At 43.2% G+C, this 142499-nt stretch overlaps 5 protein-coding genes and 1 non-coding gene across 13 annotated transcripts; 3 read left to right on the top strand and 3 right to left on the bottom strand.

The window, feature by feature from the left end:
* The first annotated feature begins 7094 nt into the window (after positions 1 to 7094).
* FGF16 (fibroblast growth factor 16) lies at positions 7095 to 18306 on the top strand. Its single transcript, XM_009090500.4, has 3 exons — positions 7095 to 7371; positions 13594 to 13697; positions 17288 to 18306. The coding sequence occupies exons 1-3, from the start codon at positions 7095 to 7097 to the stop codon at positions 17531 to 17533; spliced, it is 627 nt and encodes a 208-aa protein (XP_009088748.2). The 3' UTR covers positions 17534 to 18306.
* A 4776-nt stretch (positions 18307 to 23082) lies between these two features.
* Positions 23083 to 91559, bottom strand: ATRX (ATRX chromatin remodeler). 6 transcript variants are annotated; one of them, XM_030228700.2, is made up of 35 exons: positions 91354 to 91559; positions 80438 to 80550; positions 77435 to 77490; positions 76557 to 76609; positions 74867 to 74991; positions 73567 to 73686; positions 70470 to 70579; positions 68378 to 68445; positions 64495 to 67469; positions 61537 to 61615; positions 55445 to 55575; positions 54733 to 54945; positions 53098 to 53191; positions 52482 to 52590; positions 51682 to 51861; positions 51186 to 51327; positions 50696 to 50805; positions 48742 to 48888; positions 48365 to 48542; positions 43227 to 43364; positions 42414 to 42589; positions 41207 to 41324; positions 40525 to 40655; positions 40144 to 40232; positions 39813 to 39982; positions 38730 to 38883; positions 38334 to 38437; positions 36738 to 36846; positions 35565 to 35742; positions 33656 to 33850; positions 29159 to 29308; positions 27897 to 28019; positions 27260 to 27355; positions 26663 to 26791; positions 23083 to 25934 (listed from the first exon to the last, which is right to left on the bottom strand). In XM_030228700.2, the coding sequence occupies exons 1-35, from the start codon at positions 91542 to 91544 to the stop codon at positions 25656 to 25658; spliced, it is 7533 nt and encodes a 2510-aa protein (XP_030084560.2). In that variant the 5' UTR covers positions 91545 to 91559; the 3' UTR covers positions 23083 to 25655. The 6 variants fall into 6 exon arrangements, with proteins under 6 accessions (XP_030084560.2, XP_050830539.1, XP_050830537.1 ...); XM_050974582.1 differs by lacking the exon at positions 91354 to 91559 and adding an exon at positions 90733 to 90751; XM_050974580.1 differs by lacking the exon at positions 91354 to 91559 and adding an exon at positions 90360 to 90523.
* Positions 91560 to 96442: 4883 nt separating this feature from the next.
* Positions 96443 to 107316, bottom strand: MAGT1 (magnesium transporter 1). The gene is made up of 10 exons (XM_009090298.4): positions 107204 to 107316; positions 105909 to 106078; positions 104932 to 105049; positions 103830 to 103970; positions 102658 to 102798; positions 102251 to 102340; positions 101035 to 101098; positions 99358 to 99432; positions 98847 to 98937; positions 96443 to 97916 (listed from the first exon to the last, which is right to left on the bottom strand). The coding sequence occupies exons 1-10, from the start codon at positions 107294 to 107296 to the stop codon at positions 97901 to 97903; spliced, it is 999 nt and encodes a 332-aa protein (XP_009088546.1). The 5' UTR covers positions 107297 to 107316; the 3' UTR covers positions 96443 to 97900.
* A 1441-nt stretch (positions 107317 to 108757) lies between these two features.
* Positions 108758 to 108875, bottom strand: TRNAL-CAA (transfer RNA leucine (anticodon CAA)). Its single transcript has 2 exons — positions 108838 to 108875; positions 108758 to 108803 (listed from the first exon to the last, which is right to left on the bottom strand). It is a non-coding gene; the product is annotated as a tRNA-Leu (tRNA).
* Positions 108876 to 109029: 154 nt separating this feature from the next.
* LOC103816343 (cytochrome c oxidase subunit 7B, mitochondrial) lies at positions 109030 to 111321 on the top strand. The gene is made up of 3 exons (XM_009090299.3): positions 109030 to 109186; positions 110453 to 110577; positions 111123 to 111321. The coding sequence occupies exons 1-3, from the start codon at positions 109150 to 109152 to the stop codon at positions 111195 to 111197; spliced, it is 237 nt and encodes a 78-aa protein (XP_009088547.1). The 5' UTR covers positions 109030 to 109149; the 3' UTR covers positions 111198 to 111321.
* A 674-nt stretch (positions 111322 to 111995) lies between these two features.
* Positions 111996 to 141133, top strand: ATP7A (ATPase copper transporting alpha). Of its 3 annotated transcripts, none has more exons than XM_009090300.4 (23): positions 111996 to 112130; positions 118080 to 118248; positions 120675 to 121164; positions 121901 to 122632; positions 123348 to 123554; positions 124499 to 124662; positions 125293 to 125454; positions 126093 to 126169; positions 126354 to 126579; positions 127542 to 127775; positions 128033 to 128124; positions 128525 to 128652; positions 128790 to 128944; positions 129220 to 129354; positions 130959 to 131153; positions 132198 to 132380; positions 132674 to 132887; positions 133530 to 133676; positions 134068 to 134210; positions 134506 to 134709; positions 135240 to 135357; positions 136311 to 136413; positions 137811 to 141133. In XM_009090300.4, the coding sequence occupies exons 2-23, from the start codon at positions 118141 to 118143 to the stop codon at positions 138085 to 138087; spliced, it is 4494 nt and encodes a 1497-aa protein (XP_009088548.1). In that variant the 5' UTR covers positions 111996 to 112130; positions 118080 to 118140; the 3' UTR covers positions 138088 to 141133. The 3 variants fall into 3 exon arrangements, with proteins under 3 accessions (XP_009088548.1, XP_050830333.1, XP_018769811.1); XM_018914266.3 differs by having other exon boundaries at positions 112035 to 112130; positions 118105 to 118248; XM_050974376.1 differs by lacking the exon at positions 135240 to 135357 and having other exon boundaries at positions 137811 to 137957.
* The last annotated feature ends 1366 nt before the right edge of the window (positions 141134 to 142499 follow it).

Below are 142499 nucleotides of genomic sequence, written 5' to 3'. Positions count from 1 at the left end.
ATTGCCAGGCCATTAACTTTGGTATGAAATCCAGGTCATGAACAAGCCTTACTGCAAGAATGAGAGAATAAGTGACATAACTGGTGATCATAACCACAAGAAATAAATGTTTGACATCAGGAATGTTGGAGCTCCCTATAGACTCAGAATAGGGTCTGTGATGTGTCTCCTGCTGCTTCATAATCCAGAAATGATCTGGAAATGCTGTGGGTAGGTGGCTAATGATACAAAGCCAGTGGGTGTTAAAATAGTAAATTTAACTCTAAATCCATGGATAAAAAATAATGGATGAGGAAAAAGCCATTCTTGCCATACTTTAAATCCTCTATTACCAGTAATGAAAGAAATCTTGAAGAAGTGGATTATTGTCCAAAAAGACCAGCACAGTGTCAGCTGTAAGCATTTGGGGGAAACTATCCTATTAAGAATTTTCAGAAGAATGAGAACAAAGCAGAAAATTGTATTATTCCTCTGAATAAACCCCCAGTATGCCCATCTCTTCAATACTGAGTGCAGTTCTAGTAACTGGGGAAATGCAAAGCCACAGAAAGGGCAAGAAGCATAATGTACCGAAGCTGCTCATGAGGTGTTAGAAAGCCTTAGCACAAGGAAAACTTGAGCAAGCCAGAGCCTTTCAACATGGAAAACAAGGATAATAACGACCAAGATCTAGACAAGCTCTTACAGCACAGAAAAGGTAAACAGCAATGATTATTTTAAAGTATTCTTAACAGAAATAATAGGGCACCAACTCAAACTGGCAGGCAGCAAGCGGGTTCAAAAGCAAACAAAAGGAAGTTCATTTTCACACAATGCCTAATGATGTTGTGGAACTCATTGCCACGGGATGTTATGGCAGCCAAAAATACAAGTGGGTTTCAGAAAAAAAGATTAGACAATTTTATGGAAAAAGGTCCATCAAGGAATATCAAAAACAATGATACAGCTGCAGCCTCCAGCTCAGGAAGGTCTCTAAACCAGAAACCACTGGAAGCTGGGAGGGTTTACCAAAGGAAGTATCACTCTATACTCGTCCTGTTTTCCATATACAAGTTATTAACCATTATCAAAAGGCAGGATGTGAGGCTAGACAGAACTTTGCTGTAACTCTTTTTTGAATTTGACTAATACTCACTGATGCAAATAAACATACACCCCACCATGGTCATGGATAATTCCATAAGAAGCTGCTACAGTTAAAAGGTACACACTTAGAAGAGTAACATTTTAAAGGACAACATTTTTTATTTGAGGAGGACCAGAACCAGTTCTTGTATTTAATTTCATGTGTTCTGTATTTTCCAGAGGAGTTGCAGTGTTAACCTCCTTTATATTCCCTAATTACAGCAAAAGAGGCAAGCTCCTATTGAGAACCAACTCCAAATGTCAGCTGTTAGGCCTAATGACTCAGTGGTCCTGTAATACTAGCTCAAATCCCCAGAAAAAAAGTTACAAGGTGAGACAACAGTATCATGCACCACTTTACCCCAAGAAAGAAGCCCTCCCCATTGCTCAGTCAGCACCCAGCACTTGGAGATGTATTAACATGAATAATTTGAGTCAGGATTCAAACCTGTCCTTAGCCATGCCAAGGAACCTGCAATTTTCAAGAGGGACAGAACCATGGCAAAACAACCTACCTGAGGGTCAGCAAAGCTCCCCTGTTCATTTGCACATGATGCTCATTTGCACATATTTGTCCCTGACTTGCTCCCCTAAAAACTGCAGATCTCAGTTACAATAATCCTCTCAAAATAGGAGTTTTCATGAGCCAGAGTTGAGCCAGAACAGTTCTGCTTTTTACTGTTAATCCACACTGGGATAATTAAACAGGTCCATGTTTGACACCAAACTATCAATAAGTGGAAGAGCTAGGTACTTCCTCTTTTGAAAGTCACATCATATATTTAGGCATCTGATTCCAAGACCCAGGTAGGCAAGTTCAGAGCTTTATCCTTTAGACCCTAACCTTCATTCTGCCACCAATTCTAAATATGTGAAAGCCCCATACTTTTACACCTAGTTCTATACCTTGATGGAGATTCTCTTTCCTTCCAGTAGGAATCCTTCCACAAGGCAGAGCAGTGGGATTCCTCAGGTCAAGCACTCAGGTTTGTTACATACTTGTTAACGCAGCAAAAACAGGGTCTGTGGCCTGGAAGTGGTACTGCAAAAGATGATAATAATAATAATAGTAGCTTAAGTAAAACCAATCAAAGATAAAAACCAATAAACTATCCTCTGCTCCCCTTAAGAAAATTTGTTTATTCACCCCCTCACAAAGGAGATTGCCCTGTTTATCTGCCCGGAGAGCTCAGACATTCCTTGCATGTGCAGCACAGATGGTCACCACACCGCAAAAGGCAGAAAGGCTCACAGTGGACGTGTCTGGTTTCTGGATATACAGAAACCTGGTCAGAGCTTCTGCTCCAGCAGGGCTGCTATGCATCCAAAATCCCAAACAAATACAGAAAGCCATCAATATCCTTTGGACAACATTTCTTAGTGGAAAAGGAGACCAGACAGAGAAAAGGAGCTGCAGAGTGACCTCGGTTGTGAGTCTTAATTAATTAGTGTATATAGATTGTTGTAAGATCCCCAAGTGGGAAGTGCTAAGGAAGCAGAAGTATTATTTATTAAAGCTCAAGGCTCTGTTGTTTCTTTATCCTCAGATATTCTTCACGTCTGTTTTTGCATTTATGGTCATTGCTACTTCAAATTATTTCAGCTGTCTTGATCTTCTCTGTACCAAATGGAATAGCCCCAGGCAGAGGATATGCAGTATCTAGTAGCTCGGATACTGGGTTGGCTCATTGCAGTTATTTATCTTATTCTTTTCTAATTTATTTACTGTTCAGATCCCAGTCCTGCTCTTCCTTTGATTTTATAGCCAGATACCAAATATGGCTACTCTCCATGGATAGAAATTACTCTGTCAGTAAATGCCATTAATATTTTTACTACCTCACTAACTACACTTCTAAAGTGTGTGGAAGGAGTCTTCAAGGTCTGATTTAGCAAACTGGGTATAAAAGTCATTGCTAATTCTTCTGAAAACTGAAAGACAGAGCAGTTTGGCAGTAGCCATTTTAGTTCCCAAGGTGGGCAATACAAACTGTAATCAAAGAATAAACTTGGGGGAACTGAGAATTAACTGAAACAAAGCAGAGAAGAAAGTTAATTTTGTAACAATCTGTGTTCTGTGACACAAACTGTACATCAGTTTTTGTCCTCCTTTAAGAAATTACTGAGTGCAGAACTGTGTTCTATGTCATCCATAAAAAAAATCACTGAACTTGTTTCTGCTTTTGGAGGAGTCATTCTAGCTTTCAGTACTTAAAATACATCCCTCTTTCTCTTCAAAAACACAGGGCACAAATCTCCGCTTTTTTCCTCAGCTTAGTAAAAACATAAAGGAAATTAAAGACAAAAAGGAAAAAAAAAAAAAAAAGAAAAAAGAAAGATGAGAAAGCTACCTTTTCCACATCCTGTTGTGCCTAAATAGAACATGTTGTACCAGCATGTAGGATTTCTCAATAAAATGTATCGGGGACACTTCAAAAGCTGACCATAATCAGGAGAGTTAAGTGAGGAATGTCAGCCTGGATGGGGGAGTGTGCTGCTTTTGTTATACATTAGTTAAGCACGAAGGTTTGTGGGTTTTTACTTTATCTTGGATTTTACTGTAGTGTAATTGAACTCTGTTACCTTTTCCAGTTTCCTAAGTGTTCCACTAAGTGCTAGTGTGGATTTGGGTTTAAGGATGTTGTAGACATATCCAGAGGAGATTGAAGTCAGTGACAGAGGCCTCTGCAGAGTTTGGCTAGTCCTGCACTGCAGAAACTAGGTCTTCCTCACTTCCTAATCCCCCTGGGATCAGCCCTCAGACACGTGCAGAAATAAGGATTCAAAACCATGAATTTGCTATGGATCCACAGGCAAACCTCACACTTACATCAGCAAAACCAGGTTTCACAGAAAAGTGTCTTTGATTGTAGCAGGATCATTCACTTTACATTAATCTTATGCATTAAGTTCCTAGCCTTAAAGGATTACATCCTTAACAGTAATTCCAGGTTTGGGGTGTCCCATCAGCTGTGTCTGGCCCCTTCCCATCTTGGACCTCTGTCATTTTCACCAAAGCACAATTTATTTCCTTCAGTTACCTCATAACACCTGAGTCTTCATATAGCTACTACAGCAATAAAACCATAATTTTTGCAGTAGGATGCTTGAGCTCCTCAGACAGTGGTATCTCCATGTAACCAAACATGATAAACAATTAGTCAACAAACTCACTTCAGTAGATTTTACTACCTCTGAAACAGCCTACATTTCTATAAAAAAACACGAGTTTAGGCTTCATCTGTCAAATTCTGCATCAACACCCCTATTATAGCCACAGTTCTGACAGGAAAACCACCCCAAACCCCATTTGAAAACCAGACTCCTCACCCACTGCAGACACACAGGTGGGTGTTTCGCATCACTGTATCACAATTTCCTTCACGTCTTCACAAGAGAACACTGCCTGGGTCTGGGGGAAAGGACCTGCAAGCAGGGACCATTTTAACCCTCCCTCTGGGGTGATGTGGGAAGCAGCGCCTTACTGAGGGGAAGAGACTCACTGAGGGGAAACCTGCCATGGCGGGAACCCAGCTGAGGGGGAGAGACCACCATGGCGGGAACCCAGCTGAGGGGGAGAGAACCACCATGGCGGGAACCCAGCTGAGGGGGAGAGACCCACCATGGCGGAACCCAGCTGAGGGGGAGAGATTTTCTCCCCATGGCAGGAATCCACTTAGGAGGAATCCACTGTGAGAAAGATCCTCTCCAAGTTGAGAGACATGCTGAGGGGAGACCCACCATGATGGGAACACTCTGAGGGGGAATCTACTGTGGGGGAGACACACATTGTGGGGAGACTCACCATGGGATAGACTTGCTGAGGAAGAGACCTGCTAAGGGAAGAGACACTCTCAGGAGAGACCCACAATGGTGGGGTAAGAGCACATCCACTGTGTGGGTGACATTCTCTGAGGGGAGAGACCTACCATGGCGGGAACCCCCTGAGCAGGAATTTACTTGTGATGGAGACACCCATTGAAGGGATGGTCTATCCAGCATGGGATAGACTTGCTGAGGGAAGAGATGCATTGAGGGGTGACTCACAATTGGGCCAGGAACACACTGAACTGACTGTTTCTGAGGGGAGAGACCTGCTGAGGGAAGACTCACCATGGCAGGGACCCTCTGAGGGAGAATCTACAGCAGGGAACCTATTCTCTGAGGGAAGAGACCCACTATGGCAGGAACACACTGAGAGCATATCCACAGTAGAGCAGACACTCTCCGAGGGGAAAGACCTGCTGAGGGCTTAGATCTGCCATGGGATAGACTTTCTGAGGGAAGAGACCTGATGAGGGGATAGACCCACTGAGACGGGAACACCCTGAAGGAAAATCCACTGGAAGGCAGAGACTTTCTCAAGTGACAGACCTGCTGAGTTCTCTTCCACCCTGTGGTAGACTTGCTGAGGAGAGACCTACTGAGAGAAGAGATCGTCTAAGAGAAGACTTGCTGGGGGAAGAGATGTGCTAAGTGGATAGACACACTACAGAGAGATCTGCTGAAGTAAGAGACCAGATAAGGGGACAAACTCGCTGAGGGAATACCCCCTATGAGGGGTCCCGCTGAGGGGAGAGACCCTCTGAGAGGATACGTGCTCGGGAAGAGACCCCACGGTGGGGATACCCCGTGGGGGAGACCCGCTGAAGTGGTCATCACCGACGTCTCAGCTGTGCAGGCAGATGCCACGGGGGAGCCGCTGCAGCAGAGTAGGCTGGTGGCCTGGGGGCAGTTTGGGGTGCTTACGGTTGTTTATTTGTGGGGTCTCTGTCTCCTGGCGGGGAACGGGAGAGGGGGCGGGCGACACCCCGCTCCAGGGACACGACAACCCAGTCCCAGCCCCGGGCCCACCTGGGCCCCCTCAGCACCCGCGACGGGCCCAGCGCCCCGGGGCGGCGCGGCGCGAGCAGCAGCGCCGCCTGCCGGGCAGGGCGAGGGCGCTCCCTGCCCTGGGTCCCACCCGGCCCGTCTGTGCCCGCTTCCCGCCGGTTTCCCCCGCTCCACTCCGCCCCGCCCGGCTCCGTCTGTCTCCAGCGCGGCCGCAGCTGCCTGCACAGATACGGTGTCGGCGGGCCAGGAGAGCGCGGAAACACCTGTTTCCAACATGGGGAAGGTGGGGAGGGAGAGCGAGCGCTACTGCCCGGCCCCGCCGAGGGCTCCCTCCTCTCCCGGCGGCTCTAACCCGGCCGTATAGCCCGTGGGATCGCCTTTCAGAAAGATCGCATTCCGTTTTTACACGTTCGGCTGAAAAACGCGTCTCGACCCTCTCCTCACGTGTTGTTTTTTTTCCACCGTGTCCGTTCCGGGGGGTGGTGGGTGGGGGGCACGCTCGGGGCTGAGGCGGTTGCGGCATCGACGGACCTGGGGCTTCCGACAGCCCCGGTGCCACCGACCCGCCCGGGGGCTCCGACCGACCCGGCCCGTGCGGGGTCTGGGGTCGGGGCAGCGGGGCCGGGCAGGGCCGGGAGCGGGGCCGGGGCTGCCGGCGGTGCGGGAGCGGGTGCGTGCGGGGGCTCCATGATTTCATCGTCGGCTGGCGGGGACCTGCCAAGAGCTGTTACGCCTCACTGCGATGTGTAGCTTTTTCCTGCCATTTTTTTCATAATAAAAGAGGGAGTGAAGCGGGCTTTTTTTTTTTCCTTCTTCTTCTTTTTTTTTTTTCTTCTTTTTTTAAAAGGCAAAAAAAAAAGCCAAATGCATCAGAGAAGGGGGGGAGGGAAGCAATAGCCAAAGGGGATGCCAGTGAGGTGTGGCTTGCATTTAAATATCCAATATGTCAATGTAAGGGGAGTGTGTACGTATATAAAGTGCAGTTCGCATCCGACGGCGGGACACTGGATCCAGCGATGGGAGGCGCGGGCGGCGCGGGGCCGGGCCGGGGCCGGCAGCGCGGGGCCGGGCGGCCGCAGCCCGCGCTCTGAGCGGCCTCTCTGCCCGCGCCCCCGGGGCCGCTCCGCTCCGCGCCCATGGCCGAGGTGGGTGGCTTCCTGGGCGCGCTGGACCCCGACCTGCACGGCTTTCCCCCCGCGCTGGGCGCCGGGCTGCCCCTCGCCGACTCCCCCGGCTTCCTTAACGAGCGCCTGGGGCAGATCGAGGGGCGACTGCAGCGGGGCTCCCCCACCGACTTCGCTCACCTCAAGGGCATCCTGCGGCGGCGGCAGCTCTACTGCCGCACCGGCTTCCACCTGGAGATCTTCCCCAACGGCACGGTGCAGGGCACCCGGCAGGACCACAGCCGCTTCGGTAAGGGGCCGGGGGGTGCCCGAGCAGGTGCCCTGCGCGCACAGCTAATTACCCCGCTAATATAAATCATCCCGGGACGGATATAATTGGTCTCCTAAACAAATGCGCTCACTCCCTAGCAATGCGGGAGTTTTTATTTCCAATTTCCTAGTCTCCCGGCGCTCAGCCTTTCTGCAGGTGCACTAAAACGTGCCTTTGCAAGAAAAACTAAAAAAAAAAAAAAAAAAAAAAAATTAATAAATTAAAAAAAGAGGACGGTGTCCAGCTTTAGCTCTGCCTCTGAAGTTAGTCGTGAGGGAGGCAAAACAGAGACGTTCCTCGTTGGAATTTCTTGGAAATTCCTAGGTTGGAAAAAGAAATTCCTTGCTTTTTTAGTTGTTTCTTTCTTTTTTCTTTTCTTTTTTTTTTTAAACGCCTCCTTCTTTCTGGCGTCTGCCGATATTTGTGAGCTGCTTTCTTTTACGTGCATGACTTTGATTAGAAGAGCGTCTCCCCAGAGTGGGCAGGGATCTGTTGGCTGGAGGGGTGTCGGTAGCTGGGTTAGGGAAGGGGAAAGGGAAGGGGAAAGGAAAAGGAAAAGAAAGGAAAGGAAAGGAGGAAGCTGAAGAGGGAAAAATACTTAGGGGACCTCGGAAAGAAAGAAGATGGAACAATAGGCAGAGCACCGTGGATTTACCTTGCTGCCCGGGAAACAGCTGGAAGAATGCCGTGCCTGTGTCAGTGGCATACAAGAGCAGCGATCTCTAATGAGACTATATGTAATCTTCAAAAAATGCATCCCAAGCCACAGGCGAAAGAGTACAGTCAGTTTGAGCCCAGTAAGAGAAATTCCCGCTACTCCAGCATCTAGTGCAGGTGTCTGTATAAGCTATCAACAAGTCCCATGCCAGTGATCTCAGCTATGTTGTCAACAGGTTGCAAGACGTGCTCACAAGACTTTTTATAGTTTTCAAGTGATTTAACTCCTCGGTGAAAGGAATTCTTTTTTTGCCTATACTTGTTTGCAAGCAGTCAGTTCTGATAGTTCGGGAAGTGCTGCCACTGCTATTGTTGGAGGTGCAAGGCAGGTTTCTGGAACAATTGGGGAAACTTATCTTTCCATAAACACCAGGTGTGTGCATGGCATGTCCCTGCCTAAATCAACAAGAAAGTCATAACCCGCGGGTCAGAGTCAGGTACTAATATGCTCGTGGGGCGAGTGTTCTTTAATTACCTCCTGAAAACACCCATCTTTTAACCTTTCATGCTGTAATACACGATGGGTTTCCACGTTCAAAGAGTTGAAAGCAAACCCATTGCATCTGGTTGGTTTTAGTTCAAGCTGCCACGTAGTGTTTCTAGTCTATCAGTTCTTTTTCCTTACCTTTGTAGAACTAAACAGCCAGTTTCAAATGGCAGCATTTGTTTCAGATCCATGTGTTATAAAGATTGAGTAAAACAAGTATATTTTCCAACTTGGAAAAAACATGTTAGACGTGCTAAAAGTTTTCGTGGATTTTGCACGCTGAAGTTTTAAGTCACACCGTGATTTCAATAAATCGAAACATTGGCATTCCCTAAGTGTTTTAGCAGTCCGCATCCAGCTCCGTAAACTAGGCCAGATTCAGATATTATAGTTTTCTGCTTCAGGGTTTTCCCAGAGGCGGTGTAAAATAAATAGTTATTTGTTGTAATTGCAAGACAAAGCCCCAAAGGATTAGGCTGGAATCCTTGCGTTCAGATCAAGTTGGACTAAGCCTTGCTTCAGCAGAGACTCAAAGCAATAATGTATTGGCACACAGTATTCACCATCTGCGTTCAGTAGCCATGAATATTTAAATTCCAATGTTACCGGTATGGTTCATATTAGGATGTCATGTATCGATGCATTCCTAAATTTTGCATGCAACAGTCAGAAAGAAGTAACTTATAACAGGAATAGGCAGCCTGAGCGATTCTGGGGACTCCAAAGCTGTGGTGAGGGGTGCAGAGGTAGACAAGGGGTTCAGGGGAGCACTTTAAAGCTGCCTTAAATCTTGAAGCACCTGGAGAAATACTTAGAAATCCAGGATCAAGCCCATGTGGCTGGAAGGTACCGTGCGCAGATAATTAAGGTGCTTCATGGATGGCAGAGATGCCACAGCCCAGGCATGTGTCCAGCTGCAGGTGGGATGTTGGGTAGAAGCAGACTTGGCATCCCCATCTCTTAATTTGGAAGGGATTCAGGAATAGACAGGTGGTATCTGCACCCTTCCATGCACAGCCATCCCAAAAGCTACCAGATGTGCAAGACATCCTCATCTTCCAGAGAGGAAAATAGCCAAAGCCCCACTGATGCAGAACAGTCCCAAGGTCCCAACAGTGAGGGTTTAAAAAAAGAGATTCTTTTGTACCACAGCATTTGGGGGTGCGATTGTAGGACACAGGGGAGGTACTGGCATCATCCACCCACACTGCCTGAGCAATCACTGGAATTACTGCCTTTTATCTGTCAAGGACTGGAGCTTTCCTAAATCACACCTGTCTTCTGGAATGTGATATTTTATACTTCTAAACACACAGATTCTTGCAAGAACAATGGAGCACAGCTTATTTTTCTTAGAGGAGCTTTAATGCAAAATGTGGAAAAGCCCTCTAGGTTTCTTGGAATAAAGTTCATTCTCGCACTACAGAAGTGCCCAAATTCACTCTCTCAACTGGCAGCTCTGGAAAGGTCACCCCCAAAAGGATAAAGTGTTTTCCAAAATGTATCTCCCTCACTGCACCTAGTCAGAACCTTCCTCTACAAAGAAATAAAGGACAATCAAAATCTGGAGGGGGTCTGGACTGACATTAGCACCCCTATGACAATCCTTCTCAGAATGAAACTGAGAGAAGTTTGCCAGGAAAATCCCTGCCAGGAGGAACTGCTCCTTTACTGCCTCACATCTCTTTTACAGCAGCATTAAAGAAGCGAACCCAACGGTGCCACCCACTGCAGTGGAGGAGGGAAAGAGGCCTTGAGGTTGCACTGCAGATGAATAAAGGCAGAAATCAAAGCTCTTCTGGGGTACAAACCTGATCATGGATATATTACAGAGATTCCTAGAGAAGCTTCTGAGACCTCCAGAGAAAGTTTGGCTGTAATTTTGACCTTAAGACCATAGTGCACCTGTTGCTGAACAGTTGTTGAGGTTTTTAGCCGAAGCTTTAGGTTTGTAGCCATTAATACAACATCTGATGTTTCTGTACCCCAGCTCCTGAATACAGTCATGTAAGAAGAGACAGGTGCAGGGAGCTGAAATGTTCTTTGAGGGATGGTTTAGAGTAAGGCGAGAGTGTGTGGGTCTGGCCATGGCAAAGCTCAGGAGATTATTCAGTGCTTTAGTGGTAAATGAATCCAGTCAGAGTCTTAATCAAATCTCTCCAAGTCTTATCTGGAAAGGCTCAAGGAACAAAGAGAATGAATAATCAAAGTGAGGGAAAAAAAGAGGCAAGTCCTGGGGGAAAGAAAAAAGAAAGCAAAAGAAAAAAACAAAAGCATGTTCTACCACAAAAACACACCGCTACAATTGGAAAGAGAATTCTTGAGCTGGCCCCAGTGGCCACTCCCTGTGCTGCTGGGGATCAGATGTACGAAGCTGCAATTTTGTCTAGAATTGGAGTGAGTTAAGGACAGGATGGATATCCGCCCACATATTTTCAGCCTTCACTCTGTCTCCTGACTTGTGGGTTCAAGTTATGTTCTTAATGCTCTTTCAACATAGTCATCTTCCATGCACGTCTCCAAATGCCACTCAGAGATCAGAAAAGAGGAATAGTACAAGGGGTGTTGTCAGAAGAGATTGTCATGGGCACATCTTGGAAGAAATTTCATTTGCAATACCCATATCTACCCAACCTGCACCAGGTGAGGGATGTCTCATTCCTGCTCAGAGAGGGAAGAGGCTGATGCTGCTCCTGCCTTGGTCCTTCCCAGGTCTTTGGAGACCTGGACTGATGTACTTCATACAGAGCATGCGTGTGGGCACACTCCAGAAAAGATCTGGGTTCCCCTGCCTTAGACATCCCTCAGTTTCTTAGTGGAACCAGCAACGTTTTCCTGCTTCTCAGAAGTGACAGGAGACAAAAAAAGTGCTGATGATGAGAACTGTGTCTGTACCTACAGGAAGGTCCGTCTACCATTCTCCAGTTACTTGATATGTTTCACTTGAATATTCCTTTGTCTCCAGCCTGGGAAACACTCCCCCATTCCTGGGTGTATCTGTATAATCCAGCTTTACTTTTTACACTCCCTGTAGTTGTCTGTCTTTCTTCACTCCCTGTGTTAATTTCTAGTCTGCAGATGGGAAAAAGCACTCAGCAGTTCAGTACCTCCCTCATGTCAGAACTGGTGGGTAGTGAAGGGAGGAAACCACCCTCATCTGCACCTCTCTCCTCCCTGTTTGGGATTCTTTTCAGCTAAGAAACCACAACAGCTACTGAGAAGAGCAGAGCCAGGGTCTGTGCCTGTCTGGCTTGGAAAGGCTGCCTTCCTTGCCAGTGCTGCCTGTTCCTGATGTTTCTGCAGGCAGGATGTGTCCCCAGGCCAGGATGTGTAGCTGGGTATATTTCAGCGTGTAAAATGTCTGCTCTGGTCCATAAAGTGTGTTTTGTGGTGTTTGCTTCCCTGTTTGTCCCCAGGCCTTGCCGCTCCCAAGTCCGTATTTTGTGTCCCCTAGCACCTGCTGGTTTCAGGGAGGGCTGGATTGGTTGCACAAGCCCCAGAGCAGGCAGGGGAAAAGGAGGACGGGTCTGAGGGTAGGGAGGAATTCCTGCAGCCAGCTTAGCCGCCAGCACCTGACGATGAGTCTGCACTGCACAAAGTGGGTCAGGGGTGTCCATCCCCGTCTGCCCTGTCCTGTATTTAGGCAGTGATGCAGTGTCATCTGAGAGTTGTCACATCCATGCCCCAGGCTGTGGGGTGACCCAGAGCTGTGGCTGCCACTGAAGTCAGCTGGCTCAGGTGGCCGCTTGTCATGCGGTGCCTTAAAACCAAGGCAATACTTCCAAGAGGCACTCTGGGAGGTAACCTGATCAGAGCATCAATTGCCCAGGGCTGGATGTTTTGGGAGCTAAATTAGGAGAGTTGGAGCCGTGCTAAAGGTTAGAGCAACTTTCCCCTCCAGTCAATGGAGACATGCAGTCATCAGATGAGATGAGGAAAACCTTCTTCCTTCTGCCTCCCAGCTAATTAATCCTCCACTGGACACTGGCAAAACTGCCCGTGACCTCCACATAGGTAGTGTGTGAAATCCATAATAACACAGTCCCACCACTCCTTTCAGGAAGTCTTCCTGGGAAGATTGAAGGTCCCCACCACTTGTGGTGTTGGGTAGGGGCTGTTTGTTTTTAAGTGCTTCACCAAAGGTTCTCCTGTTACAAGTCTTTCCCCCATTGAAACAGCTGCAGCTGTGGGGGTGCAGCAGCCAGACCCTGCTGTTTCTGTCCAGAGGAAATGAAGCTGCCACCGTCATAGCAGGCTGCAGCCATGGGTAAAACAGTTGCTGTTGCAGGGCTAGGGATGGCAGGGACAGATGCTGCTGGAGTGGGAAGAGGCTGGAGGCTGGGACAGGCAGCAGGACATAGGGGGCAGGAGGGGGTTCTGGCAGTAACAGTGGCAGGGGTGATGAAGAATGGACTGGCATTTCCCTGGCTCCAAAGGCTGCAGAGGAAGATGCATTTTCAACCTGTATGCTTTGAAGTTGGATTTTATTCCTATGGCTTGTATATACATTTTGCGTTGACAAGTATCCCACTGGGGTGCCAGGATGAAGATAGTCCTCACAGACATCTCTTCTAGTGCTTTCCATTTCTTTTTACTGAACCCATGACTTTAAAACCTGTAGGACAATCATCTTATTCTAGAAGACAAAATGACACTCATTTTGGTGAAGAATAAAACCTAGCATGGTAACAGCCTTCTGACATTGCTAGTGGCCAGGCCCAAGTTTCTACATCTGTCTTCTTGGTGATAATTATGAAAAAAATCCAAACCAAGAAAGCCTTGCAAAGCTTTTCTCATTAGCAAAGACAATCCCTCTTAGGGAACTCAAATTCACAATGCTGGGGAGAAGCCCAGACTGGAAATCAGAAGATTGCACACAGATGGGACTATGGAGTTAAGAACTGTATTGTTACTGGGAATGGCTGGTTTGTTTTTGTTGCTGGAGCCTGGTGTTTTTTTCCTCTGTATGATTTGCAGGTTTTTTTTTTCTTTTTTAGGGATTTTGGAGTTTATTAGCCTGGCAGTGGGGCTGGTGAGCATCCGTGGGGTGGACTCTGGACTCTACCTCGGCATGAATGAGAGAGGCGAGCTCTATGGGTCGGTAAGTTCAGGCTGGGCTGATTGCACCCTGTCCCACAGGCAGCACTGCAGCCTGGAGCCTCAGCTACAGTGCCACAAGCTGCTCTGGCACAGGCCCTCCACATCCTTGGGGTGCCAGTGATCTCCAACCTACCCTCGATGCCGCTGCTGTTTTAACATAAATGATATATAGGAAATTGGGTTTAAGGGAGGATTCACTCCTGCTGTGGGAGCCCACTGTGGTGCCCAGCCCCCAGGCATCACACTGAGGTTTTGCCTGTCAGAAATGGTGTGGCAGTGGCCAGGTAAAGGCAGGGGGACATTTAGCAAAAGGCTATGTTTGTTTATGTGTTTTCCCAGCCTGAGTAACACATCAGTTGTATTCACTTCTCATGGTCAGGCCTGCACCTATCTGCAGGTCTTGTCTTTATATTATGGCTCTTTAACCAAGAGAAGCTGAAACTGTGGCCTGAATGTTATTGTAAAATTCTCTGTAACTCCTTTTAGGAGTTTAGGGCTGCTGTTCATGATTTGCTAGAAGTGCCGTTTTCAGGCTAAAATTTTCCATGTTTTGACTAAAACCCCAAGTGTAAACTCGTTAAGTGTTATGACTTACAGTCAAAATGCCAGGTCTTAACAGCTGGGCAGAGGTGCTTCCTACAGGTTAATTTAACTCAGTTCCTAATTATTTAGCTCAATTAAGGGTGGATCACAGTAAAAATAAAATAAAATCAAATAAACCGGTTTTAAACCGAAGCAGAAGGCAGCACTTCCTCTCACCATCAGATAAGCTTCAGTGTACAAGTTAAAACTCATGTACTCTGCATTCTCAGAAGCTGTAAGAAAACCTTTGATTGGCAAAGCACGAGTTTAGCTCATTTTTCCTTGTCCTCTTTCCACCTGAGGCTGACACAGATGAGATAGTTGTCCAGAGAAGCTGTGGCTGCACCATCCCTTGCAGTGTCCAAGACCAGGCTGGATGGGGCTTAGAGCAATGTGGGATAGTGGAAGGTGTCTCTGCCCAGGGCAGGGATGAGCTTTAAGGTCCCTTCCAACCCAAACCATTCTGTGATTCTCTGATCATCAAATACTGCATGCACCAATAACTGTTCTTTTCCCACCTCATTTCTGTAACAGCTTCTGCCCAGCACAGCTGTTAAATGCAGAGACAGTGGTTAAATTAAAAAGGTGCAAAATAGAAAAAAGAAAAATCACCAGGATTCCATAAACCACAAAATATCCTGAAGCACAGTTCAGAAAGCAGGGCTGGAGCAGCTCCTCTCCTGTCAAACTCTAAGGCTGCTCAGCAGCTCCTGGAGTTTCAGCTTTCACTCATGCCTGCTGGAGAACATGAGCCTTTGTATCCCCCGCCTCTTTGCCTTCAAACCTTGCAGCTCTGATTGTGAATCGAGTTTCATGATGGGTTAATTAAATTCTAGATCCCGTGTTCATGTTACAACACAGAAACAAAAATAGGGTAACAGCACTGAATCTGGAAACAGAATTGACCTGAATATAGTCATGGGAGCTGTCCCTGCCCATTGCAGGGGTCTTTAATGAGGTGATCTTTAAGGTTGTTTCCAACCCAAACCATTCTGGGATCTCGTGCACCAGGCAGGACACTGCAGGGACACACTCAAAAGGCTGCTCCAAACTGCCGGCCTCACGAGCCAGGTCCCCAAATAACCCTGGAGTTTTAAAATCTGGGACACGTGGGTTGTACAATGATGGCTTTTGGAACTCAAAAGCCACTACAGTATTCTTAATTAGAGGTCCATAAAACAGAGCCTGACAACAGCATTAGCATTACAATGGTATTTTGGGAGATCACAGTACAGCGGTATTTTTAAATTTTCAGCAAGTTTATTATTTCCCTCTGTGCCAATTTTGCCTGATGCCTGTGTTGATGCAGCCAGAGCCAGCCATCCCCACAGCGACACGTGGAGTCCCCTCAGGACACAGAGCTTTTCCGCCTGTCCCTGTTGGCCTCTAGCCAGCATTGCTGTAAAGCTCCCCAAGGATTTCAGAAATGCCACTAATACTTAGGGCAGCAAAAGTCACGGGCAGCACCTTGCCTGCTGCCTGTGTGGTGTCAGGTTCAGTGGGGACATGCCAGGGCTTGGAAGGAATAAATCACACCTTGCAGAATCACCCCAGACTCACCAAACATTTTCCACAAGCACTGTACTCCAAACTGCCCAGTGCAGCACGGGGGAATGGGGGCAAAGCAGCAGCCAGAGTTCAGCCAGTCATCAGGTTCCAACATATTCCAAGTAGATGGCATCTGAGAGGAGGGAAAAAAACCAGCCTGAGAGCTGGGAAGAGAAGCCCACAGTTCCCTGGGTCTCAGATGGCCAAGGCTGTGGCCTAGGACTTTTGGAGGGCTCACAACTCACCTCAGGCTTTATTTAATTAGCAGCAAAACATTGAAAACAGGTTCTGAGCACAGGTGAGCTCCTGGATTGTGTTACAAAACACATCTACTGCAAGCAGTAACATTTACTGAGCACTCAGTGTGCCTCAGAGGGGACACATTCCCTGCCCAGATAGTTTACAGTGGAGGGACAGAGGCTGTAATATTAGAGCACTCTACATTTGCAGGCTGCCCTTCAGCTGAAAGGGCTCCCAGTCAGCCTGGCAGTACCCTTGTGGGATGGGATGGGATGGCTGGACCCTCTGTGACAGCACAGCAGAGCTGGCAAAGCCACCTGTGTCCTTGTGGGGCAGAGGGACAGCCTTGCTCCCCACTGCAGCCAGGCACATCCCTGTAGCTGGCACATGGAGATGGGAGGGAGAGGGAAGGAACACTGGACATAAGTGAAAGGTCCATCATCAAACAGCCACTGCCAAGAGCCCTCAGCAGTAAGGGCTGGATGGGAAGGCTGGCTGTGGCTGTGGTGACACCAGTGCCATCTGTCCCCCCATGCCGGCATGGGGTGCACCGGCCACACACCCTCATCACATCACCTGTCACCACCCTAAATGTTCCCTGGGGTCTGACATCCCACGTCCCTCTGGGTCTTGTTACAGCCTCCCATCACAGCTCGCTGCCACTCCAGGAGGTGAAATCCTGAGCAATGCTTTCATTCCCATCTCAGTGCATCTTCCTATGTGCCCTGAACTTCAAAAGCAGTGCTTGCTCCTGTTTTCCTGTTTAGAACCTTTCAGATGTGCTGCCTGCTGCTTCTCTCACCCAAAAGAGGGGATTTGGGGTCTGTGGTACCTTGGAGGGAGCTGCTGCAGGGGGATGTGTCCCTGCCTGGTGGCACGACCATCCCGGCAAGCTCAAACTCACACCTGGACAGGTTTGGAGCTTTGTTTTGTGCCTGTCTGATTTATTCATGGAGCACCTTTGCAAAATCCATGCCCACCTTCTGCTTTTGTCTCCTTCCTCCTCCAACTCCAGAGGTCCATGGGTCTTGACTTGTGCCCATTTCCAGCTCTCATCCAGGGGAGTCATCCCCAGCAGCACAGTCCTCATCCTCAGGGGAGCCAGGAGAAGGCAGCTGGGAAAATGCTAGAAAAACAAAGTAAGGCATGGTGGCAATGTTTTCTCTTGTACCTTTTTGACACGAGTGTCTCTCTGTTCCCCTGCGGCGCTGCCCTCGGCAGAAGAAGCTCACCCGGGAGTGCGTTTTCCGCGAGCAGTTTGAGGAGAACTGGTACAACACGTACGCCTCGACGCTCTACAAGCACCCCGACTCGGAGCGCCAGTACTACGTGGCCCTCAACAAGGACGGCTCCCCCCGCGAGGGGTACAGGACTAAGAGACACCAGAAATTCACCCACTTTTTACCCCGGCCTGTGGACCCTGCCAAAATCCCTGCCATGTACAGAGACCTCTTCCACTACAGGTGATGGTTCCTGCAGTGTCAGTGTACATACTTGGGCTCCCAAGCTTTTTCCCAGAGCACTCTATTAATAGTCATTCCATCATTCCTGTAAGAGTAGATGACCTAGGGAAGCACTTACATTGAATTCAGACACTGCTGTTCCTCCTTGTTTCCAGTGTATATCGAACCTGGGTTATTTATGGGGCGGGGGTAGGGGAAGGGAGGGAACCCTACATTTAATCTTCCATTTTCGTTCACTTTCGGTACCCGGTTGCTACAAGAGAGGCTGAATGTTCAATGTTATGGTTGCTTAAAGGAACGAGCAGGTGGGCAAACCTGATCACTGGGGAAAAGAAAGCCCCAAAACGACATAAAAATGAAGAGAAGAAAAGAAAACGAAGACCACAGAACTGCTGCAGATGTTGCTGCTGAGTTGGGATAGTTCCCTGCTAAGGAAAAGCCTTTGAGTGGTGCCCTGCTTAAGCAGCCTGGGAGTTTGCTACATGGATAATGCTCCATGGACTGGTCCTGATTTGTGGGGTTCTTCCTGCTGTTGGGGGTGGGAATGGGGCAAGGAACATTATTCAGATGTAAGCATGGATACTGTGCATAAGGACAAAACTATTTATAAAATGTATATGATATTTATTTTATATATTTATTTATTTCAAAATAATTTTATTTTTAATGAGAGATGCTATGACCGGATTTTCATCAGGAAGAATAAGGTCCTACTGAAACAGGAAAAAAATGAGTTTTAAGAGCTTATCGGCAATAAAATTGTCTTTATATTATAGATTTCTCGCTAGCCCTTTTTTTTGGCACTCTTCAACAACTAACCCGGTATTTCCCCAGCAACATGAACAATAAATCCACCTCTAAAAGGGCTTTGTGCAGTAAAGATCAATTTCCTAAGCCCCAAGCTTCTGCAGGAAGATGACATCAAATCACAACTGTGGGAAGCACCAGCTCGGTCTCCTTGGGGCGTGAGGCAGCACTGTGGATTTACCATCCTGCTCCAAACCAAGAGGACAAACATTTGGAGCATCTGCTGTGTTTTGGATGGACCCATCAGTCCCACAATAAAACCAGCACATCTTGCATGAGATTTACCTGCAGCACCATGATAAATCTGTGGAGAAATAGAAAGCAACAACAGCAATTCTAAACGCCCTCACTTTCAGGCAATTACCGTGGATGAGGGTCATCCCCTGCTGCAGGCAGTGCTTGGATGTTCATGGCTGTGTGGCATTTTCCTCTGCAGAAGCTGCCTGGTCCCACAGTCCTGTCACCTCTCCTCTGCCTCCAGCTGGGCTCAGCAAACCTGATGATATTTGGCAGCCCTGAGCCAGCCCCATATTCCCAGCTGGTGCCCAACAGTGCCAGGGAGCACAGCCCTCCTCCAGTCAGACCAGGCCAGGGACACTCATGGGGGTGGCTTGGCTGTGCCAGCACAGGCCCTCAAGTGACATTTGTGCCACGTCTGCCCTTGCTGCCTGCTTAGGATGTCAGAGACCTGCAGGGAAAGCTTCCAGCAATGATGCCAGCTCATGTTCTGTCCCCCGTGATCAGCAGAGAGGGATTTCAGCACACGGTGTGAGCAAGAGTGTGTGGTTGCAGAGGGACAGGCACTTTGCAGCACGAGGAGAGACTGACAGCAAACAGGGTTCTCTGGAGTGTGCAAAAACCTGAACAGCTCCAGCTGTGGTGACTCTGGCTTTTCCTTATCACAACTGCTTTGTCCACAGTGTTTCTTAACTTTCTCCTTGCAAAACAGCCATGGTAACACCTCAGCTCCTTCATCTTCAGCCTGTGAATTCCCAGGACATTTTCACTGACCTAGAGATGATCTACCCCAGCTTCTTCATGAGCTACATCACTAATGGAGCAGCAGCCCTAGAGGCCAGCTCTGCTCCCGACTGTCTCTCACCCTCTCTGCCACCTCCCACATCCCTTCGCTGTCCCAGCGGGTCCGGCAGCCACCAGACGACAGGCTGGGGTTGGCAATGAGGAGATTACAGGAGCTTTACCTTCAATGATCCAGACATGAAGGAATTTAATCCCATGTTTGAAATAAAAAGAGTTTATTTAGCTTCTTCCTCTGAGTCACTGCCGGAACATCTCATCCCCGGCTGCCGAGTCGGGAGCTCCAGCGCTCAGGAGAGGCGTCCTCAGGTGCACTTTTGACCTTCCCCTGCAAGAAGGGAAACCCCCCCAGCCCTGGAGCCTCACTCTGCCCTCTGGGATGATCCTGGTCCCTCCAGCCAGGGCTTTTCCATTGTGGTTGAAGATAAATCTGGTGGTTAAGATGCCGCTCCTTTTCAAAATGAAGGTCAAAACCTGATCTCAGCCATGCCAAGTACATATTTTACCAACTCCAAAGGGAGATGATTTGGCCCATGGGGGCAATGCTGGACTTGTTCTTCTGATACCCAACTCAAAGAGCTGCTGCAGCAGAGCCTCCTGCTGCAAAGGGACACACAGGTACCAGGGATGCTGTAAAACACCTTTTCAGGATCTGGGTTCAAAATACTCATACTTTTGCAAAAAGCAAAATCCACAAAGAATTTACTGGAAACCCCTTGGTAAAGGCTGGTGTCCTGTCCTGTGTGGGGCATTCATTAAATGGGGAAGTCAGCATTGCTAAATCCCACTCAAATGGTTCTTTCACAGGAATTTACATTGTTTGGTTCTGGTTCTGCAAAGCAGCTGAAGATGTGATTGACCTGAGTGAGCTAGGAGCTGAACAGCAGCAGAGGGAACCATCACAGACATGGGGTGCATTTTGAGTGGCCCAGGAGGTGGCTGTGATGCACAGTGGGTTTGTGTGGACACACTCATCTCTTCACACCATCCTGTCCCCCTGGTCCAGCTGTTACCCCACCTGAAGATGCCAACTGCACCTTTGGCCTGGAGGTGTTACAGGGCTGGCAAAGGAAAGTTTGAGAGGAAAACATGTTTGGGTTGCTTGAAGCTAACAGAATCTTCCAAGTCAGCAAAAGGAAACAGTGTTTGTTTGGGGTCTCTGCTCATGTAGATTCCATGGGATTCAAAGTCACAACAGCCAACTGGAAAACTTCTCTCCAAGGGGAGGCAGGGGCTGGTGCAGGGAGGGCTGTGATCCCCAGAAACCCCACTGTGCCCCTGAGCCCAGAGCTGTTCTACACACAAGGCTGTGGGTCTGGAAACACCACAGCAAACGGGACAAAGGCATCTCTTCAAACCTTCTCCTTCCACCCCAGAGGGGTGAGCCTGTTCTGTGAAACATTATCCTGGGACAGCTGTGCAGAGCAGGAGGGAGGAGGCTCCAGCAAAGAGGTGAGAAAGTACTGCAGTCTCACTATGGAGGGTGCAGAAACAGTGGGGAGCTGCCTGGGAGAGGCCAACATGGAGCCAAGCATAACAGTGCCTTTCTCCCCGGCCTTGGCTCATGATCCAAGGCACAGGGATGGATTGTCTGGAGACTGACATACAAATGCCAACACCCATGTGCCCTCAGGGACATCCCCATGGAGACACTGCTGCCTGGGGGTGGAATGCATGGCTTGGGGCAATGCATGGCTTGGGACTCCTTGGTGAGTCTTTGGAGTCCCCAAAGACTCGCCTCCTGTGGAGAGAGTGATGGAGAGCCCAAAACTGCAGAGGGAATCCAGAAAGAAGAAATCCAGAAACTGCTGGAAGGCAATGAAGATGTCGTGGTGTTGTCCCACCTGGCTGGACATCCAGAGAGATGTGCTGCTGCTGCCAGACTTTGGCTGAGATGTTTCTGGAAGGGCACCCAGGAATGGAGCATTCCTGAAGGAGAAGGGCTGAAGTTTGTGTTGATGTGGAGACAAAGACATCTGCACCCCTTGGATCAGTGCTGGTTATTGCTTTTTCCAAAGCTGCCCCAGAGCTGCTGAATTCTCATCATGGAGAACACCAAGTCTGTCACCTCACACCTGTGCTGGGGTTGAGCAGGAGCTCTGGGAAGTGAATTCCAGGGATTCTCAGGCCCTCCCCTCCCTGTGCCAGGAGGTATCTGGCACCAAGATGCCACCGAGCAGGGCAGGTCACCACACCAGACATGGCCAGGGCACGTGGCCTCCACTGCTGCTGCTCGTGGGCATGGCAAGAACCCAGGGAAATGAGCAACACTGAGTTCCTAAAGCAGCTGGTGTGCCTGGATTGGCTTTGAGGGGTGCCTCAGGCACCAGTTCCAGTCTCACTCATTCTCAAGCAGGTTTTGTGCACACAAGGTCAGGGTGGTGTTTGAGGTCGAGGCTGAGCACAGACCCATAGGTGACCCCACCTCCCCCTGCACCCACCTTCCCTGAGCCCCTGCCCTTCTCCAGGGCAGTGTCCCCACTCAGGCCACAGCCCCTTCCAACAATCTCCTTCACTGACCCCCAAGCCACCCCTGGGGAAAGCAGGAACAGGAGCTGTGGCTGGATAAAAGGGTCACACACAGGATGAACTCATCCCACTCATCCCAGCCACACACAGCAGGGCAGGAGTGTGTCCAGACCCTTCACAGCAGCACAGCTTGGCCAGAGCCACATTTGGAATTCTGCTGGTGCTCTGTCCCAGGCCACATCTCCAGGGGGGGGTTCCACAGCACAGAGGGTGCCCAGGGGGTTATTTGACACCTGAGCAGGTCTGGGAAGTTCAGACACCACGTGATTACTGCTGCTGGTGCTGCAACACCAGCTTTTTTCCAGACTCCTCCAGCTGGGAACATTTAGGACATTTGGCTTTCCATAAACATTGAAAATCTATCCAACTTCAAAACTATTTTTTGCTTGAACTGATGAATTTAGTTTTATTTACTGTGTGCAGAATGCTTTTAAGATAAAGGCAAAAGCTGCTCAGGCTGGGTACAGCTGACACAGCAACGGGGCTGGTCAGTGTTAGGACACCTCAGCACAACATTTGGGACATGGGACTCGTCCCAGGAGACCTCCCAGCCCAACACAGACAGCCACATCCAGCCTGAGCTGCCCACTGCCTTCCACCAGTGTTCAGCCAAGTTAAAAGTCACAGGGATATTTAAAAACACGCTGCCCACAGGGCCCCTTGGAGCACAACTCCAACATTTTCACCTCAGACATTCCCACCTCCCTCAGCTTTACCAAGACTGTGCCCCTGAGCAGCCCTGCAGTGCCAGGGAACGAGCAGAGGGCACCTTTAAACACAATTATTGCACTTTCCTTTGCCTAGGAAAGGGGCTGTTGTGCCCAACAGGTGGGATTTAATAACTAGGGAAGGGAGAAGTACAACTACCAGGTTAAAACACAGCAGCACCTTATTCTGATTTGACTAAGCAGAACTTCACCCCCCTTTTAACCATCTCACTGCTGGACAACTCATTTCATTTTTAACAGACAGATTGGCAGAAGCTGCTATTAATAAAGTAATTTGAAAATCTGGACCACAGCTATCTTCCCTAAATGAAATCTATGTCTATATCCACTAAAGTCACTGTAGAAAACAGAAAGAGCTTCAACTCACAGCACAGTTCTCCAAAGACACATTCCCAGGCTGAATCCCTGTGGAGTTAGCACTGGACTGTGAATGTAGCACAAGGCACGTTGATGTATTTTGGTCACTTTATTAAATGAGATATTAAATAGTTTAAGTTTCAACTACTAAAACAGCACTTTGAATGGTGAAAACACATAGTATATCATCATACTTGAATGCTTCTTCTTTTTTAAAAACACATTTCCAGTCCTTATATATATTACAAAACAGCCTTATAGGAAGAGGGGACACCTTTTCTATAGTACTTAAGATATTTAATACAGAACTGAAAAGCCATCTAATAGAAACAAAGGCAAGTCTTCACAGCTGTATGATTTCAGCAGCCAAAGCTGGTTGATGGACTGAAACATTACTATACAACTGGGACAAAACATATACAATATCACGATACTAAGCAAAAACGCTTTACATCCAAAGGAATAAACAGGTTACAAAATGTGGATAATTTAGCAGGCAAAACTGTATTACAAGCAACATTTTTATTTGTCATCTTAAGCCATTTTTATCTAGTTAAAACATCTAAAACAAATATAAAAATGAGCCTTTTATTATCTTACTGATGTATGTTCTGTCTTTAGGTACTGGTTAAAGCCTGTTATACTCAAAGCATGTTGTTATGCAGCTAAAATGTCGAGTGAGAAACGTAAGCAAAGTGGTCCAGGTTTAACTTCAATGCTTATCTTGTATTCCTTCTTGTGCATTAGTCTTCTGTTATCCATAGGTTTGTCCAGGATGAAATAAAATGTGCCTTTCAATGTTGCCTAAAACTTCCACATTTAAGTCTTTGAGTTACTGTAAAACTCCACTTAACATTCCCAGGTTTGGTAGAAAGAACTTCTCTTATTCACAACACGTAGGAATATCGGTGACAGTTACCCAGAGTACATTTGCCTTCAAATGTTTGTCTCAACATCTCACTTTTGTCTCTTCTAGTGCCAACATGTCTCTCTTTGCCCCCTCCCCCAGATCAGAGTTAGTTGCAGAGCTGGCAGAGCACTAGAACACACTGAGGGTCTTTTGTGGTATCTTGTCATCAAAGAGTCCAGGACAGAAACTTGTCACCTGGGCTTGCAGCAGCCCAAACAACCTCTGTCCACGTCACAAACCAAGTGTGAGTCACACACCAGAACATCGTGGAACATCTGCACGTTTGAATGCAAAACTTGTCCATTCAGGGCAAGAACTCAAACTCTTGCAAGAAACTTCCCAGAAACCAAAATGATTTTAGTTTATGCCAGCATCAGAAGAGTCCAGCACAATGTGGAGCCACGGCCTCCATCTGTCTCCAGAGCCCTGTGCTGTCCACACACCACCACCTCCATGTTCCTGCCACTTCCTTGTGCCCCCAGATGATCAATGGGGTTTTTTTGGGAGATAAGAATCAATCAAAGTCTATGCAAAGGAAAGCCCTGTTTGTATTTAATAAGAACCCGACAAGCACAACAAGTGCGGGCAAAGAGTGATAATGGTATAGAATAAACCTGAAATTTATCTCTGGCCTACATTAAAAAAAACCCCAAACCAGAACAGAAACAAAAGCAAAATCAAGCTCTTTGTGTCCTAACCCATGTATTCACACAACTGAAGGGATGGGGAGGAGTGCATAACTCCATCTCTACCAGTGAAGTTGTTTCACGCTTCTGGCAGCTCCAGAAGTTGCTACAGCACTTTCTCTGTATGGATTTCCAATGGGCAGTGGCTGTGCCACACTAAAGGGGGTTCTCTGACAGGCCACCTGACCCTGGCCAGCACCAGCACTTTACCCAAAAGACAGGAATTGAGTTGGGTTGGCCCGTCCCCCATTGCCGGCAATGGAGGAGACAGTAGCACCAGCTGAAGGAGTTACAGAAATGTGCTTTGTGCTGGACTCCACAGCGAGGGATCAGCCTGTGAAGGAAAAGCATCTCCCACTCCCAGACCATCAGCTGTTATTCCATCACATGGAACTGACAATAAGAAATGGCAGCAGACTGGGGAAGGCCCAGTCACGTTTAAGGCTGGATGCACAGTTCCCTGTGTCTCAGAGCAGTAGTAGTTACAAATATTGCACTCAGTTCTGTTTCAGAGAGCATTTTCAGTTCCTGTTCCATTCAGCACAGATGACCCGTGAAGGAAACTAGACTATTTCTGTTACAACGTTCCCACTAATAGAAAGAAATGGGCAAGCAGAAAAGTATTCCATAATTTGAGGAATCAACTCTAATCAAGAACTCAGCTGTTTTCAATTCACATATGTCAGACTGAACTTACAGACCTGCAGTCCTTCCTAAGCTTCCCAAAGCTTTGCAGCCACAAAAAGCAAGCGTAGGAGTTTAGACAGGAAACCTGTGGAGATGCTACTGTAACGGGAGGACTTGTTTTCACTGAAAACAACTTGTTATCTCCTGTACTCAACATATGTAAGAAGATTCTAGGCAACATCACTGACAACAGGGAAAACATCTTGACCTATTTAAACAAAGCTGAAACACTAATATGGAACATGGTATTTAAGGGGAGCAACCAAACTATTCTTTTTAACTTTTTTTTTTTTTTTACAGTTGAGTTCTGTTAGGCCATTGATTCCTAAAAAAATAAAAGTTCTTTCTCTGATTTTAACAATCCTTTAGGCTTTTAGTGCAAAATCACATTGATTTCCCTTGGGAAGGCCCTGGATTTTTGCCTCTCATTGGGGGTGGTGCTCGTTGTAGGGGTGGTGGCTGCATCCCACCAGACACTGACTGATACATTCCTCTCACATCTATGGTTGGGTAGCTGGAAGGATTCATGATTAGATTTGGAGGCTTTGGCATCATGAGGTGGCCCATGGCTGCTTGCTGGTAGGACATCTGCTGCTGCTGCTGCTGGTTGTACTGCTGCTGGAGCCGCCTGTTCATCAGGATCCTCTGGACACACCCGATCAACTGTGGAGGGAAAGCAGAGCTGCCTGAGTGCACCACCCGTCCCCCTGCTCCCAGGATCAGGTTCAGAGCTGAAATCAATTTGTTAGGGACAGCATGGCTGGGGGAAAAAGCCCCATTGTTATCACCATCCCTAATGTGATGGCATTCAGCAGCCCATTACTGGAGAAACCATTTAGTAACAGCATTTAGGGCTCAGTTCTCCTGAAGACTTGGCTATTGTGTTGCAGGCAGCATTTAGCTGAGTTGCCATGGCAACATGTACTCTACTGTGAAATTATTGCCAGGTATAAGTTACATCATCATCTGTCAGGTACCATCCATCTTCCCTTTGAAAGTCCCGCCTGTGGACTGTCAGTGTTTGTTTGCCTGAGAGAAAAACTCTTCCCTCTGACATCATCTGGGCAACTTTCAGATTCTGCAAAGTAATTCTAAGCTAAAACAACACTACCAACACTTTCTAAGATGTGTTTCCTGGCTGAGCGCTGGGAATCAGATTTCTCTTTACGCCTCATGACCTCGCAGCAAAGCCCTTCAGCTCCAGAACCTGGCGAGTGGCTTTTTCATCAGCCTCTCCCTCACTGAGGCCAAGCAATGAACTCCAGCGCACTGCTGACCACTCTGTGAGGGATATTTATGTGCCTAAACATACACTTGTAGCTCAGGAATGAACACACACAAGATCCTCATTCAAGCTCTGACAGTAGATAAATAAATGGAGGATATTTTACCATCTGCTGTTTCCCGAGGACGTCGTTGTAAATGGCTTCTCGGCGCTTCACATCCAGCTCCTGACTCGCCTGCCTGTTCAGGGCCAGGGCCTGCACCTGGCTCTCCGTCAGGGTTAAGTTTTCTTTCCACTGGAAAGCAAAAAACCCAAAACCTTCTTGGCACAGGTGGTTTGAACAAAAACCTGACAGAAACCGAGGCCCTATGTCATGTTCGCAGTTGCACCGAGAGTTAAATAGCCCAACTTCCAGTGAGTGCAGAACTGCTTCACCAGAACCAGAACCAGAACCAGGAGTTATTAGTTCTTCTGACTGGCAATTAGCAGCCCACAAAATACAACAGCTACTTGCCTGTAATTGCTATTCTGATTTCTAGAAAAACCAGCATTTTCAGAGTATGGCAAATACTTATGGATCTAAACTGCCCCAGCCACCCACCACCAAGGGTTACTGCTGGGATAAGGGTCACTCCCAACTGGAAATGATGCTCATTAATAATGCAATTCATTAGCTGGATGACCATTTGCAGTAGCAGTATCTTTGACAGTGTTTAATGTTTTCCACTCCTGATCTAAGCCCGGGGTTATCCACTGCACTCACTATGGCGGAAATGATGTCTTCAAGGGGCTGGATTCTTGCTGCAGCCACACTGTTGGTTGCTTCCACTACCTTCTCTCTTCCTTGATTAATGAGGTCCTGAGAAAACACCACAACATCAGTTATAAAGCACAGAAACCACAAACACATTTATTCCCCAGCCTTCTTCATCTCTCTCTTGTACATACCTAGACTTCAATTACCTCTCTGCTCTCAATTTGCACAAGTCAATGAGTCTAAGCTGCCACCTATTTGAATTTTAGCACAGAGCAGTTGAACTAAATGTATAAACCTTATGATTTGTACACAGCATTTGTAAAAACCTATTTTTGTACCCACAGGTTTTCAGACCAACAGGAGAATGGTAAAAACCCAGGTAAATTTTCTACCGTACAGACTTGAAGATGTTACAATTTCAAAAGTAGTAATTAAAGTCTGCAAAGAATGCAGGTGATGCTCCAGAATCCTGACAATCTGCCCAGATACAGGTTTATATACATGCAAGGTAAACTTCAGTAAGGCTACATGCAAACCCCCCCAACCCCCAAACATCCAAAAATATAAAAATATTTTGACTGACATTATTCACAATTTGTGAGAGAAAAGCCCTGCAGCAACACAGGCATGCAGTGCTCCTTACCTCCAGCTGTTGGTTACTCATTGCTGACAGAGCACCCAGATTGTAAGGAATATATGTCTGAGAGCTGAAATTTGTGGGCATTGTGTTGGTCCCTGTGGGCATGTTGAAACGCATGGTCATGCCCTGGAAAACACAGAGTGCACTGCTCACCAACTCTGATAGTAATAACCACACAGCCAAAGCAGCCCTAGAGACAGCCACATGCACATGGACCATGGAGGCTTCCAGAGCTCAGCTCAGAACCCCATTTCAGTCACAGAGGAATCCAAGTTCCAGTCTTGAATCATCTCTGGGTTTAGCTTGTCGGTATTTGATACATAAATGACCACAGCTTATCAGTACAGTAAGGTAATTTTTTATATTGAAAACCCACTATTTAATGTAGAGTTTGACCAACCTGAAATGAAATTCTGAAGAAGTAAAATGCACAATTTATTCAGGAATGTGAAGCTCATTGCCCATTTGGATTTCTCACAGGGCAACTTCAGATTTTACTCTTTATCTCCCTATGTCTTTTCACTCCCCAAACCTTTTCATCAGTTCACTCAAGGTAGTCAGTAGCAATTTATACACCCAGTTTTTCTACTTTTAGTGGAAGGCTTTTGAGGGTGCCTGGCCCACTGAAATTCAAAAGGTAATTTGGGGTAACAACAACAAATCTGACTGAGAATTTCAACCTTGGTGGCATCCCATTAACTTCCTTTATGACCCTGTCAAGGGTGAAGGCACAGCTTTAGTTTTAGCAACACAAAGAGCTTTGGTGCACCTCAGACACCCAATTAGTGGGGAAAAATCACCATCAACTGGATCTGATACAATAACAGGGCAACAAAATGGGAACAGGGTTCCACCTCATTGTAATTTCACAGATTTCTGTTGTATTATCAAGTACTGGTTTATATGTGAAAGTGTGTATTAGCTAAGGAAGGTGACACTGCCACACAGAGCCCCTGACAGGGACACCTGATATGGGAAAAGAGGGGTTATACAGGACATCAGCTGAGTTTTAACATAAATTAGAAAAAAAAATGCAGGTGTAAAAGTAACTTGTAATTAAAGTAGCAAAGCAAACACACAGAAAGAACCAGAAGGAGAAGAAAGACACAGTGCCTCCATTTCTCCTATGTCAATATTTGCTTTACGTATCTAGTTCTTGGTCTATAACAATATTTAATTATCCAAAGACAAACTGAAAAGGTTATTGGGACTCTAAACCTGGAAAGGTTATTTTCATGTACATAAACCAGATTGAACAGCTTTACCTTCTTTTCTGCTTCATATTCTGCCCAGGCTGCCTTCCTCTCTTCTTCAGTGAGTTCCTCCTCCTCCTTGTGGTCCAGGAGTGAATCATGCTCGTGGTACCCAACGATGTACTCCTTGTTGATCTGGAGCAGCTCTGCCAGGATGGTGTCCTGTTCAAAGCAGGGGGTGAAGGAGGAGTCACTCAGCAGCTCTGCCCTGGGTCCCCCCTCCTGCTCCCTCCCCCATTCCACACACAGCAGCTATCAGCACTGCACAGCACAATAAAACTTGGAAATCATTTAAAAGTACAAATTTCCTCAGAGGGAGAGCAATGGATTAACAATCTGTTGCAGAGATGACAGTGCAGTCACTTAATAAACCACAGGAATGCACTCAGATTCCACAACAATAAATGCACCTAAAAAGAATGGAATGTTCTCAGTGGCTTCTCTTTTGCTTAGGCTGGACAACAGACAGGACCCATCAACACATCTGCATTTATTGTACAGAAACAGCAGCTCCACAGCTTTCAAACACTGAGCACTACTTTGGGTCCCACATCTCCAATGTTTTTTAGTCAAACCTTTCTGCCTGACAGGCAAGGTGATGCTGCAGAAGATGAAGAGAAAGATCCCTTCAGGACTGTGAAGAGCTGCTCCTGCTGCACCTCAGGAGCTCCTCCTAAGGTCATTCTAGCACAGGGATTTTTACAGGACTTGTGTGCCTGATGAGCTTCATGAATTAAGGAAGCTCCAACACACCTCAGAGTTCAGGCTAAAATTGCTGATGTGAAAGCATCACTGAACCACTCCTGAGAGGGAATTACAGTCCAGGAGGAAGCTGAGCCCCTCCAGGTCCTGCCCTCACTGTGCCAGGGTTTGCACAAGCAGGAATCCAGCCCACCCCACCCTGGCATTTTATAATCTCAGCTGAACAATGCCTGAAAAAAGTCCCCACAAACAAACAGATTTTTGCAGCCACTCTGGGAACTGAGTGTGGAAGTCCTGACCAGGGGTTCTGTCACAGCTGTTTGTTTCTGTGTGCTTGAGCTGTTAATTACATTAACCAATTATCAATGAGCTGCTCTTTGTCCCACCCTCCTGTTGGGTGTCAATGTCCTCATCACCAGGGTGGGGTTTGCACCCTGCAGGGCACAGGGAGCAGAGCATGGGGGGCTCTGGGGGGCTGGGAGCTGCCACCCCCGGGATGGGGGGACACAAAGCCCAGAGGAGGTGGCTGAGGAGGCTCCTGGAGGTGCAGAACTGCCCTGGGAACAGCAGGGCTGCAAACAGCCCTGGAATTTAACCCAGCCTCCCCCAGCCTGCACAGCCCTCCAAATGTGCTTTAATTCACATCCAACTGGGGCTTTGCTTTTCTTTGCCTAAACTTTATTTTGTGTTGACTTTAATGATGAGAGCTTGAAAACAGGGATGCATTTAGTTCAATCTTACAAGAAAAAAAAATCCACCTTACACATAAAAAGCCATCAGAATAATTCTTTCTTTACATTTGTTTAGCTTATTGATAGAATAGTGATCATCAATTGGTTTGTAAGCTTTAGGATGAAATCCTGGTGATGAATGAAAATATGAAGAGAGACTGAAAAAGGGGTTTGAATTTAAAAAAAAAAAAAAAGTCTTTTTAAAGTCCTGATGGAAAGTAAATGCTACACTGAGAGATCACTGTATTAGAAAGGAAATCTTCCATGAAGGAATGCAATTTATGTTGTAATTCACAGGTTTTTCTCAACCAGCTGAATATTTAGTCCTAAAGCTAAAAAAAATAATTAAATAAGAAGCAAATTCTTCTAATGCTGAGATCCAAATTCACAAGGCTGTCCCAGGGTATGGAAGCAGAGTAAAGCACATGTGTCTGTCCTGAGGCAGCATAAACCACTGATACCCACATCCACTGAACCTGAACTGTGATTGTAATCTGCTTTTCCAATCTGCATTACACGACCTCAGCTGAGCCAAGCCTTCATCTCACATCAATAAAAAAGTGCCTTCAAGTCTAATTCCCTGCATGAGGAATGGGGAGTGAGCCCAGGGCAGGGGTGCAACAGCAGGGCCAGTGCCCCAAGCCTGCCTTTGTCCAGCTCAGGGACTGTTCTGAGCTGTTCTGGAAATTATCATGTCCTTATTTGTCTATAATTACAGAAATATATCCTTATTTCTATACTTCAGCACAGCAAAGGTGACCAAGTGATCATTCAGCCTTAAGGAACCTTTTTTGGACTGAAATTCCAAAGCAGCCTTTTCCAGCTGGGCAGGGATAGGGGATGAATGAAATCAAACAATGGAAATTAAGAGTAAATAACTGATGTGAACCACATTGGCATTACAAGTATTCTGCTAACCCCAAGGATCTGCAGAGCTGAAGACCAGAAGCTCTTTCTGAGGGCTGCAGCATTTCTTCCCTGACAATCTCCACAGCCCAAGGTCTTGTTAGACCACAGAGGGCAGAAAACTGCTGCTCCGATAAAAACTGGCCATGAAATTTGAATAATCTTCCAGGAAAACAACAGACTGCACATCTGCACTGTCATTTGTGTAGCAAATAAAAGCATTCAATACCTTCTCCCCCCTTAGCAGCACTTTCCAAGAAAACTGCTCTTGGACTCAAAGCTGGATGTTGTGAAGCCAAAATTCTCAAGGATCTAGTTTAAAACCAAGCAAGATTTGTTTCTGCACTTGCAGACTTTTAAAACAATACAGAATGAGTTCTCCCATCCCATTTAAAACACAAGAATTAAATATTTGGGGTTTTTTTCTTCCATCCAGGAAGTTCAAAAGGAGTCAGAAGCACCCCAGCACTCAGCTCTGAATTATTCCTCCTCATCCCACAGGAATCCTGGCTCAGGATTCCTGCAGACCCTTCCCACTGGGGGATGCCCTGGAGCCAGGCAGGTTTCTGAGAAGAAAACCAATTATCCCCACAGGTTTTTCCACATTTGTGCTCAGATGGTTGGAGAAAAGATGGAACACATTTCCCCTAATTCCTGCTCCCAATTCCCTCCCAGAAAGGGGCACTTCTAAAAGGTGCATTTTCAAACCTCCTTGTCCCCATGTTCTGAAGGCTCTGCTCTCCCCTTGCACTCTAAAACAATGTAAAAGCACAAAATGTGGGATTTTTACCCAGCCCTCACGTTACAGGACCTTAAAGAGAATTCTTATCTCTAAATGCTGTGTAATTGCTCGGTGACAATAAAATGTGTTCTTTTCAACACACTTTTAAATCAACCTAAAAAAGTGCTGTGTGTTGTTAAATTAATTGTTAAGAAGATTATTAACCAAGCAGAATCATGCAGCTTTGCTAAAATCACACTGAAATAAGGAAGAGTTAACAGAGATCATGGCTGAGGAACCTTGCACAGATGAATTCACTTGATTATTTACAGCCTTTTCAGCCATCAAACAAAAAGGAATTTGAAATTTGCACACAGCATGTACTGAGATCTTCAAGAGCACAAAATACCATGAGACAACACAAAAATAAGTCCAGTCCCCAGATTTGCTCTATTTACAGGCAGGAAATGGTTAAAAGCTCACATTCAACTTGACTTGCACAAACCTTACACTGAGGATAGCATTAATATGGAACTCAATACATAAAACTGAGTGATGGAGAGAGGTTTGAGTTTATAAACACATTCATTAACTGATTTATTTTGTAATAGAAAACCAGAAACCTTCAAAATACAATTACTGCATTGGATTGATCACTGTTTCAAGTTAATAGATTCAGAATGTAAAGAAAAGATAAATTACTATTAATTATTTAATATAATGCCCAGACACTGCAGAGTGACCAAACCACAGAAATTTAACCAGTTCATGAACTACTGGCCACTCCCTGATGTGTTCAAGAAGCAGAGAATTCCACAACAGCTGAAGGATGAATTGGTCTTCAGCAGCTCACAAACACAGAGGCTATAAATGAAACATAAACCCACAGCCTAATACTAAATACAAACTGACTTGGAGAAAAAGAGTTAAACAATGGAACCAGTTGAAAAAGAATAAAATAATGGAACCAGTTATTCTTTCCCCTTAAGTTTAGTCTTATCTAAGTGCAACTCTTATCTCTACTAAAGGAAGTTAAATAGGGAACTAAAACCCAAAAAGTCCTGGCAAAGGGAAAACATGGATTAAGATAACTCTTACCTCCAGTGCCACCTCACAGATGTGTTCTCACAAACTGAGGGTGTGCTGGAGCTCACCAGCACCCACTCAGATGTTAATTTGAATTTTCCACAGTTTCATGCAGTAAAACTTCTATCATTCAAGATGTGTGAAAAAGAGTCTTTGTTTGTTCTGACTTAAAAGTTGGGTCTTTTAATGAGTATCTTTCTCTCAGAGTGTCAACTACACTGTTTATTAATTATGGATTTGATTGTGTTTCCTGCTCTTCACCTCCACTCCAAGCAGCTGCTCCACACCACAAACCTGCAGCACATTGGAACAGAGCCAGGCTGTTTTTACTGCACAGAATTCCTGCTGATGGCCAGCACTCACTTTTGGCAGCATGGGGGTGTCCCTCTTCTTCTTCTTCTCGGAGTTGGGGTCATCCAGCAGGTCTGGCTCAAAGGTGTAGAGCTCGGTGAGCTCGTTCATGGTGAAGTGCCGCTCCACCTGCTGCTGGTCCACCACCCTGAAGGACAGCGACTGCTTCGTCACCTGCCGGTCGTAGATCTTGTCCTCCATGGTTCCCTGAACACACAACACCCACTGCTCACCCACAGCAACACTCACAGGTGGAAAACAGCCCAGCCACCCACCCAGCAGCTCTCTCTGCCTTCTTTCTGTGCTTCCGCCACTTTGAAGCCGTTTGTTTGCTGGGCAATAAAAGGAAAAACCTCCTTCCCTCCCAGCAGGAACTGTGCATGGGACAGATGTCATCTAGCTGTTGACTAGAGGAAGAAAATTGGTCTTTTAGTGGTGTTTTTAAGAGATCCAGTTTGATTCAATTCCCCAAAGCAGGATTTTGACCAAAAAATGGCAATTTTCACAGCATGTACCTTATTTTGCTGCTTTGAGCAGCCTGTGAAAAGGAAAACAGATACCCATATCACTGTGGTGGAGGGGAGAGGGGAAGGGAGGCAGTCAAGCCTAATTCACCACAGCTGTGTACAAAAAAATTAGATCTTTGATGAAAAAAAGGAAAATTACTTATTTTTTGGAAAAAAAGATGACTGAGAAGGACGAGAACAGCACAGCCTGTTCTGAACAGCATAATTTAAAAAGGATATCAACAGTTCAAAAGTGCACAGAGAAAACTACAAAAATAAACTGAAGCCTGAAGAAAAACCCCATTTGTGACAGTAACACGCCTCAGACAAGGATCTGCTTCAGCTGGGATGGAAAGAGTGACTGGACCAAGGGTTAAGTGCTCCTGGGAAAGGGCTCCAGGCTCCTCTGTCACACCTGAGGAAGCAGAAGCTGAAGAGGCACTTCCTAACAGAACCAATGGCCTTACATAAAACAGATCACTGTCCACCCAAGCTATTACCCATCTTTAACATCTGCAGGGTGTGCTATGAGTTTTCAAGGAAGACTGGATGCCTTTTTACAAAAATTCACTTCTGTCCATGTGGTTTCACTGCAGTTGGACCATCAGGGTCTGCAGAAGGAGCTGCCCTGAGCAGGGCTATGCCCTAACACCACCACCACCATCCTCTGCAGGGACTGCTCCATTCAGAGTTTTTAGTGGTGTGCAAATTGAAAAGGCTGAAGACTCCTGTTCTGAGTCTGGTCTGGGCATGAGACCACTGGTGGAAATGCAGAATTTGGGTTAATGAAGTGTCAAACAAGGGGGACTTCACAGTATCCAATGTAGGAGATCCTGATGCAGGGAATTATTGGCATCCTATGATTTAGGATGCTGAACAATTGCTTTATTAAACTATATCCCATTATACTATTATTAAAGAAATGCTCTACTAAAGAGATACTAAAAGAATACTACAGAGAAACCCATGGCTGTCTCTGACAGACATGACACAGCTTGGACCTAACAGGCCAATTAATATCAACAACCATCACTAGAACTGAATTAAGAACTCCCTTCAGGTAAATAATTTTCCTAACACATTCCACATGTGCAAAACAACAGGAGCAGAGAATGGCGATAAGAATTGTTTTCTCTTTCTCTGAGGTTCCTTGCTGTGATTTTCAGGAAATATCCTTAGGAAGTTGTGCCTGCATCTACATCACAGGAAATAATGTGACATTTATTTTACCACTCTTTCCTTCATGAGCTGCTTCAGTGGCCAAACCCTGCTCCAGCTCAGAGCTGGAATGTGACTGGATCAATCTGGGTCCCTACAGACCCCAACACAGCCCAAACAGGCACAGTCCCCCCCAGTCCCAGCTCCCAGATTTGACTGCAGGATGGAAGAGCCAGAAAGTGCAGCCAGGAAAGTACCTGAGCCAAGAACCTGTAGACAAAGACAGGCTTGTTCTGCCCAAAGCGATACACCCTGAAGATGCTCTGGATGTCATAGGAGGGGTTCCAGGAGGCATCAAAGATGATGACTCTGTTAGCAGCCACCAGGTTTATTCCCAGGGAACCTGCTTTAGTGGATATGATAAACAGGCGGCCTCTGGAACAGAGAACAGTGGCAGAATTTGAGTATTTTGGAAAATAACTGTTGTTCATATACTGAAATAACTCTGAAACTTCATTAAAATAATGTATTAAGCAGAAAACAGATGCAGATTTTACCAGAACAACACTTTTAGCAAAACATACACTCCCAAAAATACACACCAAGGCCTTTTGCAAATGAGCTGCTAAAAACTGGCGGGGAAGAAAAAACTTTGGGGTTTGCATTTTCAAGCTGTAATGAAATGAGTTATATCAAATGAAACCCTAATTTTAAACAGGCAGATTCCATGCCACAGAAACTCTTTCCTGGCCTGCAAACTTTCAGGGTAACTCTCCAATGACACTGTCTCTTTGATATATCTGGGTTTTTTGAAATTCAGAAAAATCTCACTCTGGTTCACCTTGGAACCAGTTCTTGACAGACACCTGACAGAAAAACTATTTAAAAGTATTAACACTGGGCTAGTTCACTTAATTTAACTTTTTCCTCCCTGCACATTATAAATGACTGCACCATGATTACATACTTTATTTTTTAAACAAATCTAGGAAGGTGCAGCTCCTTAACTTCATTCAAAGACAAGTCTGTACCTCTCTCTCTAAATCAGACTTGAAAGTCCAATTTTGGAGGAGCAGTGGAGGGCTGGGAGCCAATTCTGGAGGCAGCTGAAAGAATTAATTTGCTCCTGAGTGGCCCAGGGACTGCAGAGCCTTCCTAGGTCCTTGCATCCTTTAAGTGCTTGCAATAAAAACACTGCCTCTGATTTAAACTGGTTCCAATCTAAAGGACAATGAAAATAGCAAGGAAACTCTGCTGAGTACAATGGGATTGACCTGAAGTCAGTAACACATTCCTGCAGGTTCTGTGTGACTTCTGCTCACCATCTGCCTGGTCCTGAGGTCATTAAGCTGATAAAAGGAATAATAATTAAGAAACAAAAGGAAGAAAAAGGGGGAAATAAAGCAGATATATCTCAGATAAGATCTCACCTCACATTGGTTTCATCATTAAACTCCTCAGCCCATTTCTTTCTGGACTGAGCTGTGGTTGAGCCATCCAAGCGATAATAATCAATATTTCTGAACCATTTTCCTTCACCTGCAAATGCAACAGCCAAGTTATGAAAATGCTGATGGTGTAAATGACCAGACTGGTAACCAAGTGGAATTTAATAACAGAAATTTATATTCAAAAAAATAGTTCTGAGGTTAAATTTAAATTTAATTATTTGAAAAATCTGAGCTTTTTTTGGTGGGGGGAAGTCCTCTTATTTTTCACACTTTCTAGCTGTATTTATAAATTTGCAGAGCTGTGCCTTAACTGGGAGCCAAAGTTAATTCTAGAAGTCCCAAGATGCTGTTACATCTCATCTTTAGGTGCTGTTAATTGCACTTTTCCAATGGATCCAGGCAGGTTCACATTACAGCACCAGTGTCAGTCTCTCACACAACCAGCACAGAGAAGTCCATGCTCCAAAGGAGATTTCAAGGGTCAAACTCATTTTGAAACCGAAACCCAGCAAAATCTTTGGGTTTAATTACCCTGTGAATTAGAGCAACTTCTTGACAGATTGGGGGAAAAAATAACTACAGCTGCTGGAGGATTTTCTTCTCTCAGTAATCTTCCATCCTCTCTGGCCATCAAGGTATTTGTACACAAAATTAATATCCCTGAGCCACCAATCATAAAGAAAACAATGGTTTTGGGAGCAGCACTGCTCAATTCAATCCACTGTGAGAGGCAGATTGTGACTTCTGTCAGGAAAGGTGAACCTTGCCATGATCTAATTTTGCTGGCCAGAGCTACCACACGTGGCAAACCCCAAGCTCTTTAAAATCTCAGAACAAAGGCACAGCTCCTCAACAAGACACCTTGTAACGTCTGAGATGACAAAATTCAGAATGGGAACAACAGGCAAGAACAATAAATCTGTGAGACACATCCTGGAGATCTCCTGTCACCATCACTGAGCCACTTTTCCCTTATCTCAAGTGCAAATTCAAAGAAGAGTTGGTGAGAGACTGGAAAGGAAAGGCAGACTTGGAGGAGTTCTTCAATCCACATGTCCTGGCAATGAAACTCTGGGAAAGGAGGAACAGCACCCTCAAGAGCTCTGGGAACATCTCACTGAGGCATCCCATGCCATCTGAGCATCACTAGGATAATAACTGATTCAGTGCTTGCTCCCTATGAAATCCACAAGCCAACCTGCTGCTGTGCATACAAAGCCTAAATTCCCATTTTCCACACTGGTTTAAAGCAGCCTCATTTCCCTTCACTCTCTCTCCCCCAGGAGGATCAGGCTTTGCCACACACCAGAATTTAACATCATTTTTGTGCAGAATTGAACAAAATGCCTTCTTTTAGATGTGAACATTTAATCTGCTTAGGCTACAAGAAGCCTGGATGACAGAGAGTGAAATCAGAGAGTCCACAATGGGAGCCCAATAACCCTGCCAGCCTCAGGGGCAGCCCAGAGCATGCAACACCCTAATGGAAACACTGATTGCAAACCACTCCTCAGGCACTGAACAGACCCTTGGGAAAGAGCACTGAGCACTGCAGTTGTTGCAGGAGACACTCACCTTTGTAGATAGGAGGCTGATCTCTATCAGATTTCTCCCTGTTAGCCAGCTCCAGGAAATCTTCTATCAAATCCAGAGATATCAGGGACTGGCTGAACACTAGGCTGAAAAAAGAAACAGGGCAACACAGAATTCATCTCTGGAGTAGTTTTAATTGTTGCACTGCTTCATTTTTGTTTCCTCCTCCCTCTGAGACAAACAGAGCAAGACTTCAGTGGGGCACGTGCAGGTGTGGGAAGATCCCTGCCAAAAATGAGTGCACCATGCCTGTCTGCTTCAGAAACAGCAGAATGAAGAGTGGATGGTGGGGAACACTGTCAGACTAATATATATTACATAGATGTGACTGTCATATAATATATTCCAGAAGTCTTCAAGGACCTGTCCAGAACTTACACTTTGTCTCCCAACTCCTCTGCCATTCTGAGGATTTCAAAGAGCAGCACCATTTTCCCAGAATGTTCCAACACCTCAGCATCTGCATCAGTGACAAAATCTTTGTACCAGTCTGGAGCTGGGCTGCCAGGATTGGAAGAGGATGTAGCTTTGCCTTTAAAAAAACCAAAGAAAAAGAGATAAAAAACAAACATGAGAACAGGATCTTCATTCAAATGCTCTGAACTACAGAATTGTCCCCTCATTATCAGACTTAACTGGTATGAAAAAAGTTAAAGAGACAAAAAAAAAAAAAAAAAAAAAAAAAAAAAAAAAAAAAAAAACAAAAAAACCAAAACCAAAACCAAAAAACCCAGCATTTGCACTACCAGCAATTACAAGAGTTAAATATTTAGGGGATGCAGAGACAGAAACTCAGCCTGCCTAGAGTGTGATTCCTTTAACACATTTAATCTCTGTGAAATCTCTGTCACATATAACACCCTCCACCCCTTACACATTTACAAGATGTTGTCACTGGAATGGGGGCAAAAAAAAGATTTCTCACCTGAACTCTCCAAAAAATTTTAAATTACTTAGGGAAAGAGATTAGACACAGGTGAAATAACAGAATCAGAAAATTATCTCTGTGATACCAAATACAAGACAAAAGCTAGATCATTACAGGAAAAAAACCCAAAAATTCAGTGTGCAGCTGTAAGAAGTTTGAATAACAACTTTAAAGGGGTCTTGTGTTCCTGCTGCACTGGATCTGCTTGCTCAGCAGCCAATTCAAATTCCAGATGCAACAAATTATGACAGATATATTTCCTAATCTTTCCATTAATCTTCCAGGTTATATAATTTTGTACTTCTGAATTTAAAAATGTCACTGTGCAGCTTCCCTGCCTCAAAACCCCCAAGTTCTAAGCTGATGCCCCTTGTTTTTCCAGGATAAATACTTAATTAGAAGTAGCAGGAGCTGTAAGTGTGAATTGAGGGATTTGCCATTCTGCCACACAGCAGAATTCCTGAGAGCCCTCTCAAATTGCCTTTTGCAAAACAAAGCTGCCTCACGTTTTCACCACTCTGTGTTATCCTCACCTTCATCTGACTTTGTTGATGCTGGGTTGTTTGTCAGATCTTCCACATTTCCTTCCCCACCTCCACGAGATCTTGAATTCCAGACTTTAATGACTTCAACATCATTATCACTGCCACTCCCACTTGAGCTACACTCTTTTGTCACCTTTTTCCCCTTGGATTTTTTTTTCCTAAAAAGCAACATTACACACCCCATTATTTTATTTTTTTTAATCCCAGTAAAAGAAAACATATTCCATCAGACAGATAAAATACAAAATGAACATTCACTTTATAGAAATCAGTTCTACAAGGGAAAAAACACCAACAAAGTAAATAAAAGGTCAATTACTTTGCATAATCATCAGAACTTAAGCTCATGGAAGTTTCATCTGAATCTGAAGCTATGAAGTCATCCATGCTGTCTTCATCAAAATAGCCCTCAAAAGAGAAAAAACAGAAATTATTAACTGTGTTCACCCAGAAGCTTTTATTAAACCTTTAGCCATCTGCTCACTCTTCATTTAAACAATGGGAAGCTCTACAAAGGCCTGGCCTTGCAAAATGTTTTAAGAATGACAACATACTCAGCAAGAGAAATATGACAAAACCAGCAGCAAAATGACCCCACAGCAACAAAGATTTCCATTAATTTGACGAAACTTTACCTAGAGCTTGGCAGAGCTTATTTGGAAAGTTCTCAAGTGAGAGTATTTTGATATATCTAATTTACCTTATTTTCTTTGCTAATATAGTCCAGCTGCAAACACCAAGGGTGAGTCCAGATTCTGCTCAACATCTGGAAATCCTGGAATAGTTTAGCTCCAGCTTTGCCTCTTCCACCTTCATTGCCACCACCTACACCTGACAATAAAGTTCAGCTTTTAGAGTGAGCCCTGAAGTGAGTTTGCCACACTCTGCTCCCCTTTGAAGAGCCCAGCACAGCACATCTGAGTGTTCTTTCCAGCTGCACATCATACTGCAACATCTCTTGTAAAAGGACTCAAATTACTCACTCACAGCCATTTTTTCTCCCAGTTAAAGTTGTCAAAATTAGATTTTCTCCTTTTTCTTGATAATGAGAAACATTATTACATTTCTTACATAAAAGCACATTGCTCCCCAGTACAGGAATATACAGAAATCCTCTTAAAAAGACAGACTTGTCTATTCAGGTTTTGTAAAAGCAGCCCAAGGTGGAAAACACAAAATAGCATTTGCATTTAGGTCTCAATGAATCTAACTAATCTGAGCTACCTTTAATGCTGCAGTATTCTACTACAAACAAACCTTATTTTTTTTTTTTTGTTGTCCAAGCACTTTAGTCCATAGGGCAATGCCAGAAAGTTGATTTTCACCTAGCAAGTGTGTCAAAATGCCCCTTATGAAATGCCATCAGAGCTGCAGGCACTGACCTGTCAGGTGATCCAGGTAATACTGGTAGAGCTTGCACTGGATGGGGGTCATCCTCACCTCCAGCACGTACTCGTACTTGGGGGGCAGGAACTTGGTCAAGGCTGTGTAATCCTTCCTCTGCAATTTCACAGACACTGCTTCAGTCACAGAAACATGGGAACCACTCCTGAGAGCTTCAGCACTTGGGGCATCTCAAAGGACAAAGCACTGTGGGATCAGGGATGGTGTCCTGGTGCTTTCAGCCCCAGAGGGGGAAAATCAGCCCAGAAATACAATTGACTCAGGCCCTGCAGGAGGAACCCACCTGCCCCACTCAGGAGCTTCTTAGGCCAAAGGCCATGACCTGCCAAGCCCATGCCCAGTTCCAAGTCCTTGCAAAGTTCACTGCAACTCCAGGAGCTGCTCTGGGAACTACTTTTGGGGTTTTTTTAAAGAATACTTAAACCAGATTTTTACCTCTGTTTTGGGTTTTTTTGACTCTGTCTCCCCACTCAGTGACCCCAAGACAGAGCTGCTCTCTATGGACAGCACCTGCTCTGCACAGGGCTGGACAAAATCCACGTGGGCTCCATCCAAAGCTTTTTTTATCTAAGGTCTAGAAAGTAACAAGTTCTTCACCCTTTTGAACCTGAATAATTTTCCTTCTCTCTTCTTTTCAGTTCTTTTGATTCTTGCAGACCAGAAAAAATACATATTCAGAAATAACTGACAAAACTGACAAACTATTCCTGAATAATTTTCCTTCTCTCTTGTTTTCAGTTGTTCTGATTCTTGCAGATCAGAAAAAAATACATGTTCAGAAATAACTGACAAATGAGGACTAGCAACTTTCTCTGCAGACTTTAGGGCAGATCTTAAACGTGCTTATGGAATTAAAATGGAATATTTCAGAGCAACTAATGTCCTACTCTACCATAAAATGTTCTTGTCTCCCAGCAGGAAATAGCTGTATCCTCTAATATTCGTATTTTAGAATACATTGACATTTGGAGAAAAATTATGAAGTTTTCTAGTCAGGGATCTAACAATCCTGCAAAATATTGTGAAATCTTTTTTTCCTGCAAAATAGTGAAAATATTTAAGTTAAAAGATTTATGGAGCTGTCAAATCAGAAGTTTCCAGGACTTGGGTGATTTCAGAGCGAAACAAAAGAACTCCTCTCTTTCCCTGGAGGGAAATGATGAGTTAGGGACAAAGTGTTCTCACCTGAACACAGCCAGCCAGCATCTCATAGAGGATGTGAGCACGTTTCTTCATCACCCTGACATCCACGGGGGTGGAGTCTGCACACTGCCCGTTCTGGATGGGATTGATGAAGCGGTTCCGGAACTCCTTGATGGAGCCAAGCAAGTTCTCCTTGATGAAGTTCACCATGCAGTGATCTAGGAGAAACAGGTCACCATGAGTGCTTCCAAATGGAAAGCACAGTGCTGGCATTAATGCAAAGAGAAGAGAAATGTGCCACAGCTGAATACAGGTCTCAGAGAATCTTAGAAACTCAGTGGGCAGCTGCGCTGCTTCAAATCCTTTTCTTCCAATCAAACTCAATATATCTGCCACAGACATGTTTTATGAAAAATCCTTTCCTTAGGATTTTTTTCTCCTGAGAAGCTGAGAGGCCTCAGGAACAAAATGTGAACAATGATTATCTGCTGCTGTGGAATGCAGCAGGTGCATCTGGGATTGGTCTCATCTGGTTGTTTTTAATTAATGGCCAATCCCAGCCCAGCTGTCTCGGACTCTCTGGTCAGTCACAAGATTTTATTATCATTCCATTTCCTTTCTATTCCTTGCCAGCCTTCTGATGAAATCCTTTCTTCTGTTCTTTTAGTATAGTTTTAATATATAATTTTCTTTTAATATAATATATATCATAAAATAACAAATCAGCCTTCTGAAACATGGAGTCAAGATTCTCATCTCTTCCCTTGTCCTGGGACCCCTGTGAACAGCACCACAAACATCTTCTATGGCTGAGAGGCAAAAGTGCACTGAAGGAAATAAAAGACAACAACTCACATTCTATAAGATTATTCTGCAGTGGTGTTCCTGTCAGAATTATTCTTCTCCTAGATTTAATAGAATTCATTGCCTTGGAGACAGCAGATGCTTCATTTTTTAATATGTGTCCTTCATCACACACTACGAAGTCAGGACCTGGAAAGAAACAATATTAAATCTCCCCACAATATTTCATTGCCACAAAGAACCTGACAGCTTAAAGTATCCAAAATTTGTTCTACAACTATGTTACTTTGGGGTTTTTTTAAACTTTTTGGATGTCTTTTATGGTGAGATTTTTTAGCACTGATTGGGTTCTCATTCAGCCTTTGCACAAGCATTCAGAGGAGCCACTCTGGTAAAGTCAAGGCTGTTGGTTGTAAAGTCTTCATGGCAAGGATTCAACTCAGCTTTGCAGCATTTTCCTGATAAAATGGTCCATTCCTGCTGCTGCTTGTGCATGGCTGCACCTCCATCCATCCTGTCAAAACTCAGTGAAACTTCCTTCTCTCCAGCTTTAGGCTGCCATCTACTGACACTTGGGCAATCCCAAAACACCCAAAATTCAGGTAACCTGCAATTTTTCATTAAGGCAAGAATAACACTAGGGGGACAGAGTGCAATCAGAAGTCTCAGATAATAAAAAACACAACCAGATTTGATCTGAATTGCAGACAAGTGAATTGCCACCTTGCAGCTGAAAGTCACCTCAGGAATGTCCTCATCTTTCTTCCAGGAGATAAAATATCAGTCTGGTTTAAGTGAGCTGCACAAGGAATGTCAAAACCACAACACATTCCCACAGCATGCAAAGCAACTCTAATAATAAGATAAATAATACCCAACTTGGCAGGACTGACTTACTCTTAATTGTTTTCAGACTTAGCACAATTTCTGGAATTTCTTTCCTTGAAAATGAAGTCAAAGATATTCTAGGATCCAAGTAGTAACTCAGAATAAATGTTTTACCAGCTCTAAACCTGACCTCAGTTCCAGCACTCTCAACTCTGAAAGCAGCTCATGACAATTTGCTGCCCCTTGGAGAAAAGCCACCAGTTGGGTTCAGCAATTCAGCACTAAAAAGGCCAATAGTTGAGGAGCAGAGGAGGATTTGTCAGCAAGGACAGTTTAATCTTTTATAATTTATTGAGAATGTTTTGTCTCAGATGAAATTCAAACTGCCTTCTAAAGAATAAAATTAATTCTAGGGCAGTGATCAACAGCAGAGAATTGATTACACCTCTGACTACACACACACCAGTGCCAGTCACCTTAATCATGCCATTTGAAGGTGATTTAAAAGTGATTTGAATCTTACATGTGAAGAGAAAGGAATCAAGAAGATATTTCTTTCCAAGCAAAAAACCCAAACAAAACAAACCCCAACCTTTTAAAACAAGTCTGGAAGACAATTATGAAAATCCACATATGAATTCCAACTGCACTCAGGCTTGTCCAAGCCAATGGATTTCTGAATTTCCCACCTGCCACAGAAACATTTCCCCATATTATTTCATGACTTTTGTACCTCCCCAGTTTTGAGAGAATGAAAAACACTCAGTGCCTACACACAAAAGCTTCCTCTCATTTGAAGTAACCATCTCTAGCAGTGACAGATCCTTTCTCTAGTCCTCTTCTCATTAAAGACTGATTCATTCACATGAAGGTAAAGAAATTAAATTTTAAAACCAAAACTCAAACTGTTTAGAGCAAGTGAATGACAGTAAAAATATGAAAAACCCCTATCAGTACAATTATTCATGGTTTGCTTGGCAGCAATGCAGCACTGATATCTTGAACTAACATCTTGGCTACAGCTCAGCAGCAGAGATTTTCATCCATTTGTGGGGGTTTTCCCTTGTTCTTCCAAAACAAATGCAAATCATTATGGACAGAACATTCCTCAAAATATGATAAAGGAATGTAAAGCTTAAAGGGACCTCAGGGGATCATTCAGATCATTTTCTCCATCTGAGATTAGGGTTACGAGAAAGGGGCAGACCTGACAGAAGTGGGAAACTCCACAGCCTCTCTCTTGCTAAAACACTGTGCAGGAACACCCAATTTGCTACAAATCTGAATAAATTCTGCCCTTTCCTTTCTCCTGATCATGTTAAAACCAACTGACAACACTCCTTTCATTAACCAGCTCTTAAATGGTGGAAAATGTTGGTATTTTTTTCCTAGGCTAAAAAGCCCTACTCAAGCAATCCTTCCTCAAAGTCTTCATCTTCTCACCCTTCTGACTGTACTTGCACATGTTAAATTATTGAAATACATAAAAGACAGGTATGGATATATACACACAGTTCTCCTGCTCCTCTGAAGTACAACTGCCAATTAAAGAGAAGTCTCCAAGTTAAACAGTACCAGAATTTTTGTTAGCAGCAACAAGTTTAAAAAAAAAATTAAATAAAAAAGTGTTTGAAGTTCCTCAAGCAGAGCACAGCAATGATCAATAACCAACAGCCCTTCAGCAGTGGCACAAGGCAGCCTGCAAACCCTGCATGTGTATAAAATCCTGCCATTCTTCCACATAGCTGAGCTGGTTAATTAATGAAATCACTTCTCCACCCATAAACTTTGGCTAAACCTTCCCCCTCTGCTCCCCCTGACAGTGGAACACAGCCTCTCCTGCACTGGGTCCTAGCCCAGCAGCATTCACCAGACACATCTCATTAAATTAACACTCCAATCCCAATGTTGCAGCTTTTTGACTGGGAAGTGCTCCCAGAGGCCAAGGGTTCCCTATTTCCAGTCCCAGTAGAAACCTGTACATGGTTTTCTCCTGCAACTGTCCAAGCTGACCCACCAAGGGAGCAAGAAACAAATGAGAATCTTGCAATGCACACTTAGTCAATCCAAATGACTCCAAAAATGAATGGGTAACAACACACAGACACTTCTGTCTCCCTGCAATTAGTTAAAATAGAGAAAGGGATGAGGCAACATGAAATGCCCCCAAGTTGTGCCAGGAGAGGCTCAGGCTGGATATCAAGAACATTTCTTCACTGAAAGGCTGGTTAAGCATAGAAGGAATTGCCCAGGGAGGTGCTGGAGTCATCACCCCTGAAGTGCTCTAAAAATGAACAGAGATGGAAGATGATGGCACAGTTTAGTGAGCATGGTGAGTCTGCACTCCACCCTGGAAGTCTTTTCCAACCTTGAAGTTTCCATGATTCTACAAAAATAATTAAGGAGTAATTTCAAGGTTGGGTTTCCCAATGGTCTGACTGCACTCTATCAACCAGTCCTAGAAGGGAACAGAACAGGAGGCTCCACGTCCATCTGGAATTATCCAAAATCTCTGAGGGTCAATGTGCTGCAGCTTCCAAACTTAGTTAAAGTACACAAAGGCATGAGCTGAGCCCAAACACTGCCCTGTGCCAGTGCCTGAAGAGCTCTGGAGGGAGAACAGGAACACAGCAGGATGTAAAATCCCTGGGATGGGACAGGGAAGGTCACAGCAGTCACTGTCTCCTCCTAAAATCCCACACTCCAGTATTTTTGGGCTTACACAAACACAAATCCATGAAGGGACAATGCTGCTGCAAAGACACAAAGTAACAACCCTTCTGTTTGTCCTCCCTTACATTTTCCACCAGGGCAAAAAACCCACAAAAATCAGTTATTGTATAACGTTTTATTTCATCTTGTTCTGTACCAGAACAAAACCCACTAAATACAGAATTACTGTCACCACTACTTTGGGACAGCAATTCCCACCTTTTCTCCCTTAGCTTTCACTTCCTGGACAATATTCCCAATAAATGCAACATCCTGAGAAAATCAGACACAGAATAGCACTGACAGAACAGGGTTCCCCCCCTCTTTTTTGGTTTGTTGTTGGGTTTTCTTGCTCTTAACAACTGCAGCTTAGGTAGGAGGAGTCAAAAAACCCATTGGCAAGAAGTGCATTTCCTGCATTGCTTAAATAATGGGTGTGGAATAAACACCAAACAAAAACATCAACAAAAACAGTTCAAATGGTTCATCAGCTGCTGTCCTGGAGCTTCCCTGATGCCACAGCCATTGTATGACTTAGTCAAGCTGGCAGAAAATTAATTAATGTTTCAGTTGCTCCAACAGCATTTCTGCAGAGCTGGAGATGCCAGATCCACCTGGGCAATGCCAAAAATCATGGAGGTATTTTTCCCCCTTAGAATAAACTCTTTTGTCTGTCTGAACAGAATTCACAGCCCTACTTTATTAGGAAACTTCACAAAATCAAGCTCAACAAGTACAATTACCAATCAGAAGGAGGGGAAAAAAAAGAAAATCAATCACACACTGTCAAAGCAAAGTCCATCAGATAATTTAAATCCAAGAAAACCCAGCTCCACTTACTCTGCCTGCCATACCTGCACTCTCAAGGAGAAATACCAACAGTACAGCAAAGTTGTACAAACTTTTAAAACCAATTTTTAAGACTTTCTGCATAACTCTATATTTTTTTAAGGTATCAGTTGCCAGTTCAGAATTTCTAGGGAAATTCTGCTATTTGGTGAACCTTCCTAATCCTAAAATTGTTAGTCCTTTTTGGGGAGCACCTGAGAAATCAGTTCTACCATCTTGGAATACTTTCAAGGGCTTCCATACATGCTGACGTAAGTTTGGTAAGTTCAGCTCAGCTCAAACCAGACATTTGTTTCCAAGACTGAAAAAATAATTAACTGCTTTATCTGCACTCCCTTAATTAGCAGTTCATTAACACTTGTTTTTTCACACTTCTAAAGCACATTGTCTACTATTTTCATGTGTAGTTGCCCCCTTAGTGGTAGATTTCCATCAAGGACAAACCAGCTTGTGGTTGTAACCAATTAACAGATAAATAAATAAAATATATTTAAATAAAACAGCCTTGGGTCCCCAAAAAAAACCCCTCCAATTCCTTTGCAAAGGAAGCAAAGCCAGTAAATAAAAATATTTGGTAGGAAAAGTTTCTAGAAAATATTCCTTGCATTTGATTTAATAGAAAAGACTGTTACAGAAATCTATTTTAAAAAGCAGATGGGGAGATTCTGAACAAATTTCTGTAACTCAGCAAAAGCCAACCAAGAAAATCTGATGAATCTTACCAACACTATTTATTTTCATTGCTCGTATACATAAACCTGCAAGTCCAAACTATACAAGCTGTATAAATTTCCACTTACCTGGGTCGACTAAAGCTTTATTAAATATTTCTTTCAGTTTTCTACTCTTCACATTCCTGCCTTGTGCCAGGTTTCGATACATCTCGTAGCCAATGATCATCACACCTCCCTCATCCTGCCACTGCTGCAGCATGTAGCTCCTCTCCTGAGGCCTTTTCACAGTTGCCAGCTCATACACCTGCCAAAGAGGAAAAAAAACCCTTTAATTCCTCTTAAAATATTCAATAGTGATCTAATTTTTAATACTTCTGAGGTATTAATGCAAGATTTTTCACATAGTGAAAGTACATTTCTTAGATTTTATTTTAAGTGGTGGAGCTTCCCAATTTTGCAAATCATCCAGTTATTTCATGAAGAACTCTTTTTAAGCATCTTACCTCTAGTTTCTCCTCATCTTCTAAACCTTCCTGCCATTTTTCAAACTCATTCAGCCAGTTCAAGGCAGTGTTGAGTGGACACACAACCAGACCTGTCCGAAAATCCAGTTTGTCACATAGCAAGACTGTGTGGAGAAAACTTACTACCTGCAAGAGAAAAAACAGCCAGAACACCAAATAAATGCCAGGAAAAAAAAAAAAGTTCTATTCATTTATGCAATTAAATCACCAACAACAGCCTTGTTTAAATACATTTTTGGTTAAACAAACAGAATTTCTGGTTACATTTTCATGCAGGTGTATTTGCAGTTCAAACACTGCTTACTCTGTGCTCCATGGCTGCACACATCCTTCACACACTGAGATACTTCTGAACTGCTGAATGACTTCACAGAAAACCCTCCCTCTACATTCCACCAATCATTTTAATCTATTAAAGACTTCCATCAATAATTTTGAAGCTTTTCCCAACATTCATCCCAAACACAAACTAAATTCACAATTAAGTTTCTTAAAAGTGAATTTCAGTCTTGAAGCAGTTCCTCACACTTTTTTCAAGGCAAATTCTCTCAGCAGAGCTCTACAGCAGCCTGTGGCAGTGTTTGCCAAGGATTCACCCTGCAGCCAGCCTGGCTGTGTGCTGGGGATGGCAACACCTCCTTGAGGCTGGGAAAAACCCAAAACCTTGTGCTGCCACTCAGGGCCTCTGCTGGGCTGCCTGTTTGAGCAGCAGCAAACAAACCAGGACTGGAGGAGAGTCAGTGATGCCATGGCAGCTCCAGCTCTCCCACTGGACTTCTGGTACAACACCACAAGTTCACATCTTGGTATCTGGCAACTCTGATTTGATAGAGGGATTTGAAACTGCATGACTGTGCTTGGAACACTGGGCAGCAAAGTGCTTTTAAAACAAGGATTTACTGGTGGTTCTGTGTAAGACACAACTACCCAGGAAGTCCCATGGCCAGCAGGTCCCCAGTTCCCTGATGTCCCTGATCTGTGCTGACACCCTGCCCTGCAGCTGGCAAAGTCTGCCACAACTCATGGCTGGTTCAGCTCTTTTAAGAGCTAAAAACAAATGGCAACAATCACAGAGCAGAGCAGTGACTGGCAAATGGACACATGTGGAAAAAACAACCACCTCAGCTTCATACACCAGCCCTCAAAACCATTTATGCTGATACATGTTTCTAACTATGGCTTTCTTTGATTTATCAAGAAGTTATAGCCAAAATTACTGTCATTAACACATCTGGATCACTATAAAAATCCCTTCTGCTGTATTTCATCAGACTACATGGTGTGTAAAGTGTAGGTGGAAAAATGCCCTACACAACAGCTCTGCAAAGCATTGCAGATCTCCACTAAAAGGTGTGATTAACTCCTCAAGAACCACAGCAGCTAAGCTGGGATCAAGTCTGTAAAAATACACCTTTCAAAGGTGATTTTTGAAATGTACTGCAGAATTGCAGACTGTCAAAATACTGTGTGTGCCACCCCCATTTCCCTAAGCAAAGCACATTTTGAGATGTGCTGGAGCTGGAGATGAAATCCTGCTGTGCACCAGCCCCAGCCCCAGCTCTGCCTGAACTGGTCATACCATGAGAGACCCCAGTTCCCCGAGCACCCTCAGCTCTGTGCCACTCAAAAACCCCCCACAAACCCACCAGCATCTGACTTCACACAAGGTCTGGCATTAAAAATAAAACCAACCAAATCTGATAAACCTGTACTTCAGCAGCAGCAAATTAATTTTAAAACAGTCAAGAAAATAAATCATTTAAGGGAAAAAAAAAATGAATGAGAAGGACAGAAAAAAACACAACCTGCTTAAGATTATTCCACAGACTTAGAAACAGGCTCCTGGAGCCTCTCCGCTACCAGCTGTATTTATTTTCTTGTTCTGAGTTGCAAGAGAACTACACAACCCTTGGAAATAAATTTTGGTTCTTACCTGTAATGTTTTTCCCAGGCCCATACAGTGAGCAAGAATGCAGCCAGAGCCAGGAGATGTCTTGGTTTTTTTCACAGATTCACAACAGCAATCCCACATGAACTGAACACCTGAAGAAAATTATTGGAAGTTTTCTGATTAAACATTCATTTTATTGAAGTTCACCCAATAAGAGACAGCTGTGATCACTGAGATCATGAGTTAGGAAAGCAGCTGTCAGGATAATTATTGATTCAATTCCCATCCCAGTGGGGTGTATGTGGGATGATCTTTGCCTTGATTATATTCACAGCTTCATTGAAGATGTGGCCACTGGGTTGGAAAATATTCCTGTGAGGATGCAGACTGCCTGATCCCGGGGACAGGGAGATGAGAAGACACATTCTGGTTTCACCAGGAGGAGTTTTTTATTAGTCACATTCAGCCTGCATAAGGTGCTGTGCCCCTGGAGAGAAAAGAATTCTTTTTTTCCTTTAAACTCTTTCCTTACCATCTACTTGGTGTGGTTTCAGTCTGGTCACTATACTCCTGTGAACCTGCACTAATGGTTCTTTGGTTTCTTCATCTTCATCTAAAACCAGCTTGGTTGTGATGGGACATTTCAGAGGTGAGGCATCTTCAATCTCTATCACCTGCAAACAGAAAAGGCATTAGAGGAATATTCTCACAGGAGTAACCCCCAGCATCTGAGACACTTCAGATTCACCAGAACTGGAAGCAATAATTTATTTACTAAAAAGAAACCTTCAATTCTTTACTGCATCACAACTTTGGCACTGAAGTGAAGCAGCAGGGAGCTGAAACAACTTTCTAAGGTCACAGCAGTCAAATAAAACTTACCAAGGTCAAACTGCAGACAAAACTTGGGGCTTATAAGGCTGCATGTAAAGGATTCTCAAAAATTACTCATCAAATTGCATTGAGGCTGAAGTTAAACATCATCAGGAATTCAAGTTGACAGAAATTCACAGAGAATCAGACCATACCTCTCTCAATTTCTCTCGCTCCCGTTCTCTCTCTGCTATACGTTTTCTTCTCTCTTCTTCTTCTTTAAGTGCATTTTGTGTTTCTGTTCTGAGCTTATCATCTTTAATAATCTTCCTGATCTTCTTCCTGCCTTTTCCAGGAGATTTTGAGTCATCATTGTCCTCGTTCTCAGAGTTACTCTATTAGAAATTAAGTGAAATACACATTAGCAAGAAAATTATGGCAAGATCACCAAACCCTCCTTGCTTAGACAAGCTCCCAGAAATTCTTAGACACACAGGTGAAGTTCAGCTAATAAGAAAAAAATGCCTTTTTTAGAAGTCTGACAAAAGAAGTGCCACCTTCACTCTAAAGTATTCTGAGATAAAAGATAAGCCCAGCTGTGCAAAGGCCATACTGAAGGGACTGTTATCATTTGGTAGTAGCTAATGATCATTAATAAAGCACTTTTTCTCCTGTTATACTGAGGCTAAACCAGAGCAGCCCCTACTTACACCACACAGGAAAAGAAACTCCAACACTACCAAAGCCTTAATCCACAATTTGTCTCATCTACATTTAGATTAAAAATTCCATTTGCTTCAATATCATGCATTTTTATCAAGATCTAGACAGGAAAAGTTTTAGTTCAAACATAATGTTTTACCTCCACAATGGTGGCATCTTACAAATTTTAGCCTGAACTGACATTGAGAAAAGCTTTAATTTTTTCACTGTACTTTGTGCAGAGGTGTTTGAGATACCCTGAGCAGAAGAGACAGAAAATCCCAATTTATTACTTCAAAACATGACAGAGCACCTTGTTCTCATTTTCACTCGATGAATCCTCTTGAACCTTTATCCTCCTTCGTTTCTTTTTCTGTTTGTAGCTGCGCTGGTTCTCCTCTGCCTCAGCTTTCTTGGCAGATCTATTAAAAAACAAAAGGCAGTATTACTGATTAACCATAGTAATCCTCTGCCTCACTGAAAAACAATGGTCAAGGAGGAGTAGTAACTCATTATTAATTAATAAGATATGCACTCCTTTTGTGCAGTTAGAGCTGACTTCTAAATTCCTTCCTGCTCAGCCCACTGGACACCCAGAGCAAAGAGAAAACCCTTCAGAATCTCAGAACTATAAAGCATTAGTTTAATACTGCAATCCACCAGGTGACAGTGATGTATTTGGCATTAAAATGCCAATTTTTTGTTGATTTTTTTTTTTTTTTTTGGTACTGGCTCATCAAATTGTCGTGTATCCCCTATTGTGGTACAAATTCAAAATTCCCACATTTGTTGCAAAATAAATTAATATTCTATAATTCCTACAGACAAATATCATCAAGGTTTTAAGAACTGTTCCAAAGTGTTTTAACTTTTAGCATCTCCCTGCACTATTAAAACCCCAAATCAACACAGCTCAGCTTTGTTCATACCTTGTCCTTGGCCTCTGGTCATCCTCAGACTCGCTGACCTCCTCACTCACTGCAGACTCGTGGAACTCTGAGTCATTGGAGTCATCACTGCTCACTTGGAAAAGAAAGCAGCATTTATTTCATGGTGAGTATCACTACAAAGGCAGCAGCTGCTCACTGCACAACAAACTGCTCCAGAGCAACCAGCACTGCCAGGACTCATCCCAGACAATATGGGACCCACATTGAGAAGATAGAAAGGGCACAGAGAAGAAAAGGTTAAAACTTAAGCACCAGCTGAGTCCTGGTGGGTGGCTTACTGTGCCACAAGCCTTGAGGTCCTTATGTATGAACATCTACATTTATTTTAGGAGCAAATGGAAGAGAGCATTAAATGATTGAGAACTGTAGGGAACAGTATGGAACTTCAGAAAACCAAAGGTGATTTTTAGTTAAACAGAAGTTTTTGTTTCAAATGCTTTACAGGTCATTTTATAACCATACTATGAGAAAAGGGCTCTAATTTACACACAAAATATAAAACTGCATCACTACATTTATGGCTTGGCATTTCTTCAGGTAATGCAAGCTCAAAACTGCCTCAAAAAGCAATTAAAAACACACCTAAAAGAGCAGCATTAGCAAGACTCTCCCAACCACTCTGAGGAGCTGTTCCTGACATTTTTAGGTAATGAAGACACCAGTGTGGTATTTAACACCTTGAATTTCAGCCTGACCTTGAACACAGTGGAAAGTTTAACTGGTTTATGAATGACAAGGCTTAAAACATGAGATGTTCTACATCCATGGGGAATGGTAACATTAATAACACAGGGCTAAAAATGGCAAACTGAAATCAAATATATTGTGTTTGAGGGCAGTCAGCTTCAAAGGCTGCACTGAAGAACCCTAGGCTGCCTCTTACTTGCACATTACTTCATAGGTAATTTACAGTTACTCCTCCTGTATGAAATGCTGTAGGTGGAGCTTTAATCCTATCAGGGAGGAAAAAAATGAAATGCAAGCAGATAAAAATGAGCATTTTCACAGAGGAAAATTCTAAACAAACCACATCTTTTATTCTGTGGAAGACCAGAAAAGCTGGCTGGCATTAGTGCAACACAAAGCAGGAAAGCCCAGTGCACCTTTCCAGGAAACCAGGAAACACCCCCAGGTTCTTTGTTCCTGCACCAAGGAAAGGGCAGGCCAGGCTCATTTCACAGTGCCATCTGCTGCTCAGCTCCAGCCTGCTCCACTGCAACTCCAGCATGGACACATTGCTCATGCACTACTGCCACTCCAAGAGAGAAATCACACAAAGGACAAGACTGATTTTCCCAAATTCAGGCATCCTGGCCTTGCCTCTGCTGTTTAGGATGGATGTTCTAAGATTCCACAGGATTAATCCAATTCAAAGGATACAGCAGAGGAGAGAGCTGCCCTTGTATTTGACATTTCAAATAAAACTATTTATCAAACAAAGATAAGGGAATGCTAGATTTCATACACAAGGAAGTTTAGACAGAGATTTTAAAATCACAAAGGTTGAGATCTTCATTCTGACAAGCTCTGGATTTATTTTACAGAAGCAAGTACTTTTTATGACCAAAAAAAAAAAAAAAGAAAAAAAAAAGAAATTAGATGTGGATCATGTACCTTTCCTTCTATTTCTGCGCTTTGCCCCTTCTTTTTTGTCTTTTGGTTTCACCACCTTCTTTTCTTCTCCAGACTCCCCATCACTCACAGTGAGCTTCTGCCTCAGCAGTCTGTGTCTGTATCTGGGCTTCTTGGATGTTTCTTCTTCCTCTGAATCTGACTCAGAATTAGCTTCTTCCTTTTCTGACTTCTTGTCTTCCTTCTCCTTCTCTCCTGTCACACAGAAGAGTCAGTACCACATGCATACCAGTCACTTTCTTATCTTACAAGAATTAAAATCTGAATAAATTTAGCCTAAATCCTGTGCTTTTCCAGGGAATTCCAAGCACCAACATATCAGTTTCCTCCCATGTTTAGCATTTCCCACTGCCTGAATGCTTGGAATGGCTGTTCCAATGGCTGTGTCAGCCAAATCTCTCCTGTGCACTTGCAGGACTCACTGTTCCGTATGGATAACAACCCCTCACAAACCCCCAGGACTTCTTAATTGCTTACAAAACCCAGACTACAACAAAAAAATAAACAAAGAGAAGACTAAAAGAGATGATAATCCCCATGACCACGCACGTCGGCTTTTAAGTGGCAACTACACATCAAAATCAGCAATATTTTTTTGCTGAGAATTTTAACAATCATCATTTTCCCAAGTGACCCTTGAAATCGTGCCAGGTGCCACAGCACCACTTTTCCCCAGATGCTTTTTGGTGCTTACCATCATCTCCTGTGGTCTCAGTTTGCTTTGCAGGTTTCTTCTTTCCTTCCTCCGGCTGCTCATCTGAAGACGTATCCTCATCAGAGGAAAGATTGGCTTTGATTTCTTCTAAAAGCATTTTCTTGGCAATTCTTTGAAGTAAAACAGAAAACACTATTTATTCCATTGTTCAAGTAAATCTATGAACGACAAGTGTAATCCTACACCATTCAGAACTTCAAAAAAAGGGCTGAAAGCTGAACAAAAAAAAAAGACACATGATGAAAAGTCATTGTGGCAAGACAGGATCTATCAGCAAAAATCTCACATTAAATGTAATGTGGTGACTTTTAGAAAGCAGGTTTGTAATAAAGCTTCTTAAAAAGAGAAGTTGCCTGCTTAAAGCAGACTTGAAATGGTTATAAAGTGCACAGACTTAGAGATTTCATTTTATTCATGGTCTATCTGGATAACTAACCACAAGCACTTGCCTTACAGCAGCTCTTGCAAAAACCCTTCTGTGTTTATACCCAAAAATTTGACCAACACTACAGGACCTGAATTTCAGATAAAAATCATCATCTTATTTCCTGCTCCACAAACTGTCCACTCAGCTCTCCATGGTTTCACTGCAGAATAAGTTTCCAGCCAATGCACAAGTGACTATGGAAAAATTATTTCTTTACATGCACTTGCAACATAAAAATCTTCTGAGTCTACCCAAGGCAGGTATGCAAAAAGCACCAGAAAATAGTGGACTTAGAGTACTTGTACTTCCAGGGGGAAAAAAACCAACCAGATCTTCCTCGTATAACTATCAGGAATACTACAGTCTTCTTTCATCCATTTTAAATGAAATATGTGTTTCCTAGGTGAAACCTCATCTGTCTTGCCTTTTGGGAGAATTAATGGATGCTGTGTGTACATAGTTCAGGATGGGAAAGCTCTCACTCCAGTCAAAACAACAGCTCAAAAGCCATGGAACTGAACCACAAGCCAGCCTTCACTTGGGAATGGCAAAGGAACAGGAATCTCACAAGCAAAACTTCCCATCCACCAGAAAACTGAGCTGCTGCTTCTATGGAGCACTAAAAAATGGGCTTCTAACAATCAGTATTTCATTTTCCAGCCTGCAATGTGTCCCTAAAACATAATCATTTTTCAAAGGCACTCTTCCCAAGCTATCCTTCCTGACACTCCACACAGTATTTTATAATTTTTGAGCAACAGTGCAGTTTTAACAAACGCTCTTGCACTAATTTATATTCAGTCATTATTAAAAGATGGAAGCAAAATAGTTTAATAAACATTTCAGATTGTTCAGTGAGCCAGACCATCCATCAGCATCCAAAACACTCCCTCCTCCCCCTCTCTCTTGAGAAGAAAAAGCTGATTAAAACTTTACCAAGCAGCACCCTTGGAGAACTTTAATTCCCCATCTATCAAGAAATCGCAGCATGAACCCAAAGAAAACTTACTAAAGTCCCCAGATAAGTAACATCCTCTTCCAAATGCTTTTTGCATTAGGTCCTCCCAGAGGATATTTGGAAAAGGGATTTAGGATTTGGTTAAATGTTGATTTTTTTTTTTTTTTAACCCAGCAGACCATGTGTAACAGCAGCAGAAATAAACAGCTCCTCATATAAGAAACTCAGATTATATTTCTTCCATCTCTTAATGGTCAGAATTTTTTCTTCAAAAGGAAACTGCTTGGAATGTCACAGGCTGGCTTCCCTTGAACAGCTTTTAACCTAAATTATTAACCTTGACTCCTACTCCAGAAAATGCAGAGAGCAGTGGTCTGGCTGCTCTTCTTGTTTAATAAAAACCCAGAGTTTTGGAAGAGGAAAAATCTAAAAGATCTGAAAAAAAAAAAAAAAAAGAAATTGAATCCTGAAGTCCTACCTTTGACTTATTCTGGCAAGTGCATTAGCAAAGTTAACAGATCTTCTGGATGGCAATACTTACCTCTACACAAGTCACCTTTAAAAGGCTGACTTTGGTTCTTAGCAAAACAAGACCTTCATTTTCATCTGTTCTTTAATGAAGTATCTGGTTTTTTAAGAGCTATAGGAAACAGCAAATGTATCTAACACCTAAAAAGACCATGCACAAAACCTACCATCTCATTTTCCTATTAATCACCAGCATAACCAACCACCAGACTGGGTAACCTGATTAGTTTCTAATTATTTGTAATAATACTGATTAAGAAGTTATTGCTGTGATAGACAATAAGTCCTGTTTTTTATCTAGGATAAAGACTTAACCACTTGCAACCAAACTGAGATGGGACTGTTTGTTAGTGAGAAAAGCTGCATTTCCTTCAATGCATTTACTGGTGTGAACTCAGGCCAAAAAAGTGAGACATTATTATGGTCAGGATTTAAAAGAAGCCCATTTTTAATTAACTACACATCTGATAGGAATGATCAGTGTAAGCAATATCAGACCCAAAGAGATTAGGCCTTGTAAATGCACATTGACAAATGACTGATGTAACAAATGGTTTACATGAATTATTATAAACTGAGTACAGGACTCTGGAAGCTGGGTTTAAATTAAACCACAATAGATGTTGACCAGGATAACACATCATATTTCTATTTTATGATAAAACCCATTTAAAGTCACCAGGTTTCTCAGCTAAGAAACTTCACATGGTAGCTTTAACATTTTAGTATGTGCATTAATAGCAGTAAGAAAAACAACCCACGATAGTGTGAAAATTCCCTCACTCATATTCTTCTAGAGAAAACCAAGGAAATCCAATGGGACTGTAATATTTACTCAGGTCAAGGATATAAAAGATTCTTGGCCATTCAGATGTAACAGCTGAGCACCAGCAATGGATTTAGTTAAGAGGCACAGAGAGCCATATGACCTCCAGCACAGGGTTTCAGGCAGTAAAAAAACAAAGTAAAAAATAAAATAGTATTTTAAAATCCCTGCATTTTACTCTTTCTTGCACTGATCTGCTGAGACCTTGAGCATGTCATGCTGCCCCACTCCATCTTATCTAAATTTATGGTGACATCTGTATGAACACACATTTAGCCAGTGCCTCACAGAATGGGGCTGCAGCCTCAACCAGGACACACAAAGCAACTAGAATAAAATGATAGCACACATGCACAGTTCTGTAGCAACTGGGATTTAAAGATATTCCCCATTTGTAAGAACAGCCCCAGCAGAACACATTTCTAAACAATGAATTGATTACTATGGATTTTTTAAGTCGTGCTAAAAGAAAAGAGTTTTCACAAGAGACAGACTGGAAATCACCCAGGGGTTGCTTGGTTACACTGCAGGACTACTTTAAAAGCTCCTTCAGACCTTGCAGCAAACTGGAACAGTAAGTGCAGCCTCTCATGCTGTGGAGTTAAGCCCCCATGGTAATTTGCACCACTCTTGTTCAAGAATTTTACAGTGCCAGTACAGTGGGATTGTTCAAAATCTTGGTGAGACAATGCTACCACTGCAAAAATCTTTTTTCTTAAAATGCCATGATTTTAAATTTTCGTTCATGACTGTGATGTTTTATTACCAATTAGATTCCATCAACTCACACTCAGTGTTCATAAATACCTACTAATTATATGTAGAAGTAAGGTTGCCTGAAACAAGCCCTTGGGTGGGGAAGGATGGCGGGATGTGGCTAATAAAAACCACTAGAATTCCAGCTAGAGAACTCCTGCTTTAAATGGGCCTTCAGGATACTACTAGAAAATTCAGAACCCTTTAAAATATATTTTAAGACATCAATATTTGGATGAAATGTCATACATGTCTAAAAAAAATGAGTGAAAACTGCCAAACACTTTGTTCTAAATACTGTGCTGTCTTTGTTGGAAGAGGCTGATTTTCAAGCTGTCAGAGTTGGATTAAATTAAATGCTTGGACAAGAAAAACGTTTTACAAAAATTTATTGTAACCATCAAATACTTAAAGGCATTCTGCATTTAATACACTATTAACTTCTTAATAAACAGAACTACTGCAAACATATCAAACAGTACCATTTAAAAGATCAGAAGGACCAATAATAGTTACACAACAGAAGATGAAAGCATACAGCACTGTATAGCATAGTATGACCCACTTGGATATTGCATTTTGGCAAAAAGATGATTTCAAGGCTATCAATATTCATGTCATGCACATCCCCAGGTATGCAAATAACAGAACATCTAAACTAGAGACTTGCAAACAGGAGAGTTCCCACACTACAAACACCCAGCAGGTACCAGGTACCCTCTTTGGCCTGGAAGAAAATAGGCAACTTCTCTGAATCAGTAGGTAAACTATTTAAACACTTTGTGTTGAGTAAACAGAAGAACAACTTTTTAACTTCTCGAAATTTGTTCCATTTTTTTACAGTTTATAGCTCTGATTTTGGTGCCAAGTACAACACATGATGAAGGTAAAGTCAGACTGCATTACCAGTTAACATGTCTGAAGGTTGACAACACTGTTTATTGACAAAATACCTCCCCATCTCATAAATAGATGTTCAAAAGGTCTCCTAAATAAAATCTTAACAAAGAGGCAGCTTTAAAACAAAGTACAGAAACTGATTTTTAAAGCCCAAATTTATATTACTGTTTGTTATCAATTAGGTTCATTTATTTCCCAATATAGCTCTTAATCTAAATCATGATTGAGTTCTGTCAGAAATGTTTGTGCAGTAAATACTGAATTTCTGACAAAAGTGTATTGGTTTAGTTAACCAGAAACTCACAACCACAAAAAGAAAAAAGAAAAAGAAAAAAATGAATTAAAACAGGACTGAAATTAAAGCATGATTTTAAATAAATCTTGTTACACTGAAGTTTACATGTTCTGCTTATGACCCTGTGCTGTCAAGTCCCTAAAAAGCATCTTTCTTTAAAGAGCTGAATTACTGGGTTAAATTTGATGACTGAAAACACACAAGAACTAATTCAGCAGCAGCATTGTGATGCCAAACTGAGGTCCTCAAAGGACAGAAAACAGTGTTTTTAAAATTTACTTCAGCCACATCTCAAAACATACAACTCTGTGAAACAAGGATTCCATATTCTAAACTAGTAAGGCTCAGAAGCAGAAAAAGACTCCACCAGCAACTGGTCCCACACATGCTACATGGCCAAAACAACAACAACAAAAAAATCAGTTTCTGAAACACTGTATAAAAATTTGTTGAGCAGCTCATCAGTCTAACTACAGTAACTTCCAAAAGAACCTGTGGCTCCAGTTGAGTGACACTTCATGTTGTGCATTTAGGAAATGAAGCTTTTACATTTCTAGCCAGGCTGATTTTGACAGCTACAATGGTACTGGTAAAATATGACATGTCTCAGCTAACTGTATCTTACAGTGACTCTTTTTTATTAAATTCCAAACTGAAGCAATACATATAAGCCACAATTCTGAAAATATCTATGCAAAGACTTAAAATATATAATTAGTCTCTTTGATACCAATTGAGCCTATGCACAGTGCTTATAGAATCATGGCCTTAACTCACATTATTCACTTCAGGTACTTTTTAGTGGATTAAAACTCAGTTAAATTAACAGCTGAAAATATCTAATATGGTTTTTCCCACATTTGTGCTTTCTCTTTATTGAGAAAAGGCGTTTCAATTAGAAAAGCATATTAAGCAACAGTAATAACCAAATTCATTCTGAAAATATTGCAGCACTGCATACTGCACAGATGTACTGTCCCCTTCTACTCCCCACAACTAGCTGAAATTCACATTTAGCAGCAGCAGCTTTTGCCCTGCCTGCATGATCCCTGTCCCCACCCTCCCACAAGCAGCCGGAGCCACAGCGGGACAGCGCTGCAGCGCTTCTGGAACACCCCCCAGCCAGGTGTGTCAGCTACCACTTCTAAACATTTGCTTTGCATTCCTGGCTCTACCACTTCTAAACATTTGCTTTGCATTCCTGGCTCTGGGCCTCTGTTTTCTGGCCCCATGTTCACACTTGCAGGAGGCCCGTGAGCGAGTCTTTACCGGGCAGGCAGCCGTGCTTTTTACCACCTGCTTGCTCCTCCGTTGCGCCGGCTCGCGCCCACGCCTAGGCTGTGCTCTAATCGTTTTTAAGTCCTTATGGAGGGTATCATACCTATTCTCAGGGTCGTCATCATCATCATCTTCCTCCTCCTCCATTGGGATAGTCCTTGCTAGAGCATCTCCCTCATCTCCTGAAAAAAAAAAAGCCCAACAGAAAACTTTAGTAAGTGTAAATACAAGAGTAAACAATAGTTGACAGCACAATAAACAATACAAGGTATGAACTGCATTTCTATCAACAATCCCCATTTGAAAACAGCTTGGTGATACCACTTTTCTACCAGTTACCTGTCTTGACAAACAAAAATAAATCTTTGTGGTGCTGTTCGCAGGGGTCCCAGGACAAGGGAAGGGACAAGAATCTTGACCCCATGTTTCAGAAGGCTGATTTACTATTTTATGATATATATTATATTAAAAGAAAATGATATATTAAAACTATGCTGTAAGAATGGAAGAAAGGATTTCATCAGAAGGCTAGCAAGGAACAGAAAGGAATGGTAACAAAAGCTCATGACTCTCAGGGAGTCTGAGCCAGCTGACTGTGATTGGCCATCAACTAGAAACAACCAACATGGACCAATCAAAGATGCACCTGCTGCATTCCACAGCAGCAGATAATTATTGTTTTTCTTTTCCTCTGAGGCTTCTCAACTTCTCAGGAGCAAAATCCTGGCAAAGGGATTTTTCAGAAAATATCACGGCAACAAATCTTGTTTTTTCAGTTTTGCTCACTACTACCTGCAACTTGTTCCTAATTACACACTGCAAATTTGGGATTTTACACCACAACATAAGAGACTAAATGCTCTACTCAGGAATCAGAAATAAGTTCCCTAAGAAGTTATTTGCTCTGTCAGAAGCTCACGAGTGAGTTTGTGCAAACTGAAAAGAAGGCACAACAAACAGAGGACAGAACTGCATCCCAAGCCTGTGGGTTGCCCTGCTGCCAGGAGGGAAATACTGGAGAACACCAACCCTTCCTATTTTTGCTTTCACACTATGAGTGTGTGTAAAGAGTTGTATTTTGAGAATTCCACATGCTATCCTTACTGCAAATATCCAAACTCAGCAGCACTACATGGCACTGTCTCGTGTACAAAGGACATCAAGACCAACAGTGTGGGACATGTGGCAGAGAAGGAACAGCACAGTGTGAATCCTGCCCTGGAGCTCCTCTGCACTCTCCTGGCTGGATTGAGGAATCTGGATTGTTTCTAGCACATTCCCAGGCCTCTCTCCTTGCTTTTTTTCTCTTTTTCATCTTGCATGCAAGTCAGACAAATCTGCTAGGCAGTGAAATTAAGGGAAAGAAACCTCACAATCCCAATGAGCTGAGATCCCCCCATTCATAATTTCTGTTTATTTTTTATCTGTGGGGACTGGAGGACTGGATTACCACTAGGCTGTAAGGGGCACACTCCAAGGTGATCACAGAAAGTCTCTCATGTAGATAAATAAAAGTATCCTTGGTTGGTTAAAACAGATCTTAAGTCTAATTCCACAATCAATCTACAACACACAGCTTATTCAGACACAGAACAGACTATTTCATTAATTCACCTATTAAACCAAAAGCAAACTGCAGACAAAGGCCACATTCTTCTCCTCTGAAAATACACTAACACAGGCAGAATTTCACAGAATGAAATGATAACTAAAGCTGAATGAGACATCTGGACATGCTCTACTCCAACTCCACCTTCAAAGCAAAGCTAACTCCAAAGTCAGGTCAGTTACCTCAGGGTCTCGGCCAGTCAAGTTTTGAGCATTTCCAAGGACAAAGATTCTGAAGTGCAGGAGGGCAGCCAGGTCCAAGCTTTGACCATGCTCAGTGTAAGAATACTCCAGCATCTCTATCAGTTTTCCCTGATAAATGCTGTATCCACTGCCTCTCATCCTTTGGGCACACATCCAGCCCAGCCCCCCCTAAAGCTGCCCGTGAGGTGATTTGCAGACAGAAATGCAGACACTCAATTTTTAGCATTCTGTCTGCAGCCTAAAACAAGCCACTTTTCTCTCAAACTCTCCTGTCAATCATGCCACACCACAACCTTGTTCAGTTTGTACCCTGCTATCCATCTCTCCAATAATGACCTAATCATTCCATTGTGACCTACAAATGAAACAGCTCCCAATGCCTCAGACAAATTCTTCTGACAAATTAAAACCACCTTTCACCTCCTGGGCCATTTCAATGCCAAGTCCATGAACTGTACATGAGCAATTCAATTGTTAAGGCATTTTCACTGATGGTTCAGTGGTGCTGAAAACTGTCACTGAGTGCCATCAATTAACTGTCTGTAGGAGAGTTTCAATGGCTGTGGCAGTGACCATATGCAAAAAAACCAATTTGTTACTATGCAAATCATGAATTATCTGCAATCTCCCCCAGCTGTGACATCACTGGGGAAAACATTGATAAGGCAGCACTCATGGAAAAGCCTTAAAAGTGCCAGTATTATCTGCACATATGAAAACAATGGCAGATTTCTAAGTAGCTGTTCTAAGCCTACATGGCTCTTGGGAGGCATAAAAATCATCTACTTGATTTTTAAATGTGTATCGCAATGCCACAGGTCTCCAGCATCACCTCCAGTGCACAGACAGGAGGTGATAAATGTGAGTTCACATTATCTACTATTTTTATTACCTACTCCTTCCAACCAGCTACTGCTAGGTAGTCCCTGGGCAGGTGAGGCAAGGGCCAGGCTTTGGAAAGCTGGACTGCAAGGCAGTACCTGTTGTAAATATTGCCTGGAGTTTCCAAAGCACCTGCATTTACAGTGACATCATTTTTTCCCTCAAGGCACAAGCTGCACAATCTGAAGTTGTGGAATCTCACAGCCACAGAATAGTTTGGCTGGAAGGGAACTTTACAACAGGTGCTTTCAAATCCATATCAGAAAACCCGCCAGGCTGCAAACACTTAAATGTATCATTACCAGCTGATGAGGGTTTTTTGCTTCTAGATTATTAAATGTCACCCAAATTAACAACTTTGGCACACCTGATGACTGACAAAATCCTGCATCAGCAGACAGCATCAAGCTTTCAGTCACGGGTCTGATCTTCTGCTCGTCGCTGCTTCCGTCGCCTGTGGAATTCTGATCATCATTTTCCTCCTTATCAGACGGGGAAGAGGAAGTGACAACCACCTTCTTTTTTGCCACCTTCTTTTTTAAGTTGCTCTTTTTACTTTCTTTTACTGATCCTCTTTTAACCTTTTTCTTAGTGTCTTCATAAGACTCCTCATCAGAAGAGGATGAGTCATTCTGTTCTTTCTTGGAAATCTTCTTTTTGTGGCTTATTTTCCTCTTTTCTTTCGTTTCAGTTCGTTTTTTACGCCGCATGGCATCATCATCAGAACTCTCCTCTTTTTGGGGAGATTTCTCAGTATCAGAGGATAAATCAATGTGTACTCTTTTAGCTACTCTCTCTCTCAATTTTCTCTTTTCTGTAAACACAGGTTCCTTTTTAATTTTGTCGTTTTCAGAAGAATTGCTACTTCCTTTCTCTGCAGATGACTTATCAAGATCAGATGAGGAATCGTCTTGTTCTTTCTTGAAACCTTTCTTTTTTAATTTTTCAGATTTCTTTGCTTTGCTTTCTGATCCTTTTTTGTTCTTGAGTCTGTCTTTTGAAGACTCCAACTTGTGCTCTTTCTTTGCAGATTTCTCAGTACTCTCAGAAGAAGAATCATCCTGTGCCTTTTTCTTTTTCAGATCCTTCTTCTTCTTAACTTCAGGACTCTCCTCTTTTTCCAGTGAAGACTTCTCAGCATCAGATGACTCATCCTGTTTTCCCTTTGCAGATTTTTCTTTTGAGTCTCTGCTTAGCTTGTCCTTAGCAGCTGACCTCGTACCCATTTTTTTATCTTTAGGAGAGTGATTAATTTCCTTCTCTGGAGAAGACTTCTCACCATCATCATCTTCTTCAGAAGATTTACCTCTCTTCTTCTTCAGATTTACCTTCCTCTTACTGCTTACTTTTTTCCTCTGCTCTTCTTCAGAGGAATCATAACTATCATCTTTTCTTGAGAATTTTTTCTTCGGTTTCTTTGCAGCCTCAATTTTACTCAACATTTGTATCTCTTTTTCCAACTCAGAATCATAGTTTGAAGAATCAGAGTAGTCTTGTCGTTTCTTTTTAGCAGCAGCAGCATTTTTGGCTGATTTGCCTCTTTTAGCATCCAAATCTGAACCGGAACTGGAACTCTTCCTTTTTCGTTTCCCATTTTCATCCTTTACTGGTTGACTCTTTTGAAAATCCGAACTCTTCTGATTCTTTGCTGGTGCTTCACTGTTGCTCTCGCTGTCTGAGGAGCTGCGACTCATCATCCCTGCTTCTTTCAGGACAGCTGGCACCTCATCAGAGTCTGAGCTGTGATCTAAGTCATATGGCTTTTTGGATTTGGAAAGTTTGTTAGGACTGGGACCATCAGCAGCGCTGTCAGAAGTATTTCTTTTATCGTTTTTCTTCCTGGGTTGCTTGGATGCTTTCCTCTTCTGTTTTTCATTGCTCGTGTCATTGCTGTCCTCTTCTGAGTTGGATGTCAGGGGGCTGATGTCCGTGGGGCGCCTTAGTGGGGTGGTCTTGACACGCGGTGACCTCCGGAGATCCGAGTCCTCCACGGGCACGGCGTCGTTCTCTGTGGAGGGCTCGCTGCCGGCACTGTGGTTCTGTTTTCCACAATCAGAATTTGCTGCCCCAGGTTGAGATGCATCAACCTCTTTAGATTCATCAACCTCTTTAGATGCATCAACGTCTTTAGATGCATCAACCTCTTTAGATGCATCAACCTCTTTACTGTCCTTTCCTAGGCTGTTGTCCTGATCTTCAGCTTTAACTGTGGACTCCGAAAGGGAAACAGGAGTCAATTTTACAATCAGTTCTTTTGTTCCTTTAGCCGACGATTTTAGCTTGGTACCACCTTTGGTGTCCTTCACAGGAGTGTTCACTTTTGTATTTGAATTTGGAGCCTCAGGATCTGCTGCTGTGTTTCCACTGTCCTGCTCATCTGACGGCATCTGAATCTCCATAGCAGATTCCAGAGTCTCAAAAATATCTTCAGGAACGGAGGAGGGGATGGACACGATATCCATGTCTAAAGCCTCTGTACTGTTGGGCTCATACTGCGGTTCTTCATTTCTGCCAGACTTTTTCTCTTCCCCAGGAGCTGCCTTGTTATCTGTCTGCTCCACTGAGGGAACACTTTGATCCATGGGCTCATTGTCAGGCTGCTCCGACACGACTTTTTTCGGTGTCTGTGCGGCGTCATCCTCTTTTAATGCCACATGTTCCTTTCCTTCATCTTTTTTCACCTCATTTTTTTCTGGTCTAACCTCGTTTTTTTTCTCTTTGGTATTTTTCTCTTTGATTTTAACATTCAATGCTTGAATCTCCAGGTTCAGGCCTTCTTCTAGTGACAGATGAGCTTTTTTCATGTCACTCAGCACAGATTTAAAAGCTTTCAGCTGGCACAGTTGCACAGTTGGGCTTATTTCTACATTTTCTGCAGCATTTTTCAAAAAGCTTACAAAGCTAGAATTCAGATTTGTTGTAGTTTCAATCAGTTTTTTTGTTTTCTTAAGCAAGTCTTTTGGCACCATTAGTGCTTTATAAGAATATGTTAGTGAACCTGAATAGGAATTATCTAATTTTTTTTCTTCCCCATTACAATTTGCGTTATTTTTCTTTGGAGAAAACTTGACTGTGTGGTCATATATTTTACTTTTTTCATTTTCAACTTTCATCTTTTTTTTGTTTTGTTGAAGTAACTGTTCTAAATTTTCAAAGACACTGTCACATGCAGTGACCAAGTCCAACAAAGGCTCTGGATGGCAAATATAGCAGTGCCACTGGTTGTTTTCATCCAGGATGGTCGAGAGCTCCTTGCGGCCCAGGTTGCGCAAAATGCACTTTTTACAGAAGGCGTTATGGCAAAAGTCACAGCAAATCAAATTTCCACCTTCAGCACACCACCTGCAATGAGATTGAGAAAGGTAAGAGTTTTGTCTCCACGCAAGGTGACACATTATTAAGTTCACATATTTAAAAATTCAGGTGATGAACAGATATCCATTACTTGAAGCTGTTACTGAAAAGCTCACTGGAGAATTGCCGAGTCAGAAAATTCATGTTTTAGATTAACAGAGCTGAAAGGGTCAGGAATTTTTAAACAGAATTTCAGCATTGATTTGTTTAAAGAAGAGAAAAAATTAATTAAATCTTATTTTCCCCGTTTCTTCTGAAAATCTGTGATTTATTTTACAGCAAAATTAATGAGCTTCCGTCTTTCTAGTCCTAACTCATATATTACTACTGCAGTACACAAAACTGAAAAGTGGTGGACAATAAGCTCATAGAAACCACAGACTGCACAATTTTTACTGAATTACACATTTAGATATTTGACATAAGGACAGAGAAGTTCTTTGATATTTCAAAAGTGGGAGATGCATCTGAAGAACTGAGTTTATCAGGCTCACAAAGTTTACAATGTCAGATTTTAGCACTATCTTCAAGGAGCTAGGAAGGTGGCATGTTATTTAACTAGAAATGTGATCTCTTACAAGTGTTTCTTATTAGATTTCTTTAAAAATATTTTCCTCTTATTACAAAAACAAACAGTTAAAAAAATCATGAGGTTCAGTATTTCTTGCTGACAAATAATTGTTGATTCAGCTCTTATGTACTTGTGTTTACTTGTCAATAATGTCACAACAGCAAGAAAAAAGACCCCCAAATCAGCAGAGCTGTGGGTGTTCAGTCTCTGTACACTTGCCCATTTTGCACACACTGCAGTTTTTGTACACTTGCCCATTTTGCACACACTGCAGTTTTTGCACACACTGTAGTTTTTGCACACACTGCAGTTTTTGCACACTTACCTACACTGTTCATCCATCCCATCTGAATCACGACTGATGTCATCACTCATGTAATATTTGTAGCAAGTCTGTAAAGAAAGAGAGAGGACAAGGAATTCTTTATTAAATCTCTTCAACTGGGCTTCAGCAGTTCATTAGATTTCAGCATGCATTAGAAGCAAGCCAGCAAAAGCAGCAGCTGCAAGGTCTTCAGCATTGTAAGCCTTATACATTTGTTTAAATCTAAAAAACATCTTTCATGGTTCCAAACCATTACTTATTTAGATGGCTCAAAGTTTGTTGGAAAATTTAACAGGCTTTTGTTAATGGCTGCATATTTGTGTATTTTAGAACATCAGTTGAATACTTCTCTCCAGTCTGAATGATTCTTCCATCTATTTCCTAGGTAAGTCAACACTACATCCTCCCTGACACAATTAATCCCACATAAATTACAACCTTCAGCTGGATACTCCTTATGTTACCATCTGATGCCATAAAGCTTTAGATTAAAAAGTCTTCAGCATTTATCATGATGTTAACATCCAAGAATTCCATTTCCAGGTGCAAACAAAGCATTATCATTTGAAAATTTGGTAATGGTAATAAAAAAAATACAAATGACTCAGCCAGGAGTACTGATGGCTTCAGCTGCTGAATTGCTGACACCAAATTTTGAAGGTCGGTGTCATTTTTTTTCCCAGCTATTACTGAAGAATGCTCTCCCAGACTTGCAGCTCTACTTTGAGCAGGCATTAATACAATTCAGAATGCAGAAGAGGCCTCATCATCTGAACTGACAAGGATGATGCCCCATTATCTGGAACAGACTTGCACATCTGTTCAACTAAACTATCCAAACAACCAAAATCATCATAAAACCCCAGTATAATCTGATGTTTAGAAACTTAATGGAACATTCACAGCCAAAGGAAAAGTTTCTCAGGTATGGGACTTTTACCTAAGTAGGAGAAAAATAAGGGCAGAACTAGGCAGAGAAATAATGGAAGAGCTGGAGATGAGGGGCTTCCATTTCTCACTCTCACATTCAAATAAGGCCAGGCTCAAGTCAGTAAAACCAGAGAAAATCAAGGGGAACAACTCTTGATGTAATTCAGGTAGCAGAGCTCCCAATCAAGAGCTGCTGTTGAGCCCAACAGCCTGACCAGGTTCCAAAAATGACCCAGGTCACTGGTCACACTGCAGGAACATGGGTGTGCAAGGCCAGGGACTCCAGTGGAGGTGGGAAAAGGTCACCTTGTGAGCTGATTTTTCTAAAGCACATTTTGTATAAGAAACAAGCCAGAATGCAGAGAAGAACCAGCCTAGATGGACATGGCTGAGTTTGTAACACTAATGAGGAGCTGGAGAGGAGGAGGAGGAAGAGGAAGAGCAGGGAAATGCTCCATGTACATTATAACACAGAACAGTATCTCTATTTTTAGCAATATCTTATAACTACAAAATCTCCACCACTAGAGAAATATGCAAGAGAGATCTCTGCAGCCCTTTGAAAGTTAACAGAGGTCTCCACAGCAGGAAGCAGGGACATTTCCTTCCTGCCCTGTCCCACCTCTTCCCTCTGCTGCCAACTCAGGGCCTGTGTGGAGCCACCAGGAAGCCACACAGCTGAAGACTCAGATTATGGACTAGACCAGCATTGCAAAGCTGCCATAGCTTAAAACAGTCCAAAAGCTGGCAGAAATAGAGATGGCTTTGAAGCTGCTTTTCTGCTCCTTATTTCAGTGCTGTTTTACATGGAATGTTTTACCAGGAGCTGCAGACTTGAAGCTGTTCTTAAAATACATTATGAGTAGGCAGAAATTTCAGACAGATCGTTTTACATTAAAAATTCACCAAGATTGTACCCTTAAAGCTGTAGAAGTAAATAACAAAGAAACCACCACCAGTTTAACTGGCATATAAGAAAAAAGAAATATGAACTCATCAGTATATTTGCTTTTTTTCCCTCCTTTTATTTTCCTTAATTGTAACAGCTAATGACTGAAAGCTTTGTCAACTAATGAAGAAGAATTACTCCCACAAAAATCCCACCCAAACCAACTTATATGACATTTTGAAACAAAACCAAACAGAACTGTTTACCACATACCTTACAAATAAGTACTTTCAGTGTAGGGTGTCTATAAATGGAATCCTTTTGAAAATGGTTCACCTGCTGCCCACAAGCTGTACAGCTCACAATTCCATGGAGTCCTTCTTCTAGGGAGAGGATTACAAACAACACATTAATTGTCTTCATTCTCATTTAAGAAATCTGAATATACCTATTGCATTTTCTTGCAATATTCTGGCCTGTCAGGTTTTTCATAGGCCTTTGTTTCTGCACCACCCAGCACCAGAGAAATCTTTCTGTAATCATTTGCCATTTTAAGACTGAATTTTCCCCTGATGTTTATGCTGCACTTGGTCTCAAGGCACAATTCTTTCCCTTTGAGAGGTTTAAGTTGGGTTAACTGGTCACCTCATGGAAACACACCTAAATTAGAGTCATCACTAAAGTTCCTTCAGAGCAGCTCTGATATTCTGGACAACCTTCCCCATTTAATCTTATTCAACAAATACCACTGCAATTTATGTTTGTATTATGATATTTATTTAACAGTTTTAGCTTCTCAAAGAAAAATACAGAAAACTGATAGAAAATGCAAGTAAACCCTGTAATAGTGACTGAAAAACATTTTCTCACGTTTTGTTCCCTTCTTGCCAGTGGTTTTTGGATTTTTCTGAAACTACTTTTGCTGTAATCCACATGTTCTCCCCATGCTGATTGCTCCCATGGTGTGTGCACCACCCTGCTGCTGCATCTACATTTGGTCAAAAAAGCTTTTTTTTTTAACACCCACCCCCCATTTCACTTCAGAAGGGATGAACTTGGGCCTGGCAGGCTCACTCCATGCCAGACTCTTAATTAATACTTGGAGATTTTTTTTGTTTTCAACAGCAGAAAAAGGAAAATCACTGGTGAAAGTTCTGCACTTCCAAAAGGCCAATTTGGATCAAGCAGATACAGGTTTGGTAAGAGATCACTGAACTGTGACTTGTCCTTTGCTGTCATGCTCAGTGATTAAATTAATAAGGAAATTAACTCAAACAGTTGAATTTAACGATTGCAATCTGAGTACAGAGCCTGTATTTTTTCTTTTTTTTAATTAAATAATCACTACCCCAGAATAAGAACCAAGCTCCAACACCAGCATGTTAAGGAACTAAAGGAACATTCTCAGGACACAGTACACGCTCCCAGCAATCTGCTGCTGAAGCACAACCTCAGATGGCTCAGGGGGCAGTGAAACAGCTGATCATGCTCCTAACTCAGTGAAATTCTGGATACAGGATGTGTTTGCACCCTCCAGCCATTCCTGACTGCACACCCTGCAGACCCTGTGGACCTGCAAGCCCCTCTCAGGAGCTCCAAACCAGCTCAAGCCCCACTTTCAAATGCTGCTGTGATGAACTCATCCATCCCATCACACTCCTCAGGAAAGAATCCCACATTCTGCAGCACAGAATGCAAGGCTGACACACACCACAGTACTTAACCTGCTGCAGGAATCACTGAGGGGCCCAGCCAACCCAGGGAGAACATGATATTCCCTGGCAAGCCCTGAACCTCCTCCCTCTTTTCCACAACCAAGGGGATGCACTACAGCCTCCTTCCTCAAACCTGCAAGCTGGCACCAGGAAAAGAGAGAATTTATGAGGCAAACCTTTGTAAACCATGTTACTACTAAATGATGATGATCCAAAGAAATTAAACTACCACTAATTCATTAATACAGAGAGACTACTTGGTTAAAACCATTCCTAACAGAATTTATTAGCAAAAATACAACCACACTGCAGACACAAAACTTAAAAATAATGACACAGTGCCTCTTACAGTCTTAGGTAAGAGCATGTGCATGCTAGAAAGGCCAGAGTTCTGCTTCTACCTCTATTTCTAATACACACAGGACATATAGTTCCTACTAGAAATGCAAATATTTAATAGATATATTTATGTCAGGCATAGTACATGAGTAACCAGTCCAGACACACAAAGGATGGCCTGCAAATTCCCTAGGGATGGAGATTAAAACAGCTGGAAGGGCACAGCTGTCCTGGGGATACAGACACAGGCCACAAAGCTCAAGCACAAGTGTCTCATCTTTTTAACACTGTACCCCTGAAGAGTTCTGGTGGACCATAGGTAGAATTGTTTGAAGCACAAATGGAAAAAGCATTCTTATATGAACAGGACATCTTGCATGAATAAAACAGAACTGATTCCCAGAGTTGGTAATTTAGAGAAAACATCAATGCTCCAAAAGTCACTGACACCACACAAGGCCAGGTGGATGCACAAGCACATTTCTACAGTCATATTTCACTCCCCTTCACCCACAGCACTCCATAAATTACTTTAAAGGAGAGCAAGGATCTCAAATGATACAATGGGAAGGATGAAGAGTGTGTGCAAGAGCTGTTTGTATGAATACCCTGAATACTGCTGGAGGTGTGTGAGCTAAGATATTGCAGTAGGGTTAACAAAAGTATCTACCTTCTAATTGGCTATGTTATACATAATCCTCCCTCCTTTGCTTTTGGGGGAAAAAGAGAAATTCTTTTCTGTTAGTATTATAATCTACCTAACTTCTCAGTTTTAGCAGCAGCTATGGAAAACCAGCTGACACAGTAGCTTTTCAGAGGCAATCCTTAGAAGGGCCCACTGGTAGGGAATTTCCCACAATTTCAAAGCAAAAGAAAGAGGTCATTATATTGTTTGAGGGTTTAGGACTTTTCTTAGCTCACTGATGGATAATCTGCCCATACATGTCCCTGCTCAAACATGGTTGCTTTCCTGGTCAGTCAGTGAATGTTCCTGTATCAATGGTGTTCAATTCCTTTAAAAAAGGAATACCTGTAACACCTGATTGCAACCAAGCAACTGCACCTAATGAAGCATCCTATACCTATTGGAAATAAGGAGTTTCATGGGAACTAATCTTAGCTTTCACTGCTGCATTGCAGGGGCAGCAATGGAGGCTAATTTCTATCAGCTAAAATCCTTAATGAACAAAAAGCCAGAAGAGTGGAGGTATTTTTAGGATAATTTATCAGAAATATGGACAATTTTTAGATGTACCAAATGTGGTCATAAGCAACAATTTAAACCCGTTTCAACAGATGTTTTAAATTGTATTTACCTCCACGCTTTTTGGGAGCTTCAGGTTTCATTTTAACGGTATTTCTGCTTCTAAATTCAGGCCCTTTAAAATCATCTTTGTCTTCATTCAGCACTGGCTCAGGCTGTACAACCACTGTACCTAGAATAATTTTATTTAGAAATTGGAAACCATTACACATCCAAGTGAAGTGCAAAAGTTCTGATTAATAAAGCCAACAAAAAAAAAAAAAAAAGAAAAGAGAGCAATTTGTTGACTAAAACTCAACATAGTTTTGAATGCACAGATGTTCACAGAAAAAAAACAAAACCAAACCAAAAACCCAAAACCAACACCACACATTTCAAACTACCTCTCTGTTGTAACTGTAGGACAGAAGCCAAGGACTGAATGGGTTGAGGAGCAAATTCTGCTCTTTGTGCTCTGCTGTGGCACTTGCATGACAGGACTGTCACACTGCTGGGGGTGCAGGACAGGAACTTGCTACCAATAAAGGACATCACTTCAACCCCTCAAAACCCTATGCTCCTCTCTCTTTGCCCCCTTCTATTCAGTTCCCCTCATCTTCATTTATTTCAGTATGAAATGCACAAAAAAGCAATAGAATAAAACCTGCTTTGTCTTTAACAGTATTCAAAATCTGATGTTTTCATTTAAACAAAGTACTAATCAAAATTACATGAAGGAAAAAACACCTTTCCTATTTAAGAGCCCAGTTTTGTTGTGAGGACACTGAAAATAATCTAATATTCTGAAAAAAATCATTTTAGAGTGACTGCTCTCAATACTGCTACTCACACAGTGAACAGCAGCAATTTTTCCTGTAACTTTCATAGAAAAGAAATGGAGGAGATTAATCCAACTCACACTGCAGCTAAGAGCAGAGGGATGCAGGGCCCAGCTAAGAGCAGAGAGATGCTTAAAAATAGATCCAATAATGGCATTTTTCCCCCCAGAGTTAGTTTTGCTTTTGTTGATCTACTTGCTAAGAACCCCAAAGACAGAACAGTAAGACCTCCAAGTGACAGAGCTTGAGACTCCTGCAAAACAACAGAATAAATAATTTCTCCTCTTTTGTGATGGTTTTATAGAGATATCAGCAGGCACTTGAAATTAAGCCACCAGCACATCCACAGATTAAAATCTGCTGGGTCCCAAACTGAAAGTGCTCAGGTTCCTCATTTTGTGGGCAGGAAACCAACAGGACCTTCAAGAGGCATTTTACTGATAAATGTGCATTCTAGTGAATTATTTATGCTGCATCATACTCTTGGATAATTTGCTGAATTCAGAAACAAAAATAAAGAAAGACATGACCTACCTTTAGGCAAGCTTTGCATATCTACATCATTCTCTGAGTTCTCATTTGAAATATCTTCATTTACAGTTTCATCTGCAATTTGTTCATCATCTGACCCAACATATTTTGTTACAACTGTAGGTTTCCTGCATAGACAGAAAAAACCCCATGCTCTGACAAACAGTACAAACTGCAATTCAGGTAAGCTTTGCAGGCAAAACACCATATGAACTGTGAAAACTAAGTTCTTTTTAAATTAATTAAAGACATTATGAGCTGGGATGCTCCAAGTTATTACTATACAATTGTAGGATAATTTTCTGGTTTGGAATAGGATTTCTCCCCTCCCATGTGAAATAGAAGTATATACTAATAAAATATTTTTGTTGTAAAATCTAGGGGTGATGTATTTTTAAGAAAGTCACAGTTCCAGGAAAGAAGTCTAAATGATACACAGGTGAATGTCTGCTCGTGAATTTTATCCATCATTCCAGGTTTAACAGGCAGCACAAACAGAACACACAGATATTAGCAAATTACAAAAAGCATCTTGGCAGAAGAGATGCTTGCAAGAAAATGAAGGAAATGCAGAAAGAAATGAAAAAGCTGACTACTGAACAAAAGGATCAGCTGACAGAATTCCACACAAACAATATACACTGAATCCATGAAAATGAATGAATTTACCATGTCAGGATGGAGAGAAAATAATACAAAATATGGAGCAAATTTTTCAGTAGTCTGAAGGCAAAGTATGAACTACTGCAGGATACAGGCCAAGCATGAACTACTGCAGGATACTGGTTTTGTTAATATAAGGTACAGTATGGTAAATGGATGAGTGAAAATTCCTTTAGTGATAAGACAGGATCAAAACACAGGACTAAAGAAAAATATAAAGAGTTCAGCAGGACACTGGATTCAAAAGATGAGAGAGAAACTAAAGCCAAATATAAAATCACACTTGCAAATATGGCATCAAGACAAACATAAAAAGGAGACTGAAGAATATTAATTCCAGCAGACATGATAAAATAAAGCAACTCTGATAAAAAGGAGAGAGAAAAGAGATACAGACTTCTAAAGAGCAGTACTAAGGCAGCTGTTGAAAGCTCAACTCCCTGCACTGCTCACTGGGATGTAATAAAAATCACAGAGGACAGAATTTGAGTAAGCACCAGCTGAGAGCAGATGAGGAGGAGTTTGACTGGACTAAGTCTGCTCTTACTTGGGACACAAATGATTTGGTTCCTTAGGTTCAAGCAGTTGCTAAACAATTCACTCCATACTTTATAGATAAAGAAGGAAAAAGAAAAAGCAGTTTCTGCACAGGACAACTCAACAGCATAGTCTGATGCTGCACTCTCCCAGTACTGAAGCACATAAAACTTTTTTTTCTGTATGACCCAAATTACATTTTGGGAAAAAACCTACATGTACAAATAGCAAGACTGAAGGGACTCTTGTATAAACTTCTTTGTCCTGAAGATATGGAATAATCTTGTCTTTGTAAATAATAATCAAGCTTTAGCATCTTAACCTTTCATCCTGAGAAATGGTTTGAATTTAAAATGCACTATGAGGCATTTGTTTCACCAGCACTCCATAACTTCATGGATTTTAACCAAAAATATTTTATACAGTTCACCCACTTTTCTATAGCTTCCCACACCCAAAAACTAATTTATTTGTTTTTATTTTCCAAACCAACCTTTTGGAACGGGATGATCCTAAGGATTTGGTTCTTTCTGAAGAACTACTTCCCTAGAAACAAGGAAAAAAAAGTAAAAGTCAACACATTTATATCCAAGGGAACTGTCAAAAACCAGTTTCTTGCATTAACTAGAAACAACTCAGAAATCACAGGGTCCTTATAAAAAATAATTTAAAAAGAGCAGCAGGAAAAGCAGTAACTACAAGTGACAATTTCTACATTCATGCCAGTTCAGTTCAACTGAATCTCTGGAGTTTCAGGTCAGGAGTCAGCAGCTCACACAGGTTCGGGAATGCTCTTCTTGCTGAGTGAAGAAACCATCCCTTGTCCAACACACCCTTGCAGAGGGCTCTGGCACTCAGGAGGAGCAGCAGCCTGCAGCCACAAACTGCCAGCAGAACAGACTCTTGGTGTGTGGCTCATGTGCCAGAAAGCACTGGCTGCCTTCAGAGCACAACTGATTTTTTCAATTGTTTTTGCATTCAGATCACAACTAGGGCTAGGCAGTTGAAAAAACCTGAATTTACAGTAGTAAAGGCAAGCTAAGGCCTGACACTGGCACTTGTGCTTTCTCTACAATGTTAAGATCTTGTCCATCAGAATATCTCCAGTAGGAGGACAGAAGTAAGAAATACCACATGAAAAATTTCTGCTCAGTTTACCATAGATCCAGTGTGCCCATTTTAATGGTTTTTCAAAAAGGAAGCATATTTGCCTAAAGAATAACTGTTATCTGAGTAACTGGTGAAGGGGGATGACATTTAATGGGGGCTTCTGACAGTATTAATGAAGTATTTATTGCAAAAGCAACAGACTGAACTCAGCCACTGTGCACCAGACATGCAACTAGAATTCAAAAGCATTTTTATTCCTACCTCGTCCCTGTTGTTCTCCATTGAAGCTGGACTTCCTTTAGGTTCTCTACTTTTACCTATGGAGAGAAATTCAAGGAGTCCATTGAAATGCAAGGAACATCAGAAGTTCTTCACATTGCACATCACAGCATTGTTTATGCTTCACCTGGACAGAGATAAATGTGACTTCCAGAGACAACTGGTGCACAACAGAAAAGACATTCCACTGTGTGGCATAAATTTTACAGAAATAATTCAGAAATCCCTTTCAGTTCAGTCCCTGGGAGCCTTGCTGTTGGTGAAGAAATACTGAAGCACCGCAAGTGCAACTGCATGCAGAAATAATATCATTGGTGCATTTTTGCTATCACTAAGAATTCACTACAAGTATTTTCTCTCACACATCTTGACATAAGAAACAAAGTATTTCATCTGGGATCATTGGAACCACACACAAAAATCCCATTTGATCCAAGTTCTGATGAGAATTCCTATTTCTCAAGCTTGGGAACTGTGGAATACAAAGCCTAAAGACCTGCAACCTGCTGGCACCTGCTCCAATCCACCAGTCTGGGAAATGGAAGGGCAAGTTTGGAGTTCAGTGACTGAATGATTCTTGCATGAAGTCGCTCCAAAAGTTTAGGGACAGCAGGATTCTAACAGATGCTACTGAGTAGGAAGCATAATTACAGGATTATCAGGATTATTTGTGATTTTTAACAGAAGACTACTAGCACTGCAACTTCTCTATCCTTCAACTTCAGTTTTGGGGAACACCAAACTATTTATTTCTACACTTTGAAAAAACTGAATCACTTAGAGAATTCAGGGCTGGATATTTGACCTCTGCAGAACTGAGTAAATTGCAGGGAAAATCATCCAGCCATTTCCACATGTGAAGGAGGAAACACAAAATGGAAGCAGACAATGTCTGTGGCCTTTTTAAGTACCTGAAACTTCCTCTCTGGAATATTACAGGCATTCCCTATTGTGCAGGAGGAACCTGATATGTGGAAGGAAGGTGACATTTCTGCTGGAGCTTGGATACTGCCCACCTTCTACTCTTGACTAACTTTGCCCAAGTGATAAACCCATGGAAAATACCAGCTTGGAGAGCTTGGCAGAGCTTCCCCTGCTCTGGCAGCCCCAGTGAGTGCAGACTCTGCACTCAGACTGGCAGCCTGATGCACATGTGCTATTCCAAAAGCAGCTGAACGTGCTGCAGTGCCAGTTTCTCCCTGTGCCCACTGCAGGGCCCCCTGTGCTGCAACCACCCCCTCCCAGCTCAGAGCTGACCTTGCTGCTCCTGCCCAGCCACTCCAGGGCTGTCAGGGAGCAGAGATTCCCCTGGGACTGCAGCTCCACTCTTGGAACAAGAGCAGGCAGGCTGGCTCTCCTGAGCTCTCCGTGACTCTGCTGCTGACAGCCATGCAGTGGAAAGGAGGAAGACATCCAGTGCCAGTGCAGAGGGGATAAAGAACATTATTAAGGCTATAAAGCAAGTATTGCTTCCTGTTTTAACTGACCTCTGTGTGTGGCAGGGACAAAAGATTAGGGTATGAAGTAATATCAGCTAATAGCCAACTGATTTCTAACAGCCAGCCTTCCTGGGTCACACTAACCCACCTTCATCATCATCTCCCTCCTCACAACACTCTACCCAACAGTTCACACATCCTCCAAATGCTGGAACAAAACAAGATCTCTTACTAAATAAATCTGATTTGGCCCCAGTCACATCCATAACTTCTGCTCATAATGAGCACCCTCTGGATTAAAAAAAAAAAAAAAAAGGCAAGCACAGTTGCTAAAGACATTTTTGTTATGCACAGAACATTGGGAAGGGAAGGAAATTTGCATAGTAAATTCTGGCATTCCCAATATTTAAGTGTTTAATCCTGACTCTTCAACTTTAACATGTTCTCTTAGATCTCAAAACCAACACTAAAATATATCTGCTCTGAATTTGCAAGTGTCTTCATTTCAAAGACAATCTGTGTTTTACGGCAAGGAACCAAATGCTAATTTTTATGTACAGAGGATAAAGGGAGAATTCTTTTTCCCAGTGTGCTCCTCAGAAAAATTTCACTTTGAGATGCATCTACAACACAGTTTATTTTACTGTTCTGCTGAAGCACCACAAGAGTAGTTTCTTTTTCCCATGCTAACAGTTCTGTTTGATGCAGCCATGAGGAGGTGAGTGTCACAGGCAGCAGACTCTCTCTCTAAACAAAACATTAAAAGATAAAAACTGCAAGCCAGAAAGCCCATGGAAGATATTACTGAAGACAACAGGAGTTTGAAAATAAACTCTAATACAGCCAGCACACTCTTCTCCTGCACTCCACCACATGAACACAACTTCTAGCTCATTAAGCAGTACAAATTGAAAGGTTCTGCACCTGTATCCAGTCCAAGTGAAACTAATAAACAAATTTAACCAGGTAAAGTTGGAAACAGATTTTATTCAGTATTGACATGAAATAATTTCACCTTTAATCACTGTCATCAAACTGGTTAAACTTTGTTACCTATTTCTAACTTAGAAATAAAAATTTCCAATTTTGACCAAGTGTAGGACTCTAGTTTTTTTAAAAGTATTATTTCTAGATTATATGTAAAAAAGTCTTTTTCAAATTACTATGAAAGCATTATCTCCAGAACTTCTCCCACACCTACAATGACTGCAAAAGCATGACTACAGCAGAAAAACCAAGACACTGCATTATTCAGGAACACTGAACAAGGAATTCCAAGCACAGCAAATACCTGTCTGTCTGATAGCTCATGTTTCAGAGAAGGGAAATTACCAGAAGATTAGATTTTTTCACCTTTATAAAGATTCAGAACTGAAATAAATATTGCATCAAAGAACTATTGTGCATTTATCAAGCTAGCACCACTTAAATCACATTAAGACTCGGTATAATTACGCCAGCGAAGTGTGATATAGTGAAATAACATCAAGTTATTTGACTTTAGAATCACATATACATTGAAAATGAACATAAAATGTCTTTTTACCTATACTTTTGTTTTTAGATACTGCTGGAGGAGAGTTTGCGTCCTCAGATTCTTCTGATGAGTGAGCCAAGAAGTCATGGAGTTTCTGCACCAAAGTATTCAACTTGCTTTCACTGTTAAAATACAAGTAATACTCAGAGTTACCTACACATCTCACTCCAATTTATCAAGCTTAAAAGCTTATGTTTAATCTCAATTAATACACATCCACAAGAGATATAAACATTTGTTTCTGCATGAGTATATCAGAGCCAATAAAAAAATGTAATTTTTCTAAATACTGAGTGAAATAGTAGGTGCAGCCTTATTGACAAAAATGCATAAAAAGTCTATTTTAAGTCATTTTCACTGTTTAGATACAATTATATTCAATACAATTGTTGACAAAATTCAAGAAAGTCTGAGTGATAATGCTGCCATGACATGAAGACAGCAAAAAATTAATATTCTACTTGTCAGAAACCAGACAGGTAAGAATAATCCTTATTTTATTTTAAAAAATGTCACCTTTGGGATATAAACCCAACTAGAACAGAAGAGTTTCACCTGCAAAATTAGACACAAACAGGTCCACTGAATATCACACTGAACATGACAGGTCCACTGGATATGAAAGTTTGCTGATGCAAAACTTTTATTAAATCTACCATCTACATACATGTCTGTTGTTCATCTTGTCAAGAAACAACCACTCAGGACCAGATCATTCCTTGATCTGTTTCTTTGAGTGCTGATGATTAATTCATAAAGAATAATCCCCTGGCAACTTTCACAGGACACTTTTAGACCCCAGGAACAGTCCTGAGTACATTTCCTGACTACAGCAAAAAGCAACATCTCATCTTGCCTTAACAAGCTGTTCCATTTCATAACCTCCATGTTACCCCTGGCATTTCACATGGTTTATTTCTCCCAAAACTCCTACAATTTCCCAGGACAAGGCTTTTCCAGCTGCTCTGAGGCCAAGGGTGTTCAGCCCCTGTTCAGAAGATGCCAGGGAGTTGTTTGCTCCCTACCCTCCTTATCAGCACTCTGGAATCTGCAGCTCATCTGCCCTGACTCATCACCCCTTATCTGCTGCTCCAGATGCTTTTCCCACTCCTGACCTGCCCTATCCCCAGCAGAAGTGAGCCCAGATGAAGGATAAGGGATTCCCACCCTTCCCACTGCTTGTTTCCCCATTAATTTCAAAATAGTCTTCTAATAACAAGTAGAAATTACATTTTCTGTGCCTATTTTATTGGTCATAAGAACTTCTGAATACTCAACCTGAGCAGTCACCTTTACCATCACTACTGTTTCTCTGAGCCCATCAATTTATTAACTTCTGACTTTCAATTTGTTATTGCTAAGAAAAATTTTCATTTTATCAGAAGGATGTGCAGCTGAGAGCTCTCTTGAGCCGTGAGTGAACATCCCCACATCAGTGCCAGTGACTATTCCAACCAGTGAAAATAACCACATAAAACAGCATAAACCATCCATTTAAAAAAAAAATAATCTGCTATTTCTTTAAATCACCTGAGGTACTCAAAATAAAACAAAATAGCACTTTGCAATGAAAAGATTTTCTGCATGAGTGAAGGGCACTTTTCTTTGGAGACTACACATGCACCATCAATCACTGGAGCAAGCCTGAAAGAGCAGAACAAAGCTCTTTAACTCTCAAGAGTACCTTAAAATTTTCCTCTCAATCTGTCCAAAAGTCTTTCCCTCTAATTAGTGGACTCATGCTGCTATACAACTGCCAGCTCCCTAATCTTGGGCTTCTCTTTTTCTCATGGATGGAAGGCATACTTGGAAAACATTACAGAAGATGATAATGGTACACTGCAGTCTTAACAGCTTGCGTGCTCTCCTTTAGAAAGGAGATTTAATGACAATTTACTTGCATTAAGTGAAAAAAAAAATAGAGTTGTTCAGAATTATTTGATAGTAAAAGCATATAAAGAGATTTTACATCCATTCCAGATGGTCTGAAGAAATAAAGCACATTTAGAAAGGCCACAAGAAAGTACATTTTTGGTAGTAAAAACAACAACAACAAAAAAAGCCACACATGTAGAATTCTGCTCATTTGGTTTATAAATAACTTGTTTTGGTAAGAGCATTTTAAAAAGAAAATGGAAGCTAGAGATGAGTTCAGTATTAGTATTGTCAATACAGAATGAATTCAGAATAGTATACATGTGTCTTTGTGACTAATACTTGGAAGATTATCTACTACCATTCATTAACCCATCCTAACTAATGTAAAATTATCATTTTCAGAGCAAAATGTTCTTGCTGACAACCAATCAAAAAAGATGATATACAAACTAAAACTAAAAAGTCTTCTCAACTTGCTTTTTCTCTTGATTATTCATCATTTTGTACCATAAGCCTTTGTTAAGGAATACCAGGTCAAATCTAAGTAAAGGTGTTACACTTACGAAATATTAATTTAGGGCAACGCTTCATCTGGTTTTGTACAAAAGTGATTTTATGTCATTCATTTATACTTGAAAAATAATATCCATTATTTTTGCTTAAAGCTTCTACTGAAAAATGCTTATTCTTCGCAGTACAGACCCAGGCAGTATTAAAATGATCCCAACCTATAAACGTGTGGTGTTTAACAAACATAGGAGCCTGAAAATGTAGAACCATCTCTGAAGCACTACTGAGGCAAACAGGCTCCTCCACACTGACAGTCCCCACACTATTTATTTGTGTTGTCACACTTGAGTTTTCGAAACAAATGGCTTCCCCACCACTGCAGAACTATTTCAACACTGTTCAGCCTAATTAAAACAGGACTAGAAGGGAAGGTGCCCTGCTATTATTGGTTTGGCCATGAACCTGATTCGTGACCTTGGGAGCTACCTTGGAATGTAGCATTCCTCACCTACATTCAGAGCAAGTGCTGTTAAAGCAAACAATTAAATGCCTGGCCCTTACAAGGTAACAAAACATCCAGAGTAAGCTAATTACCTATAAATGAGTCCATAAATAATTAGAATAAATAAAGAGCCAGGTTGTGTCATAATCTAGACATGACAGGCTCCATTCCAAGTGGCTGTCGAGTGCTGTTCCCTGGATGTCCTTACCTGTACCAGCTTTGTGTGGCTAGGTTTTGGAAATGGGGGGCTACAAGGGTGACAGACTTCTGTGCAGAGATGCCAAAAGCTTCCCCCACGTTCAGCTGAGCCAACACCAGCCTGCTCCAAGAGGGACAGACACGCTGCTGGCCAAGGCTGGGCCCATCAGCAGCGCCCATTGTGGCTCTGGGATTATGCACTTGGGAAGGGAAAAACCTGCTGCAAAACAGCAGCTGGGAGAGAGGAGCAAGTGTGTGACAGCAACAGCCCTGCAGACCCTGAGGCCAGGGGAGAAGGAACAACAGGGTCAGAGGAGAGATCCATCAGCAGACCATGGGGGCCCACAGGAGAGCAGAGACCCAGCTGCAGCCCATGGAGTGATGCCTTAAGTTTCAGCTTTCATGTTTTCCAGATTCTGGACTGCATTGGTATATAACTCTGAACTTCACATTAAGTGTTACAAGTTCTTCTCACAGCTCAGGCACACAGAACAATCCTTTTCCAGCCCCAGAACCAAGGACACCACTCCAGCTTCAGGCCCAAAGAGCGCAAACAACAGAGAATTGAGGAGAGCAGTCTGGGAGGATGGGACTGCATCACCTGGAGCTGGAATTGGACAATTAACCCCAAAGTGGAAATGGACCAAAAGTGATAGAAGTGTGAGAGCTCATGTCCAGCTGGGGTGTAGCCACGGCCAGGCTCTTGTGCTGCCCAAGGTGAATCCTGTGAAGGCCTTTTAATAAATCCCTGCTTTATTCCTTTAACTCTGCCCAGCCTCTGCTCTAGGAGCCTCTCAAGGCATTAGGAGGACTCCACAGCTGCTCAGGGTGATGCCCAAAGGAGGCTGTGAGCCCACAGGAACCCTCTGCTGGAGCAGCCCCTTCCTGAGCCCCGTGGGATGGGAAAGGACCACGCTGGAGCAGTTCGGGAAGAGCGGCAGCCCATGGGAAGGACCCACATGGGAGAAGTCTACGGAGAACCATCTCCCATGGGAGGGACCCCACTCCCTGCACTGCTCACCAGGAGGAGACAGAGAATGAAGTAAACTTGAACCTGGGAGAAAGGAAGGGATGGGGAGAAGGTATTTTAACACAGGGGATTTATTTCTCATTACTGTACTCTGATTTGATTGGCAATAAATTCAGCTGATTTCCCCAAGCAGTCTGTTTTACCCATGAGGGCACTTGCTGGGTGATGTCCCTGCCCTTACACCAACCTGAACTTTTCATTGTCCTCTCCCTCCTCTGCCCAGCTGAGGAGGGGCAGTGACACAGAGGGAACCCACCACAACCTCACCCCCTGTGCCAGCTGGTAACTGTCCTTCCCCAAAGCATATCACATCACCTGGGACAAATAAAATGTTAACAGTTTTTATTTGGATCCAACTTGCCACACATTCACATGATCATATTTCTTCTGAAGGCAGGTGAGGTGATGAAAATTCATAACCAGGGCAGTGGAAGGAGCAGCACTGACCACCTCAGCAGCAAACCCAGGACACACTGGACTTTCTTCTGAAACTGCACTGAAAACCTCATTCTTGCACTCAGTTTCTGTTTGCTTTTTTAAGATACTTTAAAAGTGGAAGTGGGGAATGTCCCTGTTATTGTCAACATCTGGAACAGTAATTTGAAAGCTGCAATTTCTTTAAACAAACACCTACCAACTATTACTCTAAACAAGTGTCCCTTGTGCATTTCAGTGGCTCCTGAAAGTGGCACAGGAGTCCTTTGCAGCTTTTATCTATCCCAATGTTGACAAAGATGCTTTTTTTAACCATATGTCTTCCTTAAATTCAACACTTGTCTAAGATTTTTTTATGTTTAAACTTTTCACATAGTTCAAGGCACAAGTTTTTTCAATTCATGTTTACAGTTGCTTCAGATTAAGTCTCAGTCATTTTTCACTTTTGAAACTGAAACTCTGCAGAACAACTATTAAGCAGACAAAATTAAACAATCCTTAGCAAAAATAATTAAAGAAAAATAAAACCAGATGGACTTTTAAACTGCTGGTCTGTAGACCGCCATCCTCTGCTTCAGACTGTAGCCCTGTGTGAATAGCAGAAATCCAACAACTCACAGCAAAATTCTCAGTATTTTATTTAGGATGGTGGGAAGAGAGACTACTCCTAAGCCTTGATATAATCAGGCTAGTATTCTGTCACCTGCTAATATTCATTAAAAATTTTCCTGATGAGAAGGGTTAGAATTAGCCCAATTCAAAGAGTTCAGTTAAAAAGGTAGAGCCTACATTGTTGTTTCACATAAAATATGTCAATATTGTGGCTGAACACACATGAATGAAATAGCTTAAACTTGTGGAAAAGAGTGAAAGAGGAAAAAACGTCCAGTAGGAGTTGTTTTATTTTCTTATCCCAATTTAAAAAATGGAGTGAACACACCATACCTGCCATGTTCTAAGAAACCTATTTCTGTCAGAAAAAATATAAAACCAGAAAATAAAATCAGTCTACCATTATATTACTTGAACAAGGAAAATATGATTTTATAATGGTGGGAAAACAGAGCACTTCATCCCAGTGTTTGTTTTTTAATTCAACAATGATTTTCAGCAGGCAAAAGCAACTTGACACTCTAAGTCCTAGATCAGCTTCACATTTTGGCCCTTACTTACAGTGATATACCAATTCTGCCAAGCCAAGTGAGGTTTCACACTCAGGATTCACACAATCTGGTTGTGTTGGCATGAAGCAGCTCTGCTGCCCAAGCACACAAACCTTTACACCCTGCACACACCTGATGCCATCCACACCCAGTGCTCTCCTTCCTCCTCCACTCCACACCAGGGCCCTCTGGAGATCCCCTGGTGCAGCCCTCAGCACAAGCAGAGGCAGGAACAGGAGGCCACCCAGGACACTGTCCAGCCAGGTTCCAAGTGACTCCACAGCTGGAAGCCCCACGATCTTTCTGGGTGAGCTGCCTGCGTTTGACCACTATCACAGCAAAGCACTCCTCCTGTGTCAGGAGGAATTGTACCACATGGAACTGACTGCATCAGAGACATCAGAAATACCTGAACACCAAAGCTCTGACTAAAAAGAGATGGAGGCATCCAGCACTTCATCAGAGATTCTGCACCTAACACTCTGTTAACACACACTCACTTTTTTACTTTGTTTAGAACTGACTTTTAATCCACAGGGGCTTAATCAAGTGATACCTGGTGCAGTTGAAGACACTCCATGATGTGGACGAAGTAATTTTGGAGCTTAAATACAGCATAACAGGTTCAGATAAGTAAACAGAATTATCTTCCTCCAGACACACAAGGGGAATGAGAAAGCAACAGTTCAAAGTCACTAAGAGACCCTTTATTCTGTTCAAGGAAGCTTACACGATTTCTTTCTGTTCACGTGGTGGGAGTTATCACACTTCATTCACTAAGAAGTGAAAACAAAAAACTTTGTTTTTAACCTGTTTCTTTAATGAGATCTTCAAAAAACCCAAACAAGGAACATCATCACAAATCCACAAGGCAAAAGTAAGACAAACAATCTCATTGTTTGTTGGTTGGTTTCAATGCCACACTGAAGTGTAACTTCAATGGTGAAATACCCTGCAAGCTGAGAAAGACTGAAGCTGCTACTTGAAAACCTAAACACAACATTTATGAGACAAAAATCATGTGAAGTGCACACCTCACTCTGTTCATTCAGGAAAGGAAGCTTAGTCTAGCACATATAACACATAAAACAAGCTGAATTTAAAAGGGGAGGGGAGGGGGAAGGGGAAGGGTCCCATGACCAAGAGCATCAGGGACCCCCAACTCTAAAAATGCCTTTTGCTTCATGTGCCTTCTGCTCCCTGGAGCTTATCATAGCTTCTCAAGGAAACTTCCTTCAGTAGCAACTCTGCTGAAAATCAAAGCCTGGCCCTTCAATTCTCCCACATAATCCCAATCACAGCTGTTACAGCTTTGAGGGCTGTAAGCCCATCCAAAGCACACGTTTTCATTTTACAAGACAAAAGCCACCTCAGTCTCAAATTTATTGCCTATATTTTAGTCTTGCTTTACATGACAGATGCATTTGCCCAACAAAGCTTCTAGGTGAACCTATTACAACCTACAGTTGGACCCACTCAGACAAAAATTTCTACAACTATGCAGCTTTTGGACTTGCAAATAAACTGCTTCAATGGCACTGCAGCTGACATTGGTCAGCAACCTGTGTCATCAAGTTCTTGCTTTTTTCAAGGTTTCACTCCTTTTCTAACAAAAAAAAAAAACCCAAAAACCCCCAACACACATCACCCATGCTGAGTGACAACTGCAACTGAGTGACAACTACATTTCATCACAAGACTGTGAAAGCTTTACGCTCCTCCTTTAGTAAATAAATCAGGACACTTCACCTCTTTTAAAGTCAACATAAAACCTTCCACTATATTTGCCACTGAATTTCTACAGTTTCTTCTTTCTCCTGCTGCCACACCAAGGGAACAACATGCCACTGACCCATCCATGAACTCATCCATGTCTCCAAATCACCTGCAGGCACCAGCTGAGCTCCAGCAATACCAAGTGTGATTTCATGAGGTTCAGCACTATCCTTAGGCTTTCCCTTTAGAAAAGACACTTCTGGTAATCCAGTTTTAAATGTACTTGGTCACAGGATGCAGACATTTGTTTTTCTGATGAACACAGCACATTTTAGCATTACTTTGTATTTTCTTTTGGTGAGGTACAGGCACATAAAAAGCAGTCTCTTTTCCACCCTTCAAGCAAGGGAGTTAATCTGTAACAGAAAACTGAGAATTTCAAATCCCCACAATGTTAAGGTCACCCTGCTGCAGAATTTGTATTACACACCCCTCTGATGCACCAAATTGTTTCCTAGAAAATTAAGATATCTTCAGTTAAGCTCTAGAAAGACCCTAATATAAAGTTTGCAAAGCTCTAACAGACAGTATTGAAGAAAACCATAAATAACAAAGTCTCTGCAGAAAATTCCTCTCCCAAAGAATTTCATTTCAGTGCTGCAGATCCTGGTTCTGGGGCACAGCTGGCACTGAAGATGACACAGTTTTGCTCTTCTTCAGGAAGAGCTGAAGAATCTGCCTATGCCCATTCCAGAACAGTGTGGAAGACAGAGAACTTTCACTGTCCCTTTAGGGAATATAGAAGATTGGTGTTGACTTACTTCCAATTATATCATTGTGGCATCAAGTAACACACCTCAAGCAACCCTGCAAAATCACTCAGAACCAAGACATTCAACTGACTCAAAAATGCAGTCAATTTAATAAAAACTGTAAAACCAAGTAACCAGTATCACAATGTGAGGTGAAAAGTCTGGATAAAAAACTCCCCAAGAACTAAGCCTATTTTGCCAACTTTAAAAGAAACAAACAAACTACATTCATTGACTACCAAATAGTGAAGAAAATTCAAAACCTGTTTGCTTTTCCTATTGCTGTGCTTATGTTGTACAATGTATGAATTGGTAGGAACAGGTTAGGTCACTGTGACAAGGATTCCTCCCCTTGAAAAGGAAAGAACAAGAAAAAAAAGAAAAAGAAGTTTTTGGCGCAAAAATTTTTGAGGCATCTTTATGAATATTTACAAAGGCAGCACTTAAAAGTTTCTTAGGAGGTTATTCCAGTTTCTATAATTCTAAATTTCTCATTAGGAACATGGAAGACCCCTAGAATCTTAACATCGAATAAAAGTACTCTTGTAACAAAAGTTTAAAACTTCTCTGGGAGTAGACAAGTATGGACTGATGATTTTCCTCTGAAACACTGTAAGCCAATGTTCCACAAGTGCTGGGAATAGCTTTTCCATCCAAATTTAGTTTTCTGCACATCTTCCCAAGAACTGTAAGAGCAATCCCCCAGTCCTTTATTTCTGCACATCTCTGACATGGACAAACTGCAGAGGGTGAAGTGACACAAACATAGGCAACTGAGAGCCAACAGCACTGGTGGCAAATGGGAACAGAAGAGGAAGACAGGGAGTGTTTTTCTTCTTCATTTCCTTCTCTCCACCTCCAGTTCTTGGAAGAACTGGACTGGACAATAAAGCAAAGCCCATGCAATGGCCAGTGCCATGTATGACACTGCAGTGCCATGTCCAGCTCCTGGCACAGTTCTGGTGAGTTACAAACTGCTCCAGATGAGCTCTACACGGGATGGGAATTGTAACAAACATTTAAACTGAATGAGAACTGAGCTCATGAAAAGAAGGAAAATTTGTAGCATCAAAAAGTTGTTATGCCCATCTACTTAAAAGCAGTGTGTCACTGGGCTGTCTGCTCCGTGGGCAGATCCCACCCAAGACTGCACACCATCTCAGATCTACTCTGTCCACGCTTTTTGATCTGCAAGATCACCAACAATCTGAAATAATCCCATCCTCTCTGCAGGTAATCTAAGAATTACATGGAAAATGTCTGAGTTTCTGTATCCTCTTCCTACAAAGCAGCCTCTTGCTAGCAACACTAATTGTGGCACTAATAACAACACAGGAATATGGAAAGGGTTAAGTACAAACCCCACACATCACAGACCAGTGGTTCAAAAGAAACCAAACAAGATTATGGATAACAAGGAACAAAATATGACAATCACAATAAAACAAAAAGTAAAGTGGTCCAAATGGAAGAGCGTTTCTCAGAATATAAAATACTAATGGTGACTGCAAACCAGACCATAAATATTAGTAACTCAGATCTTTTTGTTCTACAAAAATAAAACTCTACACTTGATTTCAAGGGCTGGAGAATAAAAAGGAGAAAGCCCCTTAATTAGCACTTCAGTCTACACAACAAAATAAACACTCCAACAAAAAAAAGTTGTTTAAACTGTCAAAGCACTTACAGAACACAGAGGGGAGAAAGTGGGAGTGAGGAGAAAGGATGAGAGATAGACCATCTCTGTCTTACAAAATAAAGGAAAAAATACATCCAGAAGAAACTGCTAACTGCTGGGAAGTCATGCACCAAGTAATGTGTATTTGCAACGCTCATGACCTACATCAGCATGTGATCAACATCAACAGTGATGATAATCATCAAAAACCTCTTTCTTCTAGATTCCTAATTGGAAGTGTTAGGGCTTCAAAAACAAGCAATACAAAAGAGGAGAACACCCACTATCCCTTCAACTTTTGTCTAAAATGATAGTTGTTATGAACTACTCAAAATAAGGCGGGAGGTGCAGATACACAAAAATGACCCCAGAAAAACTTTACCCAAGGCTCAGCACTAAAGCCAGAGTGCCGAGCACCGGAGACACGTTGATGCTTCCCTATCACGGTTTGCAGACGTGTGTGGGTCAAGCGTGAGGGCCAAGCGACATCCCCTCATGGCTGGCGCAGCGCCTCAGGCACGCGGCGTCTGCGGGAGATGGACCGGGGGGCTCGGAGCCCGGCGATTCGGACAAAACCGAAAACGCACAAAGACAACTATTTATTAACACTTTAACATGGCGCCTCTCTCAGCCCGGCTTCCCGGGCATCTGTCGGTTGCTGCCGTTCCGCGTCAGCCCCGCGGCCGCACGGACGGAGCAGCGGCGGCCGCTGCCTGCGCAGGGCGCGAGGCGCGGGCGGGGGCCCGGCGCAGCTCCCGCCGCACTCGCACGTGGGGCGGGGGCCGCCCCCGGGGCCTTCCCGCCGCACGGCGCGGTCCTTCCCGCCCTCCGCGCCGGGCCCGGCCCCGCCGCCCAGGCCGAGCGCGGCGCTGCCCTCCCGCCGCCATCCCGCCTCCCGCCCGTCCCGCCAGGGCTGAGCCGCGCCGGGCCCGGCCCGGCCCGGCCCGGCCCGGCCCCGCCCCACCCCGCGCGGCCGCCGCGGAGCCGCCCGGCCCGGCCGTACCTCACGGGCTCTGCGGTCATGACTCCGCCGCCGCTGCTCGGAGCGGAGCGGCCGCCCGGGCCGGGGCCGCGCTCAGGCGCTGGGCGCAGACAAAGCCACGGCCGCCGCCATCGCCAGCGCCGCCGCCATCTTATCGGAGGGAGCCCGAGGGGACCTGCCTCCTGCCGCCGTCCTCCTCCGCCGCCTCCCATTGGCTCATGGCCGCCCACGGCTATTTTCTGATTGGGCGGCGCCGCGCCGACTGTTGCTAGGGCCGTTTACGTCACCATCCCAACCTTCCCCGCGCTGATTGGCTGGGGCGGGGCTGACGTCACGCTGCCGTCATGGACCAAAGCCCGTGACATCATTTCGCAACAAAGTGCACTGACGCCTATGCCCAGCAGGGGGCCCCAGCGGGCGGCTGCGACCACGGCGGCGGGAGCCCAGCACTGACACTGCCGGGGGTGGACAGCGGGGACAGGAGCCCGTGTCACAGTGGGACAGGACAGGCAGTGTCACACCGGGGCAGGACAGGTGCCACCTCATCGCAGGAGTACCGCAGCCTTGGGCCACTCTGCTGCCTCGAGCCAACCACAGCAGGTGAATCACAGCGTTCAGACATATCACCCTTACCAACAGTAACATGGAGCAGGTGCCCAAACTCCTACAACGCCCCTCCTGCTCCATGAGGATCCCCACATCAATTGTCCTGCCCCATGAGGATCCCCAGAACAGCCCTCCTCCTCTGCAAGGATCACCACAACCACCCTCCCCTTCAACAGGAGCACCAGAGTGATCCCCCTGATTTGTGGGTCACCAGAATGACCCTCAGCCTCTCCAGGGCTCACCATCCTGACCCTCCTCCTCCATGGGGATCACCAGAATGACCCTCATCCTCTGCAGGAGCTAGCCCTGGAACTCCAAGCCCTCAAGCAAGCTTGGGAGCAGAGTTCCCCAAGCACAAAGACAGCAAGACAGGGATAACATAGACCACACACAGGCTGAAGGTGAGCAGCCCCAAGAACCCTGTACAGGGCAGCTTCAGCCCAGCTTGGCTACAACTTCTCCTTCTTGAGCAGAAACCTCTCAGATAAGGAAATGCATCACTGGCAGCTACACCTAAGTGTGCCAGGACAATTTTGCTGGTACTAGCAGCTTCTACACTCCTGTCAGAAGTTGTGAAAGGAGGAGGACTGGAATGGAGCCCTCTTCAAGGGTAAGTTGTTGCAGGTTTTTGTGAGAAGATGACTGAACTCAGCAGGCTTCACCAGGTTCACCAAAGCCAAGCCCAGTATCACACAGAATCTGAAACAGGTGACAAGCATTAGCCACTTGCTGTAAAGAAAACCAGTTTTGAAAATGAGTATCTTTTTCTGCAGAAACTAAACCAAAAAAAAATTACCTCCTCACCTGGTTTCATCAAGCAGTGTATGAAACATGAGAAAATACCCAAGCAAATCACCCCTAACACCAATTTCATTCTGTGATAATAGAATCAACAGCGCTTTCACACTTCAGCACATCCAAGCTTACACATCTCCCAGGGAAATTCTCCAAACAGGTCTAAACACAATTTGCTTTAAATGCAACATTTTACTCAAGAGCTGCACCCTGTAAATGCTGAATTCAGTAATAGCAGAGAGCAGATTTAGCAGCAGCTTTGTTACCAGATTCTGTCTCATGCTGGAGAGGACCAAACATCACCTGCCTTCTCACTCGATATTAGGAGGAAAAAAATCCATATTAACTGACTGCCACAAATTCCATTAAAAGTTGAAAAAAGCCATTCTAGGTGCTCTGCCACCAGTGAGGTGAAGGAAACAGGAAGCATTACCCAGTCTTAGCTCTGCATTAGGATCCCAACTGTGTGATTAAAGTAAGAACACAAAACATTCATTTTCCTCCTCAAGGGATTTAGTCAGCATTACCAACTAATATCCCACTGATTTAGAATAACACAGATTTATTACTATTGCTCTAGTAATATTTTATTCTTTCACTGTTTCCTTGGGGAAGGTATTTGAAAGCAGTTTAAAAACCCAAATTTAATTGCCTCCAGTTCATAACTTCTGTCTGAAGTCACAGATGTAAAAGGATTCCTACTGTGAGAAAAGGTTGAGATAGAGTAAAAATGGAAATACTCCCATCTCCCAGCAATTACTCCAGAAGACAAAACCTGAGATTATCATGAAGCTGTCAAAAAACAGATTGGAGAAGCACAGAATCTTTTTGTAGACTGAAATCTGCAGGGAAACACTTCCCATCCAGCAGACCTGCACCCAGTTCATTTCCCCAGCACCAGGACCCTTTCCTCTTGCAGAGCCAGGATTCAGAGCTCATCTTGCAGGACAAGCCACTGCAGAGTCTCATCACACCCATTGTTTCTCTTCATAATGATAGCAATTAGCTCTCTTAAGTACATATTACCCTACTTTTAAAGAACATGGCTGAAAGACATGTATAGCTATCAACTGACAAGAGGATATTTTAATAGTTTGATGTGCTCCTGACCTAGAAATACAAACTACATATACATCTCTTTCATATTATTATCTGTGATAAAAGTAGCACAATTAATCCAGACCAATAAAAGGCTATGCTTAAATTAATTTTGTGGGAATGATCAAGATCTGAGCTGTTAATTGGAACAGGTTATGTGCAATGAAACTCTCTCAGACAAAAAGCATGATAAAACTGAAAACAGGTGATGTTCACTCCAGCACCTGGGTTTGTTCTTTGTGTTGCTGTTGCTCTATTCCCCCCAGGAAAGTCCAAAGGAATGGTGTGGAGTCACTGGAGCAGTGGTTTCTAGTTGAGAATTAAACTTTTCCAGCATGAGAAAACAACAAACACCAAGGTCCAGCACAGAAACCAAGTGCCAGTACTTTCTCAAATCCTTTGTGAGAATTATTTCTCACAGCAGATTAAAGCACTTTAACTTTTTAAATTATAACTTTATTTCAACTTCTTAAATAATCTGATTTCAGTTTAAGCATTTTTCTGTTATAGAATGGGTATTTTTTTAAAGCAAACTACCACAAACCACTGCCAACAGCCCCTGGAGGAACACTACAGACTGTTCTTCTCTCCCAACCAAGTTTGGCTACAAGATTCCACAGTTTGGCATCATCTGATGTCATGGGCAGCATCCTCAAACAAGCAGAAGCCATTCACACATCTGATTTCCTCTGGATGTTCCAAATGTTTTGAAGGTTAAGCTGCCTTTCTTCAGTACTTCTAAAACTCTGACTTTGATTTGCTGGGAATCAAAAAATGCCTGCTATGCTTTTATGTTCTGAGGGTTCAGGACAAACCTGGCTGTACATGTGTTTACACTTCCAGTGGTTGTGACCATAGAAGCATCTACATTTTCCTCCTGAAGTCCCTAGCCAGCCATCATCTCATCATATCCCCCAAGCATGGATGGCCACCCCTGCCTTGCCCAGAGGCTGAACTTGTTCTTACCCTCATGGCTGAATCTTAACCTCATGGCCATCACCAGCAGGGGATTAATTAAGGTTATTTGCATGAGCAGCAAGAACACAGCAGATGCAGAGCTGGGCACATCTTCAACCTTGCTGGAGGACAGGGCAGTTCTGGTCCTGAAGAGCTCATGGAGCAGCTGTAAAAGGCTTAGCTGCAGGAATGACCACTAGGCACCACCATCACAGAATTCCACAATGGTTCGTGTTGGAAGGAACATTAAAGTTCATCCCATGGGCAGGGACACCTTCCACTATCCCAGGTTGCTCCAAGCCCTGTCCAACCTGGCCTTGGACTCTGCCAGGGATCCAGGGGCAGTCACAGCTTCTCTGGGCACCCTGTGCCAGGGCCTCTTGAAAATCACATTCTGTGCTGAACACTAGAATGGTTTGAAGGCAGGAACATCCAGTAAATTGTACATAATGCAAACCATTACACAGATTAATCCATTTAAATTTACTGTCTTGCCTTGCACTTAGTGCAGAGAGCTCCCTAAATTATTTCTAGCTACTATTCCAAAATATCTTCTCAATACACCACAGCTCCTTCTCAAAAGCAGAAAAAAGCAGCATTCACTGAGGCCAGCCCCATTACCAAAACCACAGAGTCCATTTTCAGCTGCAGAATACACCATTTCCTCCCTTTATCACAAGTGCTCTCTCACAGTGAGCTTTCAGGGCACTCCTGAGCTATTTAACGATTCCCTTTCTAAAGGAGATGTCCTCAGCAGCTCTCAGTTTCCCCACAGGACATCTTGAACGTGTTGCCTTGGTCACCTTTGTTCTGCTGGCCCCAGCTGTGTTGCATTAAGCAGGCAGTGAGCTGCCAGTGCCCCTGGCACCAAGAATCACCCTGGGTACCAACCAGAGCCAGCTGTTACCTCCCAAATGCTGCACAAGTCAAACCTTGCCAGAATTCATCCCCTCTAAACCTGCCATTGGTCCCTGCAAGCACTCCATCTTCTGCTCCACTATCACACCTGTTTCCTTCTCCATGAACTTCAGTTTCAGCCTAGAGAGCAGAAAAACTGTTGGAAAAAAGGAGCATTATTTTCATCTCACCATGGGAAAAAAGGAAAATCCCAAAAGCCCAGCATCATGGCCACCTCAAGTGAAAGGTAAACATGAATTCAGCATTCACCTGCATGAGGTGTGACTGTTTAAACTTAAGCAATAGGGAACTGGATGGTTTTAGAAGGACAGAATAAATTATAAGTGAAAAAGTTTATGGGAAGCATTTTACCAGCTGGGCAGGAAAATAAGCCTCAGCAGTGCTGAGCTGTTCCAGGTAAATCTACAATGCTAACAAGATTCTACCTCCAGAAACACCAGGAGTTGATCTGTCTAGAACTCCAGGAATCCAAGATTTTCACAGCACGACAGCTGTCAAAGACAAGCCAAAATCATGTAATCTTTATACTATCAGCTGGCTACATAAGCATCTCTCTAGTGCTGACATTCTGGGATGTAATTCTCCACATAAACACATAGAGGCTACTAATCCAGTCTACTCACCCATACTCAGTTTACTCTCTCTATACAGACAGGCTGTGATGAACATGTTGAAACAACAGTGGAAGAAAAGAGGTTGGCTTGTTTTATGTCAAAATTCAAAAGACACAGGAGCATGGATTAGACTAAAAATTTTATTGAAACTTGTCCAAAATCCAGTCAGGCACAATTAATCCATTCCACTAAGGCTCATCGTTCTGTATGGCATAGAAAAATGCATCTCAATGAGTTGAAACATCAAACAATGAAATTAGAATGTTAAGGCACTTGAGATGTGTATTAATTCAGCAAAACTGCATAAGAATAACATTCTGCTCAGAGTGATACAATCCCTTCTGAGATTTCATTTCCAACATCCAGATTCTGTAACCCCTTGGGAGAGGAGAGACAGAAGCAGGAGACAAAAGTCTCTCTGCCTACGAACCTCAAAGGCCACCAGAGCCTACAGAAGGAAGTGTTACTGAATCAGGCTGCAAAGATTTCCTGTAGCATAACTGCTGAATTGCACAACAGTTTCTGCTGAGGCACAATGTCTTCCACTCAAGAATTCTTAAGGCAAAGTATCTTTGTGAGGTGAGAGAACAAAAGGGGAGAGCAAGCAGCACATGCATTCAATTGTAAGGCTATCAAGTGTGTCCTGGGGTAACAATGTTTATCCCAGGAGCAGACATCTCTGTCCAAAGGATAAAAATGTGGAGAAAACAAGTGGAGAATGCAAGAACTTATACAGTGACCAGAAATCTGGCATCTGTTGGTTTGCCAGGGCTCTAGGCAGTAACTTGAAAGCCAATTAGCAGCTCTGAATTCATGCAACACACAGACAGTTACATTTGTACTTTTGGTTCATATTTTTAAGAGTGTGAGTGTTGGCCAGTCTAAGAATTCTTTTTCCAGCTTTGAGTCAAAACTTGCAACTTAAACATTGCCATTTCAGCATTTGGCAAAGAAAGATTTAACTAATTAATAACTGTTCAACATGTTGAAAACTCCCCCTTCATCTGTGAAACACCCTCTTGCAATATACAGCAGTTGAGAACTCTTCTCAAAAATGAGACACAGCTCTAGGATTTGCACATTCCACACTGGAACCTGGAGCATGCTCCAAGGGTTGCACACAGACTGAAGGAAAAGATTTCCAGGTACATGGAGCTGTTTCCTCAACCATGAAAAGGCACGACAGAGAAGCTGCTGTCACCTGCTATGCACAAACAGGAAATAAGGTGATAATTCAAGGGGAAAAAAACAAAACCATGGAAAACAGATTATCCAAATGAATTGAAAGTACCATTTCTAGTTAGTCCATGGAAATGTAGTTTTAAGCATTATGTTCTGAATTTTGCTAGAAGTAGAGCTGCTTAAGAAGATGTAAAGCTTATGAAAGAGATTGCATCTTAACACTCTGTGTCCTTCAGAGCAAACTGCTTGCTGTATTTAAGGCACTACATTGTCTTTGGTTCAGTGTTTTACTGTCTCAGTGTAAGCAGAGGTAGCACAAACCACACATGTTGAGCTCCTCATTCCACCACATCCAAGTTCAGAGCCACCACCTTCCTGATGTTACAGACTGGAATCCTTTAGCTCATTAGGAAACTGCAAAGAGCAAAATAACAAATATTAATTTTTTAAGAAACAAAGGTGTGCAACATTCCACTTAGCTTTTATAAATGCCAAGAAAATCAGAGTGAGAAATGGGCCTGATTTTGCTACAACAAAAGTTGTAAAAGAAAAACCAAAACCACTTAAAAATGAGTTTCTAATAACTCAAAACCAAAGACAAGCACATCTTCCATTCAATAAAGTCAGCAGGAGTACCTAAGACCATTGAAGAAACCAGAATAAAAGCTGACTAGTTATTAAACAGGGAATAATTTCAGCTGTCTTTTGCTCTTGAGAAAAGTCTTCATAAAATAACAGGGTTTATTATTTAGATATTTTTAAATGAGAAGACATTTCTCATAGAGAAGGCATAATATCTGTCTGTGGGTTTAGCTTTACAGACAAATTCAGCTCACTGCAGATGGTGAAATCATTAGAAACTGGTCCTTTAATATGTACTTATTGCTTCAAAATGCAGAAAAGCTAGCAAACACACCCAAGGTATCTGTACCAGTCAGACATACAGAAGTGGTCAACTAACAGCTCTGGACTCCTTACACAAGCAATCCCCAAATGCAGGCAGCTTTAGAGCATCAGGCATCCTCCCTGCTCTCACAAAGAAGGATTAATAATGAAGATGTATGAATATAGAAGAGAGAAAAATAGGGGGGAAATACATTTGTTGGCAGTATAAACTGGCTGAAATATTCTGAAAATAGAAGTCTTTTATAACATGCAATGGCATGAAAAGTAGAGTTTGCTTTGGTTAGATTGAAAAATCACAATATCCATGTAACACTCTTATTCCTGCTGACTTTATCAACCAATATTGCTACTCTGAGAAACCAGTGGAGCATTTTTAGAGAAGTATTTCCTGCCAAATGAGCCAGCAGAGCAGGGGCTGCAGGGCCCAGGCTGCCATACCTGTAGGGGTAGCCGTGGTACTTGGATCTGAAGACAGACAGCAGCCAGCTGAAGAACAGCACCACCAAGCCAATGCCAGCAATGCACATTACTGCAAGAGATGCACAGGGAGAGGCTGAGATGGGACAGCTGCCCCTGCAAACACCCCAGGGACTCAGGTTTCCAAAGCCTTCTTCAATGTTTACAGATTTGGTCAGATGAGGGCTCATGTCATTGATAAATACAAAATTAACACCAATTTTACATCAATTTTATATAAGTGCTTTGAGAAAAAAATCCCTTCTTCTCCCTCTTACAAAACACTGCAAAGCATCTTTATCTCTCTCCATCTGCCAAAAGGATTTATCTTACAGTTTGCTAAGCAACTCCAAAAACTGTCAAATATCCAAATGATTCTGTCAGCTTAGAGGTGGGGAGTGGACAAAGCCCCCCAGTGCACCATTTCTGTTAAATGGTGTATCAAACCTCACTGAATGTGCCTTTGCTCAGAGAGCAAACTGTCAGTACTTACTTTTTCTTTTCCCCACATCCATGTCAGAAGTAGCAGCTTCGTGGAGAAGGACCATTCCTAAAGTAACTCCACCATCTACAAATGCTGTTTAAGGCTAACCAACAAAAGTACAATAGACTCAAAACAACACTCCTAATCCCCTAAATTCAGTTCCCACACCATACCTGGGGCATTAAAACTTACTGGAAAAATCAAACACTTCCCAGCCAAATTAGCAACTATGGGGGAAAAAAAAGAATAACTGAAAGACATTCATCATGTCAGCTTTTAAAAGAAAATAAATGCAAAGTTTAAAATATAATCTGGAAAGTCTTCAGGCAAAATGAAAAATATGCATTTATTATCTCAGCTTGCAATGCAGCAGCATTCCTTCCCAAAGTTTGGTCCACTCCTACTGCTGTTCTCCACTGGAAAATCTCCAAATTAATTCAGCTTCTGCATTCACTCAGCCAAGAGAACAATAGAACACATGCAGTATTTAATCCAACATCCAAGGCTGTCTTTCAAGTGGCAATATTTCTTTGCTAATTCTTCAAATTTAAAAAAATAAAGATTAAATTTAAAGAAGCACAGACAACACAAAAGGCCTGATATTTGCCAAGAATGAATCCTTGCAAAGCAAAGTAGTGAATCCAGTGGAATGAAAGACAGAATTCCCACAGATTTCATTCCATTTCACTACTAATGTCCAGTCCCAAATCTCTTCCTGAAAGGAAAAATTCTCATCACTGACTGCATCAGGACCATCAGGAATCTTTCAATTTCAGACACAGCTCACCTTCAGCACAGGAGGAAAGTGACTTGAACCCACAGAAACCTCACCAAATTTAATAATTTAAAATGTCTCCAGGGGAGACATTTAGGTGGGTTGGGTCTGATGGACAACAATAACACAAATATCAACAAAAAGTTTCTACTTTGAATTTGACCAAGTGGATCAAAAATACAGTAATAGAAAAAGATCCGAAGTTTTCATACAAGTGCCTGTTTTAAATTTAAAAAATTAAATAGAAGAAAAGGTCCTGAATAAAAAATAAAGGAATGCTGACACAGGTGACAAGACACAGAAGAAAAGCTCCAGCCAGAAATGACCAAAGTTACAAATGGTGGATCAAAAACATACATGTGGGAATAGAAAAACAGAACTTTGAATTTTAAGGTATTCTTAAGACCCCAAAGAAGCATTATGTGTACAAATGAGGAAAGTAAAAGCTCTCAATCTGAAAATTTCCACTTGTCTTTCTTGACTGCATGGCAAAATCCTGCATCACTAGTCGGAACAAATGGTAAGATTATAAAAAGGTAAGCAAAGAAATAAAAGATCAGTGACAGAGGAATGAATTCAACACCAAAGCAAGAAATAAGTGACATTGAAAAGAGACATGCACAGAGGAACAGGGAGTATGCTGGAGAATCTTCTGATTCCACAGAGATCCACAATTTTAGTGATGTATTCAGCCTGGTATTTAAACAAGAAGGTGAGAAAGCAGTAAATATTTTTCTACTCAAAGATCAGAGGCACAGGAAAAGCACAGTTGGCAGTGCAGAAAGGTTTTACAAGCTTCTGCTTCAGTGTTAGGTGGCAATTAAAGCCATGACAAAGCACCACAGAAAAGGCAGCAGCATTTGCTGACTAAAAATCTGTCACCAACCACATGCCTCTCCCAGGAAGGATACTGAACAGCAGAACTATATGTGTTTCTGCCACAAACTGGGCTTGGCTGCTTCCATGGATATAATTCTGTAAGAGACAAAGAGTAATTAGATTTAGAAAAGACTGGAGACATAATTAACAACAGCTATAGAGCCTGGAACTGGGGCTTGCATTGGGTATTTTTACAGGAAAGAGCAGAAGTTGGAGCATGAACAATTTCAGCTGCTGATCACGGATTTTTGGGGGAGCTGCAACAGAAGCAAAGATCCTTCTTCTATTACCATGCACAATCAGCCTCAGATTATACAGCAAGTGCAAGTGCAGCTACAACCTTTGTGGTCCAGATTCTCAGCCCAGCTGAGTAAAATACCACCAGATTAGTCCCTCCTGCATCATAATGGGATCCAAATCTAATCCATTCCCTGACTGAGATTCTTAGGTTGTGTACAATGCTGCTTAGCTTAGGGGCAATCCCTTCAATCTGTGTGTGAACCAAACATTTGGAATTTTTTTCACTTCTGGCTTAACAGAAAAATTGAAATTTGTGAAAAAATTCCATTTTTTAATCCCTATGGGACACCCTATTATGGCCATGATGTCGTATCTAAGGAAAAAAAAAGTTTTATCCACTTTCTACAGAAGAATACAGAGAGCCTGACCCATCTAACCAGGCCCAAAAGGACCTTTCATCAAATTAATTCCCTGAGTAAAAACATGAAAAAAACCAGTATGTGATGTGTAAGCACCTGAGCAGATGCAATGCTCTCTGAACACTGTGACTACTTTCACATCTCATTCTATGTTATCAACAGAGCAGTATGTTTCAAATAATGTTAAAGAAATTTTTCCCAAGAAAGAGGCTTCATAAATCTGAGGTCACTAGATATTAATTGACCTCAAGAATCTTGAGGAAAGATGGTTTTACATGGAAGTCATTACATGAGTGTGTGAGTTAACAAGACCAGGTTAAAACATAATTGCCAGGCTCAGCAACAGGAATTTCAGCATCTAAGACTGAACCTATAAATACCTTTATTGTGCTGTAAGCAATTTAGAACCATCACATCCCTTCACCATTGGAGATACAACACAGGTGCAAGAAATGTTGATTTGCCTTGCTTACTGCAGGAGAGGTTGGTCTCACCCACAAAGAGAGAAGCCAAAAGCAGAATTTGCACTCTGGTTTGTCTCTTAGTATCAGCCTTATTCAGCAGAAAAGAATGTGAAGGCAACACTCACCACTTGTCCTGTATGGGGATTCTTATGAGCATAGGGGGGCCCTCTGATGTGGTTCCACATCTGGCCTGATGTCATTGCTAACACAAAACACTGAAAAGGAAAGAAGGAATGCTATTTAATAAAGATTTTCTTTTATTTTTAATTTAACCTGATATCTTTTCACTTCATACCAAAATGTACTGGTTTGGAACACAGGCTAAGAATTGTCCCACATTCTCTTTGTACAAAAGGCATTCAGTGAGCTGAAGGGACTAAGATCACATAATGTTATAAATCTATGAAAAAGCAAAACTAACTCTACCTCATTTCCCTCTACCAGTTTTAAGAAGCTTGAAATATAGAAGCTTTTGAAAACTTGAACTGCTAAAAAAGTCAGTGTTGTAGGGAAACAAGTCATGGTGACTCACCAGAGCAGCAAAGGCCCAGCCAGTTTTATTGTAGAGAAAATCCAGATTGCTGCCCCGCAAATACACGAGGCCTCCGATGACAGCCAGCAGCAGCCCCAGCATCAAGGGTCCAGCATAGTTTGGTGGCCTTATCACACGGATCTGAGCAGAGCACAAGGGAATTATTTTCTCTCAGTAGGATTAGACATCATACCTGCACTCCTGCTGAAAAACCCACAACACATTGAGTGGAAAAACTATGGCACACACATGTTTTCTAGGTAATAAATCTGACTCGGGAGGTAAGCAATGCTTCTTCCAGCGGTACTGTAACTTCAGTTTCACACAACTTTACCCTGTTCAATAATTTAGAGATTGTTTTCCTTCCACAGGAACAGAGAGCGAGAAGGAAGAACATGAGTTTTACCATCTTCTCAAATACAGCATTACACAAAACACCAGCATAGAGACTGTAAGGAAATTCAAAGATGCAGTTGTGAGTCTGAACTAGATTTTGTAGATGAGCTCTGCAGAGCAGCTCAGGAGGCACAGAACACAAGTGATGTTTCCCAGCTGGCCCTGCACAGGGGGTGCAGAGGGAAGGGATGCTGGCCCTGCACAGGGGGTGGTGCTGAGGGAGGGGGTGCTGGCCCTGCACAGGGGGTGGTGCTGAGGGAAGGTGTATTGTAAATGCAGGTACACCGACGAGGGGAGAGAATGATTCATCTGATTCCATGTTCTCAGAAGGCTAATTTATTGCTTTATTATACTATATTATATAAAAAAATACTATCCTATACTAAATAATATAGAAAGGATACTTACTAAATGCTAAAAAAATAATAATGAAAACTTATGACTTTCTACTGACACAGCTTGGCCCTAATTGGCCAATGAGTGAAAACAACTCACAGCAGAAACCAACCAGGCAATCACCTTTTAGTAAACAATCTCCAAACACATTCCACGTGAGACAACATAGGAGGAGCAAATGAGATAAGAATTGTTCTCCTTTTCTCTGAGGCCTCTCTCACTACCTTTCAGCTTCCCAGGAGAAAAACCCTGGGCAAAGGAATTTTTTCAGAGAACGAATGACACAAAGGTGTAATGGCTCTGCACAAGGGTGCTGAGGGAAGGGGTGCTGGCCCTGTACAGGGAAGGGGTGCTGACACTGGTCAGGTGTCTGTACTCACGTGGACATCTGTCCTGTCGGCCACCCAGCGTGCCAGCTGCTCCGCCGCGAAGCCGCGCACCTGCAGCTCGTAGGTGTCCCCCCGCTTGGGCTTCCCCTTGGCAGGGAAGTTAATGAAAGTGGGGGCAGAATTCATGTTCAGCTGCAGGGAGAGAGTTCACAGAGGATATAGCCTATGAAAGGATTATTTAGTGACACAATTCTATGCCATTTCTGGCTTGCAATGTTGTTACTGAATCAGCAAAGTTAGCGCTTTGATTCAATGGCCATGACTATTAAAAAAAAACAGTAGGCAGCACACAGCTTGCGTTTCTGTATGCCATGCACATTTTTTGACTCTGTTTTTTCTCCAAATACTACTTTTGATAAAGAAACATGCAAAATAACAATCCATGGTTCTAAAATATGGCATTCTAGGAAGGCCATAGCTTGATGAATGCATTTTTAATGTAACACTAAGGAAAAAATTAACAAGAGGAATAAAAAGACATCTCTCTTCAACTCTCCAGTTCAAAAGCATCCATTTAATAAAATATCACTGCCCAAACTGTGTGGCTGTTAAATAGAGATTAGTACCTCTTAAAAAAAATAGTTAACATCTGCAAGTCTGTAATGAACTATTAATGTGACTTACAATTCCAAGTGTACATAGAATGTTCTCACAGCTGGAGAACAAAAAAAATGTGGTCACACATTGTTAATAGAAGAGAAAAATGGCTGGGTACTTGAAAAGAAATACCAAAAGCCTAATTTATCATTCTCTTGTAATCTAAAAATTGTAATAGCTGCTCCTAATGACATCAGTGCTTTCTATCTTGCCTCTTCACATACCACAGAATTCCATTAAGAATTACACCATAAGTTATTACAGGAGACAAACCCAGGGAAAAAAGTCAAAGAAACCAATTCACTCCTTGTACCTATTCCACATCTGTCAGTTCTGTTAATATTCTTACCTACATGCTCAAGCCACCTTTCTTTCAAGAGTGACAGCTTTTAACTTTTCATTCCTTTGTTCACAGGTACACTAAATTATTTAACATCTTTACCTTCTTTCCCAAAACCCAAACTAAAACCAGTGTTAGAACAGAAAAAGACATTACCATCTGAAACACGTCTGAGCCTTCGTCAAAATCTACCATAGCAAAAAAAATCCTGTTGGTAAATGCACTGGAATACCTCCAGGAGTTTGCCAGAATCTGGTACTCCTCATCAGCTTGCCTGGAAAACACACCAAGTGAGAGCTGTGTCATGGGTTTGTCCACAGCACTTGTGCAAGCTGTAAAGCAGCTGAGGGAGCTATGCCCACCCACCCCATCCATGCGTGCATCCCACACCCACACCATTAATTTTCTGGGGTTCAGAAGAATGTTTAAGTGTTAATGAACTCATTTAAGAACAGACACTCATCTACCACCAGGGGAAGCATTTGCACCTGCTTTTTAAAAGGAAGGGCAAGATTTGTTGAATCCACGAACACAAGCTGAGGTAATTTCTAACTGAAAGGTGAACTGGAACTTAGCTACTCATGATCTGCCAGTACAAGAGCACCAAAGTGTGGCCAGGTGTGCCCTTTCTTCCAGGTCAGAGGGTGGGAAACCAATAATTTCAATGGAGTAGGTATAAAAAACACCCTTACAGACCTCTGCCACTTCCAGATTAATAGAGAAAAGCTATAATATGGTTAAGGATCCAGGATATTGGAATTGTAAATAAGTGCCAAGCAATATATTAAATAAAAACAATATTTAAGCTCCATGGCCAGCAATAATTCTACAAACATTTATTCAGCAGCTTATGCCTGGAAAGTTGAGCTGTCACTGTGTCTTTCTCCAGAGTAAACACTCATTCTGCAAAGCAGGGATTATTTTAGGAGGGAGACAAAACTGAGGATTATGTTTCCTCACAAAGACATTACACACATACTACCACACATTAAATTGCAAAGACAATTCAACTGTAACTTGCCCATGTTTATTCCTCCCACCTGTGTCAAAGTGCAACTCTGTTCTTAAATTTAGTCTCCTACAAAGCATCAGATGACTTTCAAGTTCTAATTTAGGACTAAAGGAGCTCATACTTGCACACAACACACTGTCTATGAGGCTGAAGGGCAGTGAACATCACAATCACTGAGTAGTTCCTGGGAGGAGCCTTCACCAGGCGCCGGAATTTGTCTCCATTCATTCGGATCACGGATCTCTTACTGGCCCACTCCATCAGCTGGTTCACTTTTTCTGATAACACCATCTGAAAATCAGGTCAGAGCAACTGTTGGGTTGTTTTATTTTCTCCCAGTCTCACAGTACAGTCTTAGAAGGTTTTAGCTTTGATACAACAAATATCTGCGCTGCTTTCCATAATGCCACCCAGGTAATGTGACACTTCAGTAAGATTCTGCAAGGCTACAGAAGCTTTGGACAGTCATGTTCACACAATTCATTAACTTCAGCCACCCAGTAACACACAGAGTTTTAAGCACTCAGCATGCCCAGGCTGGTGAAGACCCTCAGCTCAGCAGCCCCTCCTCACAGTAGCTGTAGGATTTCTTTCAGGTGTGCCAACCACCTCCGTCCCCTCCACAGCCTTTTTCCTATACTAAGCATCAAACGCTTTCAGCTTTCAAAAACTGTGGCAGTGGAATCAACACCAGAGATGGAACCAATCTCAACCTCTCATTTTCAGCACTGCTGGAAACAAGGAACCATAATTCAGAATATATTTGAAAAACTCAGGAGTGCTCAACACTAAAATACTCTTTAAAAAGGAGACAATCAATTCCAAACATTTTAAGAAGGGGCGTTAGTTTGACAAACTCACAAATGTTACATTTATCACAAAGCACTTCTCTACTCATTAACACCGTTCTTCAGATAAATATGCTAGTGGAAATTATCATAATATATCCTGAATTGGAAGAGAGCCATTAGGAGCATCAAAGTCCAACTCCTGACCATGCACAGGACAGCCCCAAAAACCTCCCTATAACAATAATAATAATAATAAATTATTATTCTCTGACTTACGACCGACACAAGTAAACACACTTATATGGAAGGATTTTTCTAAACCCTGCAAGTCAAGTGCGTGGAATTAAGTTGCACCTTAGCGACTAGAACCAAAGACCACTCATCCTGCCCCCCGCAAATCCCATACACTCGGAAGACAACATTCGTACAGTGCTCCTAACAAGATCTGAAGAACCTGGAATCGAGGACCTTCCCTCCCTGCGGGCTCCCCTCAGAGCCGGCCGAACCTTAGGGCGGGGACCAGTATAAGGCCAGGCCACCCCCCCGGGCCCTGGCCGGTCCTGCCCTCATCCCGCTCAGAAAGAACCCGCCCCGGCGCAGCACGGGGACTCCGGGCGACTCTCACCTCCTTCCGCCTCTGCCCCGCGGCGCCGGGCCCGCCACATCCCGCCAGCAGCAGCAGCACCAGCGACAGCAGCGGCACCGGCAGCGCCGCCATGGCCGCCCCACTTCGCCCGCCCCGCCCCGCCGGCTGTGAGGCCCCGCCCTCGAGACACCGATTGGCCGAGGCTCAGGCTCGAGCGTCCTTGCCGGTCTTCGATTGGCTGAGCCTGTGGGAGCGCGGCGAGCTGGAGCCGTGCCATTGGTGGAGCCCTGAGGGGCGGCGGGGCGGGCCCTGAGGGAGGGGCGGAGCGGGCCCTGAGGGAGGAAAGTGTGGCGGGAGCCCAGAGCACCGTGGCAGCTGTAGGGGTCCCTCAGCCGCTTCACAGAACCCGTGCGGCTCGAAGGCATCTCTGCAGGTCGCCCGAGACATGGGCTCCCGGCAGTGACACAGTGTTGCCCGCAAAGATACCTGATTCGCTACCCGGTGTGCAACAAGCCAATAATTACGCTCAGAGATTGATTTATATCAAAGTTGTGCTAGCCTTGAGTGCTCAGTGGTGTTCCACAAATCAAACACGCCAATTCTCAAAACTTTTTACTGTTTATGGGTTTTAACAAACAAATTTGTGTTCACTGGGTACAAGTAATGTAGTTCTCTTATTAATTATTATTCTATCTTCTATGGGCCAATTCTTCTCTTTGATTCCCATACTAATTAGTGCACAGGTTGTGACTTTCTTTTCTTTTTGGTCGTGGGTTGGTGGTCATGATCTGCCCCTGCTGGAATTCCCTTTCCTCGGTTGGAACTGATTTCAGCCCTGTTGCTGAGTTGGCTTTGTTAGTCTCTTTGTTAGTCTCTTCCTTATCATGGGAGTGCTGCAAAATGTCCTTGTGGGCCATAAATTCTGCATTCTTTGTGTCTGCAATCAGTGGCACATCCTCCTTCCCAAGCTTTGTTAACCTCCCTCTAAGCCTGAGATAATTGAAAAATGTCAAGCCCTAAACCTTAGGGTTTTTCCCCCAACATCTGGACGTCACTTAGAGCTTGATACCTGCTGTTTCATTTATTAAATCTCCTCCCTTGTTGATTAGGCTGGAAAGCACACAAAGATCAAACATCAAAGAACATCCTTTCTTAAGAAAATTTTACATAATCCACGTATTGAAACAACACAAATGCTTGCAGATGGGTTTTGAGTATCTCCAAAGAGAGGGATTCCACACCTTGCCTAGGTAGCTGTTCCAGTGCTCTGCCACCCTCAGGGTAATGAAGTACTCCCTCTTGCCTCAGATACATGCTTCATGTTATACACACACGCTATATATTGCTGGGTTGTGTGTTACAAATATTGTTAAAATCCAAATGCACAGGGGAATGCCTCAGCAGGTGTGTGCTGGGTTAAAGCTCTGATGCAGAATCTCCAGGGAGGGATAAGGATTTGCTCACGCCTCAGGTTTAATTTTTAAATTATTTCTGACTTCTATTTGCACTGAAATCCCAAATTTTTTTTCGCGATTTTTTTTAACTAGCAAATTGAAACTGACCCACACAACGTGGAAAAAAAAGAAAAAGATGTGTCAGAAGTGGGATTCGAACCCACGCCTCCATACGGAGACCAGAACACCCAACACCCGCCACGGGAAGGCGCGGAACGCCTTGAGTCTGGCGCCTTAGACCACTCGGCCATCCTGACACTGCGCTACGCTCTGCGTCTGTAACGTCCTTAGCACTGTTACCACAGCCGTACTCTCTTCTCTGTGTGCCTTAGCCCATCACAGAGAGCTCGTCTGTACCCCAGAGGTGCCGGGCAGCAGCCAGGGAACGGCCAGCTCGGCCCAGCCCGGCCGCGGAGCTCCGCCGCAGCGAGGAGGAGCCCGGCGTTACCCACAGGCCCCTGCAGCGCCGCCACTTCCGCCGCGACCATTTTGTTCTTCACTGGCGTCAAGGGTACGCGCTCGGCTCTCATCATGTTCCCGGTGGCCAGGGCCGCGCAGAGACTCGTCGGTAAGCGCAGGGGCGGCTCTCGGGGTGTGGGGGGTTCCTCAGGGGTTTTCCCGATTTGTGCCCTCCCCTGTCAGGGCTGTCCCTTAGCCCCCCACTCGCTGTCTACCGGGGACGGTCGTGAAGGCACCTCAGGGGCTGCGGACGGCTCTGGCGTCCTTCGCCTCCCGCTTTTTTTATTTCTTTCAGCCTTTTTTTAATCTCGTATTTGTCTTTTGGTATAGGACGCTCTCCTTGGTGCTTTCTTTCCCTAGTACGTAAAGGCACATTCTGGCCTGGTGGCGTGCGGTGACAAGGGGCAGCCATACCCAGCCCTTAAAGTCAAGGTTAGAGTCGGCCCTTCAGCGATACAGACCCCGCAGGAGCTGTTCTCTGCTCCTGCTCATGCCGAGGTGCCGGCACCTAAAATAAGTGTTTCTCAAATGATACTCAGCTTTTTTTATGTTTAAAAAAACGCCTTCTGCAGAATTAGAGCATGCGAGGGATGTAGTAACATGGGTATCACCATCTCTAATCACGGCTGGGTAAAAATGCAAACCATTGACTTGAGACTGAAAGGGTTTATTTTGTAATATCTTTATGCACACATCACCCTCTCATCAAATGCCTTGTACACAACCAATGGGCAATCTGCCTTTTGTAGCTTTTGTTTTGATTTTTCACTGTTGCCTTCTCTTTAATAAGTGTACCTCTTATAACGTACACTTATAATGTACATCATCTGAAGATATCACTTTGTATTTTTTTCTCTATTATTTATCTCATGCCCACGGGTTATTTCAGTTTCCTTCCTCCACTCCCTTCAAAAAAAAAAAAAAAAAAATCCTGAGGGAATGAGGCAGGTATTACCCCATAATTTAATGGTGAGCTTGATCCTGACATTACTTAGGTACACGCACTGCCAGGATAGATGTATTTGCATATAGAAATCTAAAAATGCTTAGCACTAAACAAAATATTTTATTGAGAAACAGTAATACTAAAGGAAACATATTCATGAAAAAATTAATTTAGGGGAATTTTTTCCCTGGAATTAGACGTAAGGAATAACTTTCTAGAGAGAAATTGAGAGAGCTGAAAAAAAATTAAAGTAATTTTGTATATCCTGTGTTTTGGAGTAATTCCAGAGTTGTAAAACCAAATTAATATTTTTCCAGCATTTTTAGTCTTTTAACAGGAACACTTGCCTGTCTGTTTGTGGGAGATGAGGACTGGGAATGGTTTGAGCATGTATTTGAGTTGATTTCTGTACTTGTTGACCCTCCTCAGCTCGTGGAATCCAGCACACTGCAGTCAGAGGAGCTCATGGCAAGCACGAACCCACCTTCCACGATAAATATGGAACCATGGTCCTCCTTGGGGGAGCCGGCATGTTCGCTGCTGTCTGGACCTATGTGAGTTGGTTTTGTCACATCTCCCTTGTGACTCGACTGAAGACTTTAAAAGTGTCTGTTTTGCCTGTTTGAAATAAATTCAGTGGTCAGAATTTAGGAGCTTCTTACATAAGCAAACAGTGATGGGATAGAGGGGAAAGTTCTTTTAATTGCCAGCTTGATTTTGAGATGTTACTCAAATTTCTGCATCAGTATATTGCCTGATTTGAAAATGTATCAGAAACAGAAGTGTTCTCTATTTTACTTGGGATTTTAAACCTCTACAGATACAGCTTTCAGCAGCAAAACTTCTGGATGAAAATACCAATATGGTGGTGGGCTTTTAATTCCAGATTCTTTCTTCTACAGTTGGGTATTTTGAAACAGAAAACTGAAACATTGAAATACTATTCAATATAAATATATTCTACTTTTTAAATTAAAAAGTTAAGGAGATGTCATGTTCTAATTACAAGAAATCTGAGCTGAAAACAATAAAAATAACCTTATGTCTGAAGGTTTATTTGATTTAAGAATTAATAATCTTGATTTTTGTCCCTTTACAGGTGTTCACAACGCTGAAAATTGAGTGGGGCATTTCACCTGTTGGCAGAGTCACTCCCAGTGAATGGAGGGAGTAACAGCCTCTGCTTCTAATGAACTGGTCTAAACTTTCACTGAGAAAATGGTCATGTAGTGGCATTTGCTCCCTGATTACCACTTGGACAGTGGCATTCCTGGTCTAATAAACATACTAGAAACCTGTCTGGCTCTTCCAGGTTTCCTCTGTGCTCTGCTTTTGCTGAAGTGTAAGAAATAGTGTAAAAACTCCAAGTAATTTACACAGTCCCAGTTGCTGTAGAGATCACTGGTGGATAAAGGACAAGTCCAGAACTTTGTTTTTATTTAGCCAGGGGTGTGTGTGCACCAACCTCACTGCATTCCCACTGCAGAGCACACATCCCTGTACATTTGACTTGTAATGACAAAGTTGAGACCCCATTTTTTTCCCTACAAAAGGTTTTTTATGGCTTGAATCCTTCTGCCAGTATCCTTCTGCTTCTCCTGAGACCCCTGAGAGTTGTGAAGAAAAAGTCAGTTTTGAGTTGGAGAGGCTTCACAGGAGCAGGCAGTATCCCAGGATCAATGGGACTTTCCTAATGAATTCTTGGGGAATCTCAGAATGATTTGGGGTGATTGCAGCCCTGTCTGTGCATTTGATTTCTGTTTACAGTAGAAGTAATGAGAGAAATGAGGTGGGAGAACAGTTACGGGCTCATGCTGTGTTTGATGATCAGAGATCCCAGGCTGCTTTGGCTTGGGAAGTAAGCGCTCCTAGTTGCGGCCGCTGCGCCGCGGGTGATCTCCTGTCGCGATACGGTGACAGCGATAGCGACCGCGGCTGCGGCCCCACCTTTTCCCGCCACCGTCACGTGTCCGCCTGCGTCACGTGGCAGTAGGTGGAGCCGATCGGGCTGTCACGTGGCAGTAGGCAGGGCCGAGCGGGGCGGTCACGTGGATCGGCGGGGGAAGAGCGCGGCGGTGCCGGGCCGGGAGCGGAGCTCGCGGTCTCGGTGAGTGCGGGCCCCGCTCGGGGCTTCCCTCCCTCCGGCAGCGCGGACTCTCCCCGGGACCTCGCCTTGGTTGTTTCCTTCCACTAGCGCGGCCCCGCCTAGGGGCTGTCGCCCCCCCACCCCGATCCCCGAGGCTGTCCCCAGCTGTGCGGACCCTCAGGGGGTTCCCGCTTCTCTCCGCGAGTGCGGACCGGGGGCGCTCCCGCGGCCTCAGGTGCGTGCGGACCCGCCTTGGGGGCTCCCGCTTTCTCCCGTGCTGGCTGCCCCCGGGCTGTTGTCATCGTGTCCCCGGCGGGGAGGGGGTGCGGCTGCGGCGGTGCTGGGCTGCGTGGACCGAACGGGACGAGAGGGTCCGGGCCCCGAGACCCGCCCGGCTCGGCCGGGCTCTGCCCAGCCCCTCAGAGGGGCCGTCCGGTGCGTGAGGGTGCCCTCAACCCGGGGGTGACCCGGAGCTTCACCCCCACAGCGCCTCGGCGGCATCTTCGTGTCCAGGCAGCCCCGGGGCCGGCACGGCCCGTTCCGCTCCCGGGGCTGCTGCGGGACCCGCGGGCTGTGCTCGTTGGGAGCAGCCACGGCTCGGGCCTTGGCCCGCAGGAAGTCTGCACTCACTTGGAAAAGTGCCTCCTGTGCTCCTGTCACCGGGCGGAGAAAGTCTCGGAGTGCTTGAGTCACTGAGCTCCTGTTCCAATTCTGAGCTGCTCAGCTTGGCCCTCTGAAGCTCCTTTCTTAGTGTTTGTTCTTATGGCACCTCGTGCTGGCTGCGCTCTGTGCACAAGCATCTTTGTCTAATTAAAAGCATAGTGTGGGTATTCTAGAAAAGGGCAAATTGTTGATGATGCTTAAGGGTGACATCTCACAAAAATGAGCAAGAACAACACAACTGTTGCCTCTCTGTGTTCATATTCTGAAAATTGTATGCAAGTAGTGTAAAGTTAAAATCTTAAAATCTTCCGTGCAGTCAGCAAAGGTTGAGTTTCTGTTCTTAAACACTTGTTGAATTGTGTGGATGTAAATAGGCGAAGATTTGGTAGTGTGGGACTTAGTGCATAAGAATGTCCTGTGTGAGCACAAGCACAGTTTGATTGGAAATTAATAATTATAAGATATTTTCTTAGTAGAGAAAAGACCTGAAGCTTTTTTTCTTTCCCAGGTGGCAAAGAGGGAAGCAAAAGCTAATGTTATATGTAGTTTGCTGTCTTACTCTTCTTATTTTTACTGTATCATGCATTCCACCTTGTTCTGCTGAGTACTTTGAGACTAAGCTCAAGACTGAGGAGCCCCCATTGACCTTGCTATGCTTACATAACAAGGGGTTATAAATTATATTCTACTCATAATATTTCCTATGATTCTTCCAAGAAAATATTCATGTTCTCCAAAAATCTGACTTCAGGAGATTGTGGAAAGCCAAGAACAATTTAAAGGATTTGCTAAGAATTTGTCTCAAATACTGTAAAACTCATTAGAAATGAAGTAGAATGTTTGCAATGTGTGGGTTTTTTTTTCCCCCCTCATGCAGTTGGTATAGAAATAAATTCCCTGAGAGCAATTTCCACGCTCCGCTGACCAAGCAAGGTTTGTTAAAGTCTTGAGCAACATGAATTACAACCTATTACAAGTGTCACGTAGCTGTGACATTTATTGCAGATGCACAGTTTCTCTCTCAATGATTAAGCCTCACCTACCCATGGGCCTATCATACATATCTTCTACCCAGTCACCCTTTCCAGTGGCTCTGTTTGCCCATGAACCCTATAAACCTCCTTCTTCCCTCTTGGACCCATCTCCTGTAGCACTTTTCAAGCCCAAGGGTGAGATGATGCAGCCTTTTCCCCTCTCCTGCCCTTTGCTCTTTTCCACAGCTCCCTGCAGACACTGAGGGACAGGCACCTTTTTTCCATTTAATGTAAAAAGTAATTTAGCTTTCTGCTGCCATAAATAGAAAAGCTAAGTAGCACTTGGCCATTTAGAAATTTAATAAAATCCAAAGGCTGTAATTAAACCTGCGAGATTCTGTTGCTGGCATTTGTATGGTATTTGCCAAGCTGTGACCTCTTTTAACTTCAGGAGCTATAAATTCAAGGTGATTATAAACTGGTGAAAACTGGAGCTGTGCAGGTAACCAGAAGCATCTGTCTTCCCTGGCTGTACCCCTGCTAATCCCAGAACTGGCTCAAAGTGTGTCTGGGGGGCACAGAGCTCTGCTGCTCCGTGATGCTCAGAAATTAGAAGCACCGAAGTGCCTTTGTAGGGTTAAATGGGATTCTTGAGTTTTTGCTGGTCTTGTAACTTCCTCTTTGTATTGTTCATTTTTTTTCAATTTTTTTTGATAGTGTGGGTTTATGAATTACTTAACTTTGACCTCATCAAGCCTTATTTCTTCAGATATTTTACTTACAGTGACTGGTGTTAGTACATCAAAAAACTGTTTAGAGAGATGAATGAATGTCTCAGTCACCTTGTGCTTGATCACTATTGAATTTTCCTTTCCATAGGGAGAAATTTCTGTTGGAAGTAGAAATCACCTCTTTCTGTTGCTTCATTTACTTCATAGAAGCACTGACTTCCTTCAAGAAAATGGAACTAAATGCTGGTAACTTGTAAAGGGAACTGCCATTCCTGTGGTTGTCAAATCCTGAAATTCTTTACTAATTGATGGTAAAGCTGTTTGATAGATGGAGCAATTGGTTAAGAATAAAAGCATTATTTTTTTTCTTTAAGACCTGTGTAATCCACAATTTAGCATCTCAGGTCTTTTCAGGACCTCAGCTTCAAGTCTTTTTCTCTGTAAGAAAATAATTTATAATTAAAATGATGTGTCCATGCTAATTTGTACAAGCCATTGATGTGGAATATATGGAGTGCTGCAGATATTTTGACTTCTAAGTCTGTTTTCTTGGGAAAATGTTAACCCAAGTGAGGAGAACTGGGATTAAATTGTTAATATTTGTCTGCCTTTTGTCTGCATCTAGCCCTAATTCATTGGTGTAACAGGTATTTTCAGTCTGCTTAGTCATGGACTTCAGGAAGAAATATAACAAATATTTCATTCCAGTTTCAGCCACATTCTTTGTGCCTTGAAGCACTTGTAAGGGAGGCAGAGCATCAGAAATGAATTGAATATGACAAAGTAGAATACAGCCTGAGATTAAATTTAGATTTAACTGGTTCTCCTGGGAATTTTGCAAGAGGAGGAAAAAAGGATTTGTCTATGTAGAGTCACTGTGTATAACACTGTATTTCATTCTGAGAACAAGATAATTTTGAAGCTTCAGGAGCACTGGAAACACAGACAGTTTGGCTTTTGGAAATTTCAGCAAGGCTGTACGGAAAACAGAGATTGAGAAACAGCTCATTAACGATTCAGTGTTAATAATAATGTGACTGTTTGAAGAGACCATTAGATTTGGACATGCCTCATCTTTTAGAGAACAACCTGTTGTTAAAATTAGTATAAAAACTGTTAGCAACCTGCAACAAAGCAAATAAAAATCTGCCCTGGTTGTCTTCCCCACCAGCAGGGAGCTCTGAGTGATGCTCATGTCAGAGAGATCTGGATTATTCTTAATGGAAGAGAACAAAATGAAGAGCCAGTTTGGTCCAACAGATAAATTCTGGTGAGGGAAGTTCTGGTCTGAGTCCTAGTACTTCAGGGCCTTGAGGGGTAAAAAAGGAAAATAAATTTTAATTTTCTTATGCCGTTGTGGTTTTTGTTTTAATTTCAGCCTCTTCCAGGAAAGGGTTTTTTCTGCTGTGTTTATGAATGAACAGCAGAAGGGCAAGGAAACAGACTGAAAAAATGGAGGAGACACTTTGTCCATACAAACAGTAATAATAATAGATGTGAAAAGAAGTGTAATGTTATTTTTACATATTTAAACAGTTGGGTGTGGAATGTGTGGGTGTGCATTTGGTGGCAGTGCTGCTGGTTGCTGTAATCAGTGTTTATTCACTGTACTGTGAGTCTGGCTGCTGTTTGTCTGACAGAGAACCTTTAACATTGTATCCTTGTTTTGTAAAAATGGATATTATTGTACCTGCACCTTGAGTCCCTTAAACCAAAGCCCAGGAGGGCAGGCAGGAGCTCAGCAGCTTTTCCCTGGCTCACAGCTGGACCCCAGCTCTCCTCCAAGGCAGCATCTTGCTGATCTTCGATTATTTTAGACATCAGCTCACAGTGTGCCCTTACTTTATTTTTGTTTTCAGAGTACAGTAACAGGGCAGTTTCAAGTTGGTCATGTACCTGGAATGCTTTAAAATTCACATCTCCAAACCTTCCTGGAGGGCAGATTGTTCTGTCTGGGCTGTCTGATTTTTGGTCCCAGTCCCACATGCCTGGTTGTGCTCACAGTGTTCCCTGCATGTTTCAAGTGCTTTTTGCAACTCGATTTGTGTTTCAGGCTTGTGGAAATGTTGGTGTGTCCCTGGCTGTGGGGTTACAGTGCTGTCCTTGTTTGCTGGGTGTGCACAGGGCATTCCTTGGGGACAGCTGGGGGGCACAGGGGATCACATTTCAATGGGATGACAGGACAGCAGGAATTTCCTTAGGTAACTTAGTGGTTTTTCAGTATTTTGTACCTCTGAGTGTGCAGATCAGCCTGAGAAAGGAGCTGCTGTATGAAATTTGCTTAAAATACTCTTTCTTGTTGGTTGATACTTGTTGTGACAGTTCTGCATTTCTGTAAGGTGTGGCTATTCACACACAAATATTGAGTGTTTCCAGCAACTCAGCTCTTGTAAGAGCAGGGGACAAGTGAGATCTGTAATAACTCCTCAGGTACAGTTATCTTATTTCTGTTCTTAGCAGGGATGAGATGTATTTAATCTATTGGAAAAGTCAGTATTCCCAGTTTTATACTTCTTTCAGTGCTTGTTAATTAAGTTCAACATTTCATTTTGTGCATCAGGGAGGTAAACTGGTTTCAATGATGAAACTTCCTTGTGTTCTTACATGGTTTGTGTCACGTCTCAAAGTGAAAGCAGAACCCTTCAGGCCTTCTGTAACAGGGAACAGCCTGGAAATGTCAGCATGGAGCAGGAAAAATTTATTTTACTAAACATCAATGTAATTGAGTTTTCCAAGATAAGTCCTCAGGGTAAGAAAACAAGTTAAGCTTGTGTTTCACTTCAGCTCCTCAGTTACTCATCAGATTTTACTGCTGCTTCCATTGCTGCCAAACATTACCTGTGATCATTTCCCTGGTCACTGGCCTCTCTGTCAATAAAACCTTGCATTACTTTTTTTCAGCATATTAACAAAAAATCTGGAGATTTTCTTCTTGTCCCCTCTTTCCCCCTCACTCACTTGACAGTTTGTGCATTGGGCAAAAGAAGTCCTTTCCATTAGCTTTTATTGCTACAAATTTCATTTAGGTTCAGTAATTTTTTTTTTCTGGGCTTGTTTTTATGAGCAAAAATAGTAATTAAACTCTTCAGAGGAGTAGAAATGAGACCTTTCTGAACGAGGTGTGGCAAAAAGCTTGATTTGCTGCCTGGGCTAACTTCAACATCACTTGTTTTTGCAAACAGACTGCAATATATGAGAGAGAGGTGTGGAAAAGCAGAGTTGCCAGTTGTTTCATCCTCTTGTTTCAGTATTCCAAGAGCTGCTGTCCCTCTCTCTCCCCCCTGTAATTTAATATCTCTCACCAGTGAACCACAGCTTGTTGCATGCAATTAAATGATCTCTTGTGTATCCCAAATTGAATAGTAGATGTCTGAACTCTTGTCTGTTTTGAGAATTCATGGGAATAAATACATGGACTTTTCCATTCTGTTGATACCTGCTCAGGTTTTGACATCTGAGGTGAAGGAGGGCCTCTGTTAACCCCTAGAATCCCAGAATGGTTTGGATTGGAAAAGACCTGGGAGCTCCTCTCACTCCAGCCCCTGCCACGGGGACTCCTTCCTCTCCATCTGTATTATTTCCATCTCTGTGCAATTCTTTAGGAGCTAATGTCCTGCCTGGCTTCAGCCTCCAGCAATGAGCAGACCTGAGTAGAAATTCACCATGGAAGCGAAGTCGGTGGCCATCGGCGTGGAGGGGATGACCTGCAGCTCCTGTGCCCAGAGCATTGAGCAGCACCTTGGGAAGATGGATGGCATCCACAACATTCAAGTGAGTGACCCTAGCACTGCTCCTAGCAAAGGTTTGGATGAGAAGCCATGAGAAATTGTGCTCTGAGAGAGGAAAATAACATAGGGAGAGTTGATTCTATATGTTTCTTGGCAGGCTGATGTTGGAGGTGCACTGGTGTATTTCTGGTAAATAAGAGTAAAACAGGTGCTGGCTTCACTGCAGAGGGAGTTAAGTCATTGTTGCTCTTAATTGATTTTCTGCTTTACAATTAACTTGGTATTGTGAGACAGTGGGGGTGAAAAAAGGCAAGAAGAGGGTTTGTCCTAGTCCAGGCTTTCTTTGCCTAACTTACTTTTAACTTTTTTCTTAGCTCAGAGGAGATAGACTAACAATGTTGCTTTCTTCTCTCATGGGCTAAACATTGGACTGTAAAATATTCCAGGGTGAGCTGATCATCCTTACAGAATACATAATTTTAGAGTAGTTTTAATAATGGAAGTAACTGAAAAGCTGGTAGACTTCTATGAATTTTGTAACCCAAGCCTGTGGTAGAAAGAAGAGTTCTAACCACAGAAAATTGAGAAGTTTATTTATTTAATGTCTGTGTTCTGAAAGCATCCTCGTACATTCTGTAGTTGTTGACTTTACTCCAAAGAAAATAATATCTTCCTGGTTTTATCAACAGTTAACATCTGTTTTATGGGGATATCTTAGGTGAACACTTCCTAGAACTGGGTACAATTTTAGTTTGGGGTGTGTGGGATCATTGTCTGGAGCTGGTTTTGCAGGACCCATTGCAGTGCACTTCCCCTGCAGAGCAGGTGCTACACAGCTCAGAGCAGTTCCCTGTGGCCTGAAATAGGTGTTTGTGTACGGAAATTTTGGTGAAAAGCAGCAAAATTTACAAGACAGATAATTCTTCATCTTCCTTCAGCTGTAAAGGAGCTTTGATGTGAGTTTGTCCTGTGACAGCTCTGAACAGCCCTCTGTGCATGGTCAGATAAATCACTGGGTGTCTGCAAGCATGAGCCCAGGTAAAGGCTAAAAGCAGCCTGTAAAATAATACCCCCAAAAATCTGATTTCAGAATCTTCTTTCTCCTTATTCTAGCAAAAGATGTCATTTTGTCAGCCTTGCACTTTCTCAGGTGATTTCTGAGAATGCACAGGTGGCTTTGGGTAGGATAGGGAGATTTATACCAAGTGTATGAAGTCTATATGCAGCCCCAGTGTCCTTTACATAAGGAATGGAGTAGGTTTTTTAAAGGACTGTATTAAAGCTTTTTGTGTTTAGGTTTTTAGGTAAATACCTTATCCCAAAGCTGAATGCTGTTTCAAAAGATACATTGCAAAACCTCAGTCTGAGTAGAGCAGGACTCTTAAACTTTAAGAGGTCATATTTAAGAATTATCCTTCTTACAACATCGGAGCTTCAGTCTAGGCAGATCAGTTGATTCAGAAAATTCTCTGGGAATAGTAAAACAGGGATTTGTGTAGTGATTATGAATGAGGTCAGCAAGGGGCATGAATGTTAAATGACTAATACAGACAAACAGCTGCTTTTAGGTTATTCTGCAATGAAACCCATAAATGTTGCTAATTCTGCTAAGGCAGAATTGGGACAGAAACGAGGAAAGGTGGTTCTTAAAATGATTTCACTGAAATAATTTAATCATGGCTGTGGTCTTTGGGTTGTACCTTTGCCCAGAGGAAAGATAGAATTGAATTGGTAATGTGTTGGGCCTCTGGCAGGCATTGCTTTTTCCTTTTGGATACTGCAGTTATTGTGTTTGATATATCATCTGTTGGGAGCAGATTAAATTGAGGCTATGTGTACCATCAGATGGGAAAGGTTATTACCAATGAGGATGTCTCTGGATTACCAAAATGTACAGAGAGAGGAAAAACATCTTTAATGTTTGTCACATATCAGGTGTCTAAAGGGAGTTTTGGTGAAGTCTAATGCAGGTTTTTGGTCACAGCAAGTTACCAGCCTGTGCCTCCATTACCTGGAAATGTTGGGCTCCTTTTACTGCTGCTTAAAGCTGTGGGTTTTTTCAAAGAGTGTTTTCTGCCATCCTTGTGGCCTGGGGGCAGTTACTCCTAACTGCATTAGAATTACTGCTAACTGATTCCAATTTCTTCTGTGGGCTGTTTTGCTCCAGGGGTTGAATTGGGTTAATCATCCTAATTGAAGTGAGTTTGGCTCTGGAAGTTTCATTAGGTGGTTGGTGCTGTCTGGGTGTTGCAAGTAGAAGTGGCCAGACAGACTCTGGATGCTGGGGCTGGGATCTGCTCTCTCCAGAGCAGGAGTCACTCAGTGTGCCTTTGCTCTTTAAGGTGGGTAGTGAAAGTTGTGCTGGAGGAGTGTTGCTAATCTTTGCAAGTCAGAGCAGTTTGCAGTGTGCTGCAGTGTCTCTCCCAGCTCTGGTGCAGTTTGCTCACTTGCTTTGTTTATCCCCTCGAGGTCTCTCTGGAGGACAAGAACGCCGTGGTCATCTACGACTCCAAGCTGCAAACCCCAGTGACTCTGCAGGAAGCCATCTGTGACATGGGATTTGATGCAAGCCTGGCTGATTCAAGCCCACAACCTGTTCTACCTGACACAATTTTCCTCACCCTGCCTGCCCAGTCAGCCCTAACGCCCAGGCAGATCTGTGCCACGCTGCTGAGCCACAAAGGGATCGTGGATGTGAAAGTGTCCTCTGATCAAAGAACTGCAGTGGTGACTTTCATCCCTTCCATCACCAATGGCAGGCACATCACCCAGATGGTCCCAGGAGCGGATTTGAGCATCTCTGTGCCAGAGGTAACGCCTGGAACGTGGGAAGATTCCAGCTGGCCGCAGGCCAGCAGCGCTGTGCTGCGCCTGAAAGTCGATGGCATGACCTGTCACTCCTGCACCAGCACCATCGAGGGGAAGCTTGGCAAACTGCAGGGAGTTCAGAGGATTAGAGGTAAAACCTCACTGTGTTTTTATGGAAATTGAAGCTGGCAAATTGCAAGGAATTCGAAAGACTAGAAGTACAGCTTTAGTGAGTTTTATGTAAATTGAGGTTGGCTGTGCTGTTTGCCCTCTGATGGCGTTGCAGGTTTTAGATGAGATAGCTGAGTGTGACAGTGACTCTTTTGGGACTGGTATTTAATTATGTTTTTAATGTGGACTAGAAATGAAGAAAGGAGCCCACATTGTGGGAAGGATCTGGCTGTTACATGGGTGTTCAGTGGTTGATTTGCATTTGGTAGGCAGTCTGGAGTAGTTGTGTTCCATAATTTTATTACCAGTTATAGAAATCTCTAATAACAGATGCCTTTTTAAAGTTGTAATTAATAATAGTTCGTATTTTCTGTCCAATTAAAAATCTAAAAGGCAAGACCAGCTTACTGATATAGGTAGTTTTGGGATAATTGTATTGCCATAGACCACAAAACAAGGATAAATTCAGTAAGAAGTAGTGATGCCGTTTGTGAAAATCCTGGGGAAAGAGGAAAAATTTGAGGAGGAGTTGAAAATTGTTGTAGTGCTAGGTAAAAACTGGTTAAAGAACTAAGTTGTTTGATCAATGAAATCTCCTTTCTGTTGCAGTTACATTTCTGACCATTTAAAGTGTTGCTGGAAAGCTTTGACAAGATCCTGTGATGTGGTTATTATGCTTAAGGGCAGTGACACACACTTATTTTATTAATTTCCAGTGTCCCTGGACAATAAGGAAGCTGTTGTTGTCTACCAGCCTCCTCTAATCACAGCAGAAGAAATAAAACAGCAAATTGAAGCGGCGGGTTTCACAGCAGCCTTCAAAAAGCAGCCTAGAGCCCTGAAGCTCAGTGGGATTGACCTGGAGAGGCTGAGGAATGCTCAACCCAGAAGCTCTGAGGCATCACAGAGAGAGCACTCCAGTGGGACTGGCACCAAGACAGTTGTGTTCAGAGTTGAGGGGATGCACTGCAATTCCTGTGTCCTCAACATCCAGAGCACTGTGTCGGCGCTGCCGGCGGTGACGAGCGTCGTGGTTTCTTTAGAGAACAAATCTGCTGCTATAAACTACAACCCAAGCTTGATTAGCATAGAGAAGCTGAGGAAAGCTGTAGAGAATGTGTCTCCTGAGAGGTTCAGAGTCAGCCTTCCTGAGGAGAACGAGAACCTGGCACTTTTCCCCACGCTGGCATCTCCACTGAAATCTCGCCCTGCTTCCAAGGATCCCAGCCAGCCCCTCACTCAAACTGTTGTGGTCAATATTGAGGGCATGACTTGCAGCTCCTGTGTGCAGTCCATCGAGGGAGTGCTGTCCCAGAAGGCAGGTGTGAAATCTGTTCATGTGTCTCTCCCAAACGGAACTGGAACTATAGAATATGACCCACTGCAAACAAGCCCAGAAGACTTGAGGTCCTCAATAGAGGATATGGGATTTGATGCATCTTTTCCAGGTAATGACATGTGAAACTTTTAAATTTACAATTTACAATTTGGTACCACCCAAGATGAAATTTAGCAGTTGACATAAACTTTGTGCTTGCCAAGGGAAGCTTGATATCTTCACTGCAGATGAGATCATTAAAGATAATGTGCACATCCTTTAATACATCAGATTGATTCAAATGATTGAGGTGTCTGGCACTATAAATATGTCAGGTAAATGCTATATTTATGTCAATAGCTGCAGAAGTTGTTGGGTGCTCACATTTAATCCTTTTCACCTGCACAAACAGCATCCCCTGAACTGCTGTAAGGAGCCTGTAGTTCCAGAGCCCCTCTCTAAGGTTAAAAACATTGGTTTTGCTTATGAAACATGCACTTGCTTACAAGTTCAGCTTTGTGCTCCAGGTAAAGTCAATGCAACTGTGTGTGAAACTAAGGTTACAACAAAAAGGTTTTGCTTCCAGCTACAGGAGAGGATGTGCAACAGAACAAAGACATTGAGGAAAGGCAAAAGGTGAATAGTAACAAGCCACTAAGTTAATCAGTGGCCCACCTTTGTCTTGTTTTCCTTTGCTGACTCTGAACTACAGAGGGCTGGGTGGGTCAGGCTGACAAGGTGTGCACAATCACATTTTCAGTCCCAGAGATCAGCAGTGTATCACAGCAGCTCATCCCTCCCTGCACTGGCTGCTCACACTGTCACAAACTGTGTCTCCTTTGCAGCAAAGGCAGAGCTCCCTGTGGCCAAAGCTCAGCCCTGCCCTGAAGCACAGCTGGACTCTCACAAGCCTGAGCCACCCTCCAAAGTGCCCCCAGCCCACCTTGGCAGGCAGGAGAGCAAGGCCATCTCCAAGTGCTACGTGCAGGTGACAGGAATGACGTGTGCCTCGTGCGTGGCCAACATCGAGAGGAATCTGAGAAGGGAGGATGGTGAGATGTCTGTCAGCGTGGGCTGTTACAGTTCCAAGCACTTGTTGGGAGAATCCTTCTGGCTTTTGCAGTGTTTTTAAGGGGTGGATTTTAAGGACAGGTGTTCCTCCTCACCTCTGGCCCCTAGGGTAGGAGCAGGGACATCCTTGCTGCTTTATGGACATGCTGCCCAGACTCTGCTGTTGCAAAAGCAGCAGCTCCAGAGAATATAGGGATCAAACAGGGAATCCTTTTGAAGGTAGAACAGCTCTTTGCTGCTGGAGGGAGGTTTCCAGGTGTGCAGCTGAAAGGCAGAAGCAGATGTGAGCTTTAGGGAGCTGTGAGAAGGGACAATGTGAGTGGATTAAAGGGACACAGGTTAATTTTAGCTCTGCAAGTCAGGGCACTGGTGTCTGTGATTATATTTGCAGGAGCAAATGGCTGCATGACTGTGATGTAACAGAGTCATTAATGCAGACTGTGTTTAATTATCATAATGAAGATGGACGGGTTTCAAGTCAGCCTGGATTTTAATTTTTTTCATCCTTGAAAATGGATGACTAAATCCTCTCAGGGCAGATCTAGCAGTGCAATCCTACTGGGCACTTTCTCATACAGGTTCTCCTTAAAAAAGGCTTCCAGAAATGGTAAATGCAGATCAGAGAAATATGCAACACTGTGGTTTAGAAGAACTTCTTTTAAGGAAAAATAGATATTTTTTTTGTATAGCATGGACAGTATGTTTGTAATTAGACTGTTAAAGGCATGCTGCTCATGTGGAGTGATGCTTTATCTGTCACACCTGCACTGAGGTGCTGCTGTAGCTTCCAAACAGGAGGATGTTTCTCTTTATATACAACAAGGAAGCTTTCCCAATTTCAATAAATTGTGTCGTGCCCTCACGTTACGATAACTGCAGGATGTTTCCTAAGCCTGATCTGCCCCTCACACTCTTTGTTTGCTAGGAATCCACTCGATCCTTGTTGCCCTGATGGCAGGGAAGGCAGAAGTGAGGTACAACCCTGCTGTGATTCACCCTGCAGCCATCGCAGAGCTCATCCGGGAGCTGGGCTTCGGAGCCACCGTGATGGAAAACTGTGGGGAAGGAGATGGCATCCTGGAGCTTGTTGTAAGCAGATCAGTAAACCCAAACACCTTCAGCTGTTATTGCTTTTATCTGTTGGGTGTGCCTGTGTTAGTGCCCACTGCCTAGAGTTTCATAGTGTCATAGAGGTTGGTTTATAAAAAGTTAAATATAATGGTACATCAGGTGCGTATCACAGATTTTATCTGTCCTGCAAACTGTGCTGCCTTACTGCTACTACACTGAAATGCAGAGAAATATTCCTGTCTTTTTCTATTTGCTTTTCCTATTTCTAGAATTTACTCTCTTTTTTTTTTTGTTTACTTTTTGAAGCTGAGTGTAGCTCAGTGTCCCCCAGCTCTGAGACTGAACATCCAACAGAGCTTTAGCAGAGCTTAATAACCATGTCCCTGTGCTGTGCTTCCTCTAGAAGGGTTGGAGTGGGCTCTGAGCAACATGATCTTGTGGGAGGCATCCCTGCCCATGGCAGGGGTTGGAGCTGGATGGTCTTTAAGGTTCTTTCTAGCCCAAACTACTTAGTGATTCTACAGTGCTCACATCCCAGATCAAAGCAATAAATAATGCAGCACAGTCACAATGACTTTTTCTACTTGCTAAGGTGCATTTGCCAGGTAACCTGTGCTTTGCCAAAAGGAAGGAATCTTTATTTTCCAGGTGAGAGGGATGACCTGTGCCTCCTGTGTGCACAAGATAGAATCCACCCTCATGAAGACCAATGGTGTCTTGTACTGCTCCGTGGCTCTTGCCACCAACAAAGCCCACATCAAATATGACCCTGAGGCCATTGGTCCTCGAGATGTCATACAAGTGATAAAGGTGAGTTTCATGTAGACACCAAGTCTCCTAAAACATCCATTGTCCTTGGAAGAGTTATACATCCCAGAAATAGAAGGAAAGGTTGTTGAAGAAGAAACCAGATCTCTCTCCTTCCAACTTCTTTCTTCTTAGTGCATGTTTCTGCAGCTAATTTGTGTGTTCTCCCTTAAAAATGCTCTGTTACAGCTTTGCCTAAGTTTTTAAAAATAAATGCTGTGAAAGCCAGGTCCTGGTAGACTTGGAGATACCAGCTATAGGGTTGTAGAAAAATCAAGATCATTTATTTAAAAATAAAGTACTGTTGCAGGTGAGAGGTGAAATAAGTCTCTCAGCCTTCTCCTTCAGTTTCTCAGTTTCTGTGCTTTAGGAACAACCATTTTGGAAAGCCACATTTTAGAACAGTATTTTGTTCCAGAAGGGTTAGTTTTTCTACATCAGAATGCCTTTCTCTTCTTGAAAAGTAACTAAACAATAGTAACAGACCACAGGAACTAAGCAATAAAAACACTTTATACCAGAAATATTAATAAAGTTATCAAAGGTAAGACTAGCACCATCAGTAATTTGGCAATAAGTGAGCACAAAGTGCATTTTAGAACTGACTGTTCTCTTTTTTATTATTGTGCTTTTTCCCTTAGGATTTAGGTTTTACTACTTCCTTAGTCAAAAAGGATAGATCTGCCAGTCATCTGGATCACAAACAGGAAATTAGGCAGTAAGTACTCCTGAACATACTAAGATTCCATAAACATCTTGGATTCTTCTTTGTTGCTCAACATCAATTTAGGATTTTTTTTTCTGTGACTGTGCAGACTTACTACTTAAAATATTCTCCAGCACTTGACTGCAATACAAGTGGTTTTCTCCTTTTTTTTTTTTTTTTTTTTTTTAAATCTGAGGTGGAAAAGGTCTTTTGTGGTGAGCCTGGTTTTCTGTATCCCTGTGATGGGGCTGATGATTTACATGATGGTGATGGACAGCCAGCTCTCGCATGCTCACGCGCATCACAACATGAGCAGTGAGGAGATGGAGGCCCTCCACTCCTCCATGGTCCTGGAGTACCAGCTCCTACCAGGATTGTCTGTCATGAATTTCCTGTCATTTTTACTCTGTGTCCCTGTACAGGTGAGTGGGGTTATGCCAGCTCCTGCTTTGTTGGGTTTAAATGCAGAAATTGGAAGGTGATGAAGAGATTAAGTTTCAAAAGTGAATGCAATTCTGCTGATACAAAATGCTTTTGAGGTTCTTACATGGTTCTGCTGTTGCCAAAATAATGGGTGCTGGGGACTCCAGGGGCAGGGCAGGCTGTGGAGAGCTGCTGTGTGCTGGTTCCTGGCTTCTTTTTCCACCCCTATCAAGGCTGGGATTGAAGGCACTCGAGATGATATTTTGTGTTCAGACTCAGGTGTTTATTATTTCTTGTCTGTGTTACAGTCTCACAGCAGGGAGTTCTGCAGTTCTTCACTAACAAGGCACAAAATGGCTAACAATCTTTTGTTACAAGGTCTTTTAAGACTAAACTATCCAATTAAGAAATGACACCTAAAATTACTTTCACTTTTAACCCAATAACTAATCACCTGAAGTCTGCAATGTGGACTTGTTTGTCCAATTACAAAATACCACCCAAACCCGTGGAGAAGCAGGTGAAGAAGAAGGAGCAGCAGCTGCCCTAAACCTTCCACCTTGCCCCATATATAGTGCTATATTCTAAAACTTCAAACTCTAAGTTTTCCACCCTGTGACATTACACACTTCTGTCACACTACAAACCTACAATCCCAGCGCTGCCAATCAATTTTGGAAGCCTTCTCCAAATCCTCAGGTCAAATATAGAATATTCCTGTGGGTCTGTCCCCTTCAGTATAGAAAGTTTAAAATTCTCAGCATGCAGAAGTCCAGCAGCTGTGCACCTGAGGCAGCTCCTGAATCCCACTGGGAGGGCACTGGGAATACCTGGGAGTGCTGTGGGAAGGCCACAGCCCTGGCTAGAGCTGGGATTTTGTTCAGGAAAAGGGGAAAATGCCGCAGTAAACTGGGAAAGCTGCTGCTGCCATGTGCTACAGCCGTGTGAAATGCCCTTGCAGGTGTTCGGGGGGTGGCACTTCTACATCCAGGCCTCCCGAGCACTGAGGCACAACACAGCCAACATGGACGTGCTCGTGGTGCTGGCAACATCCATTGCCTTCCTCTACTCCTTCATCATCCTCCTGGTGGCCATGGCTGAGAGGGCCAAAGTGAACCCTGTGACCTTCTTCGACACACCGCCGATGCTGTTCGTGTTCATCTCGCTGGGCCGCTGGCTGGAGCACGTGGCAAAGGTGAGCAAGCAGGAGCCAGGGCACTGGGAACCACCTCAGAACCCTCTAAAAACAGCCCATGCACAAGCTTGTCTGGGTTCTTTAACTTTCTGTGTTGTAAAATCATCTTTAATAACTGAACTAATAAAAGTTTGAATATCAGCCTGTTTGCAGAAAATGTTTTCTCAAAAGGGTAAATTGCAACATACATAGTTGTCATTTACCCAGCTTTTTTTTCCAATAGTATAGTCAGAAAAATATGAAAATTATTATTCTAGGGTAAAACCTCAGAAGCACTGGCAAGACTAATTTCATTACAAGCTACTGAAGCTACTATTGTTACCTTGGGCCCTGATAACGTTCTTTTAAGGTATCTTGCTTTATCATTTGCTTTTTCTGTTGTTCATTTTTTGTTGTTAATATGCTTAATTCACAGACAAATTTTACTATTGTATAGAACTATAAAGCAAATAACTTCAGATTTGCTGGCAGATGAAAATATTAAAATGCAGAATTAACACTGTTCTGCTTTGGTTTATTGCTGGGTTGTTTTTTTTTTCCTGTGATAAGACAATTAGTGAATTTTCTTAACTGGAAAGTAAATAAAATTATGATAAAATAGGCCATTTCAAAGATCACTATGACTTTCTTGTGATCATTTTTGTATGCACTAATGCCAGCCAGTGAGGCTGTGCTTTGTGTGTAGTGCCAGCTCCTTTGCTTGGGTCACTCCAGTTCTAGTCCCTCACAAAACCTTTGCACCATTCCAGTGAGGAGCAAGTGGACGTGGAGCTGGTTCAGCGAGGGGACATTGTCAAAGTGGTCCCAGGAGGCAAATTCCCAGTGGATGGCCGTGTCATTGAAGGACACTCCATGGTGGATGAGTCTCTCATCACAGGTCAGCATTTGCTTTTCCTTTAAACAAATCTCACGAGGGGAGGTTGAAGCTGATGTTCTCCCCCACGTCAGCAGCTGGCAGCTGTTCCAGTGGTGCCTTTCTCAGCAGTGCTGTGTCTGTTGCTGCCCTTTCCTCAGGTGAGGCCATGCCTGTGACCAAGAAGCCTGGCAACACAGTTATTGCAGGCTCCATCAATCAGAACGGGTCCCTTCTCATCTCAGCCACCCACGTGGGAGCTGACACCACTCTGTCCCAGATTGTCAAACTCGTGGAGGAGGCCCAGACCTCGAAGGTAGAGTATCACCCACTTTAACTCTTGAGGTTTGCTGTCTCATGCAGGCACCAGCACACCAAATCACTGTGGGGGTGGCTGAGACTGCTTGGATTTGAATTGCTGAATAAGGACTCTGATCCTGTCTACTGAGCCAAGTCTCATCCTCTTATTAAGTAAATCTGTAATTACCAAGTGTGGCAAGCCAAGTGTGCTGCAAGCAGCAGCTGAGATTCTTCTCTTCTGTGCCTTCAGACACAAACATGATGGTGCTGAGTGATGTTTCTCCTTCCCAGGCTCCCATCCAGCAATTTGCAGACAAACTTAGTGGCTACTTTGTTCCTTTTATTGTGGCTGTCTCTGTGGTTACCCTTTTTGCCTGGATTATAATTGGGTTTGTGGATTTTGAAATAGTGGAAAAATACTTTCTGGTAAGTACATTTCTTTAAACACCTTCTGAAATATTTAATTAATAAACTGCCTTACAGTTCTATTAGACTGAAGTGGTTCCCTTTCTGGATTACCCTTGCAGGCAGTTCTGACCATTACTGCTCTTATTACATTTTTTACATTATGTATTTTTTATATTATATCATTCCTGCAGTTATACGTAAAGAGAATCCACAGTAATTAATCAACTCTTGTATGTTGGGATTTAAAAAAAAGTTAATTAAAAGAAATATTAAACATCAAAAATTGCCCACCATCCATCCCTCCTCTGTGGGAAAAAGAAGTCCCTCCTGTCACAAGCTCCAGTTATGTATGTAGCTCTGTGTAAATTCATCTTGGCAATCAGTGGAATTCATCTTGATTACAAATTCCAGAGGAGGGTCAGGATCCCAGCTTGGACTTAAGCATTGCTTAGGTCACAGGGTTTCTTGTTTCAAAACTTAGAAATTCTCCATTACCAGGAAAGCCATCTTCATAGCTGCCTTTTTTTCCCCTTTTTTCCTCCTTACTGTATATATCTTTGATACAGTATCTTTTATTAGAGTGCATCATTAAAGAGTTGTAGCACATGGTGTCCTGTTTAGGGGAATGTCCTATAAGTAAAACAGTTGAGGGTAATTCCCAGAATCCCTGGGTTGGAAGAGACCTCCAAGCTCATCGAGTCCAGCCCAGCCCCAACCCCTCAGCCAAACCCTGGCCCCCAGTGCCACATCCAGGCTTTGTTAAACACACCCAGGGATGGGGACTCCACCACCTCCCCAGGCAGAACATTCCAGAACTTTATCACCTTTCTGGAAAAAAACCTTTCCCTGATTTCCAACCTGTATTTCCCTTGGCACAGCTGGAGGCTGTGTGCCCTGGGTCTGTCAGTTCCTGGAGGAAGAGCCCAGCCCCAGCTGAGCACAGGCACCTTTCAGGAGCTGTGAGAGTGATGGGGGCACCCCTGAGTCTCCTTTTCTCCAGGCTGAGCACCCCCAGCTCCAGTGGGTAGATGCAGCTATCAGTGGGTAGATGCAGGATGTTGCAGTGTGAGGGTCTCCAGGATGAAGTGACAGATGAGAATTTAACTCCAAGTTCTCAGAAGGCTGATTTATTATTTTTTGATATTATATTAAAAGAAAATGATATACTAAAATTATTCTAAAGAAAGAGAAAGGAGACATCAGAAGGCTAGAAAGAAATTAATAATAAAAACCTGTGACAGACCAGAGAGTCTGACACAGCTGGACTGGGATTGGTCATTACTCAAACAATTCCCATGGAACAATCCAAGATTGCACCTGTTGGTAAGCAACCTCCAAACCACATCCCAAGCAATCAGATCATTATTGTTTACATTTCATTTCTGAGGCTTCTCAGGAGAAAAATCCTGGCAAAGGGATTTTTCATAAAATATCATGGTGACATGGTATAGAGCACAAGTCAGTTAATTAATCGTTAATTTAATCATTCATCTTAGGTTTTGCATACCTTGCTGAGTATTAATACTCAGTGGATACATTAGCAGATGTTTCCAGCCTCCAAGACAATGCATAGCCAAATGTGTTGTTTGATTTCTCCCTGACCCACTCCCCTCTGTGCCCAGGGCTACAACAAGAGCATTTCAGCAGCAGAGGTGATCATCCGCTTCGCCTTCCAGGCCTCCATCACGGTGCTGTGCATCGCCTGTCCCTGCTCACTGGGCCTGGCCACCCCCACTGCTGTCATGGTGGGCACCGGTGTGGGCGCCCAGAACGGCATCCTCATCAAGGGAGGGGAACCCCTGGAGATGGCACACAAGGTGAGCCCTTGCTTTGTCCAAGTGGAAAACTCTTTTCTTTTAAACAAATCTCCAGAGGGGAGGTTGAAGCTGATGTTCTCCCCCATGTTAGCAGCTGTTCCAGAGGTGCCTTTCTCAGCAGTGCTGTGTCTGTTGCTCTTTGGAGATGATGATGGAATGTCCAGCGTTGTATTGCACTAAATAGTTTATTTGGTTATTGTTTTGCACTGGGTTATTAGAGATTTGCACAGAGTAGGCTTTGTATTGCACTGAATAATTTGTTATATCACGTGGTGTCACTATAGGACATGAAACAACACAAGTGCACGCTGCTGCTCTCAAGGTGAAAAAAGGGAAGTTTATTTTCTGACTCCAACATTTACAGATTTCTAAAAGTGGCAGTGGATTGGAGGGTCAAAGTGCCACCTCTTCAATGACACTGGACAACCCAACAGTTCATCCAATTTCTCCTCCTCCATAAAAGAATGCAAAACAATGAGTTATTTACAGAAAGTGTGTGAGAAAGTTTGGTACAAGAATGTAAACATCAGAAGGCTTAGAAAATCTTAAAAACTCAGTGTGACAATGTGGTTTCTTATTCCCCTCTCCTATCATATGGTTTCTCTCTCACCCACCCCTTTGCCCAGTACCCCCTGGTGGTCTCTTCCCTGGTCAGTCCCTCCCCACTTGTATCCCATTGGTTGTGATCCTCCTTCTCCACCTCCCATTCCCCTGGGTATAAAAGTCTCCTGCCCTGGCTCCATGGCCTCTTGCCCACCTTGGAAATAAACATAGCACAGAGGTTCCCCCGTGGGGAAGAGCCCTTCTGGTCTTTTCTTTTGTCTGTGTAGGATTGTGTGGGCTGGGGTCCATAGCTGGCCAGAGTTAGTCCCCAAGAGCCCATCCAGACATGGTCCTGCAGCCCTGGTGGGTCCTGTCCAGCTCGGGGTGTTCCATGTTAGGTCATGGCTCCGTGTTCAGGATTTGGTTCAAGTGGGTGCTTTTCCAAGGAACCTGCACCTCCACGCTCGGTTCATTGAGTGAAATCTTCCTGCTTTCCTGCAGGTGAAGGTGGTTGTGTTTGACAAAACAGGGACCATAACCCATGGCACTCCAGAGGTGATGCAGGTGAAGTTCCTGGTGGAGGGGAACCTCCTCCCTCGTCACAAAATGCTGGCCATCGTGGGGACAGCCGAGAGCAGCAGCGAGCACCCCCTGGGAGCAGCCATCACAAAGTACTGCAAAAAGGTGAGGGGCTCCCACACACAGCCTGCTCTCCCTGGGCAAGAATCTGTCTGGCAGGACTGCCTCAATGCCACAAGACTGTTCATGCAGATTGAGTAGTTGCTGTGTTTAATTGGGAAAGCTGAAAATTGTGGAGCCACATAAATCACATCATATTAGAGGCACCATTCAGACCTAGATTTTGATGATTTCCCTCCTCCTCTTTGTTCAACTACACTTTAATTTTGTGGGGTTTCTAATTGCATCGTGCTTTTATGTAGTTAAAAACTTCATCAGTTTCCATCCTCTTTTTCTAGGAGCTGAACTCAGAAACCCTTGGGACATGTACAGATTTTCAGGTAGTTCCTGGCTGTGGCATTAGTTGCAAAGTCACCAATATTGAAGCATTACTCTACAGGAAAAACAGAATGGTTGAAGAAAACAATGTTAAAAACGTGACACTTGTGAAAATTGAGGAGAATGCAGACGAATCAGTGCAGCCTGCTTTGATCATTGATGCTGACCTGCCAAGTAAGTTAGTTCTGGGTTTGAGAATAAAATGGACAATTTTTGCTTCTGTGTCTTTAGGATTCTTAGGAACGAGGTCATTTATTTCCACCTTGCAGAACTGGGCTGACATCAAGGCACACATTAAATAGTTGCTCATTAGTTTATTTTGTGCTCACACATCACTCAGAACATGTAAGTTAAATACAATTTCAAGTTCGATGTTGAATATGGGACTGGAAAATCAGACAAGAGTTGTTTGTCAGCTCTCTCTGGCTTTACTTTGCTTCATCCCAAGGTACCATTTGCTAGTCAAAATTATGTGTATTTGCATAACTGGTTTTTAGTTTTCACTCAAGAACAGCTCACTGTTAGGTCTTCCAACTCCATTGGGCTGTTCATAGAAATCAGAAGCACTGAGAAGTCTTTTACTGTCCTTTGACCTGTGGTTTTTGGCCCTCTGACATGGGGTGGCTCCCCAGGACTGAAGAAATGTTGGTGTCCCTCCTGTGAAGGTCACATGAAGAGATGGCAGGGCAGAAAGTATTGAGGAATTCTGTATTTCTGTTTGCATTCCCTGCTGTTCCAGTGCATACTGGGAGAGCCTGGCTGGGATGAGCTGCAGGGAAGCTCCCTGGTTATCCACATTGTGTTTTCTTCCTTCAGCTACTGTGACCCCTCAGAAATACTCAGTTCTCATTGGGAACAGGGAATGGATGACCAGGAATGGCCTCGTGGTGAGAAATGAGGTGGACAAAGCCATGATGGAGCACGAGCGGAGAGGCCGCACGGCCGTCCTGGCAGCTGTGGATGGTGAGTTCAGTTTGATTGCCACTAAACACCACATAAAACATCACATAAATAGAGATTAATAAGTAGTGATGTCATAGCAGCTACACTGAAGCAGAGTAATGGGATGAAAAGAGATCATTCATCACTTTTACAGCACTTTCTTATGGGAAGGGCTTTTCCTGCACTTAGCTGACAGAACAGTTGGGCAGTACAGTGCAAAGACTTCAAAGGAAGCAAAAGGGGAAAAAGGAGAGAAAAAAGGAATTTTTTCCTTTTTTGCTGCCTTAATACCTCTTATCATCCCACCCTTTACTGTCAGTATGAATTGGCTCTGGAACTGGACTTACTGGGGGAAGTTAGTTTTTTAAATTGATAAAGATCTTCATTACAAACACTTTCTTTCTGTTTTCAGGAGTGCTCTGTGGCTTGATAGCTATTGCAGATACTGTGAAGCCAGAGGCTGAGCTGGCAGTGTACACTTTGAAGAGCATGGGGTTAGAAGTTGTCCTCATGACCGGTGACAACAGCAAAACAGCCCGGTCCATCGCCTCCCAGGTGGGCTGGTGGCCTGGGCCTGGTTTCAGCAGGAAGGGTGGTGTGGCATGCTCACATTGCTGGTGGCTACTCTGCTTTGAAACTTGGTAGTTTTAAAAAATTTGAAATCAAGACTGCAAGAAGTTTTTGAATGGAAGTACATCAGCTCTAAATTCAGAGTTGTTTTCGTATCATCAGCTGGGTTTGCTCTTTAGCTCATGAGTGATAAAATTGTATTTCACTCTTCCTGGCCATGTCATTCCAGGCAGGAGCTTTGACAGCTGCTGGAAAAGCTGTGTCCTCTCTCTCTGTTCAGGTTGGCATCACCAAAGTGTTTGCAGAGGTTCTCCCCTCGCACAAAGTGGCCAAAGTGAAGCAGCTGCAGGACGAAGGGAAGCGCGTGGCCATGGTTGGAGATGGGATCAATGACTCCCCAGCCCTGGCCATGGCCAGCGTGGGCATTGCCATTGGCACGGGCACGGATGTGGCCATCGAGGCAGCCGATGTGGTTCTCATCAGGGTAAGGAATCAGAGCTGAAGGGAGCTGGTAGGAGGGGTCAGAAGGCCCAGGATGTTTTGGGTGTGCAGGGGTGCACAGTCTCCATCAGCTGGGGAACTGGAGCAGAGATTGTCTTCACTGTGTTTAGTGCAGTGATTATCCCATGAAGGAAACTTGCACATTTTCTGGGTACTGCACATTTTGGGGTAATTAAAGTTTGAGAGTGGCAAAGGAAGACAAAGTGACCTGTCCTTTGGCAAACATAAATTACATTTGGGTAACTCACCATGGCACCTCCAGGGTTACAGGCACTTCCTACACATCATTTACTCCCTGGCAGACTGTGGTCAATGTTTGGAGCTGTCCTGTGAGGGGCTGGGGACATTACTTGGCTTGTGATGGATTGGCCTGAGCAGAGCAGCCTCCAGAGGGCTCACTGTGATGAGCCTGTTCCATCCAGTGCACTCTAGTGAGCTGTAACACAGGACTGTGGGGACACCACCTGTGTGCTTTCTGTCTCTGAGTGCTACAGTGAACATTTTCACTTGCAGGATGACCTGATGGATGTGGTAGCAAGCATAGATTTGTCCAGGAAAACTGTGAAGAGGATCCGGATCAACTTTGTCTTTGCTCTAATTTATAATCTCATTGGAGTTCCCATAGCTGCAGGTGTGTGAGTGCTGCCTGCACTAACTGGATTGGGCTCAGGGAGTAGAAGATTGCAGTGATTTACTGTTGTGTGGGAGGGTTTCCATTGTCTTTATTTCTGGCTGTCAGTAAGGGCAGAGTTCTTTGCCTGGGGAAGTTGCAGTGGACTATCTGTGATGGTACCTTAAATTTTAGCTTTTATATTTTTCAGCTTCTGTGCTGTTTTAGTGTAGAGTTCTGAGCTTCATATGAAGTGTTGGTAAGCTCTCTTCACAGAGTAGGGAGACCAAACAATTATTTTTTTAGCTGGGGACAAGGACCAATGGTCCAAATCTCAGGCCCAAAAAGCATTAGCAATGGTGAATTGAAGAGAGAAAAACAAGAAGGATGGGACTTGATCACCTAAAGCTGTAACTGGACAATTAACTCCAATATGCAAATGGAGCAGAACTGATCAAAGTGAGAGACCCCATGACCAGTCAGGGATTTTGTGACCATTTTGGTTCATCTTGGGTGCAGCCCTGGCTGGGCTCTTGTGCTGCCCAAGGTTCATCCATGGGGGCCTTTTAATAAATCCCTGCTTTATTCTTTAGCTCTGCCTAGTCTCTGTTCTACATCAGCCTTCTCAAGGCATCAGTGAGCTGTCCTGTCCTCCTCCCACACTCTGGCCACTATGGATGTGCTCAGTACATCAAGATAAAAGGTTTATTGCAAGAGCCTGATCCTGTGAGCAAGCAGTTTTTATTGCAGGGTGGGCAGGACATGCCACCTCTGAGTTTCAGGCTGAGGTTCTAGTTGAGATAAACCACAAATCCTTATGTATTAAATATTGGTCATTTAAACTAAAATCCCATTTACTAACGCATTAAAAAACAACTCTAACTGGACAGTCTGTGTGAATTGTAATTGTATCTATTAATATATGAATAATGCAGTGTTCCTGTGCTGAACTTACTGTTGATGTAATTTTCTAGGTGTCTTCCTGCCCATTGGTTTGGTTCTGCAGCCCTGGATGGGATCTGCAGCCATGGCTGCCTCCTCAGTCTCTGTTGTGCTTTCTTCTTTGCTCTTGAAGATGTGAGTAGGAGCAGTCTTGTGGTTTGTAACTTGGATTTGAAGTTCAGGTCTTTTACTTCGAGTGACAGAAAATAAATGTGAGACTGTGAGAGATTTTGAAGGCTTTTGAAGAGCAGTTCACAAGTCTGTGTTAAGCAGACAGCAATGTTTAGAAATGTAATTTTTAATGGGAAGAGATGTACAAACCAGAAGTGTTCAGAATGGGAAATTCCTTAATTATTGTATTTGCAGGGTGCCCCGTGGCAGGAAGGAATGATGAATCTTACTCCATGTTCTTAGAAGGCTAATTTATTATTTTATATTACCATAATATATTAAAGAATACTCTACTAAACTATACTAAAGAATACAGAAAGGATACTTACAAAAGGTTAAAAAGATAATAATGAAAACTCATTGCTCTTTCCAGAGCCCTGACACAGCTTGGCCCTGATTGGCTAATAAGTCAAAACAATTCACATGAAACCAATGAAATAATCACCTGTGGGTAAAAAAAATCTCCAAACACATTCTACATGTGAGCACAGCACAGGAGAAGCAAATGAAATGATAATTTATTTTCCTTTTTCTCTGAAGCTTCTCAACTTCCTAGGAGAAAATCCTGGGCAAAGAGATTTTTCACAAAATATGACTGTGATACTTAATGACCTTTGTGTGTTTGTGAGAAATCTTGTTGGTCAAATTCTAAATGCCTCTGACTTGTGCATAATCAGTTCATATTTCAGTGTACTTGAGCTTCAGAGGTATTGATATATTATTGGAATAATTACCAATATAGCTGGATGGGATGTGCTTGAGCTTGTCTGGCCCTTGCTGCTTGACCAAATGGTGGCAGCTGTGGTGTTTTCACCCCAGAGACACCTTTGGCTAGCTGGATGCTAGCTGGGCACGTGGAGGCAAGTCCAGGCATGCAGGAGCTCAGGTTTCCCTCTGGCAGAGAACCTTTAAGGTGAAATGGTGAAGGAAAGGAGTCAGTTCTGCTGGAGGGTTTGGATCCAGAGCTTTATTCTGACCCACACGCCCCTGAACCCAGCAACAGCTCCAACAGAACTCCTGAACCGCGTGGGTGCTGCTCCTTTTAACCCCGGGGAGAGGGGGAGGGGGAGGGGGGGAGGGAAGGGGTAAGAAGCCACCAACCAGGTACATCTTAAGGGACAAAGGACTCCTGGATGGCCCCATGTCCCCCCAGGGGTAGAGGGCATCTTTTGAATTCTGCCAATCACTCGAAGCCCTTCTGGAATGCCAGGACTGACGGACAATGCTCTGCAGGGGGCAAGGGAGGGGGAAGGAGAGGTGACTGACACACCTGGCAGGGAATTATCAGGGAGGGATCTGAGGTTATGAGGTAAATCCTGCAATCACAATACAACAATATATTTTGTTTTTTCCTTCCTTAGGTACCAGAAGCCGAGCTCTGAGAAGCTGGAGTTCCGTGCCCGTGGCCAGCTGAGGCACAAGAGCCCGTCGGAGATCAGTGTGCACGTGGGCATCGAGGAGAGCGGGGCTGGCTCCCCCAAGCTGAGCCTGATGGATCGAATCATCACCTACAGCAGGGCCTCCATCAACTCCCTGCTCTCAGACAAGCGCTCCGTGAACAGCGTAGTCCTCAGCGAGCCAGACAAGCACTCGCTGCTGGTGGGGGACTTTGGGGAAGATGATGACACAGCCTTATGAAAGACTCGCTCCTCCCACCCCACTAAGGCAAAACAAAAATACCCTGAAGCAAAAAACACAACCAAAACAGCTCTCGTGAGGTCTGTGCATGTCCTGATCCTTGTGGAGGTCTTCTGGATGCATTTCTTCTTCAGTGTAGAGGTAGTTTTTGCAGTGACTTTGCAGAGCCTTTTGTGGTTTTTAATCTAGACTTACCAAAAATATCTGGTGCGGAGCTGTTGATGCTCACAAACAGGGCTGTGTTCCCATCCCATGGAGCTTGCCGTATAGCATTTATTTTGGCAAATTGTCAAAATACAATTAAGGAAACTAAGAAAGCAGAAACTGATTTCCCAGCCTTTTACCAGGCTATTTTATGCACAGTGGAGTTCAGTACTGTGTTAAAAAATTGTGAATTTGCATCTGCAAAATCCTGGAGGTTCTGTTTGCAGAGAGATGTGCCTTACTTCAGAACCCTCTCACTCCCACAGCCTGCCTTGTGCCAGAAATGGGTCCTCTCAAATGCCTCTTCTTGCTGTCAACATCTGGTTCCAGCTTTTCACACTCCAGGCTTCAAATCATCTCCATGGGATCCAGATTCCTGCGTGGCAGCAAACAGGGAGGTTTGGGGCCATACCCACACTGAGCTCTGCCTGCCTTCATGAAGGTTTGGGGTTGGAAGGTTTGCTCATTCCCAACCTCTCCTAAGCCAAAAACTCCTGCAACACCTGAATGCAATATCAGTGTGAGGTGGTTTTAGCCAAAGTGTTCAGCTTTAGGAAGGAGCAGTGCTCACCACCAGGATCAACTGGCACTACTCCAGTGAACCAGGGGAGTTTGTCACAGACTGCCTTTAAAGTCTCTACAGTTCAGGCTTTGCCTGTGAAGTGTCTGTATTCTAGAAATGGCCCAGCATCACTGCATTGGTTGATCCAAACACCCTCTGCTTGTTCTGTGCAGATCCAGGCATCATGAATTCAGACAGTTGTCATTTGTGGCTGAACTGCAATATCAAAATGCAGCTCTTGATCATGAAATCATTGATATCAAAAATATCCTCAGTGAGAAAGAGATGCTTATCAGCAGTGGCTGGTTACCTGTTTGTTACTCCCTGAACCTTGCTGTCCCCATCCCCTGCTGAGGCAGTCATTGGGTTCAATAATGTTAAATTTCATTATGAAGTGCAGTCCGTGATGTAAATGTGTACCAGTTGTGCTTGTAGAGGAGAAATACTCAGTTTGGTGAAGACAAAAAGATTCTCTTTAGTGTTCTGCTTTTTAACTCAAAGCCTGATATCAGGGCACAGATTGTGTATGTAAAAAGTCCTGAGTAAACAGCTCTTGCATTTTATCTGAGAACCGCCAGAAAAATCCTGTTGTGTGAGAGCAGTGGAGCTGTGCTGGGGGATGTTGTTGTTAGGAAATCAGGGTACCTGTATTGCAGTGAGGGGAGCAGTATCATGTGCTGCTGGTTCAAGAAACAAAATATTTCTGTAGCAGGATTTGGGTTCTTAATATCTCTACATGAATATAGAGTATTTTTATAAATTAGATTACACCTGTATGTAATATGTGGTGGTGCTACATGCTGAGATCTATCACTGCACAGCCATTCCATGAGGTTTTGTTCTCAGTTTGCAGCAGCAGAGCTCTTCTTACAAAGCAGATTGTTACCCAAAGCTGTTTGATTGTGTGAGGATGGGTTTTAGTGCTTCACAATCATGCAAAGATTTCAGTTGTCTTGTTTATCCACCCTCGTTCTCCTTCCTGGCACGGTTGTGCAGGTGCAAGGGAGGTATTCACATATTTCTGTCTGTGGGTGGTCTCAGCCACTCCTTCAGATGGGAGTTTCAGTGCTGGCTGGGATGGCTTGGAAATGCCACATCACCTCCCACTGCAGGAAACAGGGAGGTAATTCAGGCTTGAATTCCTGGTTAGTAAACAAAGCAGCATTAAGAACTTGTTAAACAATTTCCAGATATATTTTAGAGCGCTTTGTCTTCAACATTTCATTGTCCAAATGCTGTGTAGGTTGAATGTTTACAGCTTTACCTCCAACGTTTTCCCAACACAGCTGTTTTTTCTAGGCTTTATCGTTTTCTGTGAAACTCAGTGTTTGATCCAGGTACAGCAAAATAAGGCTCTTTTTCAAACCAGGACACCTAAAGAGGTGCAGGATGATGATCAGGGAGTAAGGAACAGCAGCTGCTGGCTGGGAGGGATGTGAGAGCAGCTTGTAGGGACAGCCAGAGGATCAGGCTCTGGGGAGAGGAGATAACTGAGCCCAAGGCGGGGTGGGGGCAAGGTGGTTGTGATAAACTCAGATTTTTTGAAAGCAGGTTCTCTGTCCAGCACTCCCCGAGGGTGAGGTAATGACTTCTAGGATGTTTATCTTAACATTAAAATATTACAAAAGGTGCTTTACGTTGAAGAACCAAAATCCTTTTCTGTTTGAATGTACAGTGCAAGTGGAATCATGTGTGGGAGCTCAGTGTTTTCCCAAATGTAAATGTTTTAATATGTAAATAGGTTGCTTCTGTTGGAGACAGTTTGGATTCAGGAATTTAAACTATCACTTGGAAACACTCAGTTACAAACAATATTGTATTACTCCTTTGTCTCTTTTATTGTTTTCTGTGTCTAGCTATTTATAAACCTATCCTCTATTTAATAAAAAAGTACATATGCTCCAGGCTTTAAAAGTTACTCTTTGAATCTTACCAAACTTACTTTTAAAGGAGTTTAAAACCCTTGAAATTTAAAAAAAAAACAAACGAAAAGTATGTGAAGTTGCCAGAACACAATAGAAGCAAGAACACACTTTTATTTATTAAAATCTATGCTTATTTTTTTGCTTAGAACTTCCAGCAAATTGTTTTAAACTGGAGAACTTTTGTTATTCAGTTTTAGGGATGGAGAAGTGAAGGCTGGTTGGAATGTTAATGTAGGGCTGTTACAGTTCTTTGCATCTCAGAACATGTTGTCTCACGTTTCCTGTTCTTTTAAGACTGTGCCTCCATCATTCTAATGGCAGTTATAAGCTCTGTAATAAAAATGTAGCATCCAAAGGCTGGTTTAAAGCATGTTCTTTCATCTCCTTTAAATATTTGTAGCTGTCCCAGCAAAAGGCCAAGGATTGGGGTTTAGGTGTAGTTCCAGCTCTGCTAAACACAACCTTGAGCAAACACTGAGCCTTGTAGAGCTGGGGACAAGTGGGGCTGGTTAAAGTTGGGAAATTATGGAATAATCTCATGTAGGAGCATCCCTGTGTTAGCAAAGGGGGGAGGAGCAGAGGCTGCTGGAGCTCACACAGCCAGAACCTGTCCCAGCAGAGCCCAGGACTGAGGTTTGTAACATCTCCAACCCTTTGGGCAGGAGTTGCCAGGGGCACTCGCCCTTACAGTAAAAAAGGGTTTCTTGTGTTAGGATAAAATTCCCCTGTTTTGGTTTGTGCCAATTAACTCTTGTTCTGTCACTGGTTTTACTGAGCAAGTCAGGTTCAATTTGTATCCACGTATTTCCAGGATGAAGAATTTTGCTTTTCCTTAAGATCCAACCCTGTAATTTCATCCTCCTAGGCTGCCTCTGGCCTAGTATGCCCCAACAGGTGTGGAAACGCACAATTTTAGCACTGGTTTGGAAAATGCAGGTTTGTTGCACAAAAATAGTAACCAAAATATTTGGATCTATTTAATTTAGGCCTTGAGTAATTTTGAGTTAAGGCAGTGTGTGAGCCTTCTTGTTTCAAATGGAACTTTTGTTTTAGCCCTGACTGAATTAAAAATAAATTTTAAAAAACCTCATTAAGTAGCCAGGAGGCCCCACATCCTATGGACTAAGCTGTGATACAAAAATCTGCATTTGACTGGCCAACACCCTTCATTGTGATTCAAGAAACACCAACTAAAACTTGTTAGGACTCTCCTAGAATTTAAAATGTCTCTCCTTTCCTGAAACCTGACAAGTCAATGATGTTTCCCAAGTGAAAAGGAGATCTGTCCCAGAGTCAATTCTGTTACAAGCCCCTGATTTCAGTTTTTGAGCTCAGTTTGGCAGAGCCTCACCTCCCTTGGTGGCAGTGAGCACGTGTGAGGGGTGAGCAGAGCTCACGCATTCCATAGCACTGTTTTGTTAAAAACAAAAATGGGTAAATCATGTCATCAAATTGAGGTTCATTCTGCATTGTAAAAATCAGTGGAACAAATACCACCTTTAAGGGCTCTGATAGAAACTTATACTGTAGATAGAGTAGGATTCATGTTAATTTAAAACTGTCTTTGGCACTAGAGAGAGCAATGCTGTGTTCCTGCAGCCTGCCACAGCCAGGGTGAACATTGCAGCCTCTGCAGCTGCTGCCTCAAGCATCACCTTTGCAGGCTTGATAGAATCCATTTTCCATTTTACCAGCGTGCAGTTCCTGCATGGATTTTTGAT

This window comes from Serinus canaria, chromosome 4A (assembly GCF_022539315.1).
Source record: "Serinus canaria isolate serCan28SL12 chromosome 4A, serCan2020, whole genome shotgun sequence".
Lineage (NCBI taxonomy): Eukaryota > Metazoa > Chordata > Aves > Passeriformes > Fringillidae > Serinus > Serinus canaria.
This window is presented reverse-complemented; position numbering and strand designations above follow the sequence as displayed.

Bases quoted from the DNA above. Each gene is read 5' to 3' on its own strand.
- MAGT1 (XM_009090298.4), bottom strand. From the start codon at position 107,296: ATGGCGGCGCTGCCGGTGCCGCTGCTGTCGCTGGTGCTGCTGCTGCTG. The intron at 101,099-102,250 runs GTGAGTGTTGCC...TGTCTCTTACAG, and splicing joins ATCCCCATACAGGACAAGTG to AATTATATCCATGGAAGCAG. The intron at 99,433-101,034 runs GTATCCTTCCTG...CAGCATTTGTAG, and splicing joins ACATATAGTTCTGCTGTTCA to ATGGTGGAGTTACTTTAGGA.
- ATRX (XM_030228700.2), bottom strand. From the start codon at position 91,544: ATGGGAGGCGGCGGAGGAGGACGGCGGCAGGAGGCAGGTCCCCTCGGG. The intron at 39,983-40,143 runs GTAATTGACCTT...GTTGCTTTTTAG, and splicing joins AGTTCTGATGATTATGCAAA to GAAAAAAAAATCCAAGGGGA. The intron at 26,792-27,259 runs GTGAGTGCAGTG...TTTGCTTTCCAG, and splicing joins AAGACATCATTTCCGCCATA to TGGAAAGAAAACTTAACCCT.
- LOC103816343 (XM_009090299.3), top strand. From the start codon at position 109,150: ATGTTCCCGGTGGCCAGGGCCGCGCAGAGACTCGTCG. The intron at 109,187-110,452 runs GTAAGCGCAGGG...GACCCTCCTCAG, and splicing joins GGCCGCGCAGAGACTCGTCG to CTCGTGGAATCCAGCACACT. The intron at 110,578-111,122 runs GTGAGTTGGTTT...GTCCCTTTACAG, and splicing joins TCGCTGCTGTCTGGACCTAT to GTGTTCACAACGCTGAAAAT.
- FGF16 (XM_009090500.4), top strand. From the start codon at position 7,095: ATGGCCGAGGTGGGTGGCTTCCTGGGCGCGCTGGACCCCGACCTGCAC. The intron at 7,372-13,593 runs GTAAGGGGCCGG...TTTCTTTTTTAG, and splicing joins GCAGGACCACAGCCGCTTCG to GGATTTTGGAGTTTATTAGC. The intron at 13,698-17,287 runs GTAAGTTCAGGC...TGCCCTCGGCAG, and splicing joins GAGGCGAGCTCTATGGGTCG to AAGAAGCTCACCCGGGAGTG.
- ATP7A (XM_009090300.4), top strand. From the start codon at position 118,141: ATGGAAGCGAAGTCGGTGGCCATCGGCGTGGAGGGGATGACCTGCAGC. The intron at 121,165-121,900 runs GTAAAACCTCAC...ATTAATTTCCAG, and splicing joins GGGAGTTCAGAGGATTAGAG to TGTCCCTGGACAATAAGGAA. The intron at 135,358-136,310 runs GTGTGTGAGTGC...GTAATTTTCTAG, and splicing joins TGGAGTTCCCATAGCTGCAG to GTGTCTTCCTGCCCATTGGT.